Below are 144,179 nucleotides of genomic sequence, written 5' to 3'. Positions count from 1 at the left end.
CCAGTCCTGTGTCCCCTGGTGAGTTTTCCAAATTTGCTGGCATATTGAGTTCAGCACTTTCACAGCATCACCTTTGAGGATTTGAAATAGCTCAACTGGAATTCCATCACCTCCACTAGCTTTGTTTGTAGTGATGCTTTATAAGGCCCACTTAATTTCACATTCCAAGATGTCTGGCTCTAGGTGAGTGATCACACCATCGTAATTATCTGGATCATGAAGATCTTTTTTGTACAGTTCTTCTGTGTATTCTTGCCACCTCTTCTTAATATCTTCTGCTTCTGTTAGGTCCCTACCATTTCTGTCCTTTATCGAGCCCATCTTGCATGAAATGTTCCCTTGGTATCTCTAATTTTCTTGAAGAGATCTCTTGTCTTTCCTATTCTGTTGTTTTCCTCTATTTCCTTGCATTGATCGCTGAAGAAGGCTTTCTTATCTCTCCTTGCTATCCTCTGGAACTCTGCATTCAGATGCTTATATCTTTCCATTTCTCCTTTGCTTTTTGCTTCTCTTCTTTTCACAGCTATTTGTAAGTCCTCCTCAGACAGCCGTTTTGCTTTTTTGCATTTCTTTTCCTTAGGGATGGTCTTGGTCCCTGTCTCCTGTACAATGTCACAAATCTCCGTCCTTAGTTCATCAGGCACTCTATCTATCAGATCTAGTCCCTTAAATCTATTTCTCACTTCCACTGTATAATCATAAGGGATTTGATTTAGGTCATACCTGAATGGTCTAGTGGTTTTCCCTACCCTCTTCAATTTAAGTCTGAATTTGGCAATAAGGAGTTCATGATCTGAGCCAAGTCAGCTCCTGGTCTTGTTTTGCTAACTGTATAGAGCTTCTCCATCTTTGGCTGCAGAGAATATAATCAATCTGATTTCGGTGTTGATCATCTGGTGATATCCATGTATAGAGTCTTCTCTTGTGTTGTTGAAAGAGGGTGTTTGCTATGATCAGTGTGTTTCTTGGCAAAACTCTATTAGCCTTTGCCCTGCTTCATTCCATGAAACACCTGGAACTTCACATTAAGAGACTGAAATTCTAGTATTTTAGTGCAGATTAAAAAATAGGATGTAAACTGAATCGCCTGTTGTAAAACTGATGGCTCCCTTGAGCTTATTATCAGAGCAAACTTAATGTAAACCAAGATGCTTCAAGAATTGAATCAACTGATTCAATTGATGACCATCAGATTCACAGGATTTCCAAACTCATGGAGATATATTTTTAATTTTACAAGAGTTCTCATCAGACCTTTGCACTGGCTAGCTAAGATGATCTCTTTGTGTTGGGCTCCCTACCTCATTGGCTTTCCAGTCTCCAGTTCTTTCGGAAACCCAGACCAGTCTTCAGTCCTAATTTCTGGCTCAGCTCTTTCCCTAGTCCCATGCTCCTGCGGATGGTGCACACAGGACCTTCTCTTGGACAATCTGCAGTAACATCTCCTGGTAACTACTGGTGTGCTAAGGTGCATACGTTTGTTTTTGTTTGCATAGAACCTTACATCCTAAAAAGTGAAGCATACCACTTTCTGACACACCTGTTTACTTTATGTCTAAGAACTGTGGTCCCAGAAACTGTAGATATCTACAAAGATGATAAAATCTTTCTAAAAACAACCCAGGCCATTATGAGAAACAATTCAATTGTACAAGACTATTAAGTGAACTCAAAAGCAAGGACTACCAAATCAAACACACTGAAATACCTATTTTAATTGGCATGTCAGTCAGTTCAGTTCAGTTCAGTCGCTCAGTCGTGTCCGACTCTCCGCGACCCCATGAATCACAGCACGCCAGGCCTCCCTGTCCATCACCAACTCCCGGAGTACACTCAAACTCATGTCCACAGAGTTGGTGATGCCATCCAGCCATCTCATTCTCTGTCGTCCCCTTCTCCTCCCGCCCCCAACCTTTCCCAGCATCAGAGTCTTTTCCAGTGAGTCAACTCGTCTCATGAGGTGGCCAAAGTATTGGAGTTTCAGCTTTAGCATCAGTCCCTCCAATGAACATCCAGGATTGATCTCCTCTAGAATGGACTGGTTGGATCTCCTTGCAGTATAAGGGACTCTCAAGAGTCTTCTCCAACACCACAGTTCAAAAGCATCGATTCTTCGGCGATCAGCTTTCTTCACAGTCCAACTCTCACATCCATACATGACCACGGGAAAAACCATTGCCTTGACTAGACGGACCTTGGTCGGCAAAGTAATGTCTCTGCTTTTTAATATACTATCTAGGTTGGTCATAATGTAGAAGCCTCCAAAGACTTAAAAATTGCAAAATAGCTTTGTGTAATAATTTGTTGCACATGGTAATGTATAAATGGCAACCCCAGTCTCCCAATTCATTGTACCTCCCTTTTTTGCCCCGTGTCCAGAAATCCATTCTCTATGTCTGCGTTTCTATTCCTGTCCTGCAAATGGGTTCCAGAGAAGGCAATGGCAACCCACTCCAGTACTCTTGCCTAGAAAATCGCATTGGTGGAGGAGCCTGGTAGGCTGCAGTCCATGGAGTCGTGAAGATTCGGACACGACTGAGCGACTTCACTTTCACTTTTCACTTTCATGTATTGGAGAAGGAAATGGCAACCCACTCCAGTGTTCTTGCCTGGAGAATCCCAGGGACTGGGGATCCTGGTGGGCTGCCGTCTATGGGGTCATACGGACACGACTGAAGTGACTTGGCAGCAGCAGCAGCAAATGGGTTCAGCTGTACCATTTATATGCTTTAATATGTGGTATTTGCTTTTCACTTTCTGACTTACATCACTTTGTATGACTGTATCTAAGTTCATCTATGAATGATCAAAATTTGTTCCTTTGTATGGCTAATAATCTAAGGGGTCCAAGAGGGAGGGGATGCTTGTATACATATAGCTGATTCTTTTTGTTGTACAGCAGAAACTAATACAACATTGTAAAGCAATTATACACCAATTTTTTAAAAAATATTGCAAAATTTTAGTGAAAAATTAAAGACTGCAATGCCTAAATCAAAAGACTGAGTGACATAACTTTTACTGCTCCCCTCTGTCCTCCTTCAGGTGTCTGTCTGTCTGCAGCACCCAGTCCAGACAGAAAATTAAATTTTCCATTGTTCCCACCTTTCCAAATCCAGACCCATTGTGAAACTGAGTCCCCCTAAAACTGAGCTCCTCTCCTGAGTTTATGATTAAATTCCCTACCCATTATCCCCCTTCTCATCCAACACTTATTCTTCTCATGACTGAGGAGTATCGAAAAAAAGGAGGGGATTGAAATCAAGCAGGACCCTGTGGGTATGAATCCTTTCCTTGTTCCTCATTTTTTTGTTTGGTCTGTTTTCCTGTCTCTGGCTAACACCCCCAAATTAGTGAACTTTGCTTCCAGGCTCTGTAAAAAAGAAAAGGAACACGAGACAAGGGTAACTAGAATAAAACTTCTTGTGTTGTCTGCAGACACTTAAAATTAGACTGGCATCCATGGCTGTCACTTTTTTCATCCTGATTCAAATAGGAATTCCCAGGAGACATTCATGATTCAGCACTCACTTCCTCGGTAAGGTCCTACTTCACTGGCCAAGGCTTCCTGCTTCCAGATTAACACTTCTAGGGAAGTTGAAACTTAGTCACATAAGATCACTGAGTAAGCACTGGGCTTAACAAAGTGGCTCCATCAATGGAGTCTTTGATTTATTTGATTTTGATTGGTTTGGGTCTTGGAGACTACGGTTCTGACATGAAATCCAGACCCTGGGAATTATCCTGTGTATAGTAGTTACAGAGTCTCCCTGGCATGCTCTGTACTCTCAAAGGTTTTCAATGCCTGTCCACAGCCACTCACCACCAAGCACATAATCTCCCTGAGACTGAAACATCAAAAAAAGGAACAAAGAGAAACACTGACTTAAATATTGTGAACTTAAAGTCGTGGCATGTAAATATCAGAGAAATTATGGTCACAAAAACATTATGACCAATGACTATCACACAACAATCAACAAAAACTGCAGGAACTTCAGAATGGGAGCTGGAAATGGCCCTCATGCCTTGCAATTTGATTATATTTCTCAATGAAGCTGAGTGTCTAATCAAAAGGGGAGAATTGTTTTTTAAAAAAAGGAAAGAGAAGCCCAAAATGGGGTCACTTGCTTCACATAACAGCAAATCAAGATTTAATATCTAACCTAATTATGGTTTCTGCCTCTCCCAGAAATGTGACCTTAAACCAGTTAATCCGGAATTACCTGATCAGTACTAATGAGGTCACCTGTAAGATAGAACCCCACCCATCTCCCAAAAAATGACCTTGCTGGAAACAACCCACTCTTTGTTAGAAACTTCCCTTTTCCACCCCTTGCTGCCTAGAAAACCCTTCCATTTTGACAGCTCCTCAGAACCCCTTTCTGCCTGATGAATGGGATGCTCCCTGATTCATGAATCATTAATGAAGCTAATTAGATCTTCAAATTTGCTCAGCTGGGTTTTGCAGAGACATCACTTTGGCGACAAGGGTCTATAGATTCAAAGCCATGGTTTTTCCAGTAGTCATGTATGGATGTGAGAGCTAGACCATAAAAAATGAAAAGCGAAAAAGAACTGATGTTTTCAAACTGTGGTTCTTGTCAAGACTCTTGAGAGTCCCTTGGACAGCAAGGAGATCAAACCAGTCAGTCCTACAACCCTGACTATTCATTGGAAAGACTGATGCTGAAGTTGAAGCTCCAATACTTTGGCCACCTGATGCGAAGGGCCGACTCATTGAAAAAGAGCCTGATGCTAGTAAATACTGAAAGCAAAAGGAGAAGGAGTGGCAGAGGATGAAATAGTTAGATGGCATCACCAACTCAATGGACATGAATTTGAACAAACTCCAGGAGATAGTGGAGGACAGGGAAGCCTGGTGTGCTGCAGCCCACGGGGTCACAAAGACTCGAATATGACTCAGTGACTGAATAGCAACAGCAACAAATCCCTCAAAACAAGTGCACTATGGGAAAGGCAGTACTTTGCTTCATGATGAGTTCTATGCTAAGTACTTCAGATAGCTTTTCTCACACCACACTATATTTATTCATTCACCTGTTAACAGATATCGAAGTTGTTTTTATATACTGGCTGTTGTGAATAATGCTACCGTGAACTTGGAAGTGCAGATACTGCTTTGAGACACTTATTTAATTTCCTCTGGATGTGTACTCCAAAGAAGGATTGCTGGATGACATGGTTAGTTCTATTTCTGGCTTTCTGAAGTATTTCCACACCACTGCCCATAATGGCTATACCAGTTTACAATGCCACCAACAGTGCACAAGTGTTCCAAAAAGGACTGGGTCTTGAGGTAGACAAATCAGGGCTTAAAACCACGATCTGTGAACTTATAGACATTTTGGCCAAGGGGGAATGTTGGGGGAAAGGGACAGTTAGGGGGTTTGGGATCGACGTGTACACACTGCTGTATTTAAAATGGATAACCAATGAGACCCTACTGTATAATGCAGGGAACTCTGCTTAATGTTATGTGGCTGCCTGGATGGGAAGGGAGTTTGGGGAAGAATGGATATATGTATATGTATGATTGATTTCCTTTGCTGTCTTAAACAATCATACTTAAAACTATCATAACATTGTTAATCAGCTATACCCCAACACAAAATATTTTTGGTGTTAAAAAAAAATAAAATTAAAAAAATCTAAAAAAACAGTAAGAACCATGTTCTACCTTTTTCAAGCTATGTGATCGAAAGTCATCTCACCTCTCTGAATTCTAGTTTCCTCATATGTAAAAAGAAATTTTCATCCTAGGGCTGTAAAAATTTTATGATAAAAAAGCAGTTTTATAGTGCCTAGCACAACACCCACCACATACCAGATGTTAAAACAATTTTGGATCTTTCTTTTTTTTCTACCTGCCCTGATTTCCACTCAGTTGTGAATTTGATAGCACAGATTAATTGCCTGCTCACAGAAGTAAACTGCATTTTCATAGGTACAGACAGATGCCTCTCAAGTGTTGGAAACCATCTTCCCCAGCGTCTTCTCACTCTCTGCTTTAACGTTGGCACTAATAAAAATGGAGTAACTGCCTCTTGCTACCTTGCTAAGAAGGCAAAGATGACGTTGCATGTGATGCTGCTTAAGACGCGATCTGAGCATTTAAAAAGAGTTTCCATGTAAAGGACAAGGGATGCCAATCAAGTCAGCTGGGGTAAGCTTAGAGGAAACTCTCTGACTTATTTATTACTATTTTAAAACATGACGTATTGAAATTTTCCCAAAAGGTCTCTTCTTTATGACTCAGTGGACAATTTCTTTCCTATAAAGATTCAGGCAATTTTTCAGGAATGTGAATTATCGGTGCCAGCACCAGAGGTCAACTTGCCAACATCCGCTGGGTCATGGAGAAAGCGAGAGGGTTCCAGAAGAGCATCTATTTCTGCTTCACTGACTATGCCAAAGCCTTTGACTGTGTGGATCACAATAAACTGTGGGACATTCTGAAAGAGATGGGAATACCAGACCACCTGACCTGCCTCTTGAGAAACCTGTATGCAGGACAGGAAGCCACAGTCAGAACTGGACATGGAACAACAGACTGGTTCCAAATAGGAAAAGGAGTACGTCAAGGTTGTATACTGTCACCCTGCTTATTTAACTTCTATGCAGAGTACATCATGAGGAACGCTGGGCTGGAAGAAGCACAAGCTGGAATCAAGATTGCCGGGAGAAATATCAATAACCTCAGATATGCAGATGACACCACCCTTATGGCAGAGAGTGAAGAGGAACTCAAAAGCCTCTTGATGAAAGTGAAAGAGGAGAGTGAAAAGGTTGGCTTGAAGCTGAACATTCAGAAAACAAAGATCATGGCATCTGGTCCCATCACTTCATGGGAAATAGATGGAAAAACAGTGGAGACACTGTCAGATTTTATTTTTTTGGGCTCCAAAATCACTGCAGATGCTGATTGCAGCCATGAAATTAAAAGACGCTTACTCCTTGGAAGGAAAGTTATGACCAGCCTAGATAGCATATTAAAAAACAGAAACATTACTTTCCCAACCAAGGTCCGTCTAGCCAAGGCTATGGTTTTTCCCGTGGTCATGTATGGATGTGAGAGTTGGACTGTGAAGAAGGCTGATCGCCGAAGAATTGATGCTTTTGAACTGTGGTGTTGGAGAAGACTCTTGAGAGTCCCTTATACTGCAAGGAGATCCAACCAGTCCATTCTAAAGGAGATCAATCCTGGGTGTTCATTTGAGGGACTGATGCTAAAGCTGAAACTGCAATACTTTGGCCACCTCATGCAACGAGTTGATTCACTGGAAAAGACTCTGATGCTGGGAAAGGTTGGGGGTGGGAGGAGAAGGGGACGACAGAGAATGAGATGGCTGGATGGCATCACTGACTCTATGGACATGAGTTTGGGTGAACTCCGGGAGTTGGCGTGCTGTGATTCATGGGGTCACAGAGAGGCGGACACTACTGAGCGACTGAACTGAACTGAACGCTGAGCACAGGAATCAAATTAACTCTTACATTAAAACATTCATCTATTCTCCTGGTGCTTTTCCTAAAAGTACTAGAAATAAGCCTCTTAAAAACTGTTTCTAGAGACCAACTTCAAGAAACAAAATAGGTAAGGTCAAAGCTTTATCAGAATATGACAGTATTTAACCTGACAGGACAGTTTTGATATATATTCATCTTAAAACATAACACCTGGATTCTGAAGTCCAGAGCCATATTTTCTGAATGCCCGTCTGTCGCTATCTATATTACATATATTCTCCAAAAGATTCATTCGGATCAAGGATAGATTTTTCAAGGAGAAACATCATCAGCAAAGAAAAAACAGAAAAGTGCAGCTGTTGAAAGGATTGAAGACAGTAGAGTGAAGAGACAAACATACACGTCATGCAAGATTATCAGGTGCCTGAGCCTGTGCCAGGTTCTAGAGAAAAATGAAACCGAGGCGAGACAAAATCAAAAATATAGAGCTGAGAGGATTTGAGGGAATCACTTTTAATTATTGATCTCTCTGCATGAGCCTCAGAAGCCCCAGAGAATTTTCTTCAGGAAACTAATTTGAAAGTCCAAGATCCTGTTTGTTATCAAAGCTAAAGCAAAAGTAAAAAACACTGATAAATGTTGAAGGAGTGAAAAACATTTTAATTGCTTCATCTCATTATCAGTTATAGCAAAATTATAGTATAGAAGAATTAGCTATCTTTATTACTCACTTACAGAAATACAGAGAAAATAAACAATCTTATTCTTCTACTAAAACATAGACCTTACATGCTGGGGGAAAGAGGGAGTTTGGGATGGACATGTACAGACTGCTATACTTAAAGTGCATAACCAATAAGGACCTATTGCCTAGCACATAGAACTCTGCTCAATGTTACGTGGCAGCCTGGATGGGAGGGGAGTTTGGAGGGGAATGGATACATGCATATGTATGGTTGGGTTCCTTTGCTGTCCACTTGAAACTATCACATTATTAATTGTTCATTATAAAATAGTTTAAATTTGAGTTAACAGTAAAAAAAAAAAAATAGACAAAGACACCCACATTCCTTGAAAAGCTTGTTTTGCTATTTATACCAAAGGTGGATATACAGAAGTACTACTATGTCATGAAAATCAGATTTCTTAAGGTTTGCTGATGTGGATCAAGTAAATGAGAGAATATCAGATATTTATCTCTACTAAAGCATTAAGAATACTTGTTTATTTTTAAAGTCTGTTGTGCCAAGAAAATACCATAAATTAGCATCTTCTTATCTCAACCAGGTTCACAGCCAATAGGATTTACTGACCACCTGCTCTGGGGTGGAAACAATGCCAGCCCCGCCTCTTGTTTATTCATTTGGCTGTGCTGAGTCTTCCTTGTGATGCACAGGCTTCTCTACTTGTCAGTATGTGGGCTTAGTTGCCCTGAGGCACGTGGGATCTTAGTTCCTGACCAGGGATCAAACCCTGGTCCCCTGCATTAGTAAGTCGATTCTTAACTACTGGACCACCATGGAAGTCCCAATGCCAGCTCTTTCTTTCCTGGCACTTTCACCCTCAAACTCCAGGATGGTGTTGTTCTGTGTTACCATCCCAGCCTCACCATTGAAGTCTCATTATAGTAATTTCACTCTTCCTTCAATATCTAGCATCCATAAGGTTTAGATGGCATTGTAGAAGGCAGATTGAAAGTTGGGCCATTTATTTGTAAAAATTGTTCTGACGTCTGACTCATGTGGAAATTTGCTTCAACAATTCTGTGAATTTTCCACTGAGATTTTCAATGTGTCTCTCCTACACAGAGAGCCCCAGACTTAATACTCATTGTTTCATTTAGTATGACATTGGGATGACATAGAGAAATAGTAACATATGCAAATAAATGCTTCAGAAATATTCCTGATGACAGTATATAGTTAGAGTGAGAAGCATGAATGGGTTAACCTTATCAATTAACCTCTAGGAAGAAAAGCATAGGATCTCTCTCTTTTTAACCTAGAAAGGCTTTCATTAAAGACTAGGGTGGAACCCTCATGGGCCTCTCAACCTCCATTTCCTCACTTCCCCATTGCAACTCCCATCTCTTGAAACAATATTAAGTCAATGTTTCAATTTGTCCCTAGCAAATAAATTTCACAGAAAATCCAGCAAGTGATATAGAGATTTTTCAAGATGAAAAGATACTGAGTGTTTTGGAATGTGATAACACAAAAACAGCAGAATTTTTTTCCTCTGCTTCATATGGCTTTAATCTGTAATCTAAAAGAGGAAGACTTTTTCCAAGTTAAGAAATGATGGAGTAGAGATGGAGGATAAATTAAAAGTCTGGGATTAATATATATACATTCAGTTCAGTTCAGTCGCTCAGTTGTGTCCGACTCTTTGCGACGCCATGAATCACAGCACGCCAGGCCTCCCTGTCCATCACCAACTCCCGGAGTTCACTCAAGTTCATGTCCATCGAGTCGGTGATGCCATCCAGCCATCTCATTCTCTGTCGTCCCCTTCTCCTCCTGCCCCCAATCCCTCCCAGCATCAGAGTCTTTTCCAGTGAGTCAATTATTCGCATGAGATGGCCAAAGTATTGGAGTTTCAGCTTTAGCATCAGTCCTTCCAATGAACACCCAGGATTGATCTCCTTTAGAGTGGACTGGTACTATACATAAAATAGAAAATAAACAAGGACCTACTGTATAGCACAGGGAACTCTACTCAGTATTCTATAATAACCTAAATGGGGGAAAAAAATCTGAATAAGAATAGATATTGTGACTCAGATGGTAAAGAATCTGCCTGCAATGCAGAAGACCTGGGTCCAGTCTCTGGGTCAGGAAGATTTCCTGGAGAAGGGAATGACTACCCACTCCAGGTTTCTAGCTGGGAAAATTTCATGGACAAAGAGGAGCCTGGCGGGCTCCAGTCCATAGGATCACGGAGTCGGACACTACTGAGGGACTAACACTTTCACCTCATTTTTTTCTTTTTCATAATTGGATAAGTTTGCTGTATACCTGAAATTAATACAACATTGTAAATCAGCTATACTCCAATACAAACTAAAAAAATAAATTAAGTTAAATTAAGAAGAAATAACAAGCAGCAGCTGAACTTTGTATAATCATTAGTGGGAGGAGGCAGAAATAAAAGAATAGCTTAAAATTTCTGAAAGACATTAAGATTTTGAACCATAAAATCTCACTTGCCATTACAGAGCTCAATGCCAAATTTTTTTTCTCTGAAGTTGTTCATTTTCATTCAGACTGTCATCTCAAAATTTATTTCACAAAGTTTACTCTGCCTATGATCTTTCAGTTTGTTATTTTTTGCAAGTTTATTTAACTTACACCATACTGATAATTTTTTAATGATAGCATTTGCAGCTTAAACTTTGCTAATTACCAATAATGTTTATCATTACAAATATATATTTTTTTACTTGGTTCTGAAAGCAGAACCAAATGTGTCCCTTATTTTCTCAGTCTTCCCCTGCCCCACTCTCCTCCCCATATACCAAGTAAACAAAAAAGCAAACCTCTACTGCCATCCAGTGGTGCCTCTGAATTTTTTCAAATAAAACTTCTGGTGCAGCAAACCATGACAAGAATTTTTAAAGGATTCTCTCTCTTAAATGGCTAGAATGTTTTAGATATGCTAATCTGAAACAACTAGATATAAAAAAATTAAATAAACTGTGCATGTCTATTATATGTACATTATTATCGATAATACCATTTTTATCATTACAATAAGATCATGAATGAAGTGATGGCCCATTCCCATCTTACCATGTTGAACATGTGATTTCTTTAACTTCTTATTATAAAACAGAGATTCACATGAAGCTAAAAAAAATAGCATACAGACTCCCATGGAAAAAGTGCCAAACTCTTTTCAGAGTAGTTGTACCATTTTAGATTCACATTATAATTGTGTGAGAAATTTACATTCTCAGCATCCTTGATAGCATTTGGTCTTTTTACTGTTTCTTATTGTACATACTGACACATATATAGTGATGTCTTGTTGCAGCTTTCAGGTTTATTTCCCTAATGGCTAAAGATGATAAATTTCTTTTCATGTGCTTACTTGCTGTCTACATCTTCTCTTTGGGAAATACTTTCGTTTGTACCTTTTGCCCATTTTCTATTTTTCTTTTTTTACTGCTGACTTTTGACAGTTCTCTACATTCTAGATATAACTCTTTTGTCAGATAAGCAGTTTGAAAACATTGTCTACCCGGATATAGCTGGTCTTTTTATTCTATTATTGACAGGAACTGTCATGGAGTAAAAGTTTTTATTTTTTTATTGAAATATAGTTGATTTACAATGTTGTTTTAGTTTCAAGTGTATATTAAAGTGATTTTTATACATATATACCCACATATATATATAATAACATCAAAAGGGTGATACATAAATATATATATACACAAAGGTTTTTATTTTTATGAAGTCTAGTTTAGCAAAAAAATTTTATGTCACTTTTATCACACTTCTGATGTCATGTCCAAGAGTTCTGCCCAGGCCTACCTCCTAAAGATATTCCCCTCTGTTTTTGTTTCAAATTTTTTATAGTCTTACATTGTATATTTAAATCTCTGACCCATTTGAGTTCACTTACAAATAAGACATGAGGTTTTGGGTGAGCTTCATGTTTTAGTATGTTCAATTGCTCCAGCACCACTTGCTGAAAAGACTGTGCTTCCTCCATGGAATTACTTCTGCACTTTTGTCAAAAATCAGTAAATAACATAGGATTTTTATTTTGCTTTATAGTTAAATACATTGTATGAGGACTCCCAACCACAATCCTTTGGTGAAACTAATACAGAAAAAAATTTAAGAGATAATTTGATAAAAATGAAAATAAAAGCTCAATAACATGAAATGTTATTGGCTAGAAATACACAGAAAATTATTCAAGATGAGAAACAGATTCATATATATAAGCTTAACTTCACTAGCTGAATTCAAACCTAACTTTAAATGAAAAACTATATAACACATCAGATGAAAGTGGGTGTTTACAATGGCTTCCATGGCTTAAATCTTGGAGGAGCCCTTTACCAGCAACAGGACCTTGGAGCCCAAGCAACTAAAACTTTGATTTCTGCATTTGTCATCTTTGAAATATAAGTAATATTTCATGTCTCTCTTTGAATTGCTATGAGGCTGAGTTACTAAATATGAACCGCTTTACATGTGAGAAATGCAGTCAATGCCAGCTATCACTAGCCAGATTCAACATAAAAAGCCTGATAATTCCAGTGACAGCTTTAAGTCAAATCCGTTTGTTAGGGTAAGCTATATTCATCTTAAACCGAACTCTAAGTTCATTTCCTGCTTGTAAAGTAGGAACAAGAGAGCAGGAGATTGTATCACCATGGTCAGCTACTCTTTTAATAAAGACTACTCCTAAAATTTAAAATAGTGATTATCATCATTGACTATTATCGATAATATCAAATGTTTCTGGAGCCCTGATGTGTACAGAAAGTCCTGTGTTGGCTACTAGAGTTAAAAAGCTATAAAAGCAGTTGTTATGCAAGGTTTCATGTTACAGTCCACAAGCAAAAGTAGACCATTCAAAATGTAAAAAGGAGGAACGTGGCTCCCAGAGGCTTATGAGACTAACCAGGTTCAGTATCCATCAAGCCCAAATGTGGTTAAAGGGCTGGACAATTTCAACTCCAACAACTCTATTGACCTAGCTTTTAAAGACAGAGCCAACTCCACAAAAACTCATGCAAATCAAGTTTCTCAGCTATCCTAAGAGAAAGAAATAGAGATTAAGGAAATCTTCAACTACAGAAGAATAGCAGACTTTGGTCAACAATTAGCATACATGAGAATTAACCATCAACAAACAAAATTCCATGTGGTGCATTCAAGCATCACAGTTATTTATTTCTCATGAAGATAATGATCTACTTCATAATATTATTCTTTATATTTAAATATTTATATTATATTCAGTCAGTTCAGTTCAGTTCAGTCACTCAGTCATGTCCGATTCCTTGCAACCCCATGAATCACAGCACGCCAGGCCTCCCTGTCCATCACCAACTCCCATTATGAAGTATTTAATATCTGGGCTTCCGCGGTGGCTCAGTGGTAAAGAATCTATCTGCAATGCAGGATACACCAGTTCAATCCCTGAGTTCAGAAGATCCCCTGGAGGAGGGCATGGCAACCCACTTCAGTATTCTTGCCTGGAGAATCCCATGGACAGAGAAGCCTGGTAGGCTACAGTCCACACAGGGTCACAAAGAGTCAGACATGACTAAAGCAACTGAATATGTACACATTTAATATTTAATAGCATTATTTTGAAAGAAAAGTGTCACAGGCTGCTTGTTTGCAAGGTCCTGGAACCTCTGTTAACATTCTAGAGTGTGCCAGATCACCGCCCACATCACCACTGCCTCCTGACGAGGCACCAATTTTCAGCAAATACAGAGTGACATCTTGTTAATTCAGCCCACTTTAGTGACAGCAAATACCTCCCTTGCCCAGAGAAGCACGATGACTCAGAAAAGTCAATCGAGCTCACTATAAGCAAAGCTATAGCCTGTGCAGGGGAGCAGTTGCTGGAACAAAATCACAAGTGGCTTAGGAAGTTTAGACTGGAAAAGAAAATTATTCATACTCATGTGATAAATAAGCAGATGCAACTTGGAAATCAAAGTCTCCTCTTGATTTTAGAACATCACTCTCTTCATCCTAGTCTGTTTTTTTTAAATTGTAACAGCATTATACTTTTCCCTATGGATTACTTTGTTGAATATTTAACATTTTGAAGACAGAAAATCTTAGCACTGTTATTTATTTATTCATTCATATATTTATTTTCAGGATCATGTCCATGTCTTTTCAAGAAAGATAAGAGTCCCAGTAATGTAGCCAAGATCTGAATGGCTCACTAACGCTGAACCATTTCTGCCAATGGGAGCAGGAAAGAGAATTCACTCGCTGATGCAGTGCAAATTCTGAACCATCCTGAAATGCTTTGGTCACCTGAAATGCCCATGTGTCTGCTTCTTTTGATTTGCAACAGTCTGTCTCTCTGTTTTCTTGCCACCTAAATGTAGTTCATGAACCCAAGGAAGTGTGATCCTAACCAACTCAGAGCAAGAAGGGATGTAGGAATTGAGGACAAGATAGCTTGTTACCCTGTGAGGTGAAGGGGTACTGTTTTTTTTTTTTTGGTCATTTTGACAAGGGCTCAGAAAGCAAGAGAAAGGACCAGTTTCAACTGAGGGACTGTGGGTGTTTTATTTCAATAGCATCCCAGGGTCTCCCTGGTGGTTCAGATGGTAAAGAATCTGCCTGCAGTGACGGAGACCTGGGTTCGATCCCTGGGTTGGGAAGATACCCTGGAAGAGGGCATGGCAACCCACTCCAGTATTCTTGCCTGGAGAACCCCACAGAGAGAGGAGTCTGGCGGGCTACAGTCTATGGCGTCACAAAGAGTCAGACATGACTGGGCAACTAAGCATACACAGTGCCCAGGGCTGTCCACAGGTAAATTTCCATGGGTCAGTAAGACTTACATTCTTGCTCCTGGTTCCATCTGGAATTATTCTGAATGAGAGTTTCTCCCACACCTCCAATTCTAATTACAAAGATTGTCAGAGAAGGAATAGGCAACTGGAGCAAAATTCAGTGTGGAGATCTCAGGGAAGAAGGGAGGAAATGGCCCAAATGAAAGATATAACATCATTGGATGGTGGAGGAAAAGTTTTCTCTGAAGAAAAAATTACACATTGACAACACTTGACTTTGTAGTTGAAGTTGCAAAGAAGAGACCTATGAGGTATAACTTTAAACATACCTGTGTGAGAAGAACGGTACATAAATAGTTTCATAATCTATCCCCATTTAAAGAATATAGATAAAGAAGATGGTGCTACATATACACAATGGAATATTATTCAGCTACTAAAATAAATGAAATAGGGTCATTTGTAGAGATGTAAAAGGACCTACAGTCTGTCATACAGAGTGAAGTAAGTCAGAAAGAGAAAAACAAGTATTGTATAGTAACACATCTATGTGAAACCTAGAAAGATGGTTCAAATAAACCTATTTGCAGGGCAGGAATGGAACACAGATATAAAGAATGGAAATGGGTGCAGGGGAGGAGGGAGTTTGGGGGTGGGACAAACTGGGAGATTAGGATTGACCTACGTACACTGGATCCTCAGGTGGTGCTGTGGTTAAAAAATCCTCCTGCCAATGCAGGAGACACAAGAGATGCAGGTTCGATCCCTGGGTCAGGAAGATCCCCTGGAGGAGGAAATGGCAACTCACTCTAGTATTCTTGCCTGGGAAATCCCATGGACAGAGGAGCCTGGAGGGCTACAGTCCATGGGGTTGCAAAGAGCCAGACACAACTGAACGACCGAACACACACACATACACACACATATATATATTTATATATACACTGCTGCTGCTGCTCAGTCATGTCCGACTCTGTGTGACCCCATAGACGGAAGCCCACCAGGCTCCCCCATCCCTGGGATTCTCCAGGCAAGAACACTGGAGTGGGTTGCCATTTCCTTCTCCAATGTGTGAAAGTGAAAAGTGAAAGTGAAGTCGCTCAGTCGTGTCCGACCCTTAGCGACCCCACGGACTGCAGCCTACCAGGCTCCTCCATCCATGGGATTTTCTAGGCAAGAGTATTGGAGTGGCTTGCCATTGCCTTCTCCGAGAAATACACTACCATGTGTAAAATAGCTAATGGGAAGCTGCTGTATAGCACAGGGAGTTCAGTTCAGTGTTCTATGATGAACGAGAAACATGGGATGGTGGGGGTAGGAAGAAGGTGAAAATGGGAGGGGATATATGTATGCTTATAGCTGATACACTTCATTGTACAGCAGAAACTAACACAACGTTGTTAAAAAAATATGCTTCAATAAAAATAAATAAAATGAAACAAAACTAAAAGCACATTTTGTCAAGAGCAGTTTTACTTTTCTCTTCTGATGACCATGCAAGCAAGAGTCGTAGATGCACCAGGATGTATTTGGCTTAGGAAAAGCCAAGGCTGAGGTAGCACGGGTGAACAAAGAGGATATGGAATATGATTGATGTAAACAGAAGGATTTAACCGAAAGAATTTTATTCTATGTTAAAAATAAATGCCTAGTCATGGAGCCATCTTTGAAACAGTGTGAACTCTTTTCGGGTGTCTTTATACATTGGTGTAAGGCATGTGTCATACGGGAGCTCATCTGATCCTTGCTGAGCAAGGTAAACCTGGACTGAACCCCATACTTCCACTTGCTGCTGAAATTCAAAGCCATTCTAGGACCCTTGGTGAATACCTGGACAGTTTACTATTGCACAGCTTCCTCTACTTCCTGGGCTCCACATAGACTGACTGGGTGCCACCTCTCATCGATCTGGATATAAACACAGTTCCTGTATCATCATCCTCAGATGATGAATTAGAACTAAAGCATTTGTAAATATGTGTGATTTTACTGATAATTGGAAAGGTGGGAACAAAAACACGTCACTTTTTTTTTAAAGATTTTTTCATGTGGGCCATTTTTTAAAGTCTAAATGTGTTAGAGTAGTGTTTGTATTTTATGTTTTTGTGTTTTGGCCATGAGGAATGTGGGGTCTTAGCTCTCTGACTGAGAATCAAACCTATAACCCCTGCATTGGAAGGGGAAGTCTCAACCACTGGACCACCAGGGAAGTCCCCACATCACTTATTATATTGCCCTTTTCTCTGGTCCATTTTCCCACTCAAGACCAGAAGTTTCTCTCTTGGCTTTTTCTCTGAAGTACCTGTTCTTCTGTTTTGCTGGCTTATGTCTGCTCTTTTCCTAAAGCTTGTCTCTCTCTCCTCCCCTGGCTTCTTGGTAAAAAACGATCTATTCCTCCTCTCACCTCACCCATAGCAGCTCTCCTGTCCTCAAGTCACCAGCTGAAACTTTCCCAGCATTTATGAACTTGTTTTCTAAGCAGAAACAGCTCATAGAGAAGAATTCTGGCCCAAATGTTAGGCTGATATTTTCTAACCATATTATGTTATGTCTGCATTTGAATGAAAGAAATCTGGTGTGATGATGCTGAAAATCATTAGACTGGAACAAATGACTTCTCAACAGTTAATCTCATTTAATCCTTACAAGTATAGGGATATATCCTATATCCTCTATCCTTTTGTGCTCAGTACGAAGGACTTGTGAATTAAACAGGCAAGAGACACATTAAGCAGAAAAAGAAACATAAAATTTATATTGATGTTAATATTATATTTTTACATGCACAGAGGCATCACAGAAAAGTGGAAAACCTCAAGACATGGTCAGATTAAGGGGCCTATGGAATATTTTAACAAGGGCCAATAAATTGTGGGGGTGTCACAGTTGGTAAAGAATCCATCTGCCAATGCAAGATGTGGGTTTGATCCCTGGATCAAGACAATCCCCTGGAGAAAGGAATGGCAGCCCACTCCAGTATTCCTGTCTGGATAATTCCATGGACAGAGGAGCCTGGTGGGTTACAGTTCATGGGGTTGCAAAGGAGTCAGACACAACTGAGTGTGCACATGCACAGTGAACTCTGGAGAAGTAAGGAGACAAAAGAAGAGGGATTTGGGTCTTCTGAGGCTGATAAATTATGTGAGAAAAAATATAGATGAGGGAAACTGATGCTAAAAACTTGGCCTCTGTGCACCAGTGCCAAACCAAATCTCAGAGACAGAGTTTTGAGTGAGGTAGAAAAGAATAGCTTCATTGCTTTGCCAGGCAAAGGGGGACACAGTGGACTTGTGCCCTCAAAAATCGTCTGTCCCGACCTGGAGGGATTTGGTGAGGTGTTTCACAGCAATGGTTCAAGGGCAGTATTATTGATAAGGATCAGCGTGTATATAGGGACTGGATTCCTTTAATCTGGCCTTAGGTGGTCTCCTGGTGAGTTGTGGTTCCTGAGGTTCTCAAACTTTGACCTTCTCTCTGGGATGAAGAATGCTTCCTCAAGTAGTTAACATCTTCTATTTGTTGGTGGTTTTATTTCTGCAGTCGAGCTCAAAGATATTATTATGTGTATCCCTTCAAGTAAAGCTATGACAAACCTAGACAGTGTATTAAAAAACAGAGAAATTACTTTGCCAACAAAGGTCTGCATAGTCAAAGCTATGGTTTTTCTAATAGTCATGTATAGATGTTAAAGTTGGACCATAAAGAAAGCTGAGCACAGGAGAACTGATGCTTTTGAACTGTGGTGTTGGAGAAGACTCTTGAGAGTTCCTTGGACTGCAAGGAGATCAAACCAGTCAATCCTAAAGGAAATAAATCCTGAATATTCATTGGAAGGACTGATGCTGAAGCTGAAGCTCCAATATTTTGACCACCTGATATGAAGAGTTGATTCATTAGAAAAGACCCTGATGCCACAAAAGATTGAAGGCAGGAGGAGAAGGGGACAACAGAGGAAGAGATAGTTGGATGGCATCACAGACTCAATGGATATGAGTTTGAGCAAGCTCCAGGAGATGGTGAAGGACAGGGAAACCTGGCATGCTCTAATCCATGCAGTTACAAAGAGTCGGACACGACTGAGTGACTGAATAAAAAATTCCTTGAAGGGGAACCAGGACCTTACCCCAAGGTTGCACAATTGTTTCTCCACTGCTCCTCCCTTGTCTCTGCATACCCTCCCTGATTAGCACTGTTTGAACCTGCCCTTTGGAACTCAAGAACTCAAGGAAGTTCAAGAAACAGGTGACACAGAAAGAATTTCAAGCCCAGGAGCCCCATGAGGTTCTGCTCAGTTTCAGAATTAATGGAAGCAAAGTGTTATTTTAGTAAGGTTTTTCTTTATGTGGACTCACCTTGGTGCCAGCTATCCAACTCTGATGATAAGAATTGCTATCCTCATCTTGGTACAGGGTTTTTGGGAGGGAGCAGTTTGTGTGTCGGAGAAGGTGATGGCATCCCACTCCAGTACTCTTGCCTGGAAAATCCCATGGATGGAGGAGCCTGGTGGGCTGCAGTCCATGGGGTTGCGAAGAGTCGGACATGACTGAAGGACTTAGCAGCAGCAGCAGTTTGTGTGTGTGTGCTCAGTCATGTCCAACTCTTTGCAGCCCTACGGCCTATAGACTTCCAGGCTCCTCTATCCATGGGATTTCCCAGGCAGGAATCCTGGGAAATCAATCACTCTGATGAGTGGGTTACCACTTCCTCCTCCAGGGGATCTTCCTGACCCAGGGATCTTGGGTCTTCTACACTGTCAGGCAAGTTTGTTACCACTAGAGCACCTTGGGGGAAGTTTATACTCTGCCTTTAGGTAGAAGGGTGAGGGCAAAGGACTTTTCTTGGATGTGCTGTTTCTCAGTCGCTTTCAGTTAAAAAAAATCAATATGTCAAAGTAGCAAATTTGGGGTGGCATGTCCTGATCCCCTTCACAAAACAGTGAAGTGTCTTTTTGCTCACTTTACAGATGAAAGTTCTAAAGCGATAAAAAGCTAGGAAATTTCCTCAACATGGCTCTGGAACTATCTGGAACCAGGATTTAAACAAAATGAATAAATATTTGAGTGGAAGTATTTGGAAGCATCATCACTCAGGATTAAACTTTAGCAAAATTCTGTGAAATGCAGTTTGACACATATAAATCAACCAATCTCATTTTCCCCTTATTGTTTTGACCTTTCCCAGGAGTTCTTTTTTCCCAAGATTATTTACTTTAACCCTTCTATCTGGAGCCACGCGTCTCATTGAGCCCTTCTTTCTGTCTACGATATCAGTCAAGGGAATCCCTTGACGGTCCAGTGTTTAGGACTCCATGCTTCTATTTCAGGGGCATAGGTTCTATCCCTGGTCAGGGAACTATGATTCTCCATGTTGCTAAATGAAGCAAAAAAAAAAAAAAGAAATGAGTCAAATAAAACTATGCAGTTAAACAGGATTTAAAAAAGAAAAAAGAAGAAAATCAGGTTTAAGATATGAGTTATAAATATCTAACCATTCATGGTGATTTCTGATGTTATTTCATTTCTCTTTTTTCTTCTTTATCTTTTTTTTTTCTGAGAAAGGGGGAAGAAAGAAGAAGGAGTGCTGAGGGAATGTTAGAAATATTACATCACTAGTTAACTAGGACAATTTTTGGTTTTCATTAAGTCTATTAAGCCCTCATCCTACACATAGCCTTCAAATTTTCTATTCCAGAATTTATACATTGTAGTGCACTGATTGGGTCAGACGTCTTCCTCTACTAAACTGTAATCTTCTAGCACAATTGGTTTTCAAAAAATATTTTTGGAATAAGGCAATAAGTATCAATGCAATTTTAGTGAAATTACTAAAGGAAGTTCCTCAATTTTCCTCTAGAGGCTTGATATTCAACCAAAGTAGTGGACTGAATGAATCAAAATGAGTCATTCTTCAAAGAATTAATCTCCAAAATATACAAGCAGCTCCTGCAGCTCAATTCCAGAAAAATAAATGACCCAACCAAAAAATGGGCCAAAGAACTAAACAGAGATTTCTCCAAAGAAGACATAAAGATGGCTAACAAACACATGAAAAAATGCCCAACATCCCTCATAATCAGAGAAATGCAAATCAAAACCACAATGAGATACCATTTCACATCAGTCAGAATGGCTGCTATCCAAAAGTCTACATGCAATAAATGCTGGAGAGGGTGTGGAGAGAAGGGAACCCTCTTACACTGTTGGTGGGAATGCAAACTAGTACAGCCACTATGGAGAACAGTGTGGAGATTCCTCAAAAAACTGGAAATAGAACTACCATATGATCCAGCAATCGCACTCCCGGGCGTACACACCAAGGAAACCAGAATTGAAAGAAACACATGTACTCCAATGTTCATTGCAGCACTGTTTATAATAGTGAGGACATGGAAGCAACCTAGATGTCCATCTGCAGACGAATGGATAAGAAAGCTTTGGTACATATACACAAAGGAGTACTTTTCAGCCATCAAAAAGAATGCATTTGAGTCAGTTCTAATGAGGTGGATGAAATTGGAGCCTATTATACAGAGTGAATCAGCCTGAAAGAAAAACATCAATACAGCATACTAATGCATATATATGGAATTTAGAAAGATGGTAACCTTAACCCTGTATACGAGACAGCAAAAGAGACATAGGTGTATAGAACAGTCTTTGGGACTCTGTGGGAGAGGGTGAAGGTGGGATGATTTGGGAGAATGGCATTGTAGCATGTATATTGTCATATGTGAAACGAATCACCAGTCCAGGTTCGACGCATGATACAGGATGCTTGGGGCTGGTGCACGGGGATGACCTGGAGGGAGGATATGAGGAAGAGGGAGATGGGAGGGGGGTTCAAGTGGGGGGACACATGTACACCCGGGGCAGATTCATGTCAATGTATGGCAAAACCAACCAATATATTAATGTAAAGTAATTTGCCTCCAATTAAAAAAAATGAGTCATTCTTGAATTGGGGTTATTAACATCTAGCTCCAAAAGGAGGAGGATTTCTATTTCACAATGTTTCATGTTTCATTGAGTGTTATCCACTTACCCGCAAGGGATGTGAACTCTCATTATTTGCTAAGTTTTTCTCTAATATTCTGTTATATGCTCCCATGGCCACAAAAACTGTGTTGGTTGGGTTAGGGTAATTTATTTTCACAATTTCCTTGATGGATGTGTAGCTCAGAGAAGTAAAGTGAGCTGCCCAGTTCATCACTATGATTATCAAAATCATGCTCAGGTTTTCTAGAAAGAGCGTCTGTGCTGAGTACCTGGAGCCAGAGTACCTGGGGCATAGCTGATGAGTAACTGAAATGTATTGAGTTAATAAATCAACAAATTAAAGCACATGGGGTTTAAGTCCTAAACATACGCATGCTTTCCCCTTCATTTCAGCCATCGGCCTCGTCCTCCCTGAAACAGTGGTGAGAATTTGTCAGTCAGAATCAACCCCCATCTGTGACCAGATGTGCAGGAGAGGAATGGGTACTTCTCTGAGTGACGTTTTCCAAAACAAAGGTCAAAACATTGTCTACCTGAGGTCCCCCCACCCTGCTTTCTGATTTTTTTTTTTTTTTTAGCTGCATGACTGGACCTGAAGGATCTTAGTTCCCCAACCAGGAATGGAACTTGAGCCCCTGCAGTGGAAGTGCTAGAGTCTTAACCACTGGACCACCAGGCAAGTCCCTTAGCTTATCATGTTTAATTGTTGCCAGCTTCTTTTATTTTGACTCCAGGTTTCTCATCAGTGAACACTTGCCAGTAAGTCTCCCTCATGGGGAGGTTGTTCATCAGAGGAGGACGTGTACTTTTTCTACCTTCCACAGAGCACCAAACAACACTTGGGCCACTCCAATGATTACAGGATCACAAGGAGCTCTCTTACCCTCAACTGATTTTCTGGGCTAAATTGCAAGGGAGGCAGAGTGATTGAAGAAAATGACAAAGCTATTGATTAGAATGTTCGCTCCCACTTCACAGCACAGGTGGCCAAGTTCATCTTCCTCTGAGCACTGTGTGCCCTTGTCTGCGTAACGCGCCCTCCCAAAGCATGACTGGGAGAAAACGAATCAGAGCAGGATTCTGAGCTGATGTTGTTTATCACTGACTGTGATGAACCTGTTCCAAGGCTGGGAAAGACAACCAGGAGCCAAGGTCTCTCCAGGAGAGGAGAAGCTGTGCTCTCCTTCCTTCCCATGAAATCTTAGCCCAGCCCTTACCTCTGTTTTTTAAGGTTTAGAATGATGCTGATTCTTGTCCTGCATCAGAATAACCGTATTAGATGGATGCATCAGCATAATAGGCAAAATTTGAGGCAAACATTTGGCTCTGCTCAGAGAAGCCACATTTATGAAAGCTCAGTTAACAACAGCTGGCCATTGGGGGAGGCAAGAAACGCAAGTGAAGAGGCCCCTGTGGGATGAGGTTCTGTCTGCCTTTGACAGAAGGATGAGGATGCTTCAGAGTCTTCAGGGAAATAAATGCTGTGCTATCCAGACTCAGGGGCCACCCCATCAGGTCCAGACACATGGGCAACATGTCAGCACTTCCACCTGTCTCCAAAGGCACCCTCTTCACAGATGCTATGACACCAATAGCTTTAGTTTTTATGTGTTTCTTTAAGAATAGATGCATTGTTATTATCTTGAAATGGAACACCAGAAACACACTACATTTACATCTCTCCCTTATCTAGAGTTCAAAGTATTGCAACAGAGTTCTAATTTTTTTCTGTCAGAAACCACGGCAGGTGACCCGGAGGTTTCCCCAATGTGAGGAGGCAGGGGTTTGAAGATTTAGCTCGTGAACTAAACATCCACATTAACCATCATGTTGGTTTGGAATGACCTGCTGTTGGAAAATAAATTGGTCTAATAGTTCAGAGCAAACACTGAGTTTTGTCAAAAATCTGTCACTTTCAATGAGAATGAGGATGACATTTAAGGAGTCATTCTGCTTCTTGCTTTGCAGATGTAGTTTCTGACACTGACTATAAAATGAATCTGTGGAAGTAATCAAGACTATCTAATACCCAATGATGAAATAAAAGAATCACTCAAGAATTATTAGTTTATTTTGTTTTGCTACATACTCATCAAAAAAAGATCGCAACCTACTTTATTGATAATAGATGTCATCTATTTGGACTTAACTCTTTAATTTCATTTCTCGGAAACAAGTCACATGATTCTCTCTGTGAAAGTTCAATTACCAGCTGAAACCGCATTAGGTTTTTAAGCTACTGAATTAAATTAGATGCTTTGAAACAGTCATTGACTGAAGAGTTTAACATCAAGCTTTGAGAACACAGAGACATTTGCAGTGAATCAATAGTATTGGCAAAGCTATCTCCTGGCTTGCCTGCAAATAGTGAATCGCAGCTCCTATTTTTTGAAAATTAATGTGTGTTCACACTGAGAGTAAAATTGCCTCTTTTTCCCCCCTCAAATGTTCATCTTAAATTAATCTGAGAACAGGGAGAGGGCTATATTTCAGGGAAAGAGGCCACCAAACAGCCTCCAAACCCTCAAGTGGAGGCTGTGAGGCCTTTGCTCAGTTCCTTTTCTTCAGGCTCCACCCCTAAGCATGCAGACCTTTCTCCTCTCAGGACCCACAGCCCCATCCTCCTCTCCCTCAGCCTGGGGACCCTCTGTGTCCTCTGGAGGAGCATGTGTTCCTTGATGTTCTTCCTAGGCATTCTGTTTTTAAATTATACCCCACCCCCACCTCACTTCCTGCTTCCTCCTAAACCTAACTTCCCTGAAGGTTTGAGCCTTTGAAGATATCAAAGAATGATTTGCAAGCCAGTTCCACTTTCTGCCCTGCCTGTAAATTGTTTAAAAGCAGAAAATACAAAGCGATAATATGCATTTAGGCACACACATCATATGCCAGCATATATACCACACATTTTACATATATTGGCTCATTTAAACCTCCTACAACCACATGAGAGAGTATTATCTCCATTTTATAAGTGAGAAAATTGAAGCCTAAGGAGATTAAATTATTTGTCCAGGTTTTAAAAAATAGTTCAAAGTAGAAGTAAGAATTCAAGTAAAAAAACCTCATCCCCAAATCCATCTAATTAATCACTTCACTAACCTTTGCCTAATGATAAGTTTTCTGAAGGTAAAATACTGTGGTTCTTTATTTTACGTAGATCTACTGAAACAGCAAGGGACTTCAGAAAGAATGCGTAGGGTTTAAAGACATGATTAGTCCTATTTCCCAGAGAAATATAGGAAAAAGACCTTTAACGTGGATATAATAACATCCAATTTTTTTTTGAAAATTAGTCTTGACTTGAGACTTTTTGAGGGCAGGGTTAACACTCTTATCTCCCCTCAAAAATGCCTAACACATTCCCTGTAAATAGTAAATAATAAACAGTAATCTATATTTCCACCTGTAAACAGATCTGGGCAATTGTTGAGTGAGACTCATACAGGGCTCAGGGAGGAGGTACAATGACTATCTTGGGAAAGCAAATCTTTAAATACTCACTGCCAGAAAACCTTGTGCTTATCTTGAGACACTAGTGCTTTTTTATTTTAGGAGGCTTCTCAACTATGCTGTTGATTCATAGGTGGTGCTAGTGGTAAAGATCCCACAGGAGACATAAGAGACAGGTTCGATCCTGTTATCAGGCAGATCCTCTGGAGGAAGGCATAGCAACCCACTCCAGTATTCTTGCCTGGAGAATTCTGTGGACAGAGAAGCCTGGCAGGCTATAGCTCATAGGGTCACAAAGAGTCAGACAGGACCGAAGCAACTTAGCATTCATGCATGCATGCATTGTGGTGTAGGTTCCCCACTACCTTCTTGGGGTAGGTGTCTGGTATTTATCCCAAGAAAATTCAGGGATAGAGTGGCAAAGCATAGAAACTTGTGACAACCCTTTAGAATAGGGACTTAAATATATGTATCAGATTTGGGGATGCTTCCCAGGTGGTGCAGTGGTAAAGAATCCACCTGCCAGTTCTTGAGATAGAAGAGACTAAGTTCCATCCCTGGGTCAGGAAGATTCCCTGGAGGAAGAAACGGAAACCCACTGCAATATTCTTGCCTGGAAAATCCCATGGACAGAGGAGCCTGGTAGGCTACAGTCCATGGGTTCGCAAAGAGTAGGACACACATTGGAATTTATTTTTAAAATCCATTTCCTTTAACTCAGTAATTCTACTTCTAAAAACTTTAGCCCTGATGGTCTTTTTTGTTGTTGTTGTTCTTGACGGTCTTTTGATGAGTCAACTTTGCTAAGCTGTAGTCCTCAGTTATTAATAAACACTTATCCAAGTGTTGCCATGAAGGTTTTTTTTTTTAAGATGTGATTAAAGTAAAAAAATCAATTGACTGTAAGTAAAAGAGATCATCTTAGATAGTCCATGGGGTCACAAAGAGTAGGGCACGACTGAATGACAAACACTTCACATGTTTTATTTGGTGGGATTTTTAGGACTTTGAGCCCAGAAGACAGCATCTCAAGTAACCCTGAGAGAATTGCTCCAAGGAGGTGAGGGGAGGAGCCAGGTTATATATTAATAGAAGTTTTGCAACAAAGGGCAGGTTATTGTTAACTAAAGAAAACCCAGGTTAAGGAATTTAATACTTTTCCATGTATGGGAACATGTAAGAGTTTGGGCTTACTGAACTCATTCCTGTGATATGAACCTCGGCTCTCTGGTGCCAGTTTCTTTGTGTTTTCACACCCTGAGTTTTCTCAATGCTCACCAGCTCACCATCCACGGTGGCTAATAATTGCTGATGAATGTGACATCTTTTGTTTACTGGTATGGCAGGAAATTTTCCATTTCTCACCTGCAATGCTATACTTGGCTGGCTGGCCTCCACGGGGTGAGCCAGATCCTTACAATAAATCCCTTGCCAAACATGGCCTACTGCTTCTGCTTCATAGGGTAAGCCCTGGCTGATACTATAAAAGAAATAATCTGAAATTTGTGAAATTTTCACATACTAAGGTTACCATGAGAGCTTTTTTACAATAGCAAACTTAAATGTGCCCTAGTGGCTCAGAGGGTAAAGAATTTGCCTGCAATGCAGGAGATTCTAGGTTTGATCCCTGGGTCGGTAAGATCCCCTGGAGAAGGGAATGGCTATCCTCTCCAGTATTCTTGCTTGGAGAATTTCATGGACAGAGGAGTTTGGTGGGCAGCTATAGTTCTTGGGGTCCCAAAGAGTTGGACATGACCTAGAAACTAAAACTTTCACTTCATTATGAATTCAACTAAAGTAATTATGCCACAGTTACTAGCTGTATTTATATATCTGAAACTTTGGTAATATCATAAGAAAACTTATGTTTAATTTTAAGTTTAAAATGCAGGACAGAAACTATAGGGAGTATGGTCCCAGTTATGTAAAAGTGTATCCAAAAAAAAATAAGAGCCTAGAAATGAACTTGTATTAAGAGAGGTTGTCTTTGGGAGATAGAACTATTTATTATATTTTAAACTGAGACAAAAACAGAGGAAATTTTAACCCTTTAAAAAAAATCTAGCAGTTTATTCTGTGCATTCTTTCAGAATTAAGGATATATCCAAATATACATAATTTTAAAACTAGTGCTTTAAATTCATGGGCATTTTTCCAAGAAATCTAGTGCTTTAAGATTTTATGCAGTGTTAATATATTCTTACATAATACACAAACTTGGATAACTTTATTGCAAATCTGGTGAGGTACTTGATTCTAGAACCAACAACATAAATAAGATGAAACCAGTAGTCACTGTAAACCAAGGGATGAGGGCTCTGAAGTTTCAAATATTAATAACTTGCTTTTATTTAAGTCACACATTGTGATACATTCTGTAGACTGCTAGGAAAGGCTTACTATAACTAGCACAACCCGTCAGAAAAATATACACATAAAAAGCACAGAAAAGATTGTTAACACAATTCTGCTTGCTGAATAGTTGCCTGAAATTAGATTTTGAGATAGACATCTTTCTGTCAAAATGAACCATAATTTTAGCAGATATTATAATAAGAATATATTTTAACACTTGTGTGTCTGTTTCTATGCAAATATATATATATATATATATGACGAATGTTTCTCACAAGCCCATGCCCCCCTCACCCCACCATCTGTGTGTGCACACATCTGAAGACATTTTCCCTCTCTTAATCTGTCTCTGAAAATCAACAGTTTTTATTAGAAAAAGAGTCAGGAAAGAAATAAAAAGAGATAGATGGAATCATGGTTATAGACCCATGAGATTTTTTCAGCAGTTAAATCTGATTGTGTATAGAAATGAGGTATAAAGTGAATTTTCTGTCTTCTAGGATTTGTCCAACAGGGATAAAAACTCAGCAATGTGCCTTAGTTCAAGCTTCCACATTGAGTTATTGACCTCCTAACCTCTTAGGACGTCTTAAACATGCTTTATAAATACGTTTAAATAGACATCGAGTCTAACCACTACAATGGAAACCACTGTTTTACGTTACATTGCATTTTATGTGTAAGAACCCATCTTTTCTATCGTGAATGTATGTACTGTGAAAATACACGTGTATATTCAAAAGGATAATGACATTTCGATAGATTAACTTTGAAAGTATATACTTGAAAGTCACAAGAATGTGGATGCTAAATACAGGGTCAATGACTTTCCTTTTCTGCTTGCCTTGTGTCTCTAGATCTAGAGTGCCTCCAGATTGTCAGATTTAAAAGAAGTCAAACTTTGGAGATTCTGAGGTCAGATGGCAGGGTTTATGTGAGGGACATCCTCCAATATGTGTGTGCACCTCCCTTTCTCACCCTCCAGGGGGTAAGAGCTTCTTTGGAAAAAGAGAACATCCTGGGGAGGCATGCTCCTTAGCCAACAGTCCTGAGTGCTATGAGGTCACAATCATAATTTCATACAGAAATGCTGGAAGAAGTCAGTAAGGTTTGGCAATATGCTGTGGGCATATGAGCTTGTTAGGGAAAACATGTAGTGACTGTGAAGAGTTGATGACAATTCTGGATCCTCTTCTTCGAAGCATCTGTTTTCATTTATATTCAGTTGTTCATCTGCTATTCATTCAGGAAGGATTTTTAGTAGCTTTCAGTTCAGATTAGTAGCTTCAGTTCAGTTCAGTTCAGTCGCTCAGTCGTGTCCGACTCTTTGCGACCCCATGAATCGCAGCACACCAGGCCTCCCTGTCCATCACCAACTCCCAGAGTTCACTCAAACTCATGTCCATTGAGTTGGTGATGCCATCCAGCCATCTCATCCTCTGTCGTCCCGTTCTCCTCTTGTCTCCAATGCCTCCCAGCATCAGGATCTTTTCCAATGAGTCAACTCTTCACATGAGGTGGCCAAAGTATTGGAGTTTCAGCTTCAACATCAGTCCTTCCAATGAATACCCAGGACTGATCTCCTTTAGGATGGACTGGTTGGATCTCCTTACTGTCCAAGGGACTCTCAAGAGGCTTCTCCAACACCACAGCTCAAAAGCATCAATTCTTCAGCGCTCAGCTTTCTTCACAGTCCATATCTCACATCCATGAATGACCACTGGAAAAACCATAGCCTTGACTAGAGGGACCTTTGTTGGCAAAGTAACGTCTCTGCTTTTTAATATGCTGTCTAGGTTGGTCATAACTTTCCTTCCAAGGAGTAAGCGTCTTTTAATTTCATGGCTGCAATCACCATCCGCAGTGATTTTGGAGTCCAAAAAAATAAAGTCTGACACTGTTTCCACTGTTTCCCCATCTATTTCCCATGAAGTGATGAGACCAGATGCCATGATCTTTGTTTTCTGAATGTTGAGCTTTAAGTCAACTTTTTCACTCTCCTCTTTCATTTCCATCAAGAGGCTTTTTAGTTCCTCTTCAGTTTCTGCCATAAGGGTGGTGTCATCTGCATATCTGAGGTTATTGATATTTCTCCTAGCAATCTTGATTCCAGCTTGTGCTTCTTTCAGCCCAGCGTTTCTCATGATGTACTCTGCTGCTGCTGCTAAGTCACTTCAGTCGTGTCCGACTCTGTGTGACCCCATAGACAGAAGCCCACCAGGCTCCCCCTTCCCTGGGATTCTCCAGGCAAGAACACTGGAGTGGGTTGCCATTTCCTTCTCCAATGTGTGAAAGTGAAAAGTGGAAGTGAAGTCGCTCAGTCGTGTCTGACCCATAGCCACCCCACGGACTGCAGCCTACCAGGCTCTTCCATCCATGGGATTTTCTAGGCAAGAGTACTGGAGTGGCTTGCCATTGCCTTCTCCGGATGTACTCTGCATATAAGCTAAATAAGCAGGGTGACAATATACAGCCTTGACGTACTCCTTTCCCAATTTGGAAGCAGTCTGTTGTTCCATGTCCAGTTCTAACTGCTGCTTCCTGACCTGCATACAAGTTTCTCAAGAGGCAGGTCAGGTGGTCTGGTATTCCCATCTCTTTCAGAATTTTCCACAGTTGATTGTGATCCACACAGTCAAAGGCTTTGTCATAGTCAATGAAGCAGAAATAGATGTTTTTCTGGAACTCTCTTGCTTTCTCCATGATCCAGCGGATGTTGGCAATTTGGTCTCTGGTGCTTCTGCCTTTTCTAAAACCTGCTTGAACATCTGGAAGTTCATGATTCACATATTGCTGAAGCCTAGCTTGGAGAATTTAGAGCATGACTTTACTAGCGTGGGAGATGAGTGCAATTGTGCGGTAGTTCGAGCATTCTTTGGCATTGCCTTTCTTTGGGATTGGAATGAAGACTGATCTTTTCCAGTCCTGTGGCCATTGCTGAGTTTTCCAAATTTGCTGGCATATTGAGTGCAGCACTTTCACAGCATCATCTTTCAGGATTTGAAATAGCTCAACTGGAATTCCATCACCTCCACTAGCTTTGTTCGTCGTGATGCTCTCTAAGACCCACTTGACTTCACATTCCAAGATGTCTGGTTCCAGGTGAGTGATCACACCATCGTGATTATCTTCATCGTGAAGATCTTTTTTGTACAGTTCTTCTGTGTATTCTTGCCACTTCTTCTTAATATCTTTTGCTTCTGTTAGGTCCATACCATTCTGTCCTTTATCGAGCCCATCTTTGCATGAAATGTTCCCTTGGTATCTCTTTCTTGAAAAGATCTCTAGTCTTTCCCATTCTGTTGTTTTCCTCTATTTCTTTACACTGATCACTAAAAAGGCTTTCTTATCTCTTCTTGCAGAGATAAGTTCCTTTGGAACTCTGCATTCAAATGGGTATATCTTTTCTTTTCTCCTTTGCTTTTCGCTTCTTTTCTTTTCACAGCTATTTGTAAGGCCTCCTCAGACAGCCATTGTGCTTTTTTGCATTTCTTTTCCATGGGGATGGTCTTGCTCCCTGTCTCCTGTACAATGTCACGAACCTCCATCCATAGTTCATCAGGCACTCTGTCTATCAGATCTAGTCCCTTATATCTATTTCTCACTTCCACTGTATAATCATAAGGGATTTGGTTTAGGTCATACCTGAATGGTCTAGTGGTTTTCCCTGCTGCTGCTGCAACTAAGTCACTTCAGTCATGTCTGACTCTATGCGACGCCATAGACAGCAGCCCACCAGGCTCCCCGGTACCTGGGATTCTCCAGGCAAGAACACTGGAGTGGGTTGCCATTTCTTTCTCCAATGCATGAAAGTGAAAAGTGAAAGTGAAGTCACTCAGTCGTGTCCAACTCTTATCGGTCCCATGGATTGTAGCTTCCCTTCCTCAATTTAAGTCTGAATTTGGCATTAAGGAATTCATGATCGGAGCCACAGTCAGCTCCCAGTCTTGTTTTTGCTGACTCTATTGAGCTTCTCCATCTTTGGCTGCAAAGAATATAATCAATCTGATTTCGGTGTTGGCTATCTGGTGATGTCCATGTGTGGAGTCTTCTCTTGTGTTGTTGGAAGAGGGTGTTTGCTATGACCAGTGCATTCTCTTGGCAAAACTCTATTAGCCTTTGCCCTGCTTCATTCCATACTCCAAGGCCAAATTTGCCTGTTACTCCATTTGTTTCTTGACTTCCTACTTTTGCAAGCTAATAATATAGTGAATGAGAAAAGGTTAAGGCAGAGTTCACTGTATATGTGTGTGTATCTGTGTGCATATGTATAAATATATTTGGCAATTTTTCCTTTTAATTGTAACATTACTTTTATTTATACTAGAACTAATTATGAATAATAATGTTGTTTCTGAGGCAGTGGCCATTCAGGTCTCTGATTCTCAACCTAAATTTTTTATGTTCTGAAGGTGCGAGTTCTGTGCCCAGAGAAAATGTGGCTTTTTTATCCTGAAGCATTAGATAAACTCTCTTTTATCTAAGGCACTGTATTTATGTGAAGGCAAGTATGATTATTGTATTAAGTAGAATTCAAAATTCATTTTTAAATAAAACTCTTGGACCACTTCAAGTTATACCCTTAGACTCTAGGGTTACACTTGTCATTCACTCATTCATTTTTAAACAGAATACTAAAGGCACAAAACATGGAAAGAAAATAATTGGTATACTGAACTTCATTAAAATGAAAAGCATTTGTTTGTTTAAAAAAAAAAACAACTCTAAGAAAATAAAGGAAAGCCAAAAACAGGAAAAAAAAAATCCATGACACACATGTCAGAGGAAAATCTTGTAACCAGGATATAGAAAGAACACTTACAATTTAATAACAAGAAGATACACAGCTCAAAAAGTGCCAAATTGTTTCCCAACTTTGTTGTGCAACCCCCCCACCCCCACCCCATAGTGTATGAAAGTCAAGTTACTTATTAACTGTGTGATCTTTGGTCAGTCACCACACCTCACTGTCTCAGTGGTAAAAGTACAATGCAAAAATAGTCACCATGAAGCTCCCTCCAAGAAGTGAGGTCTTTCCTCCAAACTTTGGTACCTGGAGGGCCTTGTGACTTGCCCTGACCAACAGAAAGCTCTAGAAATAAGGCTAAGCTAGTTCCCACCCTGGGTCCCAGGAGGTCTTGAAGCTTCCACTCTGCAGTTTTTGTAACTTGAGGGGTTCCATGAACAAATCTGAGTTACCAGGTTAAAGAAGAGCCCTGATGTCTCATCTAAAGGTCTTTCTAGACAAGGAAGCTTCAAACTCACTTGTGATCACAAGTTCATGTCTCTGCCAGATCACCTAGACCAACTTAAGATCAAGAACTGGGCAGTGAAGCCCTGTCCAGTTCACCATCTACAGAATCACATTTGGAGTTGATAGTATAAGCCGATAATTTTGGAGGTGGTTTGTTAATCACATAATTGATAGAGATACCTCACAATGAGATTGGATAACATAAGTATCTACCTAATAGGACTGTTGGGAGATTTTTTTAAATTAACTTTTTTATTGGAGTATAGTTGATTTTATAGTATTGTGTTAATTTCTGCTGTAGAGCAAAGTGAGTCGGTTATACATATACACATATCCCCTCTTCTTTAGATTCTATTCCCATATAAGGAATAGAGTTGCAGAGTATTGGCTAGAGTTCCCTGTGCTGTACAGTTCAGTTCAGTTCAGTCGCTCAGTCATGTCCGACTCTTTGCGACCCCATGAACTGCAGCACGCCAGGCCTCCTTGTCCATCACAAACTCCCGGAGTCCACCCAAACCCATGTCCATTGTGTTGGTGATGCTATCCAACCATTTCATCCTCTGTTGTCCCCTTCTTCTCCTGCCTTCAATCTTTCCCAGCATCAGGGTCTTTTCAAATGAGTCAGCTCTCCACATCAGGTGGCCAAAGTATTGGAGTTTCAGCTTCAGCATCAGTCTCTCCAATGAACACCCAGGACTGATGTCCTTTAGGATGGACTGGTTGGATCTCCTTGCAGTCCAAGGGACTCCCAAGAGTCTTCTCCAACACCCAGTTCAAAAGCATCAATTCTTTGGTGCTCAGCTTTCTTTATAGTCCAACTCTCACATCCATACATGACCACTGGAAAAACCATAGCCTTGAGTAGATGGACCTTTGTTGGCAAAGTACTGTCTCTACTTTTCAGGTTGGTCATAACTTTCCTTCCAAGGAGTACGCGTCTTTTAATTTCATGGCTGCAATCAGCATCTGCAGTGATTTTGGAGCCCAAAAAAATAAAGTCAGCCACTGTTTCCACTGTTTCCCCATCTATTTGCCATGAAGTGATGGGACCAGATGCCATGATCTTAGTTTTCTGAATGTTGAGCTTTAAGCCAACTTTTCACTCTCCTCTTTCACTTTCATCAAGAGGCTCTTTAGTTCCTCTTCACTTTCTGCCATAAAGGTGGTGTCATCTGCATATCTGAGGTTATTGATATTTCTCCTGGCAATCTTGATTCCAGCTTCTGCTTCCTCCAGCCCAGCGTTTCTCATGAGGTAGTCTGCATATGAGTTAAATAAGTAGGGTGATAATATACAGCCTTGACATACTCCTTTTCCTATTTGGAACCAGTCTGTTGTTCCATGGCCAGTTCTAACTGTTGCTTCCTGACCTGTATACAGGTTTCTCAAGAGGCAGGTCAGGTGGTCTGGTATTACCATTTCTTCCAGAATTTTCCACAGTTTATTGTGATCCACACAGTCAAAGGCTTTGGCAAAGTCAATAAGGCAGAAATACTGTGCTGTATAGTAGGTCCTTATTAGTCATTATTCTTGGAAGTTATATTTTTTTCTTTTTAATTGGAGTATTCTTGGGAAATTTAAATGAGATCATATGTGTAATCCTCTCTGCCCAGTCAGAGTACTCAACTATGTTAGCCACGAGAAGAGTTATTGCTATTATCATAATCTTAATCTTGTGTGAGAGGGAGCTTTTTCACAAGTCTGGCACTTCATGTGACTAATGTTATAACCTATGAAACTTCCCACTTTGAGAAAAAATGTCATTATGAGCTATGGTGTAGCCCTTCTATAACACTGGCTGAAAATTACTCTTCCTGACAAGGAAAGTTGAGGCACTTCTCCAGAAGATGGCTGTTTAATGCAAATATGTTGCTGTTAAAAGAGGAAGAAACTTTGTGGTTCTTTTCCCTATTAATCTATCAGCTTATGCACGCATGCTAAGGAGCTTCAGTCGTGTCTGACCCTTTGTGACCCTATGGACTGTAGCCCACCAGGCTCCTCTGTCCATGGGATTTCCCAGGGAAGGATATTGGAGTGGGTTGCCATTTCCTTTTCGAGGAGAAATTCCTAACTCAGGGATTGAACCCTGGTGTCTTGCATTGCAGGCAGTCTCCTGCATTGCTGGCATATTCTTTACTGACTGAGCCACCAGGGAAGCCTCAATAGAGGCTGATCAAACACTAATTCTTTTTTAATCTTCCTTTTAATTTTTTTTGCATAATTTTCAAAATTTTTACAAAGTCTTTCTCAGAAGTACATTAACTGTTACACTAAGTGTTAATGTAGTTCCTGTCTTTCCCCGAAAGGACTATAAAAACTGCAAGGCTTTTAGGATTTAAGACATGGATAGAAATACTCAACCCAGGTGTTTCTAAATCACCTTCCACCATCTTAAACGATGCCGTACTTGAACAGGTCTGGCAAAATGTCTTAGAACGTCATCTGTGTTTGTATCAAGTTATGTTACATCCCGAATAAATGCATAAAATAAAGCAAAGCCTGCTGACATATTTATTTTCAGGACACTTCTGTCATATGAACTTTATAATCATATTTGAAAATCCAGCTGTAGAAAGGTATGTGTGCTAGATGAATGGCTGTTGGTCATTTGCCAGACCACAAAATTGAACTGCATATAGTAAAGAAAAATTACAAACCAATGTTGGAGCAATTCATCCTTTCAAGTCAAATTCTTCAATTAATCACCTAATTGCTGTCAATATCAATATAATAACCCTTCTAACACCTATTAAAAAAGACTACAACATTTTTCTGAAATCTTGCTAAAAGTGATTTCTGGCTTTTAAAAGTCTTATCTAAAGTGTTTGTATAAATATGTCCTCTGTGTCCAATGTAATCAATTTTCCATTTTCAGTAAATTCCAGAGAACTCTGCCCTCTGCAAGAAGTGTTGGCTGGATATCCTGGTGGAATGGTTTTACTAGCAAAAGTGTTCGTTACAGAGGAATGTCTCCATGTGGGCTAGACTTCAATTCCAGGAAGGCGACAGGTTCAAGTGTATTATTTCTCCCCAATTAAGAACAAAATTGTGTTTATTACCCCAAAAATACATTGCTTGAGCCGGAATTTATGGATCTGCGTAACTGGAGTACTTTTCTTTTTACGCTGAGACCCTTTCTGGTGGTAGCCCTATGCTTTGAGCAAACATACGAACCAGAACTCTAAGTGGCTGCAGTTAATGCACACATCGCCGGAGATCTTTGTCAGTTCAAACGTGAAGCACATAAAATCTCTGCCACTTTGAGACCCAAGACCACTTGGGGAGATATTCTCTGTTTTAAATATAGTCATAAAAATGAAAGTGAATTTTATTTGATGAGAATGATGTGGAAAAAAAAATTATATATTAGGTATTTGCGGAGTCAATAAATGGGCTGAATGGAGCCAAAGCCTATTACATGTGGTCTAAGGAAATGTGTTTACAAGATGTGAGTGATGCAATTAATAGATTGGATCTAGCACTGCCAATGCTGCGGGCTCTCAGGCTAAGCAAATGGTATCCCCATCACATTCCCCTTCTTTGCTTTGCCACTGCTTTCTCCTACTCCACTGAAATAAGTGCCACGGTGCAGCTTAAATACAATATCAATCCAGGAGGAGCAATCTTAGATACAAGGACTCAGTCTGTTTTTTCCGTGTTGCCCTAGCTTCTGTGAACACTACCAACCCTATGTGTGTGCTGAGTGGCTCAGTCTTCTCCCACTCTTTGTGACCCCATGGACTGTAGCCACCAGGCTCCTCTGTCCATGGGATTTCCCAGGCAAGAATACTGGGGGGGGGGGGTGCCATTTCCTGCTCCAAGGGATCTTCTCAACCCAGGGGTGGAACCTCCATCTCCTGCTTTGGCAGACGGGTTCTTTACCACTGAACCACCTGGGAATCCTTACCAATCCTGCAGAACTATCCTATTTGCCCCGCCCAGCTTAGTTTTCACAGTTGAACTGCGTTTTAATTCCTACCTCTTCAGCCCATGTCTGTCCCTTTCACTATCTGGTTACACATCCTTTACATTTGTGTGGACTTAATTGAGGATGCGAGGAAAGTAAGGATGGGTGCTTTGTCATATCTGAATATTTTTCTAGCAACCTTGCCCTAATTTTCTATTTTTGTAAAGTCAATGAAAACATTTGAGTGAATGAAGCACATTTTCTATTTGAAGAAAGCGTGTATTTCCCTGCCTGTGGGGCCCTCTACCTCATTTACCATGACAAAGGTATAGGTCAGTTATAAACCCACATGAGGAAATGGGTGAGGGGCCATCAGCAGGGGTTTTCACGAGCTGGTGGAAAATGGAAATCAGATGGACAAGGGCAATGCTGCAGGAAGGAAAAGTGGAGGGTGAAGGTCCACCTACTGAGAGACTTGCTGCTGAATAAGGGGCTCCAAGTTTAGCGCAGGAGCTCCCCTAAAACATCTGAGTGCAGCAAGGGAAGGGAGACATGGGGTCCCAGAATTGAAAAGGCAACCCGGGAGAGGAACCCGGGAGAGTCCAGGATGAGCTGGATGGAGGAGGCCTAGAACGCAGCCAGCCGGGATGGGAACAAGAGGATGGGACACTCCATGTGGGAAGGTTCTAGGAAACAGAAAACACAACACAAGAGATTAAAACAGTGTATAAACAGATTAGCAGGATGGGTACATAGCACTTAGAGTGCTACTTCTTCCTATTCCATAATAGGTGGCCTAGAGATAAGGTCAAAAGTAGACCAAATGAGCAAAAACTAACCCGATTATTTGCAAATACAATTAAAACACCAGAGGAAGACTTAAAATGGTGAAGATATTTTCCTCTGGGGAGTGGGGCTTGGGGGAAGAGCTGTAGGGATAAGAAGCCTCAGCAATCGTCTTAATCTAATAAAAAAAATAGTAAATACAATGACGACATCATAATATAATAGTATAATAATATAGGTATTGATACTAATTAGTAGAGATCTCCAAAGTGAATATATTCAATTATGGCAAGTGTATATTTAAAAACTCCTGTAGAAGAGATAACTTTTGTGGACATAAAGTCAGAAATAGACACCAATTACCTTAATCATTGCGTATCTTAAAAATTTATCCCAAGGAAATAATATGTACCATCAAAAATTTACATGTAGGAAAGCTTATCCTGGGCACTTTTTCTATTTAGGAATTTATAAACCAGTAAAAGGCACAATAGAGAAATTATTTAAAAGATTATGGTATCATGCCCAGCACACTGAAGAAGGTCAAATATTGTTAAACTTCTAGGACAGAATAGTGTGGAAAATCCATATTATGCATTCAGAAACACAATGACTTGGAAAATGATCACTAGTCCCATGAAAAAATTAAAATTATATCTGAAATATAATCTCCATTTTTAATAACCCACACAATTCACATGAATGTGCACATAGAAAAATTAAAAAAAGATAACACCAAAATATTAACAAAGTTTAAGGTGCTCTTTGTACTTCTAAAAATTTTCAAAATGAGAATAAAATGAACATGGTACTTTGAAAATGTTAAAAACAGAGAGTGCTATATAGTAAAATAAAACCATAAAAGATTGTATTTCTTACATAGTCATTTTAATAAGAAACATAAAAGTTGAAACTATAATAAGTATTCTTATCTAAAAAATTTGAGTTTGCATATTCTTTTTGACCTCAGGGTAGAGGATGTTATTTGTAACTCATCCAAATTCATCTTTTAAAATTTAACAAGACAGTTCAGTAGTCTATTTTTACTATAAATCTATCTTGAGCAAGAATGTTGATAACCTGAAGGTTAACATATATTCATTAGCATTTTTTTACTAAGTCAGAGAACAACATAATCCAAACAGTCTTATCCTCTCTCTAAACTTAAAAAAGAAAAGGCATAAAGTCATGGACTACCTTTTGAACTTTTCCCTTCAGTTTCTCATAACAGCCTTCATTTTCCCATGAGTACAGTACATTCTTAAAGCTATAAAGTGTGAGAACATTATCCTGGAAGCAAAATGTTATTGTTAAACTACCAGATATATTTTAACACTGACTACTTTATAACTTTGAAGGTACACTGAAAACAATTTAAAAACCACGTCTCCTTTAGCTTTCGCAACTTAAAATCAACTAAAACTGGACTAAGAGGGGAAGAGGTAGCAATTTATCTGAACATTCTTATGACCAGCTCTTTTTAAAATGTAATTTTTTGTGTGTTTGAGCAAAGTGCTTTCCTGTGTATTTTCCTACTCCTCCTGATTCACTTTCCTGATAAAATGGGAAAGCATAGTTGTCACAGTGTTTCCCCAGTGACTCAGTAGTAAAGAATCTGCCTGAAATCGAGGAGACACAGGTTCAGTCCCTGGATCGGGAAAATCCCCTGGAGAAGAAAATGGCAACCCACTCCAGTATTCTTGCCTGGAAAATCCCATGGACAGAGGAGCCAGGCAGGTTACAGTCCATGGGGCTGCAAAAGAGACGTGACTTAGTGACTAAACAACAACATAGTTGTAATAATTCTTTACATCCTAATCTTAAACATTAAAGGCTCACTGTTTTTATTGTTGTTAAATGATGGTTTGGACCTGAAATGTTAAGAACAACTGATACCTTCTATGTTGAAGCTAATTTGCTTGAGTTGTATATTTATATCTTTTACATGTGTCAAAGTATCAGGGTTAAGAAATCATATATATCAAATAATTCTTATCATGAGAAAATAATTAAAGAAATAAGGTTGATTTTTTCCCAAAGGTTACACATAATTTTCTGGGTACGTCATTATACCCATAAGGTCTCTAATAGTAGCAGTGTACTGTTTCATGGCAGTGAAAATCCAGAAGGATTTGTGGATCCATCTGACTTTGCAAGAAGCTTCCTTCAGCATCTTAAATGCTGTGACCACATACCTTCCTCTGTGGGTTCCACATGGCAGCTTTTCACTCAGGTGCAAGCAAGTATATCAACTCCAGAGCCATACCCTCACGCCACACTACAGAGTTAAGAGTCTTTTCTGGTAGTTATGGAGGCAAGGGAAGGAAACTCATCTTCCCCAGAAGACCAAGCTCTTTGTCTACAGTTGGGTGACCTGCTCATCTGTCAATCAGTGTCTGGGAATCAGTAGAACGAGTTATAAGGCAAGTGGGCTTATTATACCTGAAGTCATCTTGCTTGAGGCTTATAGTTGTCTTAGGGCTTACCTTGTGGTTCTGTGGTAAAGAAACCCCTGCTAACAGAGGAGACAGAAGAGATACAGGTCAGTAATATCCCCTGGAGAAGGCAATGGCAACCGACTCCAGTATTCTTGCCTGGAAAATTCCATGGATAGAGAAGCCTGGCGAGTTACAGTCCATAGGGTCGCAAGAGTCAAACATGACTTAGCGAGTGATACAACAACAACAACACATGGCTCAGAAAGGGAAAGTATTGTTACCCACTAGGAAATCTGGGTGAATCCCCCATAGAAAGTTAAGCGTGCAAGCAGACTGCAAATGTGTCTATGATCCCCATCACCATTAAGTAGATTATTCCACATTAATAATGATACTTCTTCACTTTTCAGAGAAAACAAACAAAATGAAAAGACAAACAACAACAAACCCCCAAACCAATTCTATGGTCTTTAATTCCAAAATCAAAATGAACAATGTCATCTGTTTTTGACTTGAAGATAGGCCCCAGTTGATGAATCCATGCACAAAGGTTGCCTTGCCTTTTGATATCACTGGGAGAACAGAGGAAACAGGGCCAGTTCCAGGACATAGCAGAGACCAACTGTAAGTAGTCCTAAGAAAAAGGGCTGTAGTCGAGTCTTTTAGAACTTTGTAACACTACTGCCAGAAAACTGATTGCTACTATGAAGCAACTAAATCATTGCTTGAGGTAGACATTATACTAAATTGATATCAACCAGTATAAAGGAGCCCAGTCAACAAATCAAAATATTTATCTGAAATTATCTGTTGGATGTTATTTATCCTGTTGGACCCATTTGGAGATAGGGCTCTTTAAAGTGACTCCATGGGACAGCTGTCAGTGTTCTCAGGGGATTATCACCCATCCAAGGCAGAAACACCCTTTCTTCCTTATCCAGTCAGTATTTCTCTTTTCTGTCCCCTCTTCATCTCCAATGCTCTTGCTTTACCTTCAGCCTCGTTTCTCTCCTGGACCCTGTGAGCATTCTCTAACTAGTCCCCCCAGCCTCCAGCTTTGTCCTCTTCTTGTTCCTCCTTCTACACCACCAGGGCCATCTTCCTAAAACAATGTTCTAGTCCTCGTGGCTTCCCATTGTTTCACAAGGTATAAAGCTCCTTAGGATAATATATAAGGTTCTACCTCTTCAGCCTCAGTTGTCACCAGTGGTTACTATTTTTGTTGGCAATTTGATGAAACGCTACTATAAATGCTATGAATATCCTTATAAATTCTGTCAATGCTTATGAGGGAATTTATCTAAGGTATATGCTGCAATGTAGCATTGCTACTTCATAGGACATGCACATCTTACAAGTTTTTTGCCAAACAATCTGCAAAGTCATTGTACTGAATACACTCCAATCAGAGTTATTTAAGACTTTGTTGACCACAACCTTAATAAAACTTAATAATGACTTAAAATTTTGCACATTGACTGTATTTTTTTTTTTTATTGTATATTGCTCATTCAGGATGTCTTTTCTCGGTAACTCATCTTTTGTATTCTATTGGAATATTTATTTAGGGATGTTCTTTTTACATGTTGAATACTAACTTGTTGGTTATTTCTACTGAAAAAAATTGTCATCTCACATCTTCTTTTGATAGACTGAAATATTTTTAAGGGATTCTCAAATTTTTATTTCAGTGGTAAAATCACATGTGAATAAGTCATATAAGAATAAAATTTACAAATGGAGAGGGAGGCATCAGCTGGGAGGCATGGGGGAACGAGTGCTCAGAGATCCTGGGGCTCCTCTCAGGGTTTCTGTGCTTCCTACCAAAGTCTTCCAGGAACTTCTGGAACCTCCATGGGTTCCACAGTGCCCAGTTTGAGAACCAGTACCCTATAGCAAACTTCCTTTCACAGAAGAAACCAAGCTCAGAGTTGAGCTATTTGCCCCAAGAACCCTAGTGGTGGCTTCTTCCACCACGGCTATCAGGAAGGAAAGGATGGGGAAATATGCCTGCATAGTGGCCTTGGTCTCAGAGGATGGCCCTCTTTCTCCAGCATGGTCACTCCCGTAGTTTGGCCTGCAGGTGTGTGCAAACTGAGGGCTTCAGCCAGTGCTGCTCGAGTGACCTTGCACCCATGGCAACTGTATGGCCAGCTCACCTCTGCAGCTCAATGGCCAGCTCACCTCTGCAGCTCAATCGGCTCCACTGTGGACATTTTACGTGGCATCAAAGAAGAAATGTGAGTGCTGGAACCACTGTCTTCACACACTCTGTTGGGGAAGATCAGGGCTCACAGAGTGAGTGAGGTGAAGAAGAAAGTAGAAAATACAGATGTGCAATGATCTGGCCATTCTCCATGACCTGCAGTTAGGTCTCTTGCCATTGAGGTGGAAGGGGCGCTCCAGGTTGTAGGTGCATCTCCAATTGGTTCGAAGCAGCTGAACAAGCCCTCTGGAGATTGGAGACTGGGCTTGACAGTCAAGCCAGAGCCACCAGCACTAACTCATGCCTCTGAACTCATCCTGTGTTTTGTCCATATGAACATCTATATCATCTTGAGAGGTATAAAGGGTGTTGTTTTTGGAACTGTTAAAGCCCTTTAACATTGACAGCATTTCCACAGACGGGTCCAGACAGTTGCCCCTTAGCATACATACCTGGGCTTTGTGGGCAGACATCCTGTGGGATGGCAGGGAGTGGAGAGATGGGACAGCGGGGCAGTCATGAGCCCCAACCACCTCTCCTGCCCACACACCATGGCTACCCACACTGGCCCGAGCCCCAGTGCCCAATTCTCATTCCCTTCCAGACTGGAATGCCTGCAGAGCTGTTTCCTCCTTCTCGGTGAGATTTCTGGGCTCTGCCATGTCTATGGTTCCCTTTACCCATCACATCATTTCCTGTTTTGGCTAGTTTAAGCCAAGCCATTTGTGCAGGAGGTGTAGGATGCTGGGGGTGCTCAGCAAGTACCTTCCAGCCAACACATCTGCAGGGAGGGCTACCTTCTGTATGAACAACAAACCCTCCAGGAAGCCACCACCTTTCTAGTCAATAATTCAACTCCCATTATGTCAAGTTTATATTTTCTTTTATGACCTGTGCAATTTGAGTTAAGAACTATTTCCACAAAGATCATCTTTTTCAGTGCTTCCCTAATGTTCATATGCATATTTTTAAATGCAGATTTAGTTCGCACATGATGCTGGTGCTGCTGCTCATAGACCTCATTTTCATTTCTATTCCCATATTTATGTCTTTAATCTACCTTTAAATGACTGAATGGTATAAAATGAGGCTCTAATTTAATCTCCCCCACCCCTTGACAGCCAGGCCTTCCTAAAACTATTCACTGAATGTAGTGTAACACAAGCTCAGTTGTGTATGACTCTGCGACCTCATGGACTATAGCCCTCCAGACTCCTCTGTCCATGGGATTCTCCAGGCAAGAATACTGGCGTGGGTTGCTATTTCCTTCTCCAGAGGATCTTCCCAACCAGGGGTCGAACCCGTCGCCTGCACTGGAAGGCAGATTCTTTACCACTGAGCTACCAGGGAAGCCTGTATTCACTGAATAGTCCATCCTTTTCCCACTAGTCAGTAATGCAGTTTGTCATAATCTTTATTCTGTGTAGAGTCTGGTAGGAAGCGCTGTACTCTGTTCATTGCACTAGCCTATTCTTCTGCCCTACAATACCATAACTTTTTAGCAATCATAGTTACTGTTATAATTGCAACAGTTTTATAATAATTTTAAATACCTTTTAGGAAACCTCTTTAAATAATAAATGTTTAAAGCCAAAATAATGACAATGTTTTGTGGAGTTAAAACATGTAGAAGTAAAATGCATAACAAAAAAGGCTTGAGGGATGAATATACATGTAGTTATAATGTTCATATACTATACTTGAAGTGGTATAATATTACTTGAAGGTAGCCTGTGGTGAGTTAAAGATGTATACTGCAAACCTGTAGCAACTACACACATTATAAATATAAAATATAATTAATAAGTCGAGATAAAATAGAAATATTAAAAAATAACTAATGCAAAATAATGCATAAAAAGAGGTTAAGAAAAGAACTAAGAACAAATGGGAAAAAAGAAAACAAATGAGGTGGTAGATTTAAACCTAACCATGTCCATAATCAAGTTAAATGTAAACGATCTAAACACTCCAGAAATTTACAGATTGCATGAAAGAGCAAGGACAACGTATATATTCTCTCCAGGAAACCCACTTCAAATACAGATGCAGATACATTAAAAGTAAAAAGATGGGGAGTAATACCATAATAATACTTTCTAAAAGAAAGTTGGAGTGGATACATTAAATCAGACAAAGTAGATTTCCAGATGAGAGAATATTACTCAAGATAAAGAGGGCCATTTCATAGTGATAAAGGAATAAATTTATCACGAGGAATGAACAGTCCAAAGTGTTTATGAATCTATATAACAACAGATTCAAAATACAGGACAGAACTGAAAGAAATGAGAAATTTTTGCAGCCTTCAACTACAGTTATAATTGGAGACTTCAACACTCCTGTTCCAACAACTAATAAACTGATCAACTGAATGTCATTAAAATTTAAAACTTCTGCTCTTTACAAGTACCTAGTTAAGGGAAATGAATTTGAGAAGTCAGAGAGTAGGAGAAAAATCTTTGCAAAACAGGTATTCAACAAGGGACTCTTACAACTCAGTAGGAAGACAAACCACCCAATATAAAAAAAATAGGGAAAAGAATTGAAGAAACTTTCACCAAAGAATATACACAGATAGCAAATAAAGACCCGATACTCAACATCTTAGAGAAATGCACACTAAAACCACCATGAGAGGGACTTCCCTGGTGGTTCAGTGCTGGAGAATCTGCCTGCCAATTCTAGAGATGCGTTCAGTCCCTGATCTGGGAAGATCCCACATGCCACGGAGCAACCATGCCCGAGCACCACAGCTATTGAGCCTGTGCTCTAGAGCCTGGGAGCCGCAGCTACTAAGCTCACTTGCCCTATAGCCCATGCTCTGCAACAAGACAAACCACCACAATGAGAAGCCTGCACACTGCAACTAGAGAGTAGCTCTCACTCACCACAACTAGAGAAAAGCCGGAACAGCAATCAAAGTCCAGTACAGCCAAAAACAAATAAGTAAATAAAATTGTTAAAAAAAAAAACAAAACACCATGAGGTACCACACTGTCACCTCCTGTTTACTAATCACTGGTGAGGAGGAGTGTCCTACCTTAGGTGATGGAGATGCCTGATCTCAGGACAGGTAAGATCTCTTAACAGTTTCTAAGTTAGGTGTGCTCACCACCTGTGGGAAGAGAATGCTGCAGGCCAAGTGGGGCCATTTGAGGGCTGCACTTGGAAAGTGACCAGCTAGAGTCACACACCCACCAAGAGACTGACAAAACCAAGTGTTGGTGAGGATGTAGAGCAAGTGGAACTCTCAGACTGCTGGTGGGAAAAGTAACGGCACAGTCACTTTGGAAAACACTGTAGCAGTTTCTCATAAAAGTTAAACATAACCTATCACATGACCCAGCCATTCCATTGCTAGGTATTTACCCAAGAGAAGCAAAAGTGTATTTTTAAATAGACTTGCATCCTAATGTCCACAGCAGCTTTCTTCATAACATTCCCAAACCAGAAATAACCTAATGTCCATCAACTGATAAGTCATCTAGAAACTGTGGTATTTCCACACAATGAAATATGGCTCAGTGATATAAGGGAAAGAACTAATACAACATGAGTGAACCTCAAAAGGAAAATACTGTATGATTACATTTATGTGAAATTTTAGAAATGGCAACATTAAAATGACTGAATGCAAACCAGTGGTTGTTAAGACAAGGGTGGAGGTGGAGGACTGGGTACAGAGCAGCATGTTCTAGATTGTGATTAGGGAGGTAATTACATGAACGTAAAAACTCACTGAATTCTGTTAACTGGTGAATTAAAACATTTGTATGTAATTAAAAATTTTTTTTAATTTGTTTTTGGCTGTGCTGGGTCTTCTTTGCTGTGCACGGGCTTTCTCTAGTTTCAGTACATGGGCTTTTTATTACAGCAGCTTCTCTTGTTGCAGAGCATGAGCTCCAGGGCACGAGTTTCAGTAGTTGTGGTACTCTGACTTAGCTGCCCTGAACTTCCGGACCAGGAATGGAACCCTTGTCCCCTGCATTGGCAGGCGGATCCTCAACCACTGGACCACCAAGGAAGTTTTATAATATGTAAATTATTGCACAATCAGGCTGATGAGAAAACAAGAAGGAAAAACCCTCAAGGCCTTAGGTTCCTACTGTCAACAAACTATCCCAAGTCAGCTGACAGCCCTCTGAATTTTTGCTTCCTCCCTCTTCTTCAGGTCCTTAAGAATTTCTTTCAATTTCTTGCGATAAATATTTAGTGCATTTCCTCCAGAATGTCTGATGGTTTCTTGCAAGAGTTTAAAAAAATTCTTTTAATATCTTGTCTGTCATATTGCTGCAAGCAGAAATCTCACTTTCTTTTTGGTAAAAATTCTCTGGGTTTTAGTGCTTTAAATTAGACCTAGGTAGTTTTGTGCAAGGAGAAGGCAATGGCAAGCCACTCCAGTACTCTTGCCTAGAAAATACCATGGATGGAGGAGCCTGGTAGGCTGCAGTCCGTGGGGTCACTAAGGGTCGGACACAATTGAGCGACTTCACTTTCACTTTTCACTTTCACACATTGGAAAAGGAAATGGCAACCCACTCCAGTGTTCTTGCCTGGAGAATCCCAGGGAAGGGGGAGCCTGGTGGGCTTCCGTCTATGGGGTCACACAGAGTTGGACACGACTGAAGTGACTTAGCAGCAGCAGTTTTGTGCAAGTTTTTAAAAATATGGTAGTTTCTAAAAATTGTTCACCTTTTTTATTGGGAGAAACTTACTGCATTAAGGCTCAGAAATATTAATGCTTTAAGTATGGGAAATTATATTAAAAATTATCAACTTATAGATTCATGCTACATATTATTTTCCACATTTAAATACATTACCAGATAGAGCAATATGATATATCTAAATGACTGATGTTAAATTGAAATTAAGATGTCAGATTCAGAAATCAGTAATTATGATGCCCTCCTTTGTCTTAATAGTGAAAGTGAAAGTCGCTCAGTCGTGTCCCGACTCTTTGCGATTCATGTCCATGGAATTCTCCAGGCCAGGATACTGGAGTGGGTAGCCTTTCCCTTCTCCAGGGGATCTTCCCAACCCAGGGATCGAACCCAGGTCTCCCGCATTGCAGGCAGATTCTTTACCAGCTGAGCCACAAGGGAAGCCCTTTGTCTTAATACCCATCCATAATATATAATTCAAATAATTTATGCATTTGGGATACTTATTGAATAAATGCTTTTTTAGGCTATACTGGGTCTTTGTTGCTGCCATGGGCTTTTCTCTAGTTGAGCTAAGCAGAGGCTACTCTCTAGCTGTGGTGTGACAGCTTCTCACTGTAGTGGCGTATTGCAGAGGACAGGCTCTAGGGGCTCAGACTTCAGTAGTTGAGGCATGTGATTTCAATAGTTGTGGCTGCCAGGCTCTACAGTACAGGCTCAGCAGCTGTGGTGTACAGGCTTTAGTTGCTCTGCAGCATGTGGGATCTTTCCAGATCAGGGATTGAAGCCATGTCTCCCGCAACGGCAGGTGGATTCTTTACCACTGAGCCATCAGGTAAATCCAAGTGCTCTATTCTTAATCTTAAAATGTTGAGTTGAATATTTCATATTAAAATCTGTTTTAATAAAATAATTTTTGTGATTTGTGAACTTCAGAGACAAATAAGACATACATACTATACAGTCCCCATTCCTACAAGTATTAGATATAAAAACCATAATCAAATGAGTATGGATTTTGAAAAATCCCCTCCCACCCCAATAAATCTGCATGTTCTCTGTGTCACTACTGCTGTCTTTTATCACTCTTTGAGTGAGTAGGGTAAGAAACCTGACATTTTCACTAGATGAACTTGGGAATTGTTAAAAAGTAAAAATTAAACCTATAATGTTATTGGATCTCAGAAAAGTGTTGTAGTTTGTAAAATTGACAAGGTTCATTTACTCTTTAATGCCTCCCTAAGTGCCTGTCAACGATGTAACGTTGTAGGAATGAGTAGTATGAAATGTAGCCTCCAAAGTCCTGAAGTTTTGTTTTTCAGGGAATGTATTACATGTTAAAACATGACATTACAAAGTGTTAGAGTGAAACAAACAAACAAATATAGAGCCATTTTTTCCAACTTAATAGTCCTGAGTTATGCCTACAGTTTTCATAGAGTTGACATTACTTCTTACTTTACCTTATGAATTCTCAGTGTTTCTATCTGACCTCTATCCAGATGTATTCAGAGAACAGCAAAGGTAGGGCCACACCAGCTGCTGATGCCTCTGTGGGCAGTATAATAAATACCTTTCATCCCACTTAGGGGAGAATTAAGGGGATGGAGTTCGTGAAAATTCTAGTTAACTGCAGGTTTAATTATGTAGCTCCAAATAATCTCACCAGGAGTCCCCTTCCTTACTTTCTTAAGAACTTCAAGTGGCTGGTTTATGGTTTCAAGCTACTCACCAAATTACTAAGAGGAAAAAGTTTTCTATATTTCTAGGAGAGTTAGAAGAATAATAAATAATTGCTCTCTCTTCAATAACTTCAATGAAGTCAAATTTGCTTTCTTTTTCCCAAAAAATTACATCATCAAAGTAGTAAGATTCTTTGTAAGTATAAAGGCATGGTGTTCTTATGAGTTGTTTTCATTAATTCTTGTGTAAGTTTGTTAGATAAAAGTACGAAAAAATTTGGATCCCAAATTCTACTAGATAATATGACATCTTTTATTATATTTTCAGTAGAAATTTATATTTGGCACACTTAATGTATATCAGGACATTTAAAATGTTTAAAATCTTTTAATTGGTATTCAGGGCTTCCCTGGTGGCTCAGTGGTAAAAAATCTGCCTGTCAATGCAGGAGATGTGTGCTCTATCCCTGGGTCAGGAAGATCCCCTGGAGAAGGAAACGGGAACCCACTACAATATTCTTGCCTGGGAAATCCATGGACAGAGGAGCCTGATGAGCTGCAGTCCATGAGGTCGCAGAGTGGACACAACTTAAGAGACTAAACAACAACAATTGGTATATGTGTATACTACATGAAGGAGAGAGAGGGGAAAAGAGACCATGAGAAAAGAAGATGACTTCTCTTTTGTGCAAAAAAGAAGATTCCAAAACATTTCTTTTTAAAACTGGAATTCGACTTTTCAAAGGGAAAATAAGATCCTATGTTTCACGGGAAACCACATATCTTAAAGAAAGGTAAAATACCAGCACATAAACCACAAGGTGGTGCTACAATTCCATGCCTACGGATACTAAATTTTTAGAAGTTTCATGATAAAGTGGTTTTTCATAATCTCTTGGTTTATAACTTTTTGTAACTGAAAAAGTAAAGCTAAATGGATTCATTAATTCTAGAAATATTTACTGAAACTACTAAACTCAAAGTTGTATGCTAACTTCAAAAGTTCATAATTTTAAAGTATGATGACTACACATGTCCCTGTATTAGAATAATAGAATTTTTTAGGTTACTTATACTTAGAATTTTAACTTACTATTAATGTTTCACATGTGGCAAATATCAAATTACATTATACAAATATATGAGTAAATAAAATAATTCATCTAGTTATTTAAAATGAATTCCACTTTAAGTTCATCTAAGATTATTTTCTCTCTCAAAAAGAGCATAACTTCCCATCATTTAAAAAAACAAACAAACAAAAATACTCATTGTGTATCGTGTAATACAGAACGGCCACCATCTGTGTCTGAGCTGCTGGTCTTAAAATGTGTTACAGAATAGGGTACTAAAACACTCAACACATTTTCACAACTGTCCAACTTGCTTCCAAACACAAAAGGAGAATCATGCCGTGACTTCCTCAACATTAATTGAAAATGTGTTGCTGCCTTTTGACTGCGTATGAAACACTTGTATTTTTGTTTTATTTAAATTTCAATGAGTATTTTCAACTTTTCATTACAACATATTCGTCAGTACAGATGGCAAGATGGTATGTATGAGAGCCTCCTGGGAACAACATGCAAGTCCCAGGTGGAGTGTTTCCAACAGGATGTAAACCATGGTCCTCAAGCCTGTACTTTAAAAAACACATTATTTAGCACACTGCCAACAAATGTTGACACAAAAATACAGTGCTGGAATGACTTCACGCTCTAAAAGAAGTGTATTGGCACCTTAGCTGTCCTAAGAATAGCAAAACAGTAAAGCAGTATAATCAAAGCACAAAAATAATATTTAAGTATTTATTCAATATAGAACCAAAAAGTGAATATACCAAATGGAATTCAAATTCTAATAAGAACATTCCAGTGTATTAAAATTGCATAGAGAACTCTTTAAAATATACAACATCTACAGTAGTGAAAGTCCTAGAGAAGTTCATGCAGACAATTTTATAATTAGTGACTTGGACATTTCAGTAACTCTGCAGTTTCTTCAAACCTGAAATATAATAAATAAATAATATATTAAGTAAATAACTAATCCATAGTGAGTTGTAGGATTTAGGTTGCTGAAATTATGCTTTTGAGCCTTAAATAAACTTCAGTGCCTATTTATAGGTACAAGTACTGTTAATAAGTGTACTGTGGCCAGAAGGGAAGGTAAAACAACTAGAGTCAATTTTAAGTCTTTGAATCGTGGAGCATAAGTTATTTCAGCACATTTCACATTTCCAAAAAAAATTATAGTTTTTTAAAGTAGTAGGCTGCATGATAATCTTACACAATTTCATTTCATATTTTATTTCAATTTCTCTTTAAAAAATACACATAATTTATATTTGTATTCGATGAAAGTATCATATTCAGTATTATCACACCAACAACTTTCTAAAAAAGACTAGCAATACTTAAACAATACTTACACGTCCCCATCCATTCATCTACATACATAATTTAATAGTTTGATAAAGTAGTTATCAAAAATAGATAATTTCTTGATTAACTATTAATATCAACCAAAAATATCTGCACTCTTTAATCTGCAATTAATTTCATTAACAATGTTTTACATCTCTTGTTGGAAACAAAAACAGTGACTCATCTCACAAACACATAACCATAGATGGATTTATTATTCACTGGAGTCTTGAAGGAAATTCCACACCTGATTGAGAGACCTTCTAGGTTTGAAACACACATGTACATTCTTTATATACTGTAATCCAGCACAATTCCCTATAGAGAAATGAATCTCTGTTGCCCTTTTTTGGTTACTTACATTTTTTTCATCCTTTCCATTTTCTGCATTGTTGTTTCCTTTAATTTAAAAAGCAACAAATTTAGACGATTTCTCAAAGATGGACCAAGATGGACCATAATCCAAGATGGACCATGAACATATAAAACACAGTCTAAAACACTGCATTAAATACTGTTTATTTATCACAAAGAATTTTTATGAGGTTAAGATTTATAGTTTCACTATTTTCTTGCCAATGGCACCTACAACTAAATCTAATGCTTACTTTTTCTGACATTACAAAGGAAATCCTGTAAGTGGTTGCCAGATTCTTCTTACCTCTGAGATCTCTTTCAAACCACAGTAATTAACAGTTGAGGTCCTGGGAGTTGAATCTGATGACACCGTACTGCAACCAGAGGACAAAGGAATATTTGCATGCCTTTCCTCTTTGCTTTTTCCATCTGTGGAGAAATTAATTTTTAGATTACCTTTTCCTTTCATGGGAGAGTCAAATATCTAAAATTTTATGTATAGAGGGAAGGAGAATAAACATCTCAATATAAAATGGCTACTGCTACAGGTCTAGATGAGTCTTTAATACTCTTTTAGGATAATGACCTGCACATGAAGATCTTGATGTTAGAAACTGGCCAATAAAAATCAAGAAAAGTAATATATCTTTATCATGACAGCAATCAACTGAATATACAGGTTAGTGTATTTTTAAATATAGGCTACTGACCCATGAATTTTCTTTTCTTAAAATAGTGGCAATTATTACTAAAACTGACTGTATATACTTCCTAAAAATCAAGAAGCATTCTACCCTGAGTTGATATGTATGGAAAAAACTGCTTAAAATTCAGGGTTCACAGATTTATTTCTCTATATAACTGAATAACTTTCCTTTTCCAGTATCCTGATATTATTCATTCAGCAAAATGATGGCAAGTCTTTCCAACAACTGAATCAATTCTATAACATCACAGAAAAGACAAGTTTCTGTCCAATCAATCCCATAAGCCCTGCATTTTTAGTCATGGCACATTTGCAAAAACAAGGCCCCCCACCAAAAAAAATCAGGTACCCATTTAAACTATTCTACACAGTTTACCATAAGCCTACACAGACAATCTTTGTACTGTGGAACAGAGTATTACCACATGAGAACTTTAGTCTCCCATCAAGCCACAGTGTCTTGCCCACTACTCACTCATCAGCATGAACTTCACAGAAACCACCCCCAACCCAACATGATTCTAAGACCTGATTGGTGAACTGCCGCTCTCAGCATCCAAAGGAAGTCAAACCCTCTTCTTCCAAGTAGCATGGATAGATAAGATATAATGTATAAACTTCATAAATTTGACTCTTAATTGACAAGGGTCAGACTAAAATTTTTTGAGACAAGTATTCACCTCATTCCTAATCTATAATCCATGTCAGACAGTGGTCTGTCTGCTCATCACTCTGAGTCCTAGCGCAGGTCTTAAACTTGGTTATGTGTTTAACTAAGGGGTTAATAGTATGTGCTGCAATATGTTATTTAAAAAGTTTAAGCCCAAACAGGTAACATCGATCTTGGCAAAGACAATGTTTGCAAATAGCAGGCATTCAATATTCTTGCAATGCATGAAAACTTGATTTCTACCATAAATATTTACTGAGGACAAAAATACAGACATTATGCTGGACAGACCATAAGATAAAGTTCTTGCTCTCAAGGGTCTTGGAACTGAGCTTAAAAATTTATTGAGTAATGAATGATAAAGAGAAAAAAGTCAACTTTTACCAAATCTGAAACTTGCAGTCTATAATAAATTTAGTGCCAGAAACAGCATCTCTAATAATTGTACCTAATAACATAAGTATTGAAACTGTTCTCTGTGCAATGAAACTGGCATACACACTTTAGCATGTAGTGCTGAAAAGAAAATGTCAGAGCTAATTTGCCTCCATTCAAACACGTCCCATCATTCAGTAGCTATGTGGCTTTTGGCACTTAAATATTTAATCTCTCTTCCTCATCTGTAAAACATGGATAATAAAGCACTTGTTTTGAAAATTAAATTTTTATTACTATAGCTTCATTATGAATTCTCAGTTGGAAAAATACCTCTTCTGCAAATATGATTTAATTATCACATGAGACAAAATTAAGACCTTTGTCTTTTCAAAAAGTTTAAGAATCAAAAAAAGAAAAAAGCTATCACTGAAAATCAGCTTAGAAATCTTATCCCTGCTGTCAGTCACAATGGAAATGCCAGTAGCCAAAGAAGTTAAGGGATATGGAGATTTGCCCTAATTTTAGGTCCTTCACATTCTATCATCATTGGTGAACTGTTAAAATGTAAGAGGTTTGTAACACATTACAGGTTACTGACAAATTTTTTTTTCTTTTACACATATTATTCACATATGTGAAAGTTATTATGTGTTAGGCACTCAGTCATGTCCAACTCGTTGTGACCTCATGGACTGTAGCTGCCAGGTTCCTCTGTCCATGGGATTTTCCAGGCAAGAATACTACAGTGGGTTGCCATGTCCTTCTCCAGGGGATCTTCTGACCCAGGGATTAAACCCAGGTCTCCTGCATTGCAGGCAGATTCTTTACCATCTGGGCCACCAGGGACGCCATTCTTGGTGAAAGTTTTAAATGAGAAACTATGGAGGTCCATTTATTATTCTAAAGCACTTTGCAAATAAAAGAATAAAACGCCTCTACAAGCTTTCAATTTTATACCCTGGAATTCATTCCACTACTATATGTAAGCTGGCTTTTCTAGCAACTCTTGACTTATCTGTAGGTTCAGTATTTTCTTTCTTCTTAGGAGTTTTGCAATTTCTAAAAAAATTAGGTTTCAGGGATTAAAATAATTGAATACTATAAAAACATTTTTGTGAAATCTCCTAATCATACCACCAATTCCAATACACCAAGAGCTTACCTGGATTGAGACTGTCTATGTCGCTACTGGAAGCATAATCTTCACTCATCTCATTAAACTCTATATATTCATCATTCTGCAATAACACACTTTAGTATTTAGAATGAAATGAAAAGATATGTTCTCAATTTATATTCTTACTGCTAAGCATGCTATATATAGATGACATAAAAGTGCTTAGATACTTTTATTAACAAGCAAAACATAAATATCTCTACATATAAAAAAATGATCTTTCAAATGTGGAAGGAGATAGAAACCTTGAATCTACTTTTTAAGAAGGAAAGATAGACTAGGACTAGAAATTGATACAAGTTCATCAGATTATCTTACTGGACAAGGGGAAAAGCGATAGTCACAACAGGCACCACCAAATGGGCTATGTCCAACTAGGACTTCATTCCAACTAAGCACTTCCCAAGACCCGAAACAGTCTCTTATTTAGCATCCCAAAGAATACACACATAATAATGAGTAAAAGTACTTTATTATATCTGAGATACTCTGTAAAAGCAAAGGAAAGAAAATACCTTTTTCGATAAAAGCATTTCTGTTTCAAGAAGAGTAACACGACTCAGAAGATTAGCCCAGGTTCTTTCATTCACCATCACCTTCCCTTTTATTTTTTCTTCCAAAGATTCTAATCTACTCTCTATGCAAGTCAGTTTCTTAAGCTTTTCTTGGCATTCAGCAAGCATAGATTGTAATGCAGTAACCTCAGGATTGACTTTTATATCCTAAAATGACAGAATAGTATCAGTTAGGAAAATGAAACTGTAACTAACTAGCTTCTTATAATTAGGAAAACTAAGAGGAAATGACCAAGAAATGAAAGTACACTGAAATTGTTCCCGTTGCTATAAACAGGAAATGGATATCTGGTGGCTTTTACATGTCAACTATATACCAAGATGTAAGTCACAAGGCATAAAAGACAGAAAAAGAAGTTTTAAGAGAAGTAGTAATGACCAGACACTATAACAGGGGTCTGCGACTACAAAGTAATAGAAATAATATTCATGGAGAGAGAGGGAAAGAGGGCACAAAGGACAGCAAGGGCCCCAAAAGGAAAATGAAAGGGCTGTAGTGCATCATTTTTTTCCATTCATCAATATAGGGAAGAGGTGGAAAAGAACCTTCACTACAAAGTAGTTTATGTCTCTCACTAGATTGTAAAGCTTGAAGAAGTCCTATGTCTTATTCATCTTTGCATCATCTGTCCTAGTACCCTAAACATGAGGAGCAAATAATATCTTTTTAATTATATTCAGTAAGACCTAGTGATTCTTAAGTAATGGTAACATGTCATGATCAATAGTTTAAATGACTAGAAATGTTACAAAAGTTAGATGCTTAAATAATCATGTACATCAAAGCAAGAAATACTGGCATCTGTTCAAGAAGCCCCAAATTCTTACTTGTTGCTCACAGTTAATGTCAGGAACCTGTAATTCAGGAATTGTTATTTCAGCAGCCTTTAAGTCACAAACATCAAATGCTTCGTCAACATCTGTTAATGTATCTTCAGGAATGTTAGCACCATCTTCATTGTACAGGTGTCGGATCACCACAGCTTTCTTTTGCATAGAGAAAAATACATCAGAGATGCTTCCATGTTCTCTTCCACAATTATTTTAAATACACACATAATAATTTTTCAAAACAAACATCCTATTTTCCATTTAAGATTTATAGAAGTATAAATTACCATATATGCATACACCAAATATTACAAATTTATTAATATTTTACATGTGATGATAAAGTTGTGGTCATGATTTTTAAAAAACAGTTTTATATTTTACAAAACATTGAAATAATCTATTCAATGATGTTTGTGACTTGTTTCAAAAGGTTTCAATTTGGGGGAAAAAATGTTGAGAAAAGTGATTACAATTAAGATAAAAGAAGATTAGCAAAGAGCTGACAAATTGCTGAAACTCTGAATGGATACTTTGGTAAATGTTTGAGACGGTCCATAAGAGGAAGTTGTTTTTAAAAGGTTAACACACTATTCATGTATATAGATAATTGAGCTGGTTTTATGAGTAGGACTCATTACAATGTTTTTTTCTATTAAATAAACCACAAAACATCAGACCCTCAATAACAAAGGGAAAGCATTGAGAGGAAGGCTTTAGGTGAAACTGCATTTATGCAGGACTCTTCTGCCTACTTCCTTTTTCCACAGACAATCTACATATGTACAATGAAAACTCAGCACACATGACACAGAAATCACAACTAGCACTCCAGAAAAGCATGGGAAAAGGAGACAATTTGCTTTAGCGCTGACTCAGCTTTTCATGTAAACCAGTGTACTTACTGACTCCAACTTCTCTAAATTGGAAGAATTTTAATATCTACCCAAATTTCTGATAATTTTGATATAATTGATAAAACTTTGATGGATAACAAAAGAAATCTTAAGAAAATTAAACACAAGTCTAATGTCTTAAAATTTTGTATCTTTTTTTGTTAAGACAATTTAGATCATTCCTCAGCCCCACACTGAAATAGAAGACTGAAAAATGTATTCAGTTATATCAACTCAGATTCATTAAGTCCTTCAGATCAGATCAGATCAGTCGCTCAGTCGTGTCCGACTCTCCGCGACCCCATGAATCACAGCACGCCAGGCCTCCCTGTCCATCACCAACTCCCGGAGTACACTCAAACTCATGTCCACAGAGTCGGTGATGCCATCCAGCCATCTCCTTCTCTGTCGTCCCCTTCTCCTCCCGCCCCCAACCTTTCCCAGCATCAGAGTCTTTTCCAGTGAGTCAACTCGTCGCATGAGGTGGCCAAAGTATTGCAGTTTCAGCTTTAGCATCAGTCCCTCCAATGAACATCCAGGATTGATCTCCTTTAGAAAGGACTGGTTGGATCTCCTTGCAGTATAAGGGACTCTCAAGAGTCTTCTCCAACACCACAGTTCAAAAGCATCGATTCTTCGGCGATCAGCCTTCTTCACAGTCCAACTCTCACATCCATACATGACCACGGGAAAAACCACTGCCTTGACTAGACGGACCTTGGTTGGCAAAGTAATGTCTCTGCTTTTTAATATACTATCTAGGTTGGTCATAACTTTCCTTCCAAGGACCAAGCGTCTTTTAATTTCATGGCTGCAATCAGCATCTGCAGTGATTTTGGAGCCCCAAAAAATAAAGTCTGACACTGTTTCCACTGTTTTTCCATCTATTTCCCATGAAGTGATGGGACCAGATGCCATGATCTTTGTTTTCTGAATGTTGAGCTTCAAGCCAACCTTTTCACTCTCCTCTTTCACTTTCATCAAGAGGCTTTTGAGTTCCTCTTCACTTTCTGCCATAAGGGTAGTGTCATCTGCATATCTGACGTTATTGATATTTCTCCCAGCAATCTTGATTCCAGCTTGTGCTTCTTCCAGCCCAGCGTTCCTCATGATGTACTCTGCATATAAGTTAAATAAGCAAGGTGACAATATACAACCTTGACGTACACCTTTTCCTATTTGGAACCAGTCTGTTGTTCCATGTCCAGTTCTAACTGTTGCTTCCTGACCTGCATACAGGTTTCTCAAGAGGCAGGTCAGGTGGTCTGGGATTCCCATCTCTTTCAGAATGTTCCACATTAAGTCCTTACAGTGTACCTAATACTGTGCTAAAAAAGCACAATGAAGATTTGAAAAATCCAGAATGAGAAATTCCTTGTTTAGATAAATTCTAGTTGGGAAAGGATTCAGGACAGTTACATTTGCTTTCACAGTGCCCTCATTACCTGAGACAGAAGAGGCATAGTTTTCTTTTTAAGTTACTGACACAGGAGCCTTTTTCTTATAGTTAAGTGCCATTGCATTTTATATGGAGAAAAGTATAAATAAATTCACAGATTCAGTTTATATAACTCATATTATGAATTGGGGAAAAATAATTCCCTGAATCTTACTTCAGCTAAAATATACTCAAATCCTGTTATTTAATGACACATTGACTATTTGTCTGATAGTCTATCCTTCAGTCTCGATGGGTTTGCCCCACGTGGAAGACAGCTGAAAGCATATTTACCATTATAAAATAATATTATGGCTTCATTTTCCCTTGGAGATAGAAAAACTATCCCTAAATGCATTGAACTCATTCAGCCACAGCTTCTTGAAGCAGACAAGGGCAGGGTAAGTATCGACCAACAAACTGAAAATATTCAAAACACCATCCCCAAACCAGATTATAGATTTAAGGACTATCAACCATTGGCTAACCTACATTCCTGGTACAGAAATATGAATGTATATAAATCAAGAACTAGAACTAAAGCGGGGGCCTTTAGGAAGATTAGCTACATAATTAAGGCTAAATGTTCACGATCACAAGAGGCAGAATTAGGGATTAGAAATATAAAGAGAAAACAATGTTCAATTGTGCATTTCTACCCTCTTCTTCTAACTTTAGGAATGTTCCCAGATAATACATGATATGTATCGTGAAAAATCCTTAAACTCTAATGTCCGAGTAGAATGTTTTTCTAGATGTTACTCAGAAAAGTGAACCTTGTGTGTTGGATCAGTTAGGCAGGTAATTCTTAACACTAATGCGACACACTGTCGTCGTACTGTCCCACCTTTCCTGAAGTCATAAATCTTCCAGTGACATCAATGCCCACAGGTGCAGTAGGTGTCTTCTCAGCACTTGAACAAGGTTCTGACTTAGCAGAACTGGTCTTTTTTCTTTGTTGTGATGGAGTCTAAAAAAAAGGGTATTAAGATGTCATAAACTATGTGGGAAGGTAGCGTGTATATATTAAATTCCTCTATCATTTAAATTTTCATGAAATGTGACCGCTAAATACCGCAAGTCTAATGAGACCACATGTCTTTTGAAAACTACAAAGTGATGAAAATGTGTCATGTTAGTTTGTTATATTAGTTTAGGACTAGTAGCTCCAAGTCACAAATGTGTCGAAACAAGCGACTTGCATTTAAAGCAAAAATCAGGCATTGCAAGGCCACTCAGATCTGTGAGTAGCACAGTAATTGCACTGTGCATTAATTTGCTGACTAGGTATTGACTTTATATATTAAAATATAGCCACTTAACATAAGTTAAAAATCCATTAATAAAATTACCTTCTCAAGATTACTCAACTCCTTGTGCTTTTTCATCACACAATTCAAAATATCACATATAATTTGGATTTTCCATTCTGCAAATCCACACTGGATAAACTGCTTTTTTGTCAAGATTGGTTTATAATTAAATTGATCACGAAGAAGCTGTAAAGAGGAAATAATAGACCAGGATAAAGGTTGGGAGCAATTTCTTTCAAAAACCCAAAATGGTAAGTAACCAGAGATGTACTACCATTTCTGAGAGATGGGAGAAGATTAAGCCACTATAGAAAGGGCACTAAAGAGATTTGCAGGGGTACTATGAGATCTGACCAAGTAGGAAATAGGTAAAAAACAGGTAGCTAGGAATGTACCAGATAGCTATCCAGAAACATGGAAAAGATAATCATCAAAAACTTCAAATATTCTCATAGGAACTAGAGAAACTCCTTTGCTTGCTAATACCAGATATCAGAAAACCATAGTTCTATTTGTTTATAGAAATTACGACAATTTTTAGACAAGTCAGTAGGCTACTCAGTGTCAATTTCTCATGTGTAAAATGAGAGAAACAGATTAAAACAGTAATTTCCAAAATCTCTTCTGCGTAACCTCAGATTTCCTAGAAGTCCTTTTAGGCTTCCATGGATGCTTTCTGAGGTAAAAGGCAAAGAAAGGGAAGATTAAACAGAGACTACATATAAAAGCTACCATCTCATCAAACTCTTTACTTAGAAAAAAAAAGACAGATTTGATTTGATAAATTGGCTTTTACTATTTTTTTAAAGTTACATAAACCACAGTATGTAAATAAAATTAATGATACAAAGTAGGGTTTTGAAAAATAAAACAGAGATTAAGTTCAGGATACATGTAGTACAAGTGTAGATGCCAGAGTAGATAATAAGACATGGTTTCAGATCCCAAGAAACGTAAGTTGTTCTAACATAAGTTGCAGTTCCTTCTTACAAACAATTAAATTAACAAATTAATTCACAATTCTATGAACCACAAATTTTACTTAATAAAACCACACTTTAACTTTTGCCAGTATACCAAATTTTACTAAAAACAGATATAAAATAGACAAATGCAATGAAAAATGTTTACCAGTCATCATATTTATTAGAGTATGAAACATAAAAGCAAACAAATTGCATCTTGAATGTAACAGAGACTGCATTTACATAAGATAAATACATATGAAAATACTGTCAACTACATATGTAAGGAGTTATAAAAATATTGATCTAAAAAAACCATTCAATGACTTCTAAAAGAATTATTGTTTCATAAACTCAAAATACCTTATAGACAGTATCTATGAAGCGCAAGTCATTCTTTGCTAGGAGCTCAATGTTGGAGTTGACCAGAAGTTCTGCTACATAGGGTGAGTATGAGGTAAGGGAATAGCTGATGATGGGCAGAGAGGCTGCTGTATCTCCCTTTACCAAACTGTATGGAAAAAAAGAAAAGAGAGTTTTAATATGCTTAATTCCACAACGAAATGCTGTTCAGTTCAGTTTAGTCGCTCAGTCGTGTCCAACTCTTTGCGACCCCATGAATCACAGCACGCCAGGCCTCCCTCTCCATCACCAACTCCCGGAGTTCACTCAAACTCATGTCCACAGAGTTGGTGATGCCATCCAGCCATCTCATTCTCTGTCGTCCCCTTCTCCTCCTGCCCCCAACCCCTCCCAGCATCAGAGTCTTTTCCAGTGAGTCAACTCGTCGCATGAGGTGGCCAAAGTACTGGAGTTTCAGCTTTAGCATCAGTCCTTCCAATGAACACCCAGGATTGATCTCATTCAGAATGGACTGGTTGGATCTCCTTGCAGTTCAAGGGACTCTCAAGAGTCTTCTCCAACACCACAGTTCAAAAGCATCAATTCTTCGGCAATCAGCTTTCTTCACAGTCCGTATCTCACATCCATACATGACCACTGGAAAAACCATGGCCTTGACTAGATGGACCTTTGTTGGCAAAGTAATGTCTCTGCTTTTTAATATACTATCTAGGTTGGTCATAACTTTCCTTCCAAGGAGTAAGCGTCTTTTAATTTCATGGCTGCAATCAGCATCCGCAGTGATTTTGAAGCCCAAAAAAATAAAGTCTGACACTGTTTCCACTGTTTTCCCATCTATTTCCCATGAAGTGATGGGACCAGAGGCCATGATCTTTGTTTTCTGAATGTTGAGCTTCAAGCCAACCTTTTCACTCTCCTCTTTCACTTTCATCAAGAGGCTTTTGAGTTCCTCTTCACTTTCTGCCATAAGAGTGGTATCATCTGCATATCTGAGGTTATTGATATTTCTCCCAGCAATCTTGATTCCAGCTTGTGCTTCTTCCAGCCCAGTGTTCCTTATGATGTACTCTGCATATAAGTTAAATAAGCAGGGTGACAATATACAACCTTGACGTACTCCTTTTCCTATTTGGAACCAGTCTATTGTTCCATGTACAGTTCTGACTGTTGCTTCCTGACCTGCATACAGGTTTCTCAAGAGGCAAGTCAGGTGGTCTGGTATTCCCATCTCTTTCAGAATTTTCCACAGTTTATTGTGATCCACACAGTCAAAGGCTTTTTAAATTCCACAACGAAATGCTGTTAAAAACTCATAATTTAACACAACAGCCATAATAATTAGGTGATGCACGAGACCCTTCAGATTCCCCCCCTACTCTAAACCAGTGCAGCCAAATTACTATGAAACAAAAACTCTTCAGCATCAATACCAACAGTCTGTTTACCACAGTATTTATTGATTTTCCAAAGACTAGCCTTACTTGATCTAGTCTATTTTCTCCTACCAACACAGCAAATGTACCTCCTACAGTACGCAAGTAGGCTTTATGGTTTTGCAAGCATTCTCATTTTACCTCACTTATTCTCTATCATAAACCTCCAAGGGAAAATTATTATGAATTCTAAGTTACAGATGAGGATACCAGGGCTGGAAAAGGCATCGCTGCTAACAAGGTTGACCAGTTTACGATCTTCCCCTGACATCAGGCTCATCTGGAATCTACCTTGTTAGATTATGCTAATTCTTCTAGCCTAGAAAAGTATGTCTTTCTCTTCAGTTACGTGTCATTCATTCTGTATGAATAATCCATCCAATCTCAAGCCTTCCATGAAGCCATCTTTCTGACCCACAAGGATCTCTCTAGAACAACTCCCCAGGTGTTCAGGATCTGATGCCTCATGCCCTTGTCTGGTACTGTTGTCTAACTGTCTCCACACATGGATCTTTCTCACCAGGAAGTGCCTTCACTGATTCTCTCTCAACAAAACACAGCAAGTATTTGTTCAACTGATGTAACAATGTACTTACTTTAAATGATTGTTTTCCACAAAATTCAAACCTGTACATAAATCGTCCCATCCTGCCCCAAATTTTAAAATAAGGAAGAGAACAAATTGATAACATTACATTTTTTTTCAGGACAAATATAAATTGTTTCTCTTTTATCTTTATGGGTACAATTATAATTTACTCAATGTGAAAACTGCTCTGGCAACTCTCTCTCTCTGTAGGACAGTTCAAAACAGAACATGAAAAAGTACTTTTTTACAGAAAAACCTGTCTATTTTATGAACATTATAATAGAAAACAGCCAGTCTGCAATGAATACCTCTTTTGCTAAACAACCTCAAAAATCTTGGTTATCCAGTTTCCATAGACTTAGACTAGAAACAGTAAGAAAAACACACACTATAAATTGGCAAGCCAACACAAAAAACAGCAGATGTCAGGATAAAACTTTAAAAATGGATAAAGTATAAAAAACCCAAAATATGTGGAGAGTGTGGGGGGGTGTGTGTGTGTGTGGAGGGTGTGTGTGTGTGTGGAGGGTGTGTGTGTCTCAGGTCAAGGAGAACAATCTAAAGCAGCAAGATAGTGTCAATAAACCCTGCAGACATTACTATATTACAAAATAACCTAAACTTGTTCTTAATGATAAGCTTAGGTCAATAAGAAAATCAAATGTTTGAATGCTATACTCAGAAGACAGGAGAATAATCAGTATATTTCAGAATTATATATATCCAAAATGCCTTTTAAAATGCTAATGCTTGAAAGTGGGAAGAAGAAAATGTGGTTACTCAAACTGATTAGTCCCTGCAAGTCTGGATAGTAGAGATGTCCCTGTTTTGAGAAACCAATATATGACTGGTACATAGTATGGGAGCAGATTAGGGAATAGCCTTCTGATTCTCACAAGTGATGGTCGTAATAAGAGTCATCTGAGCGAAACTTTCCCTAGTCTTTTCACTACCCTTTCAATGGCAACCTTCTGTTAGTTAGTTTTTCCTGGTTCACAATGAGAATATCTAGGATGCTACTGAGTAGTCGGTTTAACTCAGGTTCACTCACTACTTGAACACATAACTAATATGAACTTGTCTCTCAACACATTCATAGAATAAACGTCTAATTAGCTTCTAAGATGTTCCATGCAGTTCTAGAAAGGGAGAGACTGCAGTGAATTGAACAAAAGCACCAGATGTCAACCTGTATTCTACTGGGAGAAATATTTAATCAGTCAGCAATCCCACATAGGAAGGAAAAGAGGTATCAAAGGCTAAAGAATGATAGGACTGTATATTAGACTAGCAGAATTTGAGAAGAAATGTATGTTGCTATATTTTACAAAGGCAAGTCAGTCCTATTTGGACAGTAGAAACTAAAGCAAATATTTCAAAGTGGGGCTATTAAGTAAGACAGCTTAATAACAATCTTCAAGTACGATATAAGTCATCATAAGAAATCTGTTAACTAGAATCTTCGAAATCAAAAAGGAATACCACTCAACTAAATGTGGGAGGCTGGTAAACTACAGAATTAATGAAATCCATTATACTTCCATGAGATTAAAAGTTGTACAGAGACCATACCTTATACTTAAAATATTGTGCTTCTATTTCTAAAAACTGTTTCAAATCTCTTGAGTTGGAATTTTTCATTAATTCCTACTTAGAAACAAACTCCTAACTGCTTTCTAAAATCTCAGTTACTTCGATGAAAAAAATTAAATGACCTATATAAAATCTGCATTTTTATTTAGATACTCCTCCCATGTCAAAGGTTACCTCACATCATTAGTGAAAATAATACAAAGAAGTTCAATATTGCAGCTTACCCTACACAATCCACCTCTCTAGGATAATTTAGCGAGCGAAGCACTTGTTCTAAGTTCCGTAAGCTTCTTTTTAAGTCACCTGTTGCCATTATTTAACGTTTGATTCAACTCCAGCTTTGTAAATTATCTAATTTTTCACCTAAAAAAAAAAAGAAATCCATGAGACATTGTTTAACTCTTTGTATTTCTGAAGCTTATTTAATCTCTTTTGTTCGTAGCTCATACACACTTAGTGTATTTATTTTAGCTATTTCTCCCCAATTTATCTTCCCTATTGGTCTAGTACTGTCTGGTATCCTCTATATATTCCTGAATGTCAGGTGGACTTTTCCCTTCAATACTTTTTCATTAAAAAAAAAAAAATGTTTGCCAGATGTTCAACTTCTTACAATGAGTCTGATATTACATGTGTGCGTTCTCAGTCATGTCTGACTGTTTGTGATCCCATGGAATGTAGCCCATGAGGCTCCTCTGTCCATAGCATTTTCCAGGCAAGAATACTGGAGTAGGTTGCCATTTCCTCCTCCAGGGGAGCTTCCCAACTCAGGGATTGAACCCACATCTCTTGTGCCTCCTGCATTGGCACGTAGATTCTTTACCACTGATATTACATGACACTCTTGCAAATACTTAATTATGGTACAACAAAGTACCATTTGAGAAGACATATCACCCTAAAATAATCTCCATCAGTGACTATTTTGGCTACTTATAAAGGGTACGTAATAAAATCAGTAGGAAATGGAGACAAATTAAGCACAGGTTTAGTCAGTATTCCCAGGGCTCTGAACTTACATAGTTGTAAATCAGATGGCTTGCTTAAAAAATAAAAATAGATGAGTTTAAAAAAATTCAGGATTTGGCTAATTACATATGGCAGATTAAAATGCATGTTACCTTTATCCTGTTTTCTAAACTCCAGTAAAACTAAAGTAAATGATTAGAAACCATATATACTCATCAGGAAAAAGAAAACCAGAGGGGATTCCACATGACAAAATTTTGGAAGATGGAAAACAGATGGATGAGTTAACTACCAACCTAGCAGAGCAAAGACAGGTCAATCCCGTCCTCCTATTCAGGAGAAAACCAACAACAGCAAGACAGGTTCAGAAATGAGGGTCCTTGATTTTTCTGAGGGGTACAGTCAGGGGCTTGAAACAAGAATGATAATTTGAAGGTTGACATAAGAAGCGACTAAACCCTAGAAATTTACTGTCCTTCTGCTTCCACTCCCTCCCTCCATATATAACCTGCTCTGATAGGCAACTACCTCTGATCCCCATGTTTAACAATGAGTTTTTAGAAAAATCAGCACAACTCACAAAATATTGAGTTGAAATTCATTAAAATCTAAAAATTCTACAAAATACACTGTTAGAGAATGAACAGATAGGTCACAGACAGAATATTTATAAAAATACATACTGGAAAAAAGACTTATTTCCAAAGTACACAAAGAACTCTTAAATATTAGAGTAAGAAAACAACCCTATTTAAAAATGGGCCCAGTATCTGAAAGTCTCATTAAAGATGTGGTGGTGGTGGTTTAAGTGTGTCCGACTCTTTGCGAACTCATGGACTGTAGCCCGCCAGGCTCCTCTGTCCATGGGATTTCCCAGGCAAGAATACTGGAGTAGGTTGCCATTTCCTCCTGCAGGGGATCTTCCTGACCTTAGGTATCGAACTCCCATATCCTACTTGGCAGGAAGATTCTTTACCACTGAGCCACCTGGAAAGCCCCAAAGAAGATATAGATGGCAAATAATCATGTAAGATGCTCAACATCAAATGTCATTATGTAATTATAAATAAAAAATAACACCACTCCATATCTTATTATAATGGTTAGAATCCAAAAAACTGACAGTACCAAATGCCTATGGGAATAGCAACAGGAACTCTCATTTTTGGTGGGTGGGAATGCGAACAGAATAGTCATTTTGGAAGATGGTCTGGCAGACTCTTACAAAGCTAAATGTCACACAATCAGCAGTTGTGCTAGTAAGTATTTACCCAACTGATTTAAAATTTTAAATGTACATACAAGATTCTGCATGGAAATGTTTATAGTAGCTTTCCTCTTAATCATCCAAAACCAAAAGATATTAGGATGTCCTTCAATAGGCAAATGAATTAAAAAAAAAACTAATACATCTATACAACAGTATATTATTCAACAACAAAGAAAGGCAACCAAGACAGAAATGAACCTTAATGCATCTTGCTAAGTAAAAGAAACAAGTCTGAAAAGACTACATATTGTTTGTTTTCCATTTTACGATATTCTGGAAAAGGCAAAACTGTAAAGACAACAAAACTAGAGATTATGGCTGCAAGGATTCAGAAGTTAGAAGAAAGATCACAGTTAATGTGCAAAGCAACCTCACAGAAGGGGAGGGTGAAAAAACTGCAAGCTAACTTTGGAAATGAGAGGCATCTATAAGATTAAAGGAAAAATGAACTGCACATAAACACTGTACTCCAGTTATGAAGTTGTTTCCCATGTACATATGAGTTATGATGCTTCTACACATACACGCTGGAATTGAACAATTAGGTAAACGGATGGCTGAATAGTAGAAGGTATGATTCTCACTGTTGGAGTGGGAGTTTACAGAGAAGCAAAGGGAGGCGACTGGAATCAGCCCTGCCTTGTGGATTAGTTAAACATATCAGTATGAACTCATGTTTAGCTTAATATAGATACAGAAATATGTCCAATTCTCAGACTGGGGCAGAAAATATACAAGATGAGCCTGAGGCTCATTTTATCATTATATTATTCTAGAAAGTAAAAAAGTACACACAAAACAAAGAAACCAATCCCACACTGATAGGAGTATGTCATAGGGAATGAAACAGCTTCCAGAGATCAAAGCTGAAACTATCTGAACAACAATAACAAAACAGTATAACTCAATGTGAACAAATGAAGAAAAAAAAGTCTTATAATGATTTCAATATATGTAAAATAAGTATTTCATAAAATTCAACATTTACAATACTCAGGAATAGAAGGGAACTGCTTGCCATCATCTACAGAATATTTACAAAAAATTTACTGTAAATATCATATGTAAAAGTGAAATATTGAAAGCTTTCTTCCTGAGATTGGGAAAAGGCAAGTTTATTCACTCTTACCATTTCTACTCAATATTGTACTATGGGTCTTAGTACAAAAATACAAGAAAAAGAAATAACAACTAAAAGGGAAGAAAATAAAAATGTTACTACTCACAGACAACATAACTGTTATTTGAAAAAATTCAAAAGAAAATGAATTTAGCAAGGTTGCTGGACTGAAGGTCAATATACAAATATCAATTGTATTTCTCAAATAATTGAGAAAATATGTTTAAAAATATACATACAAATAATTCACTAACCTCAAATATCATAAATGTGTGAATAAATCTAAAACAGATCTCTAAGACCTCAAACAAAACAAAACAGAAAACCTTATTGATATAAAGCCCTAAATAAGAGGTTTACATTCGGATCAAGGATTAAAGACTCAATAAGTTGATGCCATAATTCAATGTATTCCCTCCATCCCATGCCCCACCAAAACACACTGTAGTTTTTTAAAGGTGGAAATTCACAAGCTGATTCTAAAATTTGCATAAATATGCAAAAGATAAATGGGAAATAACACCATGGTGAAGATGATCAAAATTGGAAAATTCAACCATTGGATATGGAGAGTCATTATAAAGTTAAACTTAGAATTACTGAAAATATCTACCAACACAACTATGGAATGGAATAATGCACAGAAATAGACCATGCATATATTAATACTAGACTTATGACAAAGTTGATGAAGAATAGGCCTGAAGAATGGATGGTCTTTTTCAATAAATTGTACTGTGTCAACTGAATACCCAGATGGTATAAATAAATCTTGACCCCCTTGATGTAAAGGGAACTTTATATCCTTTACAATCAATTACAGGTTTGTCAAAGATCTAAATGCGAAATATAAGACAGATAGGCTTCTTGGAGGTTATAGAATAGAATACATGATTCTTCAGGTAGAAAAAGATTTCTTAAGACTGATAAAATGAGCCACAATAAACTTTCTATCTTCTGTTCATTGAAAGATACCATCAGGAGAATGGAAAGATAAGTCATTGAGGGGAAGTTGATACTGTCAATACACATAACCAGCAAAAAGATTAAAAAAAAAAATCCTACAAAGTAATACGAAAAACAATAGAAAAACAGGAAAGAGATCTGAACAGGAATTTACAGAAAAATAAATGTGAAAACAACAAAAATGTGAAAAATATGCAACCTTTTCAAAGGCAAGGTTGCAAAGCATCTGAAACAGAGCACAATGCTGTGAAAGTGTAAATTTGTACAATGACTTTGGGAAACTTATTAGTGATATCTACTAACATACTCAGGGTCCATGAAACAGGAGTATGAGGCCAATGAATACAAATAACAGAAGATGTATGTACTTTTATGTGCACCAAAAGATATGAACAATATTTGAGATTTTAAATGGTTCATTTTTTTAAATCTCAAAGAAAATAATACCATGGAATTACATTTTTAAATGACTCATTTTATTGCATGGGGCAGGGCTTTCTTTAGACTAAAGGAGGTTATTCCCAAGGAGGTACCTAAACTAAACAGGTAAACAAATGGTTAAAAACTTTTGCAAGAATAAGACAAAGGGCTTCTAAACTGTAACCAATGAGGCAAAGCTCAGTAACACACTTCAAAATATCTAGTATTTATAACTGTCCAAATATATAACAATACCTTGAGTACTGAATCCTCTGGGAATGCTGCTCCTCTCAAATGAAGTCACTGACATTAAAAACAAAACAGAACAATCCATAAATCAGGGGAACTAGAGTCAGCATGATCATGTCCCCCGGTCAACATCCCAGCAGTTGCCTAGGGTACAAATCACCTTCTCACACACCTTCCCTGTACCCGAGATGGGGTACAAACGTGCAAAATCCTAAATTTAGTAAACTTTCTATATTAAGCCACTGGTCACCATTCTGTACCCTTTCCTCCTCTTAAACATAGTATCTTTTCCCTTACAGCTCAGCTGATAAAGAATCGTCTGCAATGCAGAATATCCAGGTTAGATTCCTGGATCGTGAAGATCCCCTAGGGAAGAGATAGGTTACCCACTCCAGTATTCTTAGGCTTCCCTTGTGGCTCACCTGGTAAGTAAGCTGCCTGCAATGGAGGAAACCTGGATTGATCCCTGGGTTGGGAAGATCCCCTGGAGAAGGGAAAGGCTACCCACTCCAGAATTCTGGCCTGGAGAATTCCACTGACTGTATAAGTCCATGGGGTGGCAAAGAGTCAAGCGCAATCTTCACTTTCACTTCCTGCTCCAAGTCTCCCCTCCTTTATCCACATGGTAAAGAACACGTTATCGCATATACTTTTTTTTTTCGAATATACTTTTAAATACTCATATGTGAGTTTTAGTCAATATTTTCAATCAACCACTTCAACTAAGCATTTACATATTAAGCAGAGGAAATTTCAAGTGTGTCAAATGCAAGAAAACTAGAAAAAAAAGGAAGTGATTCTAAAAATCACTTTCAACAATATATTGGCCAAGAAAGGTCAACCTTATTTAACATGGTTCAGGATAACTGGCAGAATATACGTACATAGGGAAGCGGTTAAGGATGAATTCCCAAGACCAGATTTAATTTTCCTGGAAAAGATGAAGTGGGAACTAATCTGGCTGTTGACTGCAAAAAATATATATATTTTTGGGTATTGTCACTGGCCAATACAGTAGGTCTTAGTTTGCTAAGTTCCAGACCCATGTGCATGTGCTAAGTTGCTTTAGTCGCCTCCAACTCTTTGCAACATCTATGGGGTGTAGTCTGCCAGGCTCCTCTATCCCTGGGATTCTCCAGGCAAGAATACTGGAATGAGTTGCCATGCCTTCCTCCAGGGAATCCTCCCCACCCAGGTATAGAACCTGAGTCTCTTACCTTCTCCTGTATTGGCAGGTGGGTTCTTTACTGCTAGTGCCACCTGGGAAGCCTCCAGACCCATGTACCTTAATCAATTCTTCTAGGGGCATCTTTTCTCCTAAGACATTCTATTGAATGTGAATGGTATTACTGTAATATAAATTTTATCTCTTTACAGACTTCTTTTAACCCTTTTTGAGGTATAGTCCATTTCTGTGACACATGAAATGTTGTTTTATTTAACACTTTATGGTATCTTTCCTTTCTCTTAAGTCCTGTAACATATATTAATGTCTCATTATTTCTACCTCTGGTAATGGAATTTCTGACAACAAAGTATGTCCCTGGAACACATCCTCTTCTGTACCAGCAGAATAAATATTCTGAAGAAGAGTATGATAAAAGTACAGCTGGGATCTGTAGGTGAGGAAGATAAGTGATAAAATAGGAAAGAAAAAAATTAAAGGATTAAAAAAATTACAGCTACTGCTCTACATTTTCATGGAAGGCTCTACAGTTTATTATAAAACTGAAAAACACTAAAAATCAAGACATTAACAAAAAGCCAATCTAGGAATTGTGCACATTTTAACACAGTAGTTTCAGACATGAAAAATAACTTTTTAAGAAGTCACTTAACATTTTCACTTTATAACACTTATAAAAATAAAAGACAAAGACATATACCACTCAGCTTGGAGCACATATTCAACCACTAAAATGGTCTCAATATTGCTTCCTAGCTTCCTCCAGAGTTCTCCGCTACAAGTTAGATCTGCCCCACTGTATTACAGGAGGAATCGTGAAAATGGCATAAAATAGCAGTTTAAGACGTTTAATCTAATTCAGTCTCACTGCCATTAAAGGTCATTAAATGATGCCTCCCAATGGAATGCCAATGAATTCAGTGATTTTTGTTCAGAATGAAACCGCTTGGTGTAAGGACTATGATAGATGACTAAGAGTTTGTGACAGCTATTGATATTATCTATTAAAAATAACAGAGACTATCGGGGGAAAGGGGGGGTAAGGGTCAAGTACATAACTCTGCGGGATAGCTGTGTTCATATAGAAAACCGTGTAATGGTTTGTGAATAATTTTAGAAAAAGTCTACTATAGCCCTGATTCCGGAATCCAAATTTCAGTATTTTTTTCCCCAGTAACGGAAAAATCCAGTCCTGTAGGAAAGCGAAGTACGTTTTCTTTCCCCCTGAAATACTCGGGAAAGGTAAAGCAAGGAAAACATCAACTATCCTCAGCTCTTCCCTCTCATCAGTATTTCTGAAGAGCCGGATTGCTCAGCTCAGAGGCTCCAATAAGAGGAATCCGTCCAGGACCCCAAGTCATAACCTATCTGAGAGAATGAGCTCTTCCCACTTCTGTTCCGTTCCGTTCCGTCGCTCAGTCGTGTCCGATTCTTTGCGACCCCGTGGACTGTAGCCTACCAGGCTCCTCCGTCCATGGGATTCTCCAGGCAAGAATACTGGAGTGGGTTACCATCTCCTTCTCCAGGGGATCTTCCCGACCCAGGGATCGAACCCGGGTCTCCCGCATTGGAGGCAGACGCTTACTTGGACGTTATCAAAAAGATACCCCAGTCGGGTTCATGGGCAAGGCCCATCCAGGGCTCTCCTCCTCCCACCTAATTTAAAAGGATAAGGCAGAGCTGTCTACTTCCACCTCTCCCAGGGCTTCGGTTAGGGCAGCGAGAGAGGCGACCCCGCCAAATCCCGGGCGCAGACCCGTCGGCTCCCCCGCGCTCACCCAGAACGACCCAGCAAAGAAAGGGTTCCGAAGGCCTCTGGCCCCGCACAAAGGGCAAAGGAGGTGGCAGCATATGCAACCCGAGAACCCCGGGAGTCCAGCCTGCAACAACGAGTCTCTGCGCCCCGACGCCGCTGCCGGAGCGCGCTTCTCGCGCCGACCGTTTGTATTCTGAGCGCCGCTGCAGGACCTTCAAAGCTGTCGGCTCCCCCACGTCCCTGGATTCTCCACCGCAGATTCCACAGGGTGTCTATGCAGAGCCCTGGGAAGACTCGAACTGCCGAGAGGTTTTTCTACATTCAGTCAGATCCCAAGGTGCAGATTGAAAGTCTGCCCAGTTCTGAGGCTCAGAGGGGCTCGAACTGGGAAGTGAGAAGCCGAGACCGTGTGGCGAATCGTAGACCGTGGAGATGAAGACACTTTCTGAAGCCTCTGACCCTGACGTCACTTCCGGCAACAATAGGAAACGTCAAAACTCGGTCGCTGAGGGGGTTGCAGATTGAGGCTCTCCGAGTTCGGAAGGATCCGCTGCTGTTTCTGGGATTCTCCCCCACCACACCTCCACCGGCGTGAACAAGTGAAGTTGAACCGGCTTCTCCATGGCCTGGGTTCCCGTTCCCGGCTGAGTCGTTTTCTTTTTGTCTGAAAGCCCCCCCCCCAGAGGCCGATTCGTCGCGGCGGCGGTGGGATCGCAGGTCGCTCAGGTAAGGGCGTCACCCTAAATATTTCATAGCTCTTGAGTCTCTTCCCTGTACACCCCTACTTTTCTTCTCGGAAATAATGACAACCGATGCTTGCCAGTTGGCGGAAACTTGCCAATCTGTAAGACTTTGGGGCCAATGACAGTGCAGAACATCTTGAGTGACAGCGGTGCTGGCTTATTAAAATAAGGAATCCGTGTCAGGAGGCGGGAGTAGGTTCCTAGGTCACTGGGGTGTAGGTCAACTTGGGACCCCAGGTAGGATCCGGCTTCACTCTGAAATAAAGCCAGGAAAAAGCCGAGGTTACTCTTCTAGCCCAGATGTAGCTTTAAAGTAGAGTGGATTTTGGGGAAGTTCATAAGCACAGTTTCCGATTTTTTACATACTTGCCAGTAACATGAATGCAAAACAGTAACATACAGTTAATGTCACGATGGATTGCTAGTTGCTTTAGCTGTTAAACTTTGGTTATAAACTTGGAAAATTCATAATTTGTCGTCTCGTTTGTTTCTCTGTGACTGGGCTCTAGTTTCTTATATAGTGGCTGCTCAATTAAATATTTTAAAAGTGGATGAAATCACAAACGGATCCCAATCCTCAGTCAATTAAGGGTTTTACTTTAGGTTTTGTGTATATTTAGCAATTTAATGTTTGAATCCACTCCTTTTAACAAGTGGAGTTTTTATTTTCACGGATCCCAGATGTTTCTTTCCATATCAGTAGATCATGAACTTTATTACTGCAAAGTGAAGCTAATTTAGTTTTCCATTTCAGCTTTCCTTGTTTTTTTTTTTTTTTTTTTTTTTTAAGTTTGGAGTTGGTGACCATATTTCTGGGATAGGAGGGATTTTTACCACCTAAGAAAATGGTTTACAAAATTGAGAAGATATCAGAATGAGAAATAAGTTTTATTCTATTTTCAGGTTGAGTTGGAAGCTTGCAATTTTTATCCAGATAGCTTGACAGTTTGTCTGAGGTATTGTACACAATGTGGCACCTGTCTTTCCCTCAAGTGAGCAGTCTAAGAGAGTGAGCGCCCAAAACTCTCTCTAGTCTTTTATAACCTAGTATCAGAAGTCGCCTCTCATCACTACTGCCAACTGCCATATTCTTTTGTTAGAAGTGAGTCAGTAAATCCAACACAGTCATTGCTGAAAGGATTACACAAGGGCATAAATCCTAGGATGCAAGGGTCTTTAGGAGCCATCTTAGAAGCAGCTTAACACAGTTACCCTGGCTGATAGCTTTTAGGAGTTAATAGGAATAACAGAAAAATTATATCCAAGAGAAATGCCTGGTTGTAATAAAACAGGCCAACTTAGACAAGGATTTTCCTTCTTGAAAAGGTTTTTTCCGGGAGGGAGTTGTGTAGGGGGTCTTTTTTCCTACTGATTACATAAAGAAAGGCTTATTGTTTTTCTTGGAAAACTGCTTGAGAAATGGCATGTGTGAGAGGAAGGTTTGTGTTTTAAGGATATACATGAGCAGAGTACCTGATAACTGGAGATTTTGTATTCCTTACCGATTGCCATTTTTCATGGTTGAAATGATTTCAAAATAAACATGGGCAAAGATAGTTTTTAAGGTGCAAAGAAGTTAGGAAGGACTAGAGGCAAGCCTTTCTAGTGTAGAAAGAATGTGGCATCTCTATGTTGGTATGAGAGCAAATAGGGATAGGAGAGGTGTGTTTGAGAACAGAAACGTGTTTGTGTGTTTGTTTTTAAGCATTATTAGATGTCAGGTTACATTCTTTCAGCACTACTGGATGCACATCTGCAGTACAGTTTTTATCAGTGAACCAAATAAGCTTATTAGACATGAAAGGTACAGGCTTCAGGGTTTATTATTTTGGCTTTGACCCACTGTAAAATTGCCTAGGCTTCTTCCAGTTTTGAAAGATGTTGTCAATCCTTAGTAAAGCACTGTTCAAGTTTATCTTTTAAACTTCAGGTGCTTGACATTAGCCAGTGTAAATTTTCAAATTGTAGATTTAGCTTTTAAAATGGTGCTCCCTATCAGGTTAACATACTTCATTTATAGTAGGATATAGCCAATTAACTAATGTACTTTTAGGCCCTTAGATGTCTGCCAAATTTTAAACAGGTGCTTGCAAAAATAGCACAGTTGAAATACTTCATTCACAAAAATATTTTATGGTAATTAGATAAGCTAAACCGTGCATCATAATTTATTATACCTATGATCAGTTTAATAGGGAATGTTTTGTGTGTTTATTGTGCTTCTGAATAGGTTAGAAATAGTTATTTTCCTTACTTCACAGTATAAAAGCAATGAATTACCAAGAAATTATCTTTTCTTTGATCACAGAGCATTGAAGTCATTCAAATTTACAAATTTATTGTTCATTACTTACTTAACCAATGGCTATATATAAGTCTGTTTTTTCCCCTACATTTTGATTCAGTTGAAAATTGAGGGTAATCCATTGGCTGATATGATAATGTGTCAAAATCATTAATATGAAGTCTGTGAATTATTTGTCTAACTCATGTTGCATTTTCATTGATTATTTTACTTAATATTTTAAAACAACTTTAATGAAATACATCCACTTCTAGAAATTTATGTTTTCCATTTATTTTTTTTTCTCATGGTTTTGTTTTTCTGATATTTATTGACATAGATTCTATGGTAAAACTTGAATGAGTTTATAGTCTATTTAGGGCATATGTTTTTATGATGGAGAGATGAGAAAAGACATTTGGTTTCATTAAGGCAGAAGGTTTGGTTTAGGTCTGTGATCAGCAATTTGTGTATTCCGCAAGAACAAGTTACAGAGGATTTCATAAGCTATTTGAAAGAAGGAACACGATTTCAGCAAGTGAGCCATACTTGAAGAACCCCTATTTGCTTATGCTGAGCAGTAATTTGTAGAAGTCACGAACATAGGGGAAAGAGACAGAAAGGACAGATGCTAAATACACACGTACATGCACACACACATCCATCTCTATCACCTCTTCAGTTTGTTTTAATTTTTTGGATTTTCTCATCTTTAGAGGATCACAGAATTTTATAGCTAAAAGAGAACTTAGAGATCATCAAGTTCAAAACTTTCTTTATAGGTGAGGAAAGTCAAACTTCAAGTATTGAGCCTTGTAGTCACAACAAGTTGAAGGGACCTGAATAAAGCACACATTTTGTGTTAGTCTGTTTTCACTGTTAGATGTTTTCTCGTCTCACTTCTGACTTTTCTATTGGCTTCTGTCAGTATTTATTTTATTTTAGGGGTTTCCCTGGCCCTCCAATGGTGAAGACTTTATGCACCCAATGCAGGGGTCACAGGTTGGATCCCTGGTTGGGGAACTAAGATCCCACATGCTGCGTGGTGTGGCCAAAAATAAAATTTAAATATATTTATTTTATTTTGATACTTTGTCTTTATTTGTACAAAAGTATGTCAGTGACAATGACAGTTTTTGTTTTTTTAATTCCACAACTCTGATAAGAGTGGCCTTGTGGTCAGTGGGCATGGAGTGTGCTGTGCCCTGAAGGTTGGGAATGTGCTGCCATGACCACTGCTGATACAATTGCATTTAAACAATCAGTGCAACTAAAAAATAATGCTGGTGAGAAATTCAATAAATTTATTTTACTCGAAAGTTAAAACAGTGGAACATCTCTCTTCAAAAAAGCTGAAGAAATAAGTGAAATTGAATAAGCCCCCAATTCTCTGCTTTGTGGTTACATTTTAAGTGACATATCTTAATTTTTACACTTGTTTAGATACCATTTGGTAACATTCATTATAGAATCAAATTAAAGAACAGGAAAAAAAACCTTCAGAAAACAGTGATATTGTAAATCTTTTTTGAATTAAAAATAACTACAAATGGTATGCCTTTTACTAACAAAAACTGCTCTTGCAGGACCAGATCTTTAAATTTAATGAGTGGGTTTTTTTTTTTATGTGTTTAATGTACCCTGTGACCTCTTAGTACTTAGCTATTTCCCTTTTCTCCTTAGAAGGACCTCCTTGTGGACTTACCCTCCTTCATTTCTCTACAGTTGTTGCCTTTCAAAGTTAGCAGTGTGCTTGGTTATCAGGTTTTTTTTTTTCTTTTCTTTTTTCCCCCCTCTCCTCAGTCTGTTTTAAACTACCTTGGTGGTCTGTTCTTTAGGAAAAAGAGAAATAAATGCTGGGGCTGCCAATTTGGTTATAAATGTGGAAAATATTTTCTCACAGAATCTCCTATGTTCTTATGCAATCACATGATAACGCGTAGAAAGTAACTAAAAATATAGTTACTTCCTAGTTGGAAAAAAAAACTGAAGATTTCTAAGGCAGTATAAAGGAGTGAATTTCCTCATCTTTAAGTCTTAGATGTGTGTTCAAGATAACTCTTTTGGTACACAGAGTTTTAGATCTTTATCTGAGATAGGAAATTTCTTATTTGTAAATCCAACTATTTAGACCTTTAAGAAATATTGAAAATAATGATTTATAATGAGTATTTAAAGTAGCTCATTCATGTCACTCACCACAGACTGGTGATTTAACACTGCTTACTCAGGAACTCAGGAAGACACTTTATAGAATCTCCTTTGCTTCAAATGAAAGTGTTTAAAGCAGAATGCTTTTTTGAGACCTCCAGACTCCTTTGTGTTCTTCTCATCTTCCCCTGTGTGTCATCAATCCATCTAAATGGTGTATGAACCATTCTTTATCGCATATAGTTGTTTCCACAGCATGTACTATTTGACTTCTTCCGTTCCGTTCCGTCGCTCAGTCGTGTCCAACTCTATGCGACCCTGTGGACTGTAGCCTACCAGGCTTCTCCGTCCATGGGATTCTCCAGGCAAGAATACTGGAGTGGGTTACCGTTTCCTTCTCCAGGGGATCTTCCCAACCTTAGTGCCATAGAATTACTGAAAGCAGTAGAGCAGTGTGTTCCTTTAGAGTAATACTTTATTTGATGTTTAACTTGCTACATAGGGATGTTTTGATTAAAGATGATTAATATACTTTACAGATAATTTTATATTAGATATACCAGTAAGTATTAATAAAGCAATCTTTAGCATTCTTTTGTGGAAAAGTTCCACTTTTTTTAAAAGAGAACAAGATATTACAATAACAGAAAAGTATTGTTCTCATAAATGTTAATAATGATAGCGCTTTTGGTAATTAATATAATCTATGCCACCTTCTAAGTGGAAGTGCCTTTGTGCTGTTACAACAGTTACGTTTAGACTGACACTATCTCTTTTTTAAAAAAATGAAAATTATATCTAAAATATGTCAGAAAAGTTTCTCAGATTTTTGCATTAGAGAAAAGGGAATGAGTCAGGATATACATACTGCTTTACAATTAAAAGATGCCTTTATATGTTCAATATATTATCTCAATTAAGACTCACAGCAATCCTGTAATATAGATATGAGTGATTTCCTCCATTTTATAGGGAACCAAAGATCAGAAACTTTGTTTGAAATATCTAAGGTCACACAGCATATTGTGTAATAGGAACTCCAGCTTTGAGTTCACTCTCCAGAAGAGCTGTGTCAAGAAAACCTACACAGTTCTCTCATGCAGATCATATAGGCCACATTCTCTAGTCTCAGCATAATAAAACTAGACATTAATTTTAAAAACAAGAAGGCCTAAATAGATTAAAAAAAAAAAAAACTCTTCTATATTATTTGGTCAATGTGTAAAAAATAAAGTACTATTGTTATTGTCTCTGTTATTTTAATAGAAATAAGGATGGTAGTTAGGAGATTAAACAACTGATGGTTTTTTAAAATATTTTAAACAAATTAGATCATTCTCACAAATTTGAAATATTATAAAATTATTATATTGTAACTTTTAATATTGTTAATATTATAAAATTATCTCCAGCAATCAAAATTAAATGACATTATTTCCTGTGCTTTATTTTTAATGAGTAAACAACTTTTAATGTAATTTGCATTTATGCTGTTTCTTTATTAGACCCAGGAATAGACACACATCAATTCTTTCGTATTTATACCTCTACTTGATTGTTGATACATCCTAAGTAAATACTCTACGCATTATTATAATTTGTATGCTTAAAGATTTGTATTCCTTGATTCTCTCTTCTTTTGATCTGTATAGTGTGTTCCACAAAGTCAGAGGTGATTCAGAGGTCATAGATTTTTAATACTTAGTTGGATTTCCTTAAATCTAAAATAGTCACTATTTGTCAAATGTTACTAGACTTGCTGTGTCCTTGGTCACCCTCTTTAGAGTGTTTATTAGAGTATCTAGTTACTTAAAAAACTTTATAGTGGCATCACTTACATATTATAAAAATTAACTTGTTTTAAGTGTACAGTACTCTGTCTCCCACCTTTTTTAGTTAATTGTAGATACACATGCAGTTGTGAGAAATATAGAAAGAGATCTCTTGTACACTTTGCTTAGTTTCCCTGGGTAGTGTGACATATTACAAAATCATAATATACTGTCATAACCAGGATATTGAAATTAACATATCTCACCTATCTTATTCAGAATTCTGCAGTTTATTTTTGCTCACATGTGTATATGCATGTATGATATTCTGAGCAGACTCACATATCCAGTACCACAGTCAAGATACTGAACAGTTCAAACACCACTGGGATCCCTGGTGCTGCCGTTTAAAACTACAGCCACTTCCCTTCTGGGTAGTGATGCTGAATGTCTATCATGTGATTATGTACCATTTGTATATCCTCTTTGGCAAAGTATCTGTTCATGTCTTATGTTCTTTTTTAATTGAATTGTATTTTTTTTTTTTGCTGCTGTGTTTGTGATATTTTCTCTCCATCTGTAGCTTGTGTTTTTGTTTTCTTCATATGGACTTTTCAAAGAGCAAAAGTTTTTAATATCGATGAGGTTGACTTTACCAACTTTTACTTTTATAGATTGTACTTTTGATGAACTCTTTGCCTAGATATAGACCCCTAAGACCTCCTTTTCTGTGTTTTTCTAAAAGTTGTATTCTTTTATGTTTTGCATTTAAGTCTATGATCTATTCTGATGATTTTTTGAAAGATGTGAAATTTAGATAAGGTTAATCTAATTCAGTTTTTCTTGTTGTTTACCATTTGAAGATTCGTTCAGTCAACAAATATTGCTGAGTGCTTTGTAGGTCTAAGGCACTGTGTTTAGTACTGGATTTTTCCTTGTAGCCTATTGTGTTGAATCATTCCCCCATCTAGTACAGTTACAGGCAGTTCTTACTCTATATGGTACCATGTAAACTGAAATGTGTGCTTTTTAGAACCATGGCCTTGCTGTGCAAAGTCCCATAGAACTGTTATCCAGTAGTTAGCATGGTCCTGTACAAGGACTACCTGTATATATACTTTTATTTGTATTTCTTACAGTAATAAAGCACAATATAAAAGGTGAGTTCCAAAATTATTGTTGTCTTAAGGAACATATGTTCGAGTAATTCATATTTTATAATCAAGAAATATGCTTAAAAATACAGATCTCAACAGTTGTAAATTGATTTCAGAGATCTAAGAAATTAGCATTCTATACATAAAGCTCTTTATAATTCAGGGTCCTAGGGATCTGAAAATGTCATAAAGATCTATAGTAGAAATTTCCTGTTAATTAATTTAGTTTGTGATGCTCGAAAAAGGACTTTTGATATATTGAATCTTCCCCTGAAGTCATAAAGTTTCCATTTCTAGAAATATATCTGTAGTGATTAAAGATGATGATAGTACTGATACTGACTGCCAAAATGGTCTCTCTGTCATCACTGACTGATGACTATATACTTGACTTTATTTGCCAAACTAAGTTTGTCAATCTAAGCAAAGTTAGTTTCTTCTAACTTTATATATTTCAGTTCAGTTCAGTCGCTCAGGCGTGTCCGACTCTTTGCGACCCCATGAATCACAGCATGCCAGGCCTCCCTGTCCATCACCAACTCCCGGAGTTCACTCAAACTCATGTCCACAGAGTCAGTGATGCCATCCAGCCATCTCACTCTCTGTCATCCCCGTCTCCTCCTGCCCCCAATCCCTCCCAGCATCAGAGTCTTTTCCAGTGAGTCAGCTCGTCGCATGAGGTGGCCAAAGTATTGGAGTTTCAGCTTCAGCATCAGTCCCTCCAATGAACATCCAGGATTGATCTCCTTTAGGATGGACTGGTTGCATCTCCTTGCAGTCCAAGGGACTCTCAAGAGTCTTCTCCAACACCACAGTTCAAAAGCATCCATTCTTCGGCGCTCAGCTTTCTTCACAGTCCAACTCTCACATCCATACATGACCACGGGAAAAACCATAGCCTTGACTAGACGGACCTTTGTTGGCAAAGTAATGTCTCTGTTTTTCAATATACTATCAAGGTTGGTCATAACTTTCCTTCCAAGGAGTAAGCGTCTTTTAATTTCATGGCTGCAGTCAGCATCCGCAGTGATTTTGGAGCCCAAAAAAATAAAGTCTGACACTGTTTCCACTGTTTTTCCATCTATTTCCCATGAAGTGATGGGACCAGATATAACTTCATATATTTACTAGATGTTATTTTTCTTTCTCCTAGCAAAAGTAAATGGCATCTCCAAATTCACAGATCCTAAGTTCATGAAATTTAGAACCAGGATTGTAACTGTTCAGATCATTATGTCCAGAATAATCAGGTATACTCTGAAATGGAAGAACTAAAATAAGAGTTATCTTTTAAAGGGGGTTGAATGGTGACTACAAAACTACCAGTGATGGTAAATTACCTATGTGTTAGGTTCTGTTAACTCCTCTAAGTTCTTTGGAGTAAGAGTTATTCACTGTTTCCTGATGAGGAAAATAAGGACCACAGACTATAGTCTAATCAGATTCTGTGTAGGAGTTTGAAGTAGATCTTTTTTTCACATCAAAGTCTATGTGCTTTCCACAGGAACAGTAGCTTGAAAGAGAAACTGCAGCTGGAAGCAACGGTGGAGGTAATAAGCAGCTTCAGAGATAAAAGAGATGAGAGTTAGTGATGAAGAAAACAGATGATAAATTGTCTTTACCAGTTCTGCGCCTAGGGCTCAGTGGTTAGGAATAAAAGCTTTGGGCTCAGACCTGAGTTTGAATCTTTAGTTTTCCACTTGTCAGCTCTGAGATTTTGGGCAAAGTTGCTTAACCTCTCTAAGTCACTATTTCCTCAGCTATAAAATAGGTAGAATAATATCTAATATCTACCTGTTAAGGTTGTCTTGAGGACAAAAATGGCATAATGTAATTAAAACTTCCACAGTGTTTGGCACAGAGTAAGTATTAAATAAATTGTGGTTTATAGTACAAAAACAATATTATTGTTTAATATTTGTTATTAAATGTATTTGAAATATTGTGTACATAATATTACACAGAAAAGGAGGGAACACAGCCAGTAATCCCAAGCCTTAAATCTGCACACACAAAATTAAAGGGTTTTCTCCTCTACTTTTTTTAAGAAACATTTCTTCTCCCTTTAAATAAAAATTTATATCACAAATGGCAAAAATAATTCTTACTGTTTTAATGTTTGCCTTGACAAGGGTCGCTTACTACTCTTAAAACATGCTGCTGAACTTTTATCTCCTTAGTGATGATTTTCAGTGTGTATGACACTAAGCTCAAAGTACAGTACTTCTTAAACTGAGTGCACATCAAACTCAGTTATTTTCCAATTTCACATGCTTCAGTTCCTCAATCAGAAGATTTCTGTTTACAGAAAGATTGTGAGATTAGTAAAAGTAATTGGTGCACACCTTTTATCCTGGTAGCTCAGACAGTAAGGAACCTGCCTGCAATGCAGGAGACCTGAGTTCTATCCCTGGGTTGGAAAGGTCACCTGGAGAAGAATGGCAACCCACTCCAGCATTCTTGCCTGGAGAATTCCATGAACAAAGGAGCATGGCAGGCTACAGACCATGTGGTCACAAAGAGTCAGATAAGACTGCCATACTAACACTTTTCACCTTTTACCCAGATTCACAAATTTTAAACATTTTGCAACATGCTTTTCATTCTCTCTGTGTGGAGATTGACGTTACTGTTTTTCTGAACCATTTAAGACTAGGTTGTATACCTTCAGATCAGTTCAGTTCAGTCGCTCAGTCGTGTCCGACTCTCCGCGACCCCATGAATCACAGCACGCCAGGCCTCCCTGTCCATCACCAACTCCCGGAGTTCACTCAAACTCATGTCCACAGAGTCAGTGATGCCATCCAGCCATCTCATTCTCTGTCGTCCCCGTCTCCTCCCGCCCCCAATCCTTCCCAGCATCAGAGTCTTTTCCAGTGAGTCAACTCGTCGCATGAGGTGGCCAAAGTATTGGAGTTTCAGCTTCAGCATCAGTCCTTCCAATGAACACCCAGGATTGATTTCCTTTAGAATAGACTGGTTGGATCTCCTTGCAGTCCAAGGGACTCTCTAGAGTCTTCTCCAACACCACAGTTCAAAAGCATCCATTCTTCGGCAATCGGCTTTCTTCACAGTCCAACTCTCACACCTATACATGACCACGGGAAAAACCATAGCCTTGACTAGACGGACCTTTGTTGGCAAAGTAATGTCTCTGCTTTTTAATATGCTATTTAGGTTGGTCATAACTTTCCTTCCAAGGAGTAAGCGTCTTACCTTATGCTTTAACAATTCAGTATTTTTCCTAAGAATAAGAATATATTAAAGAGTTCATTTGGGTTTCTCTTTAACATCTAACATTACGAACTTTTTGGCCAACCCAATATTCTGACAAAGCCACTGCACAGTTATCAAATTCATTAAAGTTAACATTGATGTAAGTATTTTTACCCAATCATGGGCTGTATATCTAGTTTTTTAGTTATTCCAATAATGTCCCTTATAGCATTTCTTTTTTCAGTATATGATCCAGTCCACACATTGAATTTAGATGTCATGTTTTTCAGTCTCCTTTAATCTGGAATGATTCCTTTCTTTAGCTTCATGGCATTGGCAATTTTGAAGGAGAAAAAAAAAAGATTGTAGACTTGGGTTTCTCTGATATTCCTCATGATTAGATAAAGGTTATACATTTTTGGCTAAAATACTGTATAATTGTTATGTCCTTCTCAGGGTCTAGAGGCACATATGTTCAGAAGCACATATGTTCGTTTGTCTCTTATTGATAAAAGTTAAGTTTGAACACTTGGTTAAATACTATCTGATTTCTTAATTTCTTTTTGTAATTAATGAGTAATGTATAGGGGCAGATACTTTGAGACTCTGTAAACCTTCCATTCTTTATCAAACTCCAGATTCAGCACTCATTGATAATTCTTGCCTGAATTATTTTTTTTCTATGATATTGTAAAATGATTTTTCTAACTCCTTATTATTCAGAATTTTACTATAGGAAGAGCTTCCCTTTCTTCTAAAGAAATGTGTTCATTGATCATCAGTGTAGAGTCACACATGGATTCATCTTTATGTGATAATTGGAGTATCATTCTATAAGTTTTATTACTAAAGTGAAAGTGAAGGTTGTTCAGTAGTGTCTGATTCTTTGCGATCCCATGAACTATGCAGTCCGTGGACTTCTCTAGGTCAAAATACTGGAGTGGGTAGCCACTTCTCCACGGGATGTTCCCAACCCAGGGATCAAACCCAAGTCTCAGGTCTCCCACATTGTAAGCGGATTCTTTACCAGCTGAGCCACAAGGGAAGTCCAAGAATACTGAAGCGGGTAGCCTGTCCCTTCTCCAGCAGATCTTCCTGACCCAGGAATTGAACCAGGGTCTCCTGCATGGCAGGCAGATTCTTTACCAACTGAGCTATCAGGGAGCTATTTATTATCGTTTATTATATAGAGAGCTATTTATTACCAAAGGGTTCATCATTTTCGCTCTGTAAAAATATGGTTTTGTCAAAACAAATGAGCTAACATTTTATAATTAGCTGTGAAGTGAACTCTATATGTAATATTTAATACACCAGCCCTTTGAACTGTGTGTATTACTATTATGTTATATGTAAATTATCACCTTAAATATGACAAAACCAGAGCTTAGACTGTATGTGTGTGTTAGTTGCTCAGCCATGTCCTACTCTTTGTGACCCCATGGGATTTCCTTCTGGAGTGGGTTGGAGTGGAGTGGGTTGCCATTTCCTTCTCCAGGGGATCTTCCCAACCCAGGGAACAAACCCAAGTCTCCTGCATTGTGGGCAGGCTCTTTACCATCTGAGCCACAGGGGAAGTAAATTCCCCAGAGTCCTGTAAGTGCTGACCAGTGGAGTCAGGACTTGAACTCAAGTGTCTGTTTAGCGTCAGAGTCCTCAACACCATGCTCCCTCTGTGACTTGCTTCACAACCTCTGCAATGGATCTCATGTCTTTTTGAGTTTAATCACTTTTCTGACAGTTCCATCCACCTGCCACACACCTGTTACCCTAAGGAAGACTGGGAGTAGGATGGAACACTGTGGACACCCTTTCCTTTCCCCAAAGGAGAAATTTATGATATTGATCCTTCTCAAGTGATTTATCATGCTGTGTTCTTCCCCCGAATCCAGAACTGCTTTAAAGGGAAAAAGACATCCCACAACGGTAATTTGCAATATTATTTAGCAGCAGAAGGATAGAAAATGCAGTTTTTCTTTGTCTGAATCATGTGTATATGTGCCTCAAACCTCCACCCTCCCCATTAACTTTTTTTTTTTTTAATCCTAAGAACCATCTGCTGGCTTTACCTCTTTTCTACCTGCTGGATGCTTTCTGAGTCCCTTTATCCAGTGCTCTATTTAAATGATCCCATTTAAGTCCTAGGGAAATCACCCTGATTCTGCGTTCCCTAGCAACATCCCTAAGAATAACAGCTGCCTAACCATATGCCACCATAAAGAGGTAGGGAAGTACGTGCAATTTGACATTAGATGCCTTAAATCTCAAGACTTCAGACATCATAGTTATCATTTTTGATTATTTACCTTTGGTAGTGCAAGTACAAAAGAGGAATAAATATAATTATCTAAAATGACAACAGATATACTGTGGATGAGCTTAGCAATCAATTCAATTTCTAGATATGTTCTTGCTAAGATCAGCAGAGAAATGGCTATGATAAAATTTTTTAAATGTTTATGAGTCTTGTGTCAAAATTAAGGTATACTTATGTTGTAATGTGACAGCATATTTAACCCTTAAGGAAACTTAAAGTTCTTTCCAAATTTTTTGTTGATATTCTGTACTTTTTTCATTGTTAATTTATTGTCTATGGTTTTGCTTCTTCCAGAATGTCTTATAATTGAAATCACACACACGATGTAGCTTTTTCAGATCAGCTGCTCTTACTTAGTAATATATATTTAAGTTTCTTCTGTGTCTTTTCATACCTCATTTCTTCCTAGCACTAAACATTCCTTTGTCTGGATATATCACAGTAAATTTATCTATTCACCTACTCAAGGACAATTTGGTTGCTTACAATTCTTGGTAATTATGACTAAAGCTACAGGTCCACGTGCAGGTTTTTGTGTGGACATGAGTTCTCCACTTATTTGCGTAGATACCAAGGAGCATGAATGCTACAGCATATGGTAAAAGCATGTTTATTTTTATAAGAAACGGTCAAACTGTCTTCCAAAGTGACTGTATTGTTTTGAGTTTCCACATCTTTCCAATATTTGGTGTTGTCAGTTTGGGATCTCAGTCATTCTAATTGAAAATAAGAATTTAATTATTATAGCTTAAATACTACTTTAGGAACTGCTACCATAATGGTAATATGTGTTATAAGGAGGAAAAGTTACTACCTTTTGTGATTTCTTTGCAAAAACAAATTTTCCTACATTTAAAAATTATTAATATATTCCTTCTCTCTATACCTCCCCCTTCCCCCCGCCCCAAACCAATCTCTTTATAGCTTAAGCTTTTGGATTTCCAAGGACAAAGAGTGAAAAATTATCCTGGACTGTTTTTCCTGTTTTAATCAACAAGTAGTCATTATCCAAATAATAACCAACAATTCAGTAAATATACATACTTTTTTAAATATTGAAAAAATAGCCTTTGATATTCTTTCAAATTCCACTCTGTTTTCAAATTTATTTTAAATATTTCAATTTTCAAAAATTATTCCTGATAATTTTCAGGATTTCTGGTCACCAATAGTCTGGGGGACAGGTTGCTCTTTTATATTCTGATTACTACTCTTTATTGTAAACAGCCAATTAAAACAAAACCATATTTTAAGGTTAGGTCATGCAATGAAATTTAATGATTTTGAACAAAAACCGGTTTCTCCCTCCAAATTTCTAAAACTCATACGTATTAGTAGAAAAATTGGGTTTTTTAAACAGGGATGATTTATTTGTAAAAGAGTTCTTTGAAATAATTTTTTATGTTAGTTAAAAACACTTCCTGGTATCATTTTTCTCAATGAATTTATTTGCCCTGGAAAATTTACTTATTTGCAAAACCAAATGAAATGGAAAGGCTAGACCAGTAGTCTTCAAAATATTTGCATATGAGGAAGTCTGGTATTTGTAACAGATAAATGTAGAGCCTCTCTTGTGGGAGGTGGAGTGGAGGCAAGAGAGACTGGAACACCCCCTCCCCTTTTTCTGCCTTTTCCCAGGGACCTCTGAGGAGTCCATAGGACCATGTGGAGAAGAACTGGAAAATGATTTCAAGATTTGTATTTAAAGCAGGAGCAGAACCGAATAGTCATCACTGAGCTCTTTATCGTGGAGTTCTAGGTGTCTAATTTATAAGGTTTCTGAATTAGACTTCAGGGCCTGTGTTACAGTTTATTACAGCCTACAACTTAAGAGCAGACTGGCAAGAATTAAACGAGAAGCCTGTTTCACAGCTGTTATGCATCTGGGAATTTGGTTAAAAGGGGCTAGCTTAGCTTAGCTCAGGTTGTGATAAAAAGCAGTGTGTAGGGACCTTTTAAATGAAGTCCTGTGCTCTGATCAGAGTTGTATTTAATACTGGCCCATAAGTCCACATAATTATAATTTTGTAAGAGTCTTTAGGACGTCAGTAACTTTTAAATCTTACCTTGTGAAAAATGATTATGTCACCTGTGGATTTTAAAAGCAGTTAGCAAACCGAGATAAAGGTGATAATCAAACCAAATAGTTCTCCATATCCAAGTTTCATACTTACAATGTTCTGTCTGTTCTTTGTAATTTGCTATTCCATTTAATATGTCTTAATGAGGCATGTTAATTCTGATAAACAAATGCTTCATGTAGACCTGTCATACTGCAGGGAAAGGTGGATTACTTTCTTAATGGAGCCTTACTCCATTCTGGTTTTTCTCCCAGGCTTGCAGATGGGTCAGGGGCTGTGGAGAGTGGCCAGAAACCAGCAGCTACAGCAGGAAGGCTACGGTGAGCAGGGCTACCTCAGCAGAGAGCAGAGCAGGAGGGTGGCTGCCAGCAACATGTCTCACACCAGTCATCGCAAACACGTCCAGGGGGGCATTGACATATATCATCTTCTGAAGACAAGAAAGTCTAAAGAACAGGAAGGATTCATTAATTTGGAAATGCTGCCTCCCGAACTAAGCTTTACCATCTTGTCTTACCTGAATGCAACCGACCTCTGCTTAGCTTCCTGCGTCTGGCAGGATCTGGCCAATGATGAGCTTCTCTGGCAAGGGTAAGTTCAGCTCACCATATTTGACCCAGATATCTCTAAGTATACTTACCTAAATGCTTTTTTTTTTTGAGAGTGGAGTGCTGCTTTTATCCATTTTAATATTCCCATCAAACTTAATTTATGGTCCTATATTTGAACTTTTTAAAAAAAGAAAAGTTTATTTCTATGCTTATCAGAACTCAATCAGAATATACTTTTCATTTGGGATTTAAATCTGGATTGTTCATTTCTATGAGAAATGCTTCCTTTATGCCTGTATCTCTGACTCTTGGATTTTTTTTTCCTTGATAAATTAAAGGCTGGCTTAGTTTTTGTTTTTTAATTTAGGGGAGGTTCTGTTGCTTTTCCATCAGTTCAGTTCAATTCAGTCTCTCAGTCGTGTCCGACTCTTTGCGACCCCATGAACCACAGCACGCCAGGCCTCCCTGTCCATCACCAACTCCTGGAGTTCACTCAAACTCATGTCCATCGAGTCGGTGATGCCATCCAGCCATCTCATTCTCTGTTGTCCCCGTCTCCTCCTACCCCCAATCCCTCCTAGCATCAGACTCTTTTCCAGTGAGTCAACTCGTTGCATGAGGTGGCCAAAGTATTGGAGTTTCAGCTTTAGCATAAGTCCTTCCAATGAACACCCAGGATTGATCTCCTTTAGAATGGACTGGTTGGATTTCCTTGCAGTCCAAGGGACTCTCAAGAATCTTCTCCAGCACCACAGTTCAAAAGCATCCATTCTTCAGCAATCAGCTTTCTTCACAGTCCAACTCTCACATCCATACATGACCACGGGAAAAACCATAGCCTTGACTATATGGACCTTGGTTGGCAAAGCAATGTCTCTGCTTTTTAATATGCTATCTAGGCTGGTCATAACTTTCCTTCCATAGCTTAGTAATAAAAATCAAAAGCTATGGTACTAGAGTAAAGAGGCTGCTAAAATATTGATAATTTTCTAAACAAGTTACTAAACTCCCTATTTCAGAATCACCTCATTTGGCTGGGGAAAAGAATGCAATGATATAAATTAACTATGAAGAAGATATTCCCATGTAAAAGTGAATATTCTACCCACTTTCCTCAGGAATTTTGATGTTACAGGCTGAGACAGTAACTTCCTTATTTTCCTGTAAGCTCTCTCTGTGTGTGTGTGTGTGTGTGTGTAAAAGAGAGAGAAAAGAAGGAAATTTGAGTCAAAACTCAATAATATCAGAAAGTGAAACTATGGTATCCATCCAGAATTTCAGGAATTGTAAAAGATGAAGGTTAGCTTTCAAATAATAACCAGTAGCTAATGCCCCTGAACAAAATTGGAAACAAGTGTCCCAATGTGTATTAATAGAAACATTGTGTTTTGAGGTATTTTAAGTATTACAGATTTTGTGAAAAGTCATGTTTAGCTCTGATAGTAAAGAACCAGTGTTTTAAAGCAATATCCTAACATATACTAATCTTAATGTTGCACCTTTTCATTTAAGTATTAAAGTTACAGCATTACAGTTTCTCTCTCTGCCCAGCAGTTCCCCCATCCCCCGTTTAGTTATAATTCACAGTGGAGCACTTAGTTGTTCAATTCTGTTTAGACTCTTGGTTAGGACTGCAAGCTCGAGAGTAAGTTCCTTTGATTCAGATCCTGCCTCTACACAAATTAGCTGTGTGACTGTGGGCAGCTTTTTTATGGTGTCTGTGTTTCTTTATCTGTAGGATGGTTGTAAAGATTAAGCAAATTAATACTATTAAAATGCTTTAAATAGTGCCTGGCATCTGTTAAGCACTTGGTAAATGTTAACTGTTATCATTGTCATCATTTATGTTTAAATTCAGTGGGACTCGAATATTACTAATCTTTGTAATTCACATTTATTAAGTGTTGTCAGAATTGCTAAATTGAAGGCGTTTGTCTGTTTTACTCTAGTAAATAAATAAAACAAGCATAAAATTAAGCAGTTTATACTTCAGAGCTGTAAAATCCAATTTTATATCATTTTATATCACTATTTTATCATGTATATACGTCTTTAACTTAGAAGATTCAATCTGGTCATGTTTTCTCATCTGATTTTTATCATACTTACAGGCTGTGTAAATCCACTTGGGGTCACTGTTCCATTTACAACAAGAACCCACCTCTAGGATTTTCTTTCAGAAAATTGTACATGCAGCTGGATGAAGGCAGTCTCACCTTTAATGCCAACCCAGATGAGGTAAGTGAAGAATTCGAGCATTTGTAACTGTTGAACTTAATTGCTCCAACATAATAAATTTGCAAGTAAAGTTATAAGTCCCTGAAATGAATCACTGTGAAGCCCAGTATTTGGAGTTATTGCTGTATGACTGTCATTTCTTTCTTCCTTACTATGTGGAGTGCTAATCTTGCTATCTGCTCACTTTGTATGGCGGCTTCCATGACGCACATGCAGCCATCGCCTACATTTGGTTGAGGTACCATTACATTATCAGCTGAGAGCACAAAATATTTTCATCAGACTTTATCTGCAGCATTTTCTTCATTTCCTCATTTCCACTTAGTTATGATTATCAGAGGATACAAAGGATATTTTTCTAGTTCGTGACACATCAAAATGTCTTTAAATAATGCCTTTAAAAATCTTAATCCCATGATAACATAGAAACAACTTTTAGATTGTTATAAAATTTCATAATTTTGCATTAATTATATGATTCTTTTTTTTTCTTAAGACAATAAGCAAACACAAATAAAGAAGAGGGGGAGTGGGAGAATCAAAAAGAACTGCTTGAAATGAATTAATTATTTAATCCTTTCTTAACATATGAGTGATCAAAATGTGAAGACAGCTCTGTCGCTGGATCCCCTTCTCCCCTATTCTTATTTCAATATATTCTGGAAAGGTTCAGATTTTTAGAAATGTTTCTTATTCTTATAAATCTAATAGAAATTACGTAACACTTAGAACTACGACTTTTGTGTGGATCATTTAAGTCTTAGCCCCACCAATACAGCAAAGTATATATGTTATAAAGCAAATACGTTATGAAGAACAGAAATGTTATATTTGTTCTCTTCTTTCACCACTTTTATTTTCAATGAATAGAAGACATGCTTTTAATGAAAGTAGAATGATTTATAAGAAGCTAAAGTTCAAAATATACATTTAAAACCAGTATAATGTTGATGTTGCCAGTTGAAACAGTTCGTATGACTAGTGTTACAATAAGAAATATTTTGCATTAGTATCTTGAGTTGAATGATGATTACTAGAAAATTGAGGCAGAGGGGTGTGGTGTTTTACTCTAGATATGTGGGAATCAGGAAAGGCAGCTATTACAGGCCTGTCTTATTAGGACTAATTTATCAAGTCATACTGTCTCCAGTCATGAATTATGCCAATGTTGAGCAAAACTGTCATCCCCAATTCATATCAGTTGCAAATATTACATTGTAAGGAAAGTGTAACTTGGTAAGTACTGAGTTGTAGCTTTTCAAAGTCAGAAAAGTTGGATGTAACTGCTCATATTGATTATGGTAAGTAGTCATTCCTTGCTAAAAGAGTACCATTTTTAAAATAAATTATAAAGCATCCTTTTTATGCAAAAACGAAACTATAGATAGGCCCTTATATACTAGAATATTATATGGGTAGTTTTAAATATCTAAATTGGAAAAGTTAGATGTCAAATATGTTTCCATCTTTGCAGCTACATATATCAGACTATAGAGTTCTTTTGTACCTCCTCTAGAGTGTTTGGAGGGGGGGCAGAGAAAAGAAGTAAGATTAAAGTCCTCTTTATCTGACAATAAACTATGAAAGTCAAATGTTTGCTTAAAGAGGGGATTCAAGTTACTAATTAAAAATAAGATTTTTAGATCTTCAGACTTTTACTTATCCATCCTACCTCCCATAATTATTGAGAGTTGGCTGTATTTTCTTTTACTCCCTGGCCTGATTCAAAGATATCCTGGAGCATTCCAGAAGTATTGAACTCACTGTTCTGAAAGGGGCACATACTGTTGTCAGGCAGCATGGAACTAAACCATTCAAAGTGACTTTGGTTCCAGAATTCTGCTTCTTTGCTTTTATGAACATCACCCAGGCTCTCAGCAAGCAGCTGCTGCCTAATAACAAAATAGAATTCTCTTTACCAGAGTACCCTTAGAACATAAGTAGACATGGAAGGACATTGAAGTACACTCGTAGGTGCAGGGAAATGAGGAGAAGTATTTTAATTAATATTCCACACTTGCTTTCATTGACTGATAAATAATCAATGTCAGTTTGGTTGCTTAACCAACCAAAATATAATCAAAAGATCATCCTAATAGATGTATTTATACAGAGTCATACTTCAGCCAGGTCTTAGAATGACTCTTGCCATGATTTTTTAGTGCTAGCAATCAGAAAGTACCTATGGAGGTTGATTATTTTTCCCCCTCACTGGAGCACTGTCATCAGATGTGTTATTTGGGTTTATTTAAGCCTGAGAAGTAAATTAATTACACTTGATGTTATGTTTAAATGTAAGCGGTGTTTAAGTACCTGAGATAAGATGTATATAATTGTTCAGTATTGTAATAAACCTACTTTTCCATAATTTCTAGTTCTGTACTTAATATTTTGATAGCAAGCATCATTAAAATATTATAAAAATAAGAATACTTACAGCCACAGGGAGCAAGATTCTCCAAAGGACATCGTTCATGTCACGGATATGGGTAACCAAACTCCACAGCAGCTGCTGGCAGTGGCTCATGGGGTGGGGGAGAACTTCTGCACAGTTCGTGGTACGATTGTCTAGCACGCTGCTGTTATATGCATGACGTTGTGATCTCAGCTGTATGTAAAGTCTTGATCTTGTGCATGAGCTTGTGTACCTTGTGGCAGGTGACCACATTCTAGTAAAGGAATGTGCTAAAAACCATTTGTTTACATTAGGCCGTATTTCCCCTGCATGTACAAGTTACGTGTGTGATTTTCCTCCCCAGCATTATTATAATAAAATAGTTTTACTTATCAACCAGTAACTTATTCCATTGAGTAATAAATATTTTCTTGACATGGTTATTTGTAAATTTAGAGGCTGAAATTGGTAGTGAACATGGTTTAACTTTATATTATAGGCTTATTTTTGTTTCTATATATGTTTATAAATTTTTAAAATAATATCCTCATTAAAGTGAAGTCACTCAGTCGTGTCCAACTCTTTGTGACCCCATGGACTGTAGCCCACCAGGCTTCTCTGTCCATGGAATTTTCCAGGCAAGAGTACTGGAGTGGATTGCCATTTCCTTCCCCAGGGAATCTTCCTGACCCAGGGATCAAACCTGGGTCATCCACATTGCAGGCAGAAACTTTACCATCTGAGCCATCAGGGAAGCACCAATATCCTCATTGGGGTCAGGTAAAAGAAGTCTTTTTAAGCACTATATAAGCACATTTTTCCTGTGTTCATGTAGAAAGAGCCACATGCATACAATTATGTGTATTTTATTAGACAGATCTGGGATAAAATCTATTATGAGAAACATTTTAAATTTTACCTAAGCATATATTTTAGATGGAAATGTGTAAGCAAATTATTTTCAAGGGATCATCTTCTTTTTGTTGTTGGACCAGCTAAAATACAAACAGGAAATTTGGAGGAGTTCTCCATTATAGTAAAGGACTTGGGTGTTTGTACTCAATTTTTATATTGTCTCATATATAAAATCTTACTTTTTTTCCCCAATATACAGCATCAAAATGTTCATTGCCATGACTTCATACCATAGAAACAATGGTGAACAGTAACTTTTTTCCTGAAGGTAGAAAACTCTGATATCTTAAGAAAGTACACATTTCCCAAATGTATTTTTTGGAATAATTATTCCATAAGATAATGGACATAGTCAAAGGATTTCCCAAGTCTTAATAAATTTGATCATGATGAGTTACAATTAGTTGGCTTATTTAAAGAATAACTTTTCAAAGCCTTTATAATATATTGATGCCCATTGTGAATATCTAAGAGGAAAGTGTTATGAGTGAGTTTATTTGTCATAGTCTCTTTTTGGCGAGGTGGGGTGGAGGGGTATAAAGTAACATTCCAGGGAACACATTCTGAGGTATGCTAGGGTAGATTATCTGTAGTCTTACTCTGTGTGAATGAGTATGTGTTTCTAAATGAATTAAATAAACCTGGATTAAATGGTGGAAATACCTTATTATTCACTGACAGCTATATGATGTTTATTTTACCTATAATCTCCTTTCCTATTTAAAGTCTATGGATCTATAAATTTTTGTTCTCTTTCCTTTGGTCTGATAGTGTTAATTACCAAAAAAAGCAAAACAAATAATAAAACAGAGTTGAGTCTAGACAACCAAGAGCTTTATTCATGTTCTATACTTTGATTGTAGTCAAACATGTTAAGTGTGGAAAATAAGGGTAGGACATCAAACGCGATAGCAATATTGTATTCAGAAAACTACCTGTAGACACTGATTAAGTATTTGTGTCAATAACTTGGAACAGATCATTCATCGTCATATCCTTGGTATCTCATTCTCTACACTAACTCTTATTAAATCTCCTGCAACAGGGGTATTCCCAGGGAAGATTGACAGGCCACAAAAGATGCTTTTTAGTTTGGCAAATGTACCGCTTTTTGGGGTTTTATCCCAGCTCTGCAGGCCTTGAAGTTTGACTTTGTCTTTCCACTGAAGTTAGATCAGTCTCTCAGGAATAAACTTAAGCCATATAGTAGAACCTGAGCCATGTTGACAGTCAGATGGGTCTACTTTAAACAGTGCCTCATAGCACAAGAGAATGCCTAAGCTGTTAGTTAATGTCACAAACTAAAATATGTCTAGGAATGATTGGCTCCTCCCTCCCCTTCACTGTGCTGCTCTCTCGGTACCACATTTTATGATGTACCTGTAGTACCCACTTTCCCTGTGTGGTTCATCTAGATGTTTTTGGCTTGCAAGAACAAAGAACCTAATAATGGTTTAAGCCGTATAAATTTATTTGCTTCAGAAGACACCCAGAATGGGTATCCCAAAGTTGTTTCAGTGATACAGTGGGAGCTCAATGTGTTGACTGGCTACCACTACTCAAGGTATCTCACTCTCATATGAAAGTACCCTCAGCACAAAGATCAGCGGCAAACTCCTCAAATTCCTTGTGCTGATTAAGGAGAAAAAATTCTTTTCTGGAGCCTTCAGTGTACTTCTGCTCATTTCTTATGATCCGAACTGAATCACATGAACACCTGTAGACCAGTGGAGAACAGAAAAGAAAGGGTTATGCGATTGACTTAGACTTAACATGATTTAGCAAGTGTGGCTGAGATGCTGGAAGCAGTGAAAGAGTGAAACGGCCTTTGAACAGGCTTCCAAGAGTCTGCAACACTGTTTTCACCAGTGAGCCACTCAAAAAATGTGTGATTCTGCTTCCCTTGTTCCTGGGGCTCTGCTGGTTTAGAGACATTGATAGTCAAGGCAAGAGTATTGACACTAGAGGCACAACAATTCAAATTGCTTTCAGAGACCACCCTCTCGCTGTTTTAGGTCCTCCTACCACTGAGCAAAAGACGCTTACTCCTTGGAAGGAAAGTTATGACCAACCTTGATAGTATATTTAAAAGCAGAGACATTACTTTGCCAACAAAGGTCCGTCTAGTCAAGGCTATGGTTTTTCCCATAGTCATGTATGGATGTGAGAGTTGTACTGTGAAGAAAGCTGATCGCTGAAGAATGGATGCTTTTGAACTGTGTTGTTGAAGAATTGTCTTGAGAGTCCCTTGGACTGCAAGGAGATCCAACCAGTCCATTCTAAAGGAGATCAATCCTGGGTGTTCGTTGGAAGGACTGATGCTAAAGCTGAAACTCCAATACTTTGGCCACCTCATGCGACGAGTTGACTCACTGGAAAAGACTCTGATGCTGGGAAAGGTTGGGGGCGGGAGGAGACGGGGACGACAGAGAATGAGATGGCTGGATGGCATCACCGACTCTGTGGACATGAGTTTGAGTGAACTCCGGGAATTGGTGATGGATAGGGAGGCCTGGCGTGCTGTGATTCATGGGGTCGCGGAGAGTCGGACACGACTGAGCGACTGAACTGAACTGAACTGAACCACTGAGCAAATAGACCTAAAGGGAGGAAGAAAAGGTATAAAAGTAGATAATTATTCTGTGGTTGAAGTGACTAAACTTAATTACCAGAAGGCAATAGTTACTGCTACACAGTGTGGAAGAGCAAAAGAATATAAGCGGAACTCAGGAGATGTCTAGAGTTCCTTCCAATTCCACTATATTCTATTGTGAAAGTTGTTTTTTAAAAAATCCCTGCAACCCTATATGGGTAGGATTTAAATCCCATCACTTAGACACCTCACTAGATAAAGACCCTCAACAGCCGAGAGCCCAACTCCATTCCTCAGGAGCTGAGGGTCGATTATCCCAAGCTAATCATGTTGCTTTCATTCCCTTTGGCTTCCATGACATCCAGGTAATCCAGTGCCAACCTGTGAGATTGGAAGAAAGAATACTGTGTGCTCTATGTGCACACGTGTACTTCTGGACATGGGTGTATAGGGATGTAGTGATGGAAACACCTGTGACCACCTTGCAGCCATGTAGGTTGTTAACACACCCAGAAAGACACACTGGAAAGAAAGAATTGAGTCTGTGTTCCGTGTGTGAGCCTAAAAATCCTAGAGCCTTAGTAATTTGGGACTTCTTATACAAGGCAATAAATCGCTGGACATTTTTTGAATTGAGCTTCCTGCTCTTTGCAGTTAAAACATACTAGTGCTACATAATCATCATCACTGCTCTTACCCAAACTCATAGGAGTTTGACATGTAATTCTGAACCAAGTTTTTCAGAAAAATAGACATTGCTAGTTCTCATTAGCAAATTAATTTTATCCCGTTTGCTGATGAGAATTTATTTAGAGCAAAAAGAGCTTGTTGACAATGAGAGGAATCCCTTACCTTCTCCTCTATAAAAAATATATATATATATACTCAAAAGACCTAAAATACTCTCGTTCTTTAGCAAAATCCCTTTACCTTGATCATCGTTAGAGTCGAAATACAAAAAAACTCTGCCTCTCAGACACTGAATATTAATTAACCTCTGTCTAGATAAGTTAATAACCTTCTCCCTGGTACAGCTAGTCAAGTCATACTAAACTAAAATTAGTCATACATAACTAAACATTTAGTCATTCTAAACATTAACTCTCTTAAGGGCAATATGATATATGTGTCGGTATGTGCATATGTATGTATGTTTCTGTCTGTTTCAGTTTCATCCATCATGTGTTGGTTTTGTCTGGTGTCTACTAGATCAACTTTATTTTACACTTTGCCCTGACCATACTGTATCTTTGACCATCCTCCCGTACCCTCCCTTGTCTTCAAGTCATTCCCTCACATGGTTTAGAATCAGTCCACAGAAGGACATTTATAGACTTGGCATAAACCTTTCAGAAGCTTCAGAGAAAATCAGTTTCCCAGGCCCCTTTCTAGTCTGTATCTAATTGAAAAAGATTCAGGACTAGAGTATTCCATAGTTTATTCATCACCCAAGCCACCTGATGGGCTTTGCTTTTGTTTTCCTCTGTATGTTATAGGAAATACTAATTTGCTACTGGAGTAAAAGCATACTGAAATTAATGCACAGTGTACTGAGGATGAAGAACTAGAGGAAAGAATAATATTTTTGACACCACACCACTCATACTTCATATTTTAAAATAGGAAATGCTAGAAAAAAAAAACATAAAAAAATAGGAAATGCTAAAAATGAGGGAGATTTTTTCTTTGTATGAATTTTGTTACCAATTTAGATATATGTTCCTAGAAACTTTGCAGTATTGTATTAATATTTTAAATACATTTCCAAGAAAATTGTTTGTCTTTTATTTCCTTATTATATCCTATCTGACCACCTTGACACCTCTCCAGTATTCTTCTTTATCTGATGTAACCACAGTTTCAGTGAAACTTGACATTGCTTTCTAGATTTAAATTCTCAGCTTTACTGTCGGAGGTAGTTGTCTCCCCTGCATGTCTTTCCTGAATTTGAAATTGTTGCTACCAATGTCACAGTAGATGTCACTCAAATGTGACTGCTTTATCAGAAATTGAAAAGACAGTATTTCCTCAATTATTGGATGTCATCAGTTGCACACCATCTATCAATTTAATTGCAGCTTTTGAAATATGGAAATATGAAAGAAACACTATGTATTTTCAACCAGCTAGTTGTAGTGTACATTTATCCATAAGATTATGTAATGTTTTTCCCTTTCATAAGATTTTTAGAGATACCTTCTATATAATAAAAGTCTTAAGATCTTTCGGAACCACTTATTAGCAGTTAAGTATATCATTAGAATGACATGTCACTTTTTATTTTTGGAATAGTGATTTCAGCCTTTATGAGTTTATAATTTGAGGTGTTTATGGTGCACCTGTACAACTCATAGGTTTTAGATACTTTTTTTTTCTTTTTTATGTTACAATTGTCTTTTCTCCCCCCTGTTTGAATTATATAATCCTTATAAGTTTACAGCTTCTCTTGAAAGTCATCTGGAAGCTTTATACAGAAAGAGTTGAGCATTCATTCAACAGATATTTATTAAGTATCTCTCCACTTCCTAGGTATATGACTTTGGCCCCAGGCAAATTATTTACACCTTCTGTGCTTCAATTTCCCCAACTCTGAAATGGGGATAATAATAGTATGTATATCATAGTGGTGTCATGAAGATTTAATGAATTAGTATGTGTTAAATGCTTAGTGCTCAGCAAACTGTAGCTTTATTTTATACTAGAAACACAACTGCACACACCATAGTATCAGCAGTACGTACTGCTCTAGGCTTAGGGGTTCTTTGTCTCCTGGAACTTTTGGATTGAAGTAGATAAATATTTGACACCTGAGTAATGGTCCTTCATCAAGTATGTATCAGAAACACCAGCATCTTCTAGCTTTAGATAGTGATAAACTTTGCCTTTAATTTTGTTTTCTGACACGTGATGAGCACTTTTTGCATATTTTAATAATAGTGTTATTAACCAGTAACTTTTTGGTTCAGTGGTAGTGCTTAGTTTAATCTTTTAAAAGACATTTTAAGCAATAGATCAAGGTACATACAATATTATGCTCAAATTTAGACATGTTTGGGCTGAAACAGTGATAGGATGAACAGAGACTTCAATTACATGAAAACATATGCACATGTGATGGCAACAAAACTACCATTTAAACCCCAACTTCTCTATTAATAAGATTTGGGTTTTTGAAAAATCTTTTTTTTTTTATTTTAATGTCCTTTTAAAAGTATTCATTTGTTCTCAGTCAGGAAAACATTTAAAAAGTCTTGTTTATTTGAAAATTGCTTCAGAGCTGTTAAAATATATTTATAAATGTACATTCCAGATAATATAAAATTGTAAGTTTTATTTATCAGAGTCTGTGATTTAAATCACTGTATATGTATGTGTGTATGTGTATTTCTATAAATGCACATATTGCAAGTGAAATTTTTGTGTGATTTTTATAAAGCAGGAATTCTAGACATTAGTGCTTAAATTTGTCACTTTGTCATTAGTTTGAAGTGTTAGTAACCATACCTTAACCTAATAGAGATTTATCTCCATATTTTGATTAATGCTATCTTTTTCTAATTTACAGACAGATTAGAGATAGTACTTTTTCTAGAAGCTTACATAGCCTACCAGCAATTTTGTCAATATAATTACAATAATGATTGCTATATTTAACTTTTAGTAGTAATTTATCTCCTCTTATGGCAGAAAGCAAAGAAGAACTAAAGAGCCTCTTGATGAAAGTGAAAGAGGAGAGTGAAAAAGTTGGCTTAAAGCTCAACATTTCAGAAAACTAAGATCATGGCATCTGGTCCCATCACTTCATGCAAATAGATGGGGAAACAGTGGAAAACAGTGACAGACTTTATTTTGGGGGGGCTCCAAAATCACTACAGATGGCAACTGCAGCCATGAAATTAAAAGACCCTGAGTCCTTGGAAGAAAAGTTACGACCAACCTAGACAGCATATTAAAAAGCAGAGACATTCCTTTGCCAACAAAAGTCCATCTAGTCAAGGCTATGGTTTTTCCAGTAGTCATGTATGGAGTTGGACTATAAAGAAAGCTGAGTGCCAAAGAATTGATGCTTTTGAACTGTGGTGTTGGGGATGACTCTTGAGAGTCCCTTGGACAGCAAGGAGATCCAGCCAATCCACCCTAACGGAAATCAGTCCTGAATAGTCATTGGAAGGACTGATGTTGAAGCTGAAACTCCAATACTTTGGCCACCTGATGCGAAGAACTGACTCACTGGAAAAGACCCTGATGCTGGGAAAGATTGAAGGCGGGAGGAGAAGGGGACGACAGAGGGTGAGGTGGTTGGATGGCATCACTGACTCAACAGACGGTTTGAATAAACTCCGGGAGTTGGTGATGGACAGGGAAGCCTGGTATGCTGCAGTCCAGGGGGTTGCAGAGAGTCGGATATGACTGAGCGACTGAACTGAAGTGAACTGAGTAATTTATCACTTTGGAAGTAACGTCATCTTCATGCAGTGGTCTGTCCCAGTGATGGGTGTGACTCCTGGGGACTCTTAGAACTCACAGATATAGCTTTCTTTCTTTTTTTTTAATTAATTAATTAATTTTATGTATTTTGATTGGAGGCTAATTACTTTGCATTATTGTATTTGTTTGAGGCTATTAGAACCAATGAACAGGAACTTTATAGTGTTAATTTGAAGCCTTTGACAATGAAGTTCTTGTTATTTTTGTCTGATGGCATTGCTTTCTCTCCTATGCAAAAAAAAAAAAGAAAGAAAGATCTGTTCTCCACCTCTCCTCCATTTTTCCTGGACATCATTAGAGATGATTTTCCATTTTTCTTTTTATTTTCTTTGAACTATCCCTGCTTTTTTTTGAGTTTCCTGTTGACATTTTCTAATAGCTACAAATAATTTAGGGCGTAGGTGTGACTGTTCTTAGCAATTCCTCAGCATTGTGTACTTTCATGTACCAAAAGCCCTCCATAAATTGTTTTTGGAGACTGAAATCCTTGCCAACTCAAACAGGTCCATGAATAAGCTGACTCCAGTCCGTATTCCAGTACTCATGAATTTTCATCATCCTCCAGACAGAATATGGGGTTCTAACCAATTCCTGTTAGAGAACTTTAAAAATTTGGTCAGAGCTTTTCCTTTAGTCTTTTCAGTCTGTTGATTAGATTAACCATAATTAAATTGCCATGAGTAACAGTATTGTGTGACGTTTCTGAAGTTACATGCTGAAGGACAGTGTTATACACCAGAGAGTGGCATAGGTAAACTTAGTGGGTAGAGTGAAATGAAATGACAGCATAAAAACATGGATACCTAGTTTTAAAACTTGCCCTTTAAGTAATATAATCTTTATTTTACTTCAGCTAAAAAACAAAGTGTAGGTATTTTAATTTGCGGAGTATATATCCCTAGGAGAATTTCTAGATGTGTTTTTTCCATTAATTATAGTGCCCATGTTCTCTAAATAAATAGAAAGAATGAGAAATTCTGGGCTGGCTAATATTAATAGACTTTACATTTTTATTAGCAATTATGATAGCACTAGGAAAAGTAGAAATAGTATCAGAGCTGTCATCTTATCCACTGCTCCTGCTATTTTCAAATAAGACAATGGGAATACTCTGACCTGTGGAGGGCTGCCCCTGATGTGCTAATTTTTTTTTTAGAAATAATTAAAATTTTAAATTAAAGCTTTTACAATATAGTGTCTTATTTTTATGTTTTTTTAGTATGAAAATGTTACATTTCAATTGCTCATTTCCCTGTGGTTAAAATGTACACTTGACTATTAATAGATCAGTTCCATATTGAAACAAAAATTAGAAATCTAGATTGAAGTATTTCATTTTATAAATATTTATTGTTAAAATGTAAGGATTGTTATTCTAAAAGTTTTCAAATGTCCTTTTAAAAAGGAAATTAAATGCAGTGTCCAGTTTGCTTTCTGTTGTGTAATACTCAAAGGACAGATTTATTACCTGAAAAGTAGTAGCTATAATACTTGGTTTTTACATTTTATACAACAGCAAGTTTGAACAAAACTAGTTAAAGCACAATTTTTCACTAAATTTCCTTCCTTAGTTGTTCTTTAGGAAAACACATTAAAGATACTCCCTAGTATGTCAGTTTTGTTTTATTAGTGATTTTTTCTATTGATACCAACTGTTACACAACGTTTCTGGCAAGTGTCTGGGCCAATTGCCAGTACTTTCAGTACTAGTATTCAGCACTTAAAAAAAAAAACTATTAAGAATTTATCATTTAGAGCAGTTTTGGGTTCACAGCAGAAGTCAGTACTTTACATGCCTAGTTTCCTAGAATTCACTTTGTACCCAAATATATATTTTTTGGCTCTGAACATATATATAGTAGATTTTTGTCTTTGAAATACACTATGGGTAATAGTGATTTGATTTTTAAAAATAGAGAAAAACATGAGTTTAGTACAATAGAAGAAAAACAAAGGATGTATACCTTAAAACAGAAATTGCTGTGTGAAAGAACCATTCTTATAGTAATAAGAAAATGGGTAGATGCATTGTGTAGGGGACTGAGCTTCAACACATCGTTCTTTACTCTGAATTCCTTCTTAATATTGGTTTTAGCTATTTGCATATGTTTTCTTGACTTATTTGTGTTTGCCACCTAAATAAACCTGATGTCTAAACAACTTACCATTCTAATTAGATTGTTTAAGTCTTGGTGCTATCATTTGCATAATAAATTTTAGTGATGTACTCCATGGAGAATGCTTTACAGAATTTCTTGATTTTTTTTTTTAATCTTTGAATCACTGAAAGCATGTATTCTATTTGAATCTTTCACATGAGATGAGATGAATTCACCTTAACTTCTCTTGGGTTTTCATTGCTGCTAACCATTCCTTTTGTTTATTCCTAATGGATTTCCTGTTATACTTTCCACCACTGTTGATAGAAATCTTTACCATTTTGCTCGAGGAGCCAAGAGTTTGCTCTTGTCCAACTCTTTCTGGATGGCTTGCTGCTGCTGCTGCTGCTAAGTCACTTCAGTCATGTCCAACTCTGTGTGACCCCATAGACGGCAGCCGACCAGGCTCCGCTGTCCCTGGGATTCTCCAGGCAAGAACACTGGAGTGGGCTGCCATTTCTTATCTTCCCTAAAAAAACCAACATGCACTCTGTTTTCATCTTTTAATGCTTTCTCCAAACACCTGTCTCTGAACCAGTACAGCCATCCCGTCCTCCAGGCTGAGAAAGTGTCTTAGTCCCCTGTTTTCGATCCTTTCCCCTGTTCTCCTCTACTTGCACCTCCAGTTATGCCCTCTTACTTTTTTGCCATTAATTTTGCCATTTTTTTCTCCTATGGCAACCCACTCCAGTATTCTTATCTGGAGAATTTCATGGACAGAGGAGCCTGATGGGCTATAGTGGGGTCACACAGGGTTGGATGTGACTGAGCAACTAACACACACGCCACACACACACATGTACTAATACATTAAGTCAGTAGATTTGTATTCAATTTTCTCACCTTGCTCATGCTTTAGTTTTCTACTTTTCCCATTACTATGTGAAAAGGGACCCCTTGAAAGTCACTATTTTTATATATTCTTCGAGTGAAACTCTGATACTTGTTACTTTCTATCACTGAAAACCTAGCAGTATGCATTTGGGGGGGCAAGAAGTTCTAAGTTTCATCAGTTTAAAGTCTTCACTCAAACCACCACAGTGTTTATTTTCTTTGTGACACAGATGTTACAAGACTTAACCTCTTCAGATATCTCAATGTCTTAATCTTTTCTTCTTTCCTAAATAGCTTCATCTTTAGACCTAATATCTCTATCTCCCTTGGTTCTTCCTTATATAACATAAAGTCTAACCTTCCAACAATCCACTCAGACCCTGGTTTCCTTTATTCAGATGGTTCTAGTCTGTCAATATGTCCCATAAAATGCAACATCCAGAACTGGATGCTTATTTTACTATATCATGTAGATGATCCCCTTCCTTTTTCTGGAAACTATGTTAATTTAGACTAGTATTGGGTTGTGATTTCCTTGCTACCTATAAGACACACACACACAGAAGCACATATGTATACTGCTGAGAGTTCTAGTCCTGATTAGTATCTATCATTAATGCTATAGGGTCTAGCATATTCCTCTGTCCATGGAATTCTCCACGTTACCTGCCATCTGAGAAACCTGTATTGAGGAAGCAACAGATTGGTTGCTGACATGGAAAAACAGACTGGTTCAAAATTGGGAAAGGAGTACATCAAGGCTGTATATTGTCACCCTGTTTATTTAACTACATCATGTTAAATGCCGTGCTGGATGAAGCACAAGCTCCAGCATCAAGAGTGCCAGGAGAAATATCAATAACCTCAGATACACAGATGACACCACCCTTATGGCAGAAAGCTAAGAGGAACTAAAGAGCCTCTTGATGAAGGTGAAAGAGAAGAGTGATAAAGCTGGCTTAGAACTCAGAATTCAAAAAATGAAGATCATGGCATCCGGTCCCATAACTTTGTGGCAAATAGATGGGGAAAATGTGGAAACAGTGTCAGATTTCATTTTCTTGGGCTCCAAAATCACCGCGGATGGTGACTGCAGCCACAAAATTAAAAGACTCTTGGAAGAATAGCTATGACAAACCTAGAGAGGGTATTAAAAAGCAGAGACATCACTTTGCTGACAAAGGTCCGTTCTAGTGAAAGCTATGGTTTTTGCAGTAGTCATGTACGGTTGTGAGAGTTGGACCATAAAGACAGCTGAGTACCAAAGAATTGCTGCTTTCAAACTATGGTGCTGGAGAAGACTCTTGGTGGTGGAGTCCTTTGGACAGCAAGGATATCAAACCAGTCAATCCTAAAGGAAATCAACCCTTTTGATTGATTTCAGCACCATTCTGAAGCTGAAACTCCAATTCTTTAACCACCTGATGCGAAGAGCTGACTCACTGGAAGAGATTCTGATGCTGGAAAAGATTGAGGGCAAGAGGAAAAGGGGGCAACAGAGAATGAGATGACTGGATAGCAATCACCAAATCAATAGACATGAGTCTGAGCAAACTCTGGGAGATAGTGAAGGATAGGGAAGCCTGGCGTGCTGCAGTTCATGGGGTCACAACTTAGTGACTGAACAACACCTCCAATATGGTCTAGGGATTCTTCTGTAACATTCTTCTAAAACTTTATTTAAAAATCAATAATACTTATACATGTATTAAACAAATACATAGTTATTCAACAGAGTTCATGCTGTAGTTTCTTTTATATTTATTGCTTACAAAACAAGACAGTTTTGGATGGTTGCCAACTTGCTTAATGAAGACAGTTGTAATCTGGTCCTATGCCTTTTTCTATTGTGTCATCTCTTAACCCTTCACTGCGATAGCCCTTCTGAAGTAATCGTCCTTTCCAGAGGAACCCTAAGCTTGAAATTGAGGCTGTCTTTCCTCAAAACCAACAGTGCCAGCTGATTTCAAGTTTGTGTTGCTGGTTTTCAGGATAGTGTTTAAAACTATCTGCTTCCTCCTCTGCATTTAATTGATTTCTGAGAACTCAAGTAAGATTATATGTTAAATTTTCAAACATGTAGTCCATAGAAAAAGGAAATGACCAACAATTGTATGATGCTTGCATAAGGCAAATGCCAATGTTCGTTTATAAGTAAGGAGCATCAAGCAATATTAAAAATGGCATATATCATATAATTAGAGAATTATATACTATTTAATAGATCACATTAGTTTTTTTATATTTTGTAAATTTTTAGAAAGTAAATTAGAATTAGTTTTGTATCTCTTAAATATTGATTTACAAGTAAGCGTGAATGAAGAACCTGTTCATTACTACTTAACTGACATTCCTTTGTCTTTGAATCACTTGGATTAAAATTAAGCACTGGAAATACTTCTAATATTTTGTTACACTTTTTAAATGGATGAGTTTTGGAAAAGAAATCAAACCTGACTTAATGTTGCTAAGTAGATCAATTAAATATACAGTCAACTCTCGATTGTTCAAACTAAGGGAGGGAAGGATGGAAAACTCATTCCTATTTCCCTGGTTCCTACCCCCTCAGGCTGAGAGCCTTACTGCAAACAGGTTCCTTGGCTTTCCTTTCCATCTTGACCATATTACATGCTCTAGCCTCTTGTCCGGGTGCAGTGTAGTCTGAAACATGGCTTCCTACTGAGTGGACAGAGTCACATGTTCTCACATTTTGTTCTTTTTAAAGTTAATGCTTTAGGATTGCTTTTACACTTTTAAAATTCTCATGAAAATTTGATAACATTGCTAATATCCTATCATCTTGATGGCTCATCAAATTAATTTTATATAAAAATCTTATCTTTTTGAATTACATTCTATAGATAATTATAACCTTTCCAAAGCATAACCTCATGGTACCAAATTGCTCTAAAAATGTAATATAAAATTTTTATGGGAGTTTTTATAAAAATTCTTCCAACTCTTTGAATTCCTAATGTATGCAGTGTTTCTGAGTACTGTGTCATTGTTTGTAAAGGGAAGAAATGCTGAAGGAATTTATGTGTGAAAACAGTATGTTACATGTATATAATATGTCATTTTCTCTACCAATTAACTTCACACATTGTGCTATTATCCAGACATGAGCATTCATGGGAATGCATGTGTCTGGATAACTGTGAGTTGAAATAAACACACCTGCCTTTTATTTCAATAACTGCACATTCAAATCCACATAAGACATTTATTTGAATGTGACCTTCATATACATGAGAAAACATTGGTTTCAGTGTTTGATTTTTTGTTGTTGCTGTTTTGTTGTGGTTGGTTTAAATCTAAAGTAGGGCACAACCTTATGGATAATGCTTCTCTGGAAAACTTTGCATGCAGAGGAAAGGAAATTCAAAGATAAACCCTATGAAAAACATTGAAATTTTTTTGTCTTACTATGTTTTGCCTCAGTGTGTATTGGATCCAGATTCTTATAGAATGTAGCAATACTTAAAGCCAAACTATATGCAACCCATAAACCAGTCTAGAATTCTGCCCATTTTACTTCAAGTTAAATAACTTAATTATTATTCTTCCCCACCCCACCCCCCAAAAAATGCTAGTCTGTACAGGATTTGGAGAATCCTTTTTTCTCACGAATCTGTTTCCTTGAAAAGTGTATTAGAATGTGTATCTGAACTTTTATGTTTTCCATTAGGCAATTGAAGTTTTCGTTATAAGGCTTATCTTTAAAGTCTATGTAATAGTTAGTCGTTACCCCTACCCATAACCCAGTTTAAGTGATATTTCTGGATGCTTTTTTTTAATTGACATGAGTCAGAAAATTGAATCAGACTTTCTTTAGAAGTCTTAACTTTGAATTTCCTACCTTTCATTGCGTATAAACTATCACCCATAAATAATAGTGTCAGTTCAAGTTCTAGCTTGTATTTTGCATGTGAAAGCTATAAACAGTCTGTTGATGCTGTAAAGACCCTATGGCTATGGTTTTGCTATTGCCTAATTGTTAAATTTATAAATGAAGACTGATTTTATTTATGTAGACTTGTCTTTCTGTCTTAGGGAGTGAACTACTTTATGTCCAAGGGCATCCTTGATGATTCACCAAAGGAAATAGCAAAGTTTATCTTCTGTACAAGGACACTAAATTGGAAAAAACTGAGAATTTATCTTGATGAAAGGTAAAAAAAAATTTAATTTTTCATGAGAAATGAGTTGAGGAATGCTTTTAATTAGTTAAGTTTTACTTTTAAAATTATAGTCATCTAGTTGTAAAATTGAAGACAGGGAAAAGATTCCTGTACCTTGCAAATCATTACTCTTGTGAACTTGAACTTGTATGTGAGTTTACTGTTTACTGTGGTAAACATTCAATAAAAAAAAAAAAATGTCCAGGGAGTCCAACATCTTTGTGATAGCAAACCAAAACCAAATATTTTTGAGAAAGTCAAAGCCTTTTTTCCTTAATAACTAACCCTAAGATCTAAGTGTTTGGTAGCTAAAAGTTCTGAATTTTGAAATTGCCCATATAAAAATCAAATAGACAAATTGTACTCATAAACACAAACCCTAGAGGTATAAGATGTGTATATTTGTGATACAGTACATGAAAAGTGTCATGTAAAAGTTTGAAAATTCAAAAAGTATGATTTAATAGTGTGCTCTCCAGAGACAGTGTCTGATGTGCTGTCCTGACTTGATGGTAATTCATTTGTACTTTGAATTCTGGGTATCAAGGACATAAAAATATTGTGGAAATATTTTGATGTGATATGACCATAAACTATGATTTTAAAAATTACAGATCTCATAGTAATCTAAAGAGTGTTTAAAAATAGGTTTGCCTTTTCATTGTGATTCTCATTTTTTTTTAATTTCTCAGGATTTTCCAACAATTTGTATTTATTATATGCCAGGAACTTTGCTAGAATTTGCAGTATGCAGTTGATTAAAACATAATCCCTAGCCTTGAGGAGTGCACAGTTCAGCATATTGGTCACTGAAAAAAATTTCTTATATAAAGATGGCATCATTAACTCTTTTTGTCCTGAAATGCTAGGTACCTATGGGTCGGCAGGGTTTTTTTGTGAAAAACCTGATTTTTCTGTAAATATTTTAGACTTTGAAGGACATATGATCTCTATTGCAGCTACTTATAACTATGCCATTGTGTCGTCAAAGCAGACATGGACAATAAGTAAACAAATGAGAAAAGCTGTGTTCTATCTAATAAAGCTTTATTTATAACAACAGCCCATGGACCTCTGTAGTATTTGGCCCACTAGCTGTAGTTTGCCTGTCCCTGCTATAAGCAACTGGTAGAAATTACGATTATGATCATAATTGTTGAGTTTAGTAAGGATTGAAGCACAGTGTAACAATGTGCTGTGCTTAGTCAGTCATGTCTGACTCTTTGTGACCCCATGGAGTGTAGCCCACCAGGCTCCTCTGTCCATGGGGATTCTCCAGGCAAGAATACTGGAGTGGGTTGCCATGCCCTCCTCCAGGGGATCTTCCCAACCCAGGGATTGAACCCGGGGTCTCCTGCATTGCAGGCAGATTCTTTATCATCTGAGCCACCAGGGAACCCCAAAGCATGATTATTGGAATGCTATTGATAATAAGTATATATGCACATATATACACAAATTGTAAACAACCTAAATGTATTTCATTAGAATTATGTCCTTAAGATGGGATACTGTGGAGCCATTAGAATGAATGAATTAGATCCGTGTATAAAAACACAGAAAGCTGTTCATATTATACTATATGAAATAAGCAAAAGCAGATTCTAGAACAATATAGGGTATAGATAGACACTTTAAAAAGCTTCACATCAGCAGCTGTTACCTCTGGCAGTGTGGATTGGTACAGAAAGTATCGATTCTCCTTATTTTCAGAATTAAAAAGGTAAAGAATTCTGTTGATCATATGGATTTAGCCAAGAAGATTCTTGAAAAGAAGTTACCATTTTTAATTCTGAAAAATTCATTTTTTCATTTCAGAATTAAAATTTATAGTTTCACCTTGTTTTTTGTTCTAGTCATGAAAGATTTTTTAAATTGTTTAACTTGATAATCATACTTTGACTTTTTTTTAACTTTTAAGGCATATAGGCTTTATAAGACTGGTAATAAATAGTAAAGTATTTTCATCCAAAAAGTAAATAATCTATGATTTTTCCCATCTTTCTTTAATAGAGAAAAGTTAACTAAAGCTGTACCTTTTTCTTTTTCTACTAGGAGAGATGTCTTGGATGACCTTGTAACACTGCATAACTTTAGAAATCAATTCTTGCCCAATGCACTGAGAGAATTTTTTCGTCACATCCATGCCCCTGAAGAGCGTGGGGAGTATCTTGAAACACTTATAACAAAGTTCTCACATAGATTCTGTGCTTGTAACCCTGATTTAATGAGAGAACTTGGCCTTAGTCCTGGTAAGAATATATATAGTGAATTCTTTCCTTCTCCCTATCTCCGGGTATAAATAGTAGTGAATGAGACATTTTCCTCACTCTGGGGAAAAATGCTTCCCATAATTACAAATACTTGTTTCATTGCTTCTAGCAGTGACTAGTTTGTCAGAGCTATTATTTACATGTAGTAAATATACTGTTTTAAGAGGAAAGTTACACTTAGGTATGTAAATTCTTAAGCATTGGAAATTTTTTACTAGTCTAATCAAAATCTTTATTTATTTTTAAAGCTTTTAATAATATACATATTACATAGGTAACACCTAGAATTTTTCTACTAAAGTGTATTTTTGATATAACTAGTTTTCACTCTTTGTGTGTATGTATGTGTGTGCATGATGTAGCCTGAGTCACCTATGTATTTTTTCATGTGATGCAGCTTTCTTTCTTTCTTCCTATCAAGGTTGTTGTTCTTATCTTATTACAGAGATTACCAAACCTTTTCCTAGCATGTGGAATTTGTTGAACATGCTTGTGCAAGACAGTCTTTATTAAGACTGCAAGATTCTGAAAAATAAACACCATAGTAGTAGTAGTAAGTGGTTATAGCAAGTATCATGAGGATGGCAATAAGCATCAGCTATTGCCCTGAAAATATATAGAGAAAATTTTTTGCTGCATGGGCTCATGTTTAGCAATCTAAAGATTTACTTTTGAGATTAATCTGTAAATTCCATAGAATTTTTTAGACCTTTTATACATATCTTAAATGAGAAGAAGAATAATTTTATGAGATGTTTACATTTTATTTTCTAGTACCAAGTTAATACATTTTCTTGTTGTGTAAAATGTTTCCAAATTAAATTAGGTTTCTGTAAAAGCATATGTAAATAAATATCTTACTTTGTTTTGATAGGATATACTGAGAGTACAAATATATTTAATGGATAGTTGAATGGGAATATCACATTTGAAAGCAAGAGGAAAATAAAACCAATTCTGAAATTGTTACATTTAGAATGACTTTTCACTAAAAACTCCTAAATTATTTGAAGAAAATGCTCAATGAATTGGTGTTTAGATAATTGACATCCCTGTTTGCCCAGGAGACGAGTTTTCTAGGACACAAGACTTTCATCACTAAATTGGAAAAGGCCCAGGCAGTTCTCTTTAATTTTAATCTAATATTTTGGAATTATGAACACTTTTCTTTTGGGACCACTGTTTAATAGCCAGCCAATAATTGGAGATGTTTCTTTTTCCTTCCAGATGCTGTCTATGTACTGTGCTACTCTTTGATTCTACTTTCCATTGACCTCACTAGCCCTCATGTGAAGAATAAAATGTCAAAAAGAGAATTTATCCGAAATACCCGGCGTGCTGCTCAAAACATTAGTGAAGATTTCGTGGGGCACCTTTATGACAACATCTACCTTATTGGCCATGTGGCTGCATAAAAGCACAATTGCTGGGACTTCAGCTTTTAACTACAAACTAAAGCTACCCAAGGACCTATTTAGCAGATATGGGGGTGACATTAGTGCTGGTCATTCTAGCCTCTGTATACAATCAAGCTTGAGTGTACAACTTGTTTTCTTTTACTCTTTTCTTTTTTAGTGACTTCTTTCGAGAACTAAAGAATTTTGCAGAATTTTTCTTAATTTTGCTTATCATGTTTTGCACAAAGCAGAGCCATTGTCTGACACAGCTGTTTAAGAATGTTAAACTGACATTATACTCTAAAAAAGGTGGTATATTTGTGCATTAGATTTTGCCTGAAAACGTTATTCATTTCCATTCTTTTTTAAAATACCATGTAATATGTACATATTTAACTAAAAATTTATAATCATAATTATTTTATTGTAAAGATTTTGACTAAAGCCTTTCCTTTTTCTCTCAAACTGAGTTCTGAAATTTATTTGATAAGAAATTATGACTGTCTTCATAAAAGTTGCATCTAGAGAAGGCAATGGCAAGCCACTCCAGTACAATTGCCTGGAAAATCCCGTGGATGGAGGAGCCTGGTGGGCTGCAGTGACACGACTGAGCGACTTCACTTTCACTTTTTACTTTCACACATTGGAGAAGGAAATGGCAACCCACTCCAGTGTTCTTGCCTGGAGAATCCCAGGGACGGGGGAGCCTGGTGGGCTTCCATCTACGGGGTCACACAGAGTCGGACACGACTGAAGTGACTTAGCAGCGGCAGCAGCAGCAACGTGGATAGTAACCGATACCAGCTTATTTTTCCAATCTTCGTCTCTATGCAAAACGGGCACTTATTTTCAAAAACATAAATTCATCACCTGACTTCATTTTTAAAATTTCTGCCTTAGTTAAGTCTGAAGTCCTTGAAACCACAGCAAAACACATTAAAATCTAAGGTTTCCACACATAAGAAAAAATGCTATTAGAACTTATATCCAAAGTAGTTAGTCAGAACTTACTATTCTAATTGTGATGATTTCAGCTCAGAATCAGCTGGGAAAGGAATCTTGTGAATGATAGTAAACTGTCTTTATTCACTCATTCAGTAAATATTTATCAAGCGCCTTCCATGTGCTAATATTATGCCAAGTACTTTTGGTACCTGGACAGGGGCTCTGCCTTCACAGATGTTATGAGATTGGGTAATGTGAGGAAAACTACTGCTGGGTGCTAAGTCACTTTAGTAGTGTCTGACACTCTATGACGCCATAGACTGTAGCCCACCATGTTCCTCTGTCCATGGGATTCTCCAGGCAAAAATACTGGAGTGGGTTGCCATTTCCTCCTGTAAAACTACTGCTTAACGAAGAGCAAATGTGTGAAGCAGATCTTAATTAACAGTTATTTAATCATTAAAACACTTAGCATTGGAGTGATAAAGAACAATGCATTTATATGGTAAGTCACAAATGCCCTGGAAGTGTCTCTAGATGAAAAGCATCAGCTTTGGCATGATACAGCTGCTATGTTTAGGGGGAGTAAAATGGGGGATGGGGAGCCCCTTGCTAGAAGTGTAGGATCCTGACTTACAGATCTCGCCCTACTATTACAACTGAACAATAGACTACAGAATTTTCAAAAACAAGATAATCAAAACAGCTTTTGAGAGTCAAAGGGACTTTTAGGCTGATAGTAAACAATTTCTAAGGTCTTCCCAGGTAGCACAATGATTAAGAACCTGCCAATACAGGAGACTTGTGTTTGATCCCTGAGTCAGGAAGATCCCCTGGGAAAACAAATGGCAACCTACTCCAGTGTTCTTGCCTGGAAAATCCCATGAACAGAGGAGCCTGGTGGGTTACAGTCCATGGAATCTCAAGAGTCGAGCATGACTGAGCACACAGCACACACACACACACACACACACACGATTTCTAAGATTCCAAAGCAAATATCTAATTATGTTTCACACGTACATAAGTTTGAATTCCACGACAAAATAATTCTAATAAATGTCTCTATAAATGCCTCACCTATGTAAATCAAACCCATATCTGTCTTTTAATAAGCTGTTCTTTCTGATATCCTTAACTCCTTTTTGTATCTAATGTCCCCCTACTATCATCTAAGATCCACTTCAAATATAATTTCTTGGTCACAGCTATCAAAGACTGTCTCTATCATATAATATATACTACTGGTGTTAATTAATTTTCTACATGTCCAATTTCTTTATCAAACTGTGGTCTTACTAAGTCCAAGGATTACTGCTAGTCTGACTATTAGATTCTATTCTAAGGCTTGAACTAGGCAAGTGGTGGAGGACTTAGTGAGTGCATTTTTAAAAACACACAACTGAAAATTGATAGGATTTAGTGATTTGGAAGAAAAGTTTCTAATATGAGGATCTGCTTATTCTATTATCAAAGATAACTAGTAGGAAAAGCAACCAGTGGAATGAAGTGGAAAAGATAATGATTCTAATTTGGGAATGTCTTTAATTTGAAAGTATCAGTAGAACATTGAAGCTAAAGAATAAGACTAGAGGGTGATTAGAATTTGGAGTATGCTATATGAGGTGAAGCATGAAGTCCGAAAACAAAGGATTGTAAAAACTGTAGAAGGACCAGGGAATAGTGGAATCCCAAGAGCTAGGGATTCAAGAAGGATGCTGAGCTTTGCATGTGCTGCAGCCCAGGTAGATTTGTTTTTCCATTTACACTCAAGCCTTTTTTGAGTATACCTTCTCCACTTGGGGCTGAATTCTTTGAGGCTAGAAAATAATGGTAGTGCCTTTTATATTGTCTCCGGTCAAATACCTCCTTGTTCAGTGTGTAATCTGAACTCTGCTGAAACACATAAGAGTGCTTATGGTCCTCTGCAACTCAGACCTGTCTACACTTTCCTTCCCTGTAAGGGCTCTGCTGTTTCAAGCCCAGAATACACCATACCAACTATGCGCTGCTAGTGCCTCCTTCCTATACCATCACCACTTATGCTTTAACATACAAGTTATATTAAGAAAAGCAAAGGGAGAATATGCTTGAAAACTTTCAGAGCTCTCCAAACTTATCATCAACAGGGTTTTTTCCTAGCTAACATTATTACTCTGTCCAAACTAACACTCTCTAATCTCATCTGTTCTACTTTCTCTCTGGAAAGCTTGTAATCCCTCACTAATTACCTGTTGAGATGTTATTTGCCCTTCAAAGTCCCCTCAGACTCTTGCCTCCAGGGCAGCTTTCTCAATTCTTGCAGGTGGGAATTGTATTCTGAGATCTCCCTCAATACCTAACATAGACCTTGGCTTGGAAGCAGTTTCTCAATAAACCCAAAATTGTATCATTCTAGCCCTGGTTTAGTTTCAGTCTAAGTATACAGAAAGATGGTTTTACTATTTGTGTTTCAGAAAAATACATCCAGACCTTTCAGGTGTACCCATTTTACAAATCAGGATGTATTAGAGTTAACTAAAAATAATGCAGATTCAACCTATATTTTATTCTAGTGAACATTTTCTTAAATATTAATAATGTAATTGACTATGCTTTCTTTCCAAGCATTGTAAGCGAATATGTCTACTTTAGGAAAAAATCCTAAGGAAATAATCCAAAATAGAGGAAGGGCAGTAGGTACAGTCTTCGCCACATCATTGTTTTAATAAAAAAGAAAAAAAAAAAAAACAATTGGAATGCCCCAAACTTGGGGCTGTTCTAACAAATAATAAATATTTGAGTTTATACTTGACACCAGAAACTAAGGACTGGTCAAGTAGACCAGGATACATCCTCATGACTATGATGCATGAAGTTAATAATGTGTTAGCAGTTGTAAATTATGGTAAATATTTAAAAGGATATTGAATTACATATATACACACACATTACAATTACTGTGTAAAACAAAGCAAAAGCCTATGATTGGAAAGAACAGATTGGCACACAGTATACCAATCCTTTGGCCACCTCAGGCGACGAGTTGACTCACTGGAAAGGACTCTGATGCTGGGAAACGTTGGGGGCGGGAGGAGAAGGGAACGTCAGAGAATGAGATGGCTGGATGGCATCACCGACTCTGTGGACATGAGTTTGAGTGAACTCTGGGAGTTGGTGATGGACAGGGAGGCCTGGCGTGCTGTGATTCATGGGGTCTCACAGAGTCGGACACGACTGAGCGACTGAACTGAACTGATACCGAAATAGTATGGATAATGAAATTTTTAAAATTTCTTCTTTCAAATGTTCTTAAGGGTCATGTATTTTAGACAGAACAAAATAAATTCTTTGAACTATTCAGAAAATGATAGAGTGTTCCTAATTTAACTAGTAGAGTTTCCCTTCATAATGTTTCCATGCATTTTTATTCAAAGCTTGTTTTATTTTTAAAAGACACTTGGTTGATCTGTTACATCATATCTGGATAAATGTTTTGTTTTCAAGCTTAGAAAAGTGGATTGTTTTGTTTTATTTTTGTCTCATCAAATTAAAGACCAACAAGAGAAAGATACCAAATCTTTACGGAGGAAATTTTCATTTGTTTAAAAAAAAAAAATGACTTTCTTCTTGGCCTGGTCAGACAAGAGGGTTGGATTTAATTTAAAATGATTAATGAGATTTTGTCAGGCTTCTTGACTTTACCCCACTGCAGTTTGTCAATGCAACAACCTGGGAAGCCAGGACGCCACTCTGTCGCCCAAAATCACTCTCTGGGGAAAAAATTAACTGGCAGAACTAGTGCCAGGTCCACATCAATGGCATCGTCTCTCGGGCATTGACAGTTTAAAAGTCTCAATTGGAAAATGTATGTTTTGGGAACACACATACCTGGGATGTTTTCAGTCTCTTGCAAGTGGTTAATCGCTTTTTAAATATTTAAGTGTTGATGTTTTCCAAAGGAAACTATTTAAAGACAAAATCTTTACTAATATATCCCTTTTCCCTACATTATTTTAAAAATTCAACAAACAAGGAATCCTACGATCTTGGGTCACTTTTTGTTTCTTTCTTTTTTTTTAACTTGAAGAGTTAAGGTGGAGCTTTAAAAAAAAAAAAAGTGAAATGATTCTTCACTTTTGAAAATGCTGTTTTTAACCATTAGCATGACCAAATTTTAGTATCAAGTTTTTACAATAAGCTATGAATTTATGATCTGACATAGGGCACTCCTCTTTTACTTGTGTACTTTTATTTTTAAATAGTCAATGATATGACTAGCTAAAACAAAGTTGCTGAATGTGGCTAGTTATTAGGGGGTGAATGCAATATGTGTTTTTGCTTTGTTGTTTAATTAACCACATAAGGAAATAATACTAATGTTGGACTCTCTTCTTTAGAAATAACATAATGTCTACTTGCCAATTTTTATCAAAGCAAAAAATTAGCAAAGAGTGCTTTCCTATTCACAATATCAAGATGGTGATCTCTTCTGAACTGTGTGCCTGTAGACAATCTGAGAAAAAAAATTCTCAGCCAGAGCCAGGCTTCCAGTGACTGTCGGCTTCATTCCCATGGTAGGAAAGCTGAGGAAAGCACAGAGAAGTGGAAATGCCTTGAGCAGTTGATCAAGGCTGCTGCTCTTACTAAGAGAGCAGTACAAAGCAGTATGTGTGATCTTAGTTCCCTGACCAGGGATTGAACCCAGGCCCCCTATTTGGGAGCATGGGATCTTAGCCACTGGACCACCAGGGACATCCCATAAATATTAATACATAAATAAGTTTTGTTAACTCAAGTCACTTTCTACCAGATATTACCAGTATTTGCTGCTTGTTTCTCTTTCTGTTATGCTAAGTGGAACAATAATTTTCCCTTCTCAGCAGTTTCTCTTTTTATTGACTCAGAATGTTTCTAATACTTTCATGATTATTACATCAAGTTATTTAAAATTTTAGCTAATCGCTTGGGCATGGTTTGCTCTTCTAAAGTTATTCTGATGCATTTTTTTGTTTTTCTATTCAAGGAGAATTTCATTTCTCACATATTCAGGATCACTATAGCTCCCCAGTATGTATAATATGACATGAGTTTACAGCAGTACATTTTACATGACAGAGAAATTTTCATTTAAATATTTAAGTAAACATTTAAAGATGGCTCATTTTGTGCAAGGAAGGATTTAACCAGGTGCTGCAAAAGAAAGCAAACACAAAAACAAAAAAAACTATGCCCTGCCATCGAGGGCTTTGCTGGGAGGAAGACAACCATAATCACATACAATTCTAGAATACTTTATATCTACCACTGCAACTTTGCTGGGGTCTGGAGATGCTATGTGAGTTTTGGAGGTTCATGTGACCTTTTATAGGGATCAGGAGAGGCAGACCTTGAGTACATTTGGTTTATCACTAACTATAAAAAACTTTGGAAGATGTGTTAAAAAAGCTTAAAAAAAAAAAAGCCCCCCTTAAAAAATTAAAACTACCATATGACCCAGCAATCCCACTCCTGAGCATATACCCTGAGAAAATCATAATTCAGAAAAACACATGCACCCCAGCATTCATAGCAGCACCATTTACCATAGCCAGGACAATGGAAGCAACATAAATGCCCATCAGTAGACAAATGGATAAAGAAGATGTGGTACATATATACAGTGGAGTATCACTCAGCCATCAAAAGGAGCAAATTGGATCATTTGTAGTGATGTGGATGAACCTAGAGTCTGTCACACAGTGTGAAGTAAGTCAGGAAGAGAAAAAACAAATATGTTATTGCATAGATGTGGGCTCTAGAGAAAGGGTTCGGATGAACCTATCTGCAGGGTAGGAGCAGAGACCCAGACACAGAGAACAGACACAGACACAGGGAGGGAAGGGTGGAGTGAGACGAACTGGGAGATTAGGATTGAATATACACACTGCTATGTGTAAAACAGATAGCTAGTGGGGACATGCTGTGTAGCACAGGAAGCTCAGCTTGGGGCTCTGTGATGACCTAGATGGGTAAGATGGTGGGGGTATGAGGGAGGCTCAAGAAGGAGGGGATATATGTATACTTATACCTGATTCAAGTTGTTTTACAGCAGAAAGAAACAACGTCATACAGTAATAATTCTCCAACAGTAAAATTAAAAAAATTTTTTTAATATAGGGGAAAAAAGTAACAGAAGTTCGTTATGGAGTTAGTTAATAAAAACACTATGTCTTTTTTTCCCACCTCAATTTTACGGAGGGAGAAAAGGACCTGTGATTAGTACTGGCTCACCTCATAGGTCAGTCAGTGAAGAATCTGCCTGCAGTGCAGGAGACCCGGGTTCGTTTCCTGGGTTGGGAAGATCCTCTGGAGAAGGAAATGGAAACCCACTCTAGTATTCTTGCCTGGAGAATCCCAGGGACAGAGGAGCCTGGCAGGCTACAATCTATGGGGTCGCAAGAGTCAGACATGACTGAACGACTAAATGCACAGCCAAGTATTAAGGAAGGAATGTGATATCAGCAGGTATCCTGCTGGATGGGGCAATAGCCTGACCAAAAACTTGGAAACATGCAAGTGTCTGAGGTCAAGGAACAGTGAACAATTTGCTGGAATTGGAGGGCAAGTTCTCAGCAATGATTTAGTGGAAGGAAAGGCTGGAAAATACACATTGGACAAAGAGAATGCTACAGGGGAGAGTTGGGACTTTTTGTAGGCAACTGGAGATATTCATGAACACAGAGGTCATTTCTGATCTATGATTTAGGAAGCTCTTTTTAAAGCCAATCTAAAATGTTAAACAAAAACACACTAGAATGTTTTATACAGAAACTAGTGAAAATGCTTCTGAAATTCTGGCAGTGAAATTTGGTGCAAATCTGAACTTTAGTGTGGCTATTTGAATGGAAATGATAGAGGAAAGATTTGAGAGATATTTCAGAAGTAAATCCTCCTGGCGCAAGACTGAACGTTGGCCATAAAGATGAAGGAGTTAAAAATGATTCTGCATGATCTAAAGAAGGTGTTGCTGCTATAAACAGAGCAAACCCAAGTGACCAACAAGTTTATTTGGGTTGGAAGTAAGTCAGTGAGGAGAGAGAGAGGATGAGCTCTCTTTGTGTGTATGTGTGTTAGCCACTCAGTCGTGTCTGACTCTTTCCAACCCCATGGACTGTAGCCCACCAGACTTTTCTCTCCATGGGATCTCCCAGGCAAGAATACTGGAGTGGGTTGCCATTTCCTTAAGTGCAGAGAGGACAATTATGCAAAAGAATTCAGCAGTTAGCTTGAAATGTAATCTAATGCAAGGATTGGAGATAGAAGCTAAGATTACATTTTGAGAGAGTCCTCTGCACAAATATGATAGAAGAAAAAGAATAGATACGTATGTTAAGGTTGTCAAGATCATTTTGAACAGTATGTGGGGCTTAAATGAGCAAGTTGATATTGATGAGTGTTCTCAAATATCCAGAAATCTCAAAGTATTTTAATAACATGCCTTGGGTAGAGAGAGAAAAAACACCCTGTTAACATTTGAAAGAACCTTTCACAACCCAATTTAAAAACTAAATAACTGCGGTTGATCTGTTCAGAAAAGGGTTTCCTCTTGACCATCCACGTCTTTGCCAAGATATGAATGTGCTTAGTCATTCAGTCATGTCTGACTCTTAGAAATCCCATGGACTGTAGCCCACCAGGCTCCTCTGTCCATGGGATTTCCCAGGCAAGAATGCTAGAGTGGGTTGCCATGCCCTCCTTCAGGGGATCTTTCCAACCTAGGGATTGAGGCCAGGTCTCCCGCATTGCAGGCAGATTCTTTACCATCTGAACCACCAATGAAGCCCAAGGGCTCTATTTATCAAATAGCCTTAAAAAAAAAAAATAAGTGGAGAAACTACAATTGACCCGATAGTTGGAATACTGAAAGCTAAAAATGATAATAAACCAAATAAAATCTTGCACTGATGATTAGTTCAGTTCAGTTCAGTCGCTCAACCGTGTCCGACTCTCTGTGACCCCACGAACCACAGCACGCTAGGCCTCCCTGTCCATCACCAACTCCCGGAGTTCACCCAAACCCATGTCCATCGAGTCGGTGAGGCCATCCAGCCATCTCATTCTCTGTTGTCCCCATCTCCTACCCCCAATCCCTCCTAGCATCAGACTCTTTTCCAGTGAGTCAACTCGTCGCATGTGGTGGCCAAAGTATTGCAGTTTCAGCTTTAGCATAAGTCTTTCCAATGAACACCCAGGATTGATCTCCTTTAGAATGGACTGGTTGGATTTCCTTGCAGTCCAAGGGACTCTCAAGAGTCTTCTCCAGCACCACAGTTCAAAAGCATCAATTCTTCGGCGATCAGCTTTCTTCACAGTCCAACTCTCACATCCATACATGACCATGGGAAAAACCATAGCCTTGACTAGACGGACCTTGGTTGATTAAGACCTATGCAAATCCACTACTCCCATCTCCACACCCAAGACACCCAACCTGACTATTTCTGAGTCCTTGGAAACTCAAGTTGAGTTGCCTTCATGGCATGCTGAGGTTCTAAGTATCTTTGGGTTATGTCTTATTGCCCTCACTTCCTTCACCAGGATGCTGTTCCTGATCCACATGTAACTAAGCTCTAAAGGAGCCGAAATGATGCTCTTCTGTGCAGTCTCCTTGTCTTAGAATATGTGTGTTCTTAGCAGAAATGGGAAGGCAAATTCCTCACAGGGCTGATATCACAGTCTCTGAGGCCCTCTTGACTCTCCTCCACTGACTCTGCCTTTAGGCTCCAGAGTTTCATTTTCCCCTCAAAGCCCTGCTCTGTGTGCAAATCGGCCAGATATCCCTGGGTCACCAGCCTTACCAATTTCTCCAACAGACCCACCCACGGCTGAGGACCACCCCAGTGCTCCTCAGCCTCTCCAGCCAGGCACCTGCCTCATAACCTGGGGGTGTATAGACTTTATTGTCCACACCAGGATACTTCTGAGAGTGCTAAAATGCTAAACCAGATGGTACTTCAAGACAGCATGCGTCAACTAGGAAGTGTGGTTGCCCTACCCGTGACTATAATACAATGTGATAAACATGATAATAAAAGTTTAAACACTTTGCAGGGGGAACATTTTGAATGTAACACACCAATGGGTCCAAATTTGTTTCCAATCAGAAACATCTCTAAATTATTTTTCAATCAGCATCCATGATAAAAAAACCATGCCATTAAGCCAGGGTTATTTGCACCAGGCAGCACAGCAGAGCTCAAACTGCAGAAGGAAATAATGTTTCAGCTTGTTGGAAACACATTTGGTAATTTACAATCCCTGGAGAGGAGCTTGTTTTGTAGTTTGGTCAAAATCCTAAGGAATTGAGTCTCAGAAACCTCTGGAAAGATTATGGAGATATTTAATTGGCAATGAGGATAATAAAATCAAAATTACAAATAATGTTTCTCTTATTTAATCTTCACAAGTACACACAGAGAACACAAATGTGGCTTAACTTACAGGTCATAGGCCTGTGAGTCCTGCATACACTGACATATTTGTATATCCGTATCTGTCTAAATATTCCATCCACCCTTAAGTAGATCTGGAGAAGAGGCTGCCAAAGTACCATGCATACATGCTAATTCATTTCACTAGTGGCCAACTCTTTGTGACCCCATGGACTGTAGCCTGCCAGGCTCCTCTGTCCATGGGATTCTTCAGGCAAGAATACTGAAGTGAGTCGTCATGTCCTTCTTCAGGGGATCTCCTCAACCCAGGGATCAAACCCATGTCTCTTATGTCTCCTGCATTGGCAGGTGGGTTCTTTAGTGCCATTCTTTAGCAAATACAAAAACTGTGAGGCAAAAACAGTCTTTGGTACATGGGCTGGTCCATGTACCATAGAATGAAAGCTTCAGGAAGGAAACACTTTTGTTTTTTTAATTTAGCTGTGCTGTGCAGGATGTGGGTCTTAGTTCCCTGACCAGGGTTAGAACCTGTGCCCCCTGCATTGGAACAGCAGAGTCTTAACCTCTGAATCACCAGGGAGGTCTCAGGAAGATGCTGCTTTGATCACGCTATTCCAAGCACCTAAAAATGTCACTGAAACGTAAGAAAAAGTCAGTAAATATTTAAGGACTGTGTGAATGAATGAATGGATGGGTGGAAGAACCCCTGATGATGGTTTTCTAACATAAAGTCCCCAGTTTCCCTGTATTTCACCTTTTCTTGTTTTGGTATTGGTGGGAATTGATTACAATGCACTGCCAGCTTCGGAGAGAAGCAAGCACTTCATATAGCTGAGCACCTTTTAATTATTCCTTCTTTTCTTCTGGGTTTCCCTTGTGGTTCAGCTGGTAAAGAATCTGCCTGCAATGCGGGAGACCTGGCTTTGATCCCTGGGTTGGGAAGAGCCCCTGGAGTAGGAAAAGGCTACCCACTCCAATATTCTGGCCTGGAGAAATTCCATGGACTGTATAGTCCACAGGGTTGCAAAGAGTCAGACACAACTGAGCAATTTTCACTTTCTCTCACTTTTCTTCAGAGGTAAATCCTGTTACCCTTAGAAGCATGTTAAGAATAGATTACCCACACCACACCCTTAGCTTTGCTACGCTGAGAGTTATAAATGGACTTTTTTTTTTTTTTTTTTTGGCCATACCTCACATGAGGAACTTCCTCCACCACAGGACCATGAGGGAAGCCCCTACAAATAGATTTTATACAAATGACTTCTGCATGAAATTATCCTCATTATCAATAATGAAGTTGTTACAATTCAGCTTACTGTGGGGCCCCCAGCAAAACAGGGCAGGTATAAATCAGTGCCTTTTTCATATACATATTTTCACTTTCTATCAAACAACAGTGACCCTAAAACTCCACAAACTCAAGAAGAGCCACATGTGCCAGAAAACGTAACCAAATTTCCAGTTTCTGTATAAAACCATCCTTCCTTTCTTATTCACAGCTATTATCTAACCCTATGACCAAACTGATAAACTCTACTGTGATCCATGCTTTCCAAATATATGAACTACCAAAGCCAAAGTGAAAATGCAAGGAGAAAAATTTTCAACAACACTTACTAAAACATGCTGCTGCTGCTGCTGCTAAGTCACTTCAGTCGTGTCCGACTCTGTGTGACCCCATAGACGGAAGCCCACCAGGCTCCCCTGTCCCTGGGATTCTCCAGGCAAGAACACTGGAGTGGGTTGCCATTTCCTACTAAAACATGAGTGTTCTACTAATTCTGTCCTTAGGAAAAGAATACACAAATTGGTTGAGGAGAGCATCTTTCAATATAGAAATGTTTCTTTGTAACGTTTCAGTTTTAGGTTGAAAGAACACTCCTCTAGAAACAAAAATTCACACAGTACACAAGCAGAGAAAAATCTCAAATTCTTCATTTAAACCCCTCTACAAGTGTTCTTACATCATGTAAAAGCCATTTTTTTTTTCTGAGAAGGGAAGATTCTTTTAAAATGTCTTTACTAGACCTAAAAACAAATGCAGATCCCAATTTTATCTAGGACTAATATTTTCATTCTGTCCCAGAGAGATCTGATTAAATGAAGTAATTTTGTTTCTTTGGTGTTTCCCTGGTGTCTCAGACAGTAAAGAATCTGCCTGCAATGTGGGAGACTAGGGTTTGATTTCTGGGTTGGGAAGATACTTTGGAGAAGGGAATGGCTACCCACTCCAGTATTCTTGCCTGGAGAATTCCATGGACAGAGGAACGTGGTGGACTACAGTCAATGAGGTGGAAAAGAGTCAGAACTGAGCAACTAACACTTTCACTTTGTTCGATGTAAGTATAAGGTCTTACTTAAGAGACCTCTGAATACAAAATATATGCATGATTGTAGGAATGTATATATTAGCAAATGTGTTTGGCTACTCCACAGCATGAATGTTACTCTAAGATGTTAGTGTTTTTGGAAAATATCTCCTCAAATTAGCAAATTGAAGTCTAATGACTGAATTTCTCTATGTAAATTTGAATAAAATCGACCCAAGCCTTCGTGAGGCCCTATGCAAAGCCAGATATTCATATCCTTAGACAGATGTCTATACCCTATACACCTGAGGGCACAGAGAAATAAGGTAAGGAAAGTACAAAGACGTCTTAAAATAATTTTGAGATTCTTACAGACAGCACTCCAGGAAAAGCAGCTGGAAAGGCTTTATAAACTAAACATAAGATGTAATCCGACCATTAGCTGTTAACTGAGGTGCTCAAAAAGAGACAGTTTAAGCAAAATATGAATGAGATTTTCAAAGAAATACGCTATTCTTTGCACCAAATTTTGCTCCCCAGCATTGCCACCTAGTGGACAACCCGAAAACTACAGCCTTCCCCTGTCCCTAACGATTAATTTCCATACACGTGGGAAAGAATTGCTCTGCGTCCACGTAGGAGGAGGATTTTTTCTGTTTTGTTAATTGATGATGCTCCTGCTACAGTGCCTGGCACTTAGTAGGCCATCACTATAGAGCTGTTTAATGGAGGATGATTTACCATTGGAGGTACTCTCCATTTAAAAATTATTATTATGGAGAATGTCATTGAAAATACAGTTACAATATGATGTTGGCAAAATATGTTTCCTAACTGAAATAAGTTCGAAATTATTTCAAAAGTAAATGGGTCTCTATATTCTCAGGTTAGAGAAATGTCTACATAGCTCATTAGAACAAGAGATGTCTCCATTGCTCTGTGTAGACAGATTATCCAGTTGACTTAATTTAGAGAGTGAGGACCTACCTCTTCTTCACCTCAACTCCTCCAAATAAAGCTAAATTTACCCTGGAAGATGCCCTTTCTCCTTTACTTAAAAAATCATGACTAGCTTTCTTCTTGTTTGGTCTGTGATACTTGCTATTCCTTTTTTATATTGCCAAGAATTATGAAACCTCTTTAGGCCTCTTTTTAAAAAGAGTACATATGCACATGTATGAATATTTATATATATTATTTTTATTTTAAAAATAGCATTCTGTTCTTCTCCTTCACTGAGCCTACAGTGTTAATGACTCTTAAACATATTTCTCCTGGCATAAAGATTGGTCATTTTAAAGAGCAGAATAATAGCTTTTAAGTTGAATATTCCTCTAACATTTTTTTATTTTTAAGACTTTCTTTTGAAAATATTTTAAAAAGCAAAACATGTGACTGTGTTTTAGTACCTTAACATTAGGCTAAAGATAATTAATTAGGTAATCACCTCAAATTTCTTTCTCAGGAGAATCAGTTTCTATTTTAAAATCAGCAAAATAGGTATACACATAACATAGGCTAGTATTTCATTAAAAGAACTTATTCTTTTATTTTTTTAAAAATTAGGTTGATCTTAGGCTGACAATATCCTAACACATTTTAATATGTTGTCAAGATACAAAGCCTGTTTTTTTTTCAGCTGAAACATATGTATTCATTATATAAAACTCATTTATGTCACATAGAATGAAAACTCTCCAAAGTTCATAGTCTTAAACAGATTTGCACACACATCCAAACAAATGTTAAATTCAAAGCATTTTGACATAGTGGGAAAGGCAACCCTACATACCCAGCCCACCAAACCACAGAAAATTTTTAAGTGCCAGCTTTGAAGAAGCCTAACATTTTTAAAGATAAGGATATAAGTTATAAATTAAAATATTCAAATTTCAAAGGCTTTAAGCAACTGCTTTCTAAGGTGATTTTTGCCCTTCTGAAAACAAAAGGCTAAAGTAGTATTTGTATCAGTAAAATCATTTCTTTCATATTTGTGTGAATGAGGATAACATTCATATGTACATACAAAAATATTCAAGAAAAACAAGTTTAGAATAACATGTTAATTATTTTTTAGTGTATGTGAAATAATTGGTTTTCCTCAACTCTGTCCCAGTGCCAAGGTCTATAGCTTTTATTGGAACCAGCTATCTCATTTTCATAGGGTCCCAGGAGGCAAGAGTCATACATTGTTACTTCAGCCTTCAAAGAGGCAAAACAGTACAGAGCCTTGTACAGTAATAGACAACACAGAACAGTCCCAATTTCACTTCCTGTTATATTGACAAGCCTCCTTTCAGGTAAGAGATGGAACATTCTTTTATCATTATAAGGTTAGTGACCATTTTAATGGAATAAAAAGATTATTCTTACTGCATCGGGGATAGAAGCTTGGGGTGTGGATATGTGGGGAAGATGTCTTTTCTCTTTTATGTTTATGTGGCTCAGAAATTCTCTTTAATTGGTATAAAGCTAGCTCTATAGTCTCAACATTAATCCTGGTGATCAAAACTATTGAGGACACATTATTAATATATACAGAGCCTAACCAAAGAAGTCAATGTACTTTTTTTTTTTAATCAAGGGAAGATAGGTTGTTGATTTTCATAGGCTGAGAGGTTTTCTCTAACATCAATAATATATTATTCCTTACATTTGCTCTATTATTGTGAAAAAATATTCTAAATTTAGTTTACTCGCCTCATACATACAATGTGTAACATTTTAAAAATAAATATGAATCTCAAAATTAACTTTTCTTGCCTGATATACATGACTTATGTGGGGAAAGATAGTGAAAGTTACACAAACACATATTCACATATGGAAATTATGGAAATTCGAGAGAAAAAGTGCCAACACATATAATCTCCAAAGTTGTCAAAAGACTTTAAAATAGCCAATTCCTTTAGAATTTATATTTTGACATAATTTTCTGCTTAAAGAAAAAGATCTTTCATTGGGGAGGGGGTTTTTTTAAGATAAAGGAAAATAGTAATGCAGTATGTGCTTAAACTAAAAAATAAGGCTCCCATTTTGTTACAAAACACATTTAACATAAGTGAATTATGTTTCATAAGAGTATAAAATTTATAAATGACAGTTTCATACAGTCAGAGGTGAAATTTATGTAAGTTTTGTTTTCTAGTATGTTTATGTTTTATTATATCTTATAATCTAGGAAGATTATACAGTTTTTAATCTTGCTTTTTAATGATTCCTTAAAAACAGTCATTTATTACTGTTCAGTCAACATTTAGGAACTAAGAAGAAAAAATTGTTGAAACCAAAGAGCTGTTTATTCTTGGTTTAAATAGGTCAAATTCCTATCTGATAGAAGAGGAGGTATTATGATGATTCCTAAAATACGTTTTTAGTGTTTTGTGTTTGTGCCAGATAGTTAAAAACATTTTGTTTTAATATAACTATGTATGTCTAAAAAGCCAAAGGTACTAATTTTTCTGCAAAGTCAAGTTTTATATATTCAAATGTCATCAATTTTGAAAGTCTGTTGAAACGACCAAAAGAACTAAATTTTATTAAATTAAAAATGTATTTTCTTCATTGTACTGCCTCATAAAAGTTATGTGAGCATTTTGTATGTGGTTATCTTAAAATGTTACGTGTGTCTTTTTAAACATTTAGTTCCCTTTTCCCTTTCACTTTAACAGTGTTCTGGCGCTTGACTAGCACAAACAGTACCAGATCCCTTTCAGCGGAGACTGCAAACGCAATAAAAAAATCACTTGAGGTCTCTAATACATTTGCAGTAATTATTTATGAATGAGAGAGGGTTGTCTCCTTTTGAGCTTCCTTGCGTCCGGCCATTCCTGTGTCTTCTCATCTTAGCATCTTCTGTGACCTCCACCAGAACTGGGCAAATCGCGTGGCCTTAGAGGAGTCTGATCTGGTGGGTGGGAGCGTCTCTCCAGCCTCCTCTCCATCCATTTCCCCTCCCTCCAGGTGCGTGTGTCATGGGGAGGAGGTGGAGATATAAGGGAGAGGAACAGCAGGGAAGCAAGGCCTAACTCCTCAGAGACCTCCACACCTCACCCCGCAGAGCACTGAGGCCTGCCCCTGCCATTCTGGTCTCGCAGTCTTCCCGCCGGTGCCCAGAGGTGCTTGCTTCTCCCGCGTCCCCGCATCCAGGGCGCGGTGGGCTAGCGACGGCAGTGGGTTCGAGGTTACACACCCGAGCCAGGGAGAGGAGCCCCACTTTCCGCCCCGCCTGGCCTCACACCGTGTCCCCGTCGCTCCTCGTAACCAAGCGGAACATAGAGCTGGAAGAAATAGGGTGAATGAATCGTAAGGGGGCACAGCCCCCTTGTCCCGAGCTCAAGGGGAAAAAATCTCCCCGAAACGTGGGTGCCTGCCTTCAGTTTAATTCTTGGCAGTAGTCTTTCTGAGTCGCGCGTTGTTGTTCGGAGACGATTATAAAATGACTGTTTGAACCCCTGCGTCGACAAAGGAACCGCGGCGGGTCGAGCCAGCATCCCCCAGCACCTCGCAAGTCCCGCGGCCCCGCCCGAGGCCTGCGGCGGAGGCGTGCGCTCCGAGGCCCCGGAGGGCGGCCTCCAGCCTCGGGGAACCGCGAGGGAAGTGCGGCCGTGGCCGGTGGCTGTAAAACAAACAAACAAAAAACTGTATTTGCAACCAGATTGATCCAGTCTCGCTGCTTCAGAGAGCGCGCGGTGTGGCCGCTCGCCCGGCTCGGGGGCCACAGCCGCAGGGAGGCTGGGCTCTGGATCTGGAGGAGCTCCCGTCTTAAAATGAACGACCAGGGACAGTTCTTTCCCGAGGCAGAGCGTCCACCCCGCCCCCCGCCCCCACGAAGGCAGTTGGCTTTGAACTCTAGGACGACTGGTTCCCACCATCGGCGCTAGACCCGCACCTCGAGTTCGGTCCAGAGCCCGGGGCTCGAGGGCGGCGCATCCAGGAGTGGAAATGCCTTCGGTTAACCGAGAAGGTTGACGTTGAATCCAGCTGAGCAGGAAGATCTGCCGCTTCCGCGCGCTGGAACTGCGAGCACCCGCGAGAGGCGTGCAGGCTGGAGGACCTTCCTCAGCGCCGCGCTGAGCGGTCCTGCTTTAACTCCGTGCAGCCCCCAGGAACCGTCCAACCATCCAGGTTCACGGCCGGCTTGTGTCACCGGCGCATAAATCACTGTCAGCCTGGACAGAGCAGGCAGAGAGAAAGCTCGCTCGTCCTGGCCACTCGGGCTCTAGGCAGAGTAACTGTCCCGGCTCAGAGCCAATTGCCCGCTAATTTTCCCACCCCAATCTCCTGGGCTCCAAACGCGAGCTTGCAGTTTCTCAGACGCGCAGAGGGAGCCAGGGAGATGGTTCTAGCCACCTACCGCCTCTTCTTGCCGGGGCCTGATTACTGACCTGCAGTCTGAGAGGTCGAGAGCGCATCATCATCAGATCTCATTTTGTGCACGGGGATCCCTGAGCCCATTAAGGTGAAAGTGACATTCTCAAGGTCATTTAAAGCTCTAGGAAGCCTGCTTGACCCGAAGTCCCTTGGTTCCCGCTATCGCTGCCTGGCCCCTCCATCGTTATGCTTCTCAAGTTCATTGTTTTAGAGATGTCAGGATGCTAATAAAGGGGAAATCACTATATGCTGAACTTGCAATGGACCAGTATAATTTTCAGCGTGATATTTCTAATTATCGTCCCAGAAACGTACTTCAGATCGTTCCTCATTCTGCCTCACAAATTCAGATACGCAGAATCTCGGGCGATCTTAGGTATCAGGGTGCTAGACACCCAATCCACCTCCCAACACTCCCCCCCTCCGCCCCCCTGCAACCCGGCAGTGGATTCTGGGCACTCATCCAAGTCAGGAGGAGGAATTCCGAGCAGTCAGAGGACTGGAGGGGTGGGGGACCTGGGGTAGGCTCGGGCTCAGGGAAATGCCGATCCAGGCGAGTGGTTAGGCAATCAGCTTTCACCTTCCCATAAACTATTAGAGAAGGGACTGGTTTTCGTCCAGCAAACTCTGCCCTTAGGCGCTCTGGGCTTGACGCTATCTTACTGTTGCTCACTATTCACATTAATTATTCTAGGAAAGCTCACGCACACCTCTGCACTCTTTGAGTAAAGGCAAGCCATTTCGGATTCTCTCTTTCTCCTGGTGGCATTCTTTTTTCCCCCCAATCATTCATGCATGCATTAAAATCTGGGTTGGAAGTTGGTGGTCCCCCAAAGCATTTATTTCTGTAAGAGGCCACAGTGATGATCTCTTCCCTTTTATTCTCAAATGACTTTCTCTCCCTCTCCCCCCTCCCCCCCCCCGTTTTAGTCCTACTGTAGAAGAGAGAGAAACCCCAACCTTCAACTGTCAACTGTTTTCCAAACACGAGATTAATGTTCCGCAGGACTCAGGGGTAATGTGACCTTTCTGTTTTCAGATGTGTTTTTCAACATGTAATCGTTTGTTTGTTATGTCTCCCGGTGTGGACTCGGGAAAGCTGGGAAGGGGTGTGGGTTGCCAAGGGGGGAAATGAATTTGGAGACTTTTTATTCCCTTTTCATCACAGGAAAACTCAGAGCATTTTATTTTTATTTGCCAGAAGATAATCCCCTGAAAAAAAAATCCACAATACTGATAATGAAAAGAAATCTGAGCATGTGATGAGCAACTATTTTAAAAAGCATATCTCCAAACCAAAAGCAAACCTATTTTTCTTTTAAATGAGGGGGACTTCTTGGATGTTGGTAATGTTTTTTCTTGATCTAGGTAGTTACATGAGATGTACTGTTTTTAATAATTTATTGATTTATTATAATAATTAAATCAATAATTTATTGATAAAATATTTATTTCAATGTATGATTTGTGGCTCTTTTTGCATTGTTATACTTCAATTAAAAGTTTTAAAAAATCTAAAAAAATAAGAAACCTCTGGTATATGTGTATGTCACTAGATCTCCTAAAATCTATTTCTAATGAATTTCCAAACCAATATATTTGTTAAACTATATTTAAGAAATTTACCAATCACTTGGTTTCTCAGTAATAGGTTCTGAATCAGACTGAGAACAATGCACTTGAATTAGTTATTAGAAAACCAGTATAAAAATTGGATGGTTTTCTAATGTAGTAAAATATCAAATGAGCAGTGAGAGTTTAAAGCTTCTCTAAGAAAATACCTAAAGAAAGAAAATAGCTATTTGGTTAAAAACAACAACAATCAGACTTCATACTTTAAAATGGCATTTATTGTTTGATACTAACTCTTATTCGAAAATGTTTTATCCCAAACGAGAATTTTAAAAAGGGTCTCAGCCATACTCAAAAGTTAATTTCTGTCACTAAAAAGAAGGCAGTTTGAAACGTGTTTTCCCTTCATAAAATATTGTTAGGTTCCTTTCATGATTGGTCACTTTGTATTTCACCAAGAACCAAAGACTAAATTGTTCTTCCCATTTAATCAATAGCTTTTATTGCTGGCATCAACAACCCTACTTACGACTTTAAGCTGCCTAATTTTTCTGCTACCCTGTTTCATTTTTTAAAAAGTCGTGATTCTCAAAAATCTAGTAAGTGATTTTCCGACAAATGGCTTTGTTGTTGACTCCAAGCCACCCCAAACCCCTTCCCTCTCCCTCTCCCCCTTTCTCTCTCTCAAGGACCCTTCGTCTCCAGGAACGGTCACTGAGCCCGCACTGCTCACACCAAGGCTTACTTTACGGGCCTTTCCGCGGTTTTATGATTGGCTGCTGTGGTTGGAATGTTTATAGGTAATAAACAACTAATCCGCTTCTTGCCTAATGAATTGCCCTACCCGCGTACCAGTGGAACGGCTGTAACTAGCTCCAGGATCGAGAGCCAGTGAGAGCCGGGACCGAAACCACCCAACATAGCCGCAGCTCAATATCAAAGCCGAATGATCCAAGGCCAGCAGAAGCCTATTTCTCATTTTCGAGTTCCTCTGCTCTGGAGCCCCTAGACTCCACTCGGGCTTTGCTCCACCCGCTTCTCTCCCCATCGGTTTGAAGGATGTATTCCAATGAACAAAAGCTTTCTGAAAAGCGTGCATCTGGAAAGCCGGGCGGCGGTGTGGAGCCTGGTCGCAGGCACAGGACCCGCACTCCGGGGACCGCGGCGCTGGGTCCGCAGCAGCTGTCATTTGGCCGCACGGGCCCCTTCAGCCTTCCGGCGGCATACAGCAGTTTGAATCGTCCTGACTCTGAGTCAGATTCTGCACTCGGAAGATGCAAAAGGCTGGGTCTGCCAGGGCTCACGCCCTCGAGCCCCCGCGCGCCCGGGGCTGGCAGGGACGAGCGCACGGCTGGGAGGAGGAGAGGAGTAGGAAGCGCTCAAGGTAGTGAACACTTTGTAATCTAGTCTGAAATAAAGAAAATGTGTGTTTAGACTCCCAAGAGACCCGGAAAACGGGGGGGATCTACCAAAAACATTCCAAGAACAGAGGAAACCAATGTCTGGGAGAGGTTCTTTTATACACATTATGGCAGCTGCTCGAGACCTCGGTCAGTAGCTGGGGGTGGGTGGGGGTAGGGGCTGTGACAACGGGGACTGGGGGCCAGAACCGAACCTGGCATCACCTGGTCTCTGAGCAGCGAAGGGGACACTGGTGTCGGCCGGCCGTGGAGCATCCTCTTTCCGTAAGGACCCGCAAGGAGGAGGCGGAGAAAGAGTCTAAACCAGAAGCTCCAAGATCAACACTTTTTTGAATAAAAACTAGAGCCTTCCAAAACCCGTTTTCCAGTTACCTGTATTTTGAATTTTCCAGTTACCTGTATTTCCTTTACGGAGTGGTCTGCAAGTTCTGCAGTTTTGCATTTATGCGTTTGATGTTTATGCCATCTTTCATCTGATCCCTCAGTACCCAGGATCTCTTTTCTCCAAGAATCTCAGGAAAGGTCGTTAGGAGTGCTCAGGCCCCTCCCCATGCCAAGGTCCCCAGCACACGTGTGATTTTGCTTCCCTTTATCATAAAGAGTAGGTGAAGATGGTGTTGAGTCAGAACTTATTTTCCTGGGTGGTCAGTTTCTAACCCAAACTGTGGTTAGAAAGCACTTCTTTCTACCAGCGTCTCCCTTTTTCACTGGCTTTGGTTTATAAATCAGTTGTTTCATGGGGATGAGGGGGGAGGAGGACATGGAAAGTTCTGTCAATGAGCAAATATGTACTGAATGCCTGTCTGTTTAGGTGATGGGGACACACAATTAAAAATCAAAACAACAGCAAAAACAAAACCCTTTTCTAGAGCTTTTACTCTAGCGGGGAGTGTCAGTTTTACATTAGGACTCACTTTGGGCTGGACACACAGAGGATGTGATTTTTAATAGAAGCATAAGGTACAGTCCTAGCCATCTGGTTGAGACCTCTCTCCTTGTCACCTAAGAGGTTTCTTTATTGTGTACAATCCTATTACATAATAAATCAAATTACACTGCCTTTCTCTCCCCAGTCTTTCTACCAGGTACCTGCTTCAATACAAAGCAGATAGCAGCACCCTCCATCCTTTTCGCCTGGCTCACACCATTTCCATCTGTGTGGCAGTGGGTGAAGGGCTGTCCATACCCTTCTCAAACTAGTGTTGGTCAGTATTTAAGCCATGGAGTCAACAATTCAGTACACTTAGTGTCGTTTATGGGATCTCAGCCCCATGGATCTTCAGTGACACCAGGCCAAATTCAAGACAAAGAGCAGGTTACATCTCTCAGGGGCAGAGGGGGTTTTCTCCCTTTACCTACCTGGGATCTCACTGCCTTCTCCTTTCTGGGGACAGAAGTGTTGCCTGGGGAAGGCTGAGCATCTTCTCAACAACAGCCAGAACTAGCTGGGTTTCCAGGTAATGTCTGGTTTTGCAGAAAGGTCTCTCAGTATCTCTGTTTCTCCACTGAAAGCCTCCCCTTGGGAAGTTGCCCATTGAGTACCAAGACATGGTAGCCGTCAGGGTCTCTGATTTTGCTGAACCTGGGGCTACCACCTGCCCTGGGGGTAGGACAACTACTTAATTGCCCTTGATGAAGAAGAGAGTTGAAAACGATCAATGGAGGAAAACTAGAACAAACACAAAGGCAAAAAGCCTTCCACGAGCTATTTGATTATTTTCTCGGACTTTGCTGTTTGATTTGAACCTGCCTCATCTTGAAAGATGATGCTGTGAAAGTGCTGCACTCAATATGCCAGCAAATTTGGAAAACTCAGGAGTGGCCACAGGACTGGAAAAGGTCAGTCTTCATTCCAATCCCAAAGAAAGGCAATGCCAAAGAATGCTCAAACTACCGCATAATTGCACTCATCTCACACGCTAGTAAAGTCATGCTCAAAATTCTCCAAGCCAGGCTTCAGCAATATGTGAACCGTGAACTCCCAGATGTTCAAGCTAGTTTTAGAAAAGGCAGAGGCACCAGAGATCAAATTGCCAACATCTGCTGGATCATGGCAAAAGCAAGAGAGTTCCAGAAAATCATCTATTTCTGCTTCATTGACTATGCCAAAGCCTTTGACTATGTGGATCACAATCAACTGTGGAAAATTCTGAAAGAGATGGGAGTACCAGACCACCTGACCTGCCTCTTGAGAAACCTGTATGCAGGTCAGGAAGCAACAGTTAGACCTGGACATGGAACAACAGACTGGTTCCAAATAGGAAAAGGAGTGCGTCAAGGTTGTATATTGTCACCCTGCTTATTTAACTTATATGCAGAGTACATCATGAGGAACGCTGGGCTGGAAGAAGCACAAGCTAGAATCAAGATTGCTGGGAGAGATATCAATAACCTCAGATATGCAGATGACACCACCCTTATGGTAGAAAGTGAAGAGGAACTCAAAAGCCTCTTGATGAAAGTGAAAGAGGAGCGTGAAAATGTTGGCTTGAAGCTCAACATTCAGAAAACAAAGATCTGGTCCCATCACTTCATGGGAAACAGATGGGAAAACAGTGGAAACAGTTTCAGATTTTATTTTTGGGGGCTCCAAAATCACTGCAGATGCTGATTGCAGACATGAAATTAAAAGACGCTTACTCCTTGGAAGAAAAGTTATGACCAACCTAGATAGCACATTAAAAAGCAGAGACATTACTTTGCCAACCAAGGTCCGTCTAGTCAAGGCTATGGTTTTTCCTGTGGTCATGTATGGATGTGAGAGTTGGACTGTGAAGAAAGCTGATCGCCAAAGAATTGATGCTTTTGAACTGTGGTGCTGGAGAAGACTCTTGAGAGTCCCTTGGACTGCAAGGAGATCCAACCAGTCCATTCTAAAGGAGATCAATCCTGGGTGTTCATTGGAAGGACTAATGCTAAAGCTGAAGCTGCAATACTCTGGCCACCTCATGCGTCGAGTTGACTCACTGGAAAAGACTCTGATGCTGGGAAGGATTGGGGGCGGGAGGAGAAGGGGATGACAGAGCATGAGATGGCTGGATGGCATCACCGACTCGATGGACATGAATTTGAGTGAACTCCGGGAGTTGGTGATGGACAGGGAGGCCTGGCGTGCTGTGATTCATGGGGTCGCGGAGAGTCGGACACGACTGAGTGACTGAATTGAACTGAATATTAGAAATAAAATAAATAAGAATACAAAATGTTCACTGGTTCTCCAGCACTGAATGTGTGTGTGTGTGTGGTTGATACAAAGAGAAAAGAAAAGAAATCCTGGATGCTCATTAAAAGGAAGAAGTAATTTGTGTAAGTATGGGCTTCCCTAATGGCTCTGTGGTAAAGAATCTGCCTGCCAATGCAGGACACTTGGAAGATCCCTTGGAGAAGGAAATGGCAACCCACTCCAGTATTCCTGCCTGAGAAATTCCATGGACAGAGGAGCCTGGAGGGCTATAGAACATGGCTTAGAAACTAAACAACAACTTGTGTCAATACGGCTTTAGAAAAGGAAGAGTCGGCCTGTTAGCATCCCACCTTCCATAGGTCCTTCACAGACAGATAAAGACTGGGAGGCTGCGTTATGAGTGACCAGCAGGGCTCCCTCCCTGGATGTAGCTGAATATCAAACAGCAGTGGGAATCAGGGCTTGATTTTATTCATCATCAAAGGACTGGGTGAATCAGCAAGACATCTCTGTCAACATCCTAGGTAGCGCTGAGAGTTTTCAAAGGGTGTTTGGATGTGGGTGTGGCTTCTAAATGTGATGGACAGTAGATTGTACGGATGAAAGAGCTCTTACCCAGAAATAAGGTGCAGCTGTTCCTTGTGTCTTGACCTTGCAACGTGCAGTAGAGACAGTGTGCTCGCAAACATACACACAGTCCTGAGACCTATGGACCTTGGGGGTTGCCATGGGGTGTATCTATCCACAGGTGGTGCCTGAAGAAAGCTGAGGTCTAGAAGGCTCTTCTTTAGGCTCCAGCAGCATCCTGGATGACTGATTGATGTTCAAGGCTCACAGCCTGCAAAGAAGGGAAAACACACATGGAAGCACTTCTTCAATTGTAGACTATTAGCTGACAATGTTACTAGGTGCATCTGAAATGTTCATGTATATATGTGGGAACAATTGGTAAGAAAATTCCTGGTGGAGTTCTGTTTTCATTTCATTCAAGTTCTCTGCCACCTCTCTTTTACTTCCACTCTCATCTGAGGTTGACTTCTTCTGAAACTTGACACAGTCTTTGTAAAAACACAGTCCTGTTTCCTTTTTCATCTATTGTACAGTTAAGCAGCCTGCCAACTTGGCTTTAGAATGTACCTCAGCTCACTCTCAATTCAGAAGCACGTTTCTTCAGAGAAATGTCCTCCAGTGCAGGCCGGGAGATGCGGGATGGTAAGATGCAGAGAGTGAGACGCAGCTGTAACTCAATTTTACTTATCACTCCAATGTAATGTAGAAACTAGACCCAGTAGGCTTCTCCTTCTGCCATTTTACAAATTGTACAAGTTAAGTAAAGACTCTGCTCATACCTTGCTGCAAGGAGAATGTAATCTAAGGAACCGACTGCATTCATCCTACCTTTGTACCCTAGGTGAGCTTTTATCCATCTCTTCCTGTGCCAAAATGGGAGACCAAAACATCAGTGTGTATAACCAGTTCTGTGGATAGATTTGAGAACTTTGTGGCTTGAATTTGGAAACCAACAGAGAGGCTTTATGAAAGTAGCAAAACTCAAGATGAATATAGGTTAGGCATTTTTAGTGGTACTGGTGACAACAGAACCATTCATTTATTTTTAATTTTTTATTGGAGTATATTTGCTTTACAATGTTGTGTTAGTTTCTGCTGTACAGCACAGTGAATTGGCTATGCATATACATGTATCCCCTCTCTTTTGGATTTCCTTCCAGTTTAGGCCACCACAGAGCATTGGGTAGAGTTCCTTGTGCTATAGAGTAGACTCTTGTTAGTTATCTGTTATATATATAGCAGTGTATGTATGCCAAACCCTATCTCCCAATCCATCCCACCCTCTTCCCTTTCCCCCTTGGTTGGTGTTCATAGGTTTGTTCTCTATGTCTGTGTCTCTATTTCTATGCCATAAATAAGTTCAGCTATACCATTTTTCTAGATTCCACATATATGCATTCATACAACAATATTTGCTTTCCTCTTTTTGACTTAACTTCACTCTGTATGACAGTCTCTAGGTCCACCCCTGTCTCTGCAAATGGAACAATTTCATTCTTTTTTACGGCCGAATAATATTCCATATATATATATATACCACATCTTCTTTATCCTTTTCTCCAACAGAAGCCTTTTAGAGTAAAATTCAGTTAAACAAAAATATTTAAATTAATAGTTGACACAATCAGAAGAATAAAGTTCTTATATTAGAGAAGAAAAACTCCATTGATCTGAAGATAGGAGCTCTGCTAACCAAGGTGGGATTGGGGAGGGTGGGGGAGTGGTGGAGGTTAGATGAAAACTACTCCCCCGCCACCGCCACCACCTTTACTAGCCACCAGCTCTTCACTCTCTTTGGCTTATGGGTCTCAACTTTCAGAACCTAGGTTTCCTATCATTGCCCTTTTTTTGCTCAGGTTTCCAGTCCTTTCCTTCTTGTCCCCTCCACAGAATGAGATGGTTGGATGGCATCACCGACTCAATGGACATGAGTTTGAGTAGCCTCCAGGAGTTGGTGATGGACAGGGAAGCCTGGTGTGCTGCAGTCCATGGGGTTGCAAAGAGTCAGACACGGCTGAGCGACTGAACTGACTGACTGGGGAGATGAGATCCCACATGCCTTAAGGCCTAAAAAAAAAAAACATAAAACAGAAGCAATATTTTAGCAAATTCAATAATGACTTTAAAAGTGGTCCACATTAAAAAAAAATCTTAAAAAAAAATTTTAAAATTTGGTTGACAGGATGGTGCTGGGCAGTAGCCTGCCATTTGGATCTCTTCCATTCAACCCCCTGGACTCTTGGGAGTACAGTTTGAAAATGATTATTTTGCCAGAGGTTGATAGGAAGATGTTGGCATAAAAAACAACCAGTTGGAAGGAGAGAGAAATTGATTAATTAGGATTCTCAGAGACCGTGAATGGGAAAAACCACATGTATGTACTATGTATAGACTGAATAGGTTCCATATTCATAGATTTATAAATGTGTTCATAAACAGTGATTACTGGAAAGGGTTCACTTTTATATCTTCCTTGAACTCAGGGTCTAGTATTGTCCCCATCTGTGGTGAGGAATAAATGCGAGAGAAGCACAGCTTGCGGTCTGGGAAGAGAACCACAGGAATGAAACGCTGTGCAAGTCTTGAAGATGATTTTCTGTGGTATCCTCATCTGCAGCAGGTCAGACTGCACTGATAGCAGCTGCAGAAACAATTGGGGACCTTATTCATAAAGTAAAAGGCACAATGCCAGATGGCAAGCCACCAAAGGCACGGCGGATGGAGGAGATTACAAAACGCTGGTGAAACAGGGAACGAGTCCTTAGGGGAATAAGCATCCCTGTGTTTTCTGCTAACATGTAGAAATCAATTTGTGTGTGTGTGTGTGTGTGTGCAAAATCACAAAAACAATAAGTGTTTGTTAATTGAAAAGTTTATCTGGGGAAAAAACAATTTTCTTAGTGGAAAGTTTGATGGGCTGTTTAGGCTCCTCTGTCATTTTTCTTGTCTCTCTTCATAATCTCTATGTAACCCAGAAACAGCCAGTAAAAGAGGAGAATCTTTGGTTCTTTAATTACTTCCTGTAAATTTGACAACTGCTACCTCAGTCTCGTTGGTTGTTCTGCTTATAAATAGGCCACTCTTTCAAAGACAGCATAATTATCTGGGGACACTCACTTCCCCAACTATATATCATGCCTATCAAAGCTAAGCCTTTCCAACCTACCTTCGGCGTGTTTTAACATCTAATATGAGCATTCTGTTTTTTTAAATTTACTTAATTTCTTAGCTAGCAAACGTCCAAATCATGGATGACAACAGATATCCCCATCCTGAAATAAAACCCAAAACAAAATATATCCCAGTTCAGGATAACAAAAATCCGAAATATAGCCAGAATTACCAAACTGTGACACACAGACATGAAGTGAGCAAATGCTGTTACAAAAATGGCGCTGCTAGACTTGCTTAATGCAGGGTTGCCACAAGCCTTCAATATGTAAAAAAACAGAAGTGCAATACCTGCAAAGCACAATAAAGTAAGCCTGTATAGCAGCCCCTCCCCCCAAAACCAGAAACAAACAATTCCTCCAAAACCTTCAGTCTGTGTGAGGACGAGTGACAACTATTGAATCCCGTTTGATCTCACTCACACTGACTATGCATTTTATACTTAGAGGACTGTCGTAGGTAGAAGGCCCATAGGAATAAAAATAAGCCTATGATCATTTTATGTTGTTTAGTTGGGAAGAACAGATGCCATTAAGAAAAATAACATAAACCAAAACTATGCTGCAATTATGGTGATTTAATGAGTTACTAAAATTCTTAAGCCTAAAATACTAGTGTTTTCCATAGAGTTCTGTGGGAAACAATTTCAAGCTTTAAAAAGCATCAATACTAGTAGAGATAAAAATCATTTAGGTTAACTTTTTAAAACTAGAAGTTTGTTTATTGGTTCAAGACAGTTTTTCCCCCACTAAGGAAAATTGAGGCTTTATAATTAATATTTAAATCTTGGAGATGGATTTAAATACAAGATTAATCAGCAAGAAATATCATAATTCAAGGAACAAGTGTGGGGTTCTGTTTGGCATGGTATGAAGTGAAGACAGTATTTGGTACTATCTATTCAGTTTCTTCCATTAAAAACAGACAACTTCATAGTTAAAGACTTTTTAACTAATGGATTTTAAGGATTCTGGCTTATCTGCTTTGTTCCTCTATTGACCAAATAACCCGTTTGATTACAAACACTTACTCATGTACTGCTGCTGCTGCTGCTAAGTCACTTCAGTCGTGTCCGACAACACTTTAAATTAATACGACTGGGTGCAATGTTTAGCTATGAATGAAACTTGGATTCCAATGCTTCACTCCTAGGTATTATTTCATGACTTTATTAAAAAAAATTTGGAAGGTTTATCATTTCACAGTTTGGTATATATGTTTAAAATAATTATAGGAAACTGTAGGGCACTTAAGAAGCAGTAACAAGGTGGGTGGGCTTTCACGTCATTTCTAATACATGCAACATGAAATGGAGATGGACTCAATTACGAAGCAAAAATTTCAATGCAAACATACCTTGGGTGAACTTGGAATGTTGCAGTAATGAAAGATTTCTAAAATGAAACAGAATCGTCCATTACAAATCAGTGATTTTGTTAATCTTTGTATCAGCAGATGTATCAGAACCAAAGGAAATATGGTAATACATGCTTGAATCTGGAACACATTAAACTATCACAGGAAAACAATGCACATCTGCATATGTGATTAGTCATGCTTTAATTTTCCTTTAATGGTGGTGGTGGATGGGGAGGAAGTGTTTGAGAAAAACCTACTGCTTACATTTTTATCCTTAATTGAGGAGGTGGTGGAGATTCAGTCTTCCCATTGCATACTCTATCCCAAACTTGAAAGGAAGAATTGCACAATCAAACAATATTTGTGTGACAGCTTTTCTTTCTTTTTTTTTTTTTGTATAAAGAAGCCAAGATACACAGTCTCCATAAGCGGGAAGATAATATGTAAGTATATAAAATGCTAAATATCTAGAAAAGGAGATATGTAGATACATAGTTGTTTGGTACAAAATGTGAAACATATTAAAACGAGGTACATTTTATTTGCTTCTAATAAATAAATCTCTAGGATACACAAGAAGCTGACAACACTGGTTATTACCAGGAGGGAACCTACCTGGTTGAAGGATGAGAGGTATTTTTTAAAAAATATATTTAGTTATTTGTTTATTTGGTTGTGTTGGGTCTTAGTTGAGGCATGTAGGATCTAGTTCCCAGACCAGGGATTGAACCTGGGCCCTCTGCATTGGGAGCACAGAGTTTTAGCCACTGGACCACTAGTGATGTCCCTGGCATTTTTTTCTGGTATACACCTCTTGATTTTTCAACACCAAGAATGTGTTACAAAAGTACTCCAAATGAACAAAATAAAAAGAAAATCAGTATTTAAGTACATGGTTACTTTCCAAAACAATGGTGCAAATGGACACCATTATACTTGAAATACTTAAATTATGAATTCTTCTTAATGAAGAAATAGGAATCTGGACTGAATATTAAACGACAGACACTATTTGGATACTCCAAAAGGAGGTAAAAGCATTCTGAATTCAACTGACATTGAGCAAAAGCCCTACAGAGGAAAATAGACATTTATGGTCCTAATAAGTAAATGGGGACGACTGTAAGTAATTTGAGCTGGAGAGATTAAGGGATAGACTATAAAGAGCCTTGAATGCCAGGATAAAGGGTTTAGATTTAATAATAATATAAACAGAGAGAAGCTTTCAAAATTTTGAACAGGGGTAGTAAGGCCCCTAATAACTTTCAGTATGGATTGAGACGGGAGAGGCTGGAATCAAAGACAGCATCCCAGGCAAGGAGATTGGGGTGGAGGTGGTGAGGTGAGTTTGTAAAATTTATTTTTTAATTTCTTTATCTTGTTGGCTGTGCCATTCAGCTTGTAGGGTCTTAGTTCCCCAACCAGGGATCAAACCCAGGCCCCTCCAGCCATGAAAGCAAAGAGTCCTAACCACTGGACTGTCAAGAAATCCCCAGAGTTTGCAAAGTTTAGATGAAGGAAACAGAGATGAAGTCCCAGAGATTGTAACATGAGGAGAGCCAGTGCCCTGGAAAGTCACCAAAGAGAGTCCTTGTGTGTGCGTGCTAAGTCACTGCAGTTGTGTCTGACTGTGTGACCCTATGGACCCCACCATGCTCCTCTGTCCTCATCAGCCTCCAATTCTTAAGGGTCAAGAGTAGTGAGGGCTGAGACAATGCTATTGTACTTACTGACCTGTAAGTAAGTGTTGAGAAAGTATAAACCATGCTTTTTTGATGAGTGTAAATTTTCATGTGAGTGGTGGGGTGGAAACCAGATTTTCAGAAATGATGGTGACATTGGTAAGAAAAAGAAGAAGCACTTATTAAAATTAAATAATCTAATATAATCAATGTTTTTTTTTTTATCACTTATTATGTGCCAGAAACAGTATTAAGTGTTGAGGGAATAGGCTGGAACAAGACAACTTAATCTCTGCTTTTATGGAGTTTATAGATTGCTTGTGAAAATAGACAGGAAACAAGTCATTAATGATGTATAGATTATGTGTCATAGAAGGAGAAAAGTGAATGCTATGGAAGTTTATAGCAGTGAAAAGAAGGATAGAAATGGAAAAATAGCTGGAAGAATATGGTAGGGACATATGAAATAATTTTGTTTTTCCAAATGGATCCAATATGGAGGCATATTGGGAGGAGTCTGTGAGAAGGTCAAGGGTAGATAATGGATGGTGCAAAGTTCTTGGGGAGGCAAGAGAAGGTGAAATTCATCTCAGATGGAGAGGTTTACTTGTGGAAAAGAAGGACATTGAATTTTTTTTTTAAGGCAAGAGGAATAAGAGATCACTATAGCATTGAGATAATGCTGTTCAGAGCTAGCGAGGTTCAAGACTGGGTGCCTTATCCTTGTGGGGAAGTTGAGGCATCGGGAATGTGGGTGTGGAAAGCCCTTGTGGTCTCATGCTGGAATTAACTGGCCTTATTGTGTTTCAAGGGTGAAGGCTGCACTCTCAACCCCATGTCAGCCCAGGGTGGTGGAGAGGTTCTGGTTCATAGACCCTGGGGGTGTGAAACGCTTTGATACCCATCAGTACAAATCTACCACAAAGCATGCCCTAAAAGGAGACCATTAGAATCTATAGGTCAGGATCTAAGGCACTTTATTTCTTTTTCATATTTTATGAAAACAGAATATATTATTTACTGCCATGTGTAAAGCTTT

General features: G+C 38.5%; 2 protein-coding genes across 4 annotated transcripts; one reads left to right on the top strand and one right to left on the bottom strand.

The window, feature by feature from the left end:
- Positions 1-48,722: 48,722 nt before the first annotated feature.
- On the bottom strand, positions 48,723-72,885 carry CEP44 (centrosomal protein 44). 3 transcript variants are annotated; one of them, XM_055428028.2, is made up of 13 exons: positions 72,416-72,885; positions 70,959-71,067; positions 69,458-69,505; positions 64,682-64,820; positions 60,843-60,990; positions 59,554-59,700; positions 59,049-59,171; positions 55,865-56,023; positions 54,977-55,183; positions 54,447-54,522; positions 51,835-51,959; positions 51,535-51,572; positions 48,725-50,754 (listed from the first exon to the last, which is right to left on the bottom strand). In XM_055428028.2, the coding sequence occupies exons 4-13, from the start codon at positions 64,768-64,770 to the stop codon at positions 50,712-50,714; spliced, it is 1,155 nt and encodes a 384-aa protein (XP_055284003.1). In that variant the 5' UTR covers positions 64,771-64,820; positions 69,458-69,505; positions 70,959-71,067; positions 72,416-72,885; the 3' UTR covers positions 48,725-50,711. The 3 variants fall into 3 exon arrangements, 2 of the variants coding, with proteins under 2 accessions (XP_055284003.1, XP_055284002.1); XM_055428027.2 differs by lacking the exon at positions 70,959-71,067; XR_008686211.2 differs by lacking the exons at positions 54,447-54,522; positions 70,959-71,067 and having other exon boundaries at positions 48,723-50,754.
- On the top strand, positions 72,886-112,603 carry FBXO8 (F-box protein 8). Its single transcript, XM_055428031.2, has 6 exons — positions 72,886-73,119; positions 88,369-88,705; positions 90,777-90,903; positions 108,341-108,459; positions 110,524-110,720; positions 111,969-112,603. The coding sequence occupies exons 2-6, from the start codon at positions 88,377-88,379 to the stop codon at positions 112,154-112,156; spliced, it is 960 nt and encodes a 319-aa protein (XP_055284006.1). The 5' UTR covers positions 72,886-73,119; positions 88,369-88,376; the 3' UTR covers positions 112,157-112,603.
- Positions 112,604-144,179: the final 31,576 nt, after the last annotated feature.

Source organism: Moschus berezovskii, chromosome 7 (assembly GCF_049115385.1).
Source record: "Moschus berezovskii isolate FMDL1 chromosome 7, NW_MosBer_1.0, whole genome shotgun sequence".
NCBI lineage: Eukaryota > Metazoa > Chordata > Mammalia > Artiodactyla > Moschidae > Moschus > Moschus berezovskii.
The sequence above is the reverse complement of the archived record's forward strand: the minus strand, read 5'-3'. Positions and strand labels throughout refer to the sequence as shown.

Coding starts and splice junctions, on each gene's coding strand:
- CEP44 (XM_055428028.2), bottom strand. CDS start 64,770: ATGGCAACAGGTGACTTAAAAAGAAGCTTACGGAACTTAGAACAAGTG. Junction 59,172..59,553: donor AGTTGAGTAATCTTGAGAAG/GTAATTTTATTA, acceptor CCTTTTTTTTAG/ACTCCATCACAACAAAGAAA. Junction 54,523..54,976: donor AAATGCTTTTATCGAAAAAG/GTATTTTCTTTC, acceptor GTGTTATTGCAG/AATGATGAATATATAGAGTT.
- FBXO8 (XM_055428031.2), top strand. CDS start 88,377: ATGGGTCAGGGGCTGTGGAGAGTGGCCAGAAACCAGCAGCTACAGCAG. Junction 90,904..108,340: donor TTAATGCCAACCCAGATGAG/GTAAGTGAAGAA, acceptor TTTCTGTCTTAG/GGAGTGAACTACTTTATGTC. Junction 108,460..110,523: donor AGAATTTATCTTGATGAAAG/GTAAAAAAAAAT, acceptor TTTTTCTACTAG/GAGAGATGTCTTGGATGACC.